A 143,873-nucleotide genomic window follows, 5' to 3' on the forward strand; every position below is an offset into this window, starting at 1 on the left:
AGGACAGAACAGGGTCGGTGCATTCTGTGCTACTTTAGGTTCAGCAACTTTGTTTTTACCATCTCAGAATGTCTCAATTTTTACAGTTTGATTGCTCCCTTTCAGTGAGTTACTTACCTTGAGCCATTTGTTTTATGATATTATTTTCTCTTTTGCAGTAAAGTAAAGACGCAGTGTTTTTATAAAATTATTTTCTATTATTTTGTAAATTACTGTTGCGCTTCGAACTTGTGTGTCCATTCTTTCGGTTCGTGTGGTCTGTCTGTAAATGGTTGTGTGGATGTGTGTGTAACAGTGTTCCGAGTTCCTCCCGCTTACTCACGGCCGATTATTGTTGTAAAAGCATCATCACAAAACGATTAGACAATATTTTCCATACAATACAATGCTGCTGCGGCTGCTCGCGACAATAATCGTAATCAATGCTAATCATTCAATGGTCGTCACCAGTTCGCTTCGCGCGGAAATATACGATATCGGTATGCTTGTAGAGTGGATTCATTGTTCCGGTCCGGTACGCTTCCCGTTGGCTCGCCGAAGGACTCGCTCCCCGGCAGTGGGTTGGAGCACATTTCCGATGTTTGTAAAAGGTCTATAAAATTGCAATCTGTAATTTGCACCGCGGACAAACTACGTTCCTGTTTTATGGTTCTCTTGTTTAGTTCTATTTCTCAGTGTCGGCCGCTGCTGGGGGGTTTCTTTTAAAAGTGTCTTCTTCCGCTACTCTACTACTCTGGTCTGCTGCTGCTGCTCTACAGTATAGATTTAGAATTGGGGAAACAATTATTGTAAACTCTTTCTCGATCTCTCTCTCTCTCCTCTATTGCTTCGCTTTCGCTTTTGGCCACACACTTTATCTCTCTTTTTCTGCGTTTCACTGTTCTGTTTCAACCCATTAACTCTTGCCGTGCTGCTCCATTATCCTTTTTGAACGAAACAATGGGCCGGGTTATGATGTTTTTTTTGTTAGAATGGTGCGCGTGCGAACAAAGGAACCCAGCTTTGCCACGTTGTTGGTTGCATTGCGACCAAGGCGTAAATGAGGCGGATTTGTGTGCGCGGAAATGAAAACATGTGTTGTTCCGGATCGGGACCGGAACCCGGAGCGTTAATTGCCAACGCCCCGTAATTCCCAGCGGCCCGTCAGCTATTGGCAGTGGAATAAGAGATAACACGCGGGGGCTGACCGGCAAATGGCGACATAATTAGTGTGCGTGTGTGTGCGTTTGTGTGGCGATGCATTTCCTGGATGATTTATCGCGGTAGGCATGGTGTGGTCACGTTTAGTAGGCAAATAAATTATGCAAATTAGTGTAAGCGCCCCAATTATGAGCGGTGCCGATGGGGACAGGCTTACAAAGTCCTTACTGTTGGTTAGTGTCACCGGCTGAACCCGTTATTGACTGCCTTCGGTGCAATCGTTCCACTCGGTGACTAATCGAACGGTCGGCGATTGGCAAACATGTCACAGGAGGCGGCGTTGAGTATTTGGTCTGTTTCTGTGGTCGTTAACCGTCCAAAGCAGGAAAGAAAGTACTTGAAACTCTTGCCCCAAATTGTCCAACTTCGAGTTCTTTCCAATACAAAGTGATAAATAGAAGAAAAGTCAGAAAAAGAGAGACAGATTGTGTGTTAAAGAGATGAGGTGACCGTGTTAAAAGGGAAGCGGAAAGGTTCAAGAGCGTAACTTGAGGCGGTTAGATCTCATATAAACGGCTAGGCTAAGACGATCAGCAGGCCACACATCGGAAAGCGCAGCGTTTGGGCGGAAGCGGCCACGGCGAAGGGCTGCGTAGCGATGGATGGTTGGAGGGGCTCATAGGCCGGCCGAATCGGTTGAACAGCGATCGTTGTTTTATTGTCAGGCGTTAGGCGTTTCTGGCGTTTTTCCAGCGAGTTTTCCACAGATACATACACAGACACATACGACGTACACGGCGGCGGACAGGGCGGCGGAAGCACATCGATCCGCACATCCCGTGGTACCTTCTGCGTGGAGAGCGATGTGAGGGCGAACTGATAAAATTAGCTAAAGCGAGCGGTGGTGCCGGGTGCGATTAGAAGTCACTGATTTCGCCCTCCGTGTCCGGGTAGGTGCAGTTGAAGGGGTTCCGCAGCCAGTGGCAGAGCGATTTGTTGTCGCTCGGTCGGTGGCGCTTCTTGCCGGCGGACGCCCCGCCCGACTTCTGGTGGGCCCGGGACGCGGCCGACCCGAAGCTGGACTCGTCGCTGTCGCGGACGGTGCCCACGCTGTGGTAGCCGCTCTCGGCCCGCCTGCTGATGCCCGAGTGCTTCGAGGTGCGCGGCGTCGAGTCGTGGCCACTGTCGTACGCCTCGGGCGTAGAAATCGGCAGCAGGGGCAGCGCGGGAAGGTTCTGTTGGGGCAGCAGCGCGGAACTGGGCTTTAGGCGGGCCGCCCCATCAGTATCGTCGTCTGGGTCTTCCTGCCCCCGGCACAGCAGCTCGGCCAGCGGGTTCTCCCGGATGTGGAGCGGGTGGTCCTGGTCACGTAGCTCCTGGGACGTTGGGTCGTCGGAAGGTTTCTCCAGCTTGGGCAGATTAGGGTCGGAAGCACCGTCCGGGTGCCGGAGCGAGGCGTACTGCTCCATCCCGGCGATCGCCACGATCCCCGTCAGGCTGGGCAGCGAACTTTGACTGGGGGTCCGTGACATGGTCAGCGACTGGCGACAGTCCCGACATCGGGGGCTCGGGGGACGGTACGCTGGTTCACTGCAGACGCTGCCCGGACCGGCGTTGAAGCGGTAGGCTGGCTCACTGTACACGCTGTTGGTGTCGCCGAGCCGGAACGAGGGCGTTACCTCGGCCATCGCCAGCTGGGAGGTGAAGATCTCGCGCAGTCGCGCCAGTTGATCGAATTGGCTTCTGGGGTGGAGAGAACAAAACAAGATTTGAACGGGAAGCGTCAACTAAGTGGTCATTCCAGTTCCAGATCTAGACGTATGAAATCAGATTGTGTGAACAGATAACTCTAGGTCTGAGGTTAGAACATGTCGACCATGCTCTTGGAAGATCGCAGTGCTTTGAGTGGTTTAAAACATATAAAAAGGCGATCACAAACAAAGAGCGTCGGAAGACTCCAAAAGAGTTCGAGAACACTGAACTACAAAAACATTTGGACGAAAATGACACGTAAACGCAACAACAACTCTCAATACGCCATATCCCAACTTCTGAAGGCTCTGGAAAGGATCCACAAGATTGGAAAATGAACTGAACGAAAGACAGCAGGAAACTCGAAAAACGACGTGTGAAATTCTGCTCTCCAGATACAAAAGGAAGTCTTTCCTCCATTAGGTCGTGATTGAGGATGGAAAGTGGATTCATTTTGAGAATCCTAAAACGAAAAATTCATGGGTCGGTTTGGGAAAACCATCAACTTCGACTGCGAAACCAGAAAAGAACATGGTGGGACTAGAAAGGTGTGGTGTACCATAAGCTCCTAAACCCTTGTGGCATCCACAAACTACCAGAAAGATGGGAGAAATTTATAGCGATGGCACATACTTTGAATAGAGCTCTCCATTTCAATGCAATGCAATGCAATAATCCGGTTTCATACCTCTAGACTCTGAGACCTGAACTTCTGAGAACTGAGAGGTAATTAGACCTTAGTCCGCTATGGCAGAGATCAGATTTGGGGACGCAAATTAGCCAACTTCACTTGGGAATTCCTGTACAAAATTCAACTTGACTCAAGCACACTGAAGTCTTCCTTACCTCATACTATCGCCGATGACGCAGTCACTGAAGACATCTCCACCACCAACATTAAAGCTCGATACGACGGACAGCTCGCCGTGGCTGAGGGCGCTCAGCGGATGTTCCCTGTGGTAGGGCGAAACAGAGTAAGTCAAGTCAATGCCCAACAGGAACAAATCGGTGAGCGGGGGCACCGGGTGGACTTACCCCTTCATTGCTTTCGCTATCTCGTCCTCGGTGACCTGCAGACCGCAGTCCATCATCATCATACCGGCCGTATGGTGGCTGGTGTGGCTGTGGACACTCATAGCGTCGTCCCGGGAGGCATGCCTCGAGCAGAGCATGTGGATGCTCTCGTGCGAGATCTCGCGCGATCCGAGCGGATCCATCAGGGGCAGCGCTGGTGGCACCTCCGAAGGCCCACTGTCCTGGTCTTCCTCTTCCTGTGGTGCGTGCGATACCCGGTCACTGGCCTGCGACGGAGCCCGCGATCGTTCCGAATGATTGCTGTCGTGGACGGAAGCAACCGAAGTACTGCCGGCGACAGCGCTCGACATCTTTCCGGCCGTGTTGACCGACGCGTACACCGGTGGTTGATGGTGGGCCGCCGGATGTTGATGTTGGCTTGGATGAACCGGATGACCGGGTGGTGGTACGCAGGCCGCTGGTGGCGGTTCGGCGTCCAGACTGTACGCCTGCTTCAGCCCCGTCCGGACGTGACTTTCTGAGATGTTGGCAGTGGCGGTCGATGCCGTGAACCCACGCAGCGCAATCGGGTTGACCATCGCGGCCGGATCATCGGCCCGCTCGAGCTCCAGCGTCAGGAACCCGTCCTCGTCCGAGCGGCTCGGGCGGAACTTTGGCAAACTGTAGGTGGCGTGATGCTTGGTGGTGTGCATCGGGGAGCTGTTGGCGGACAGGGACTGCTGCAGCAGCTGGATCGACTGGTTCTCGACCCACTGGCGGATCATGTTCTTCTTGTGCGTATCCATGAACCCGTACCCCGCTGCCGCCGCCGCTGCGACTGCGGCCCCGGTCTGCCCCGCCGAGGGAGTTTGTGTGGCCCCGGGAGCGACGGACCCGCCGTGCGCTGCCGGAATCCTCCTCGGACCATCGACCCACGTTTCGCACTTCTTCACGTGGTTGATCTCCCGCAGCAGGTGGCGCGCCTCGTGGACCTTCGACTTGGACACGCGTGGCCCATCGATCCACTTCTCTTCGCTGATCTGGCGCGAGGGACTGTCGCGCGCGACGGAACCGTGCATGGGGCTCGGGCCTGCAGACGTGGCAGCCGTTGCAGCCGCGGCCACCACAGCCGCCGGTCGCCTCATCGGCGAACCTTTGGGCGTCGGAATGTTGGAGCCTTTACTGACGCCAGGCACATGCTTAAAGGCTCCCGCCACCAGCTTGGGCGATCCGTGCTGGGACGCCGCCAGCTGGATGGCGCTCGAAAGCAGCTCCGGCCCCGTCGTCGGCAGCTGATGGTTGCCGTAGAGTTGGCCCCGCTTGAGGCTATCCGTTCGTCCCTGGCTCAGGCCACCGGCGCTGGCTGACGTCGTTGGCACCGGACTACTCGTTGCTACTCGGAACGAAACGAGGATTAGCTGGGAGGATCTCGAGAACCCTGGGCCTAGGATTTGGCTACATACCTTTCGAGGTGCTTCCGGCGGAAGTCTTCTTCTTCGGTGAGGCCACCGCAGCCGCCGTTGGCTTTTCGGCCACCGACCCCTTCAGGACTTTGTTCATGGCGCACCGGTTGTCGCCCGAGTTCAGGCTGGGCAGGTAAACGGGCGGATGCTCACCGTCGGTCGGATCGTCGCACGGGCCCATGTAGATGACGGTGTCCTGCGAAAAGTCCGAACTGGACGGATCTGGACCCTCGGAGGAGCCGCCCGACTGATGCCCGGAGGACCCACCGGTCAGGCCCTTATCGGCCCCACCAAACAGATGGTTCCGCGGCCGCAATCTTCGTCGCATCCGGTGGATCCTTGACGCCAGCTGGATCGTGGTCAGCGTATCTGCGTGGGTCTACGGGGAGGTACAAAGAGGTGCGGGATGAGGATCCGAGGGGTCGATTCCAGCGCCTGGTCCGGCACCTACCTGTGAGTGGGACACGTGGGCGACGACCGCCACGTGGCAGGTGATGGGGGCCAAACAGTCTCGGAGCAGTGGCGTCAGCGGGTGGTCCCGGTTCGGGGGATGCTTCTGGCCGCTCAGTATCGCCAGCAGCACGTTCCCGATGCCGGACAGCGGAAGACCTCCGGTCCGGTTGGCACATCCACCCAGATCGATCAGATGCAACCGACTTCGTCCACCTTCGACTGTGGGAGAAATGGCAGGAATCGTGAATTAAAGTCGGACGGCGAACACAACGTCCGTCTGCGGTCTGGGATCGGTTCGTACCTCCACGTTTGCCGGACAGACTGTACTGATAGACGTGCAGGGTGTAGATTAGGGCCGGCTCGAAGCTACACTGTGACCGCCCTGAGAGGGCGAGATCCAGGAATAGGGCGGCCCGCTCGGCGTTCGGTGCCCGCAGCTCCGTCGGTCGCCCAAGAAAGTCGCCCCGCAGGTACATCCCCGGCGAATCGTCCGACTCTAGGGGAGGGAGCGATGAAAACAAAGAAACGGATCAAAATCTGGCGAAATGGGAAATTCGGCAAAATGGAAAACCCGGCCGGGAAACCCTTTCTTTCCGGGTCTCTTTTGATAAACGCTCCCAACTTTATCGTAATCGATTTATGACGAAATTGAAACTTGTATCGTTCCGGAGCCCCAGATTGGCCCCGTCCCGACGCCGGTCCGTGCCGTGATAGGTTTATCGATTATAACACATCTGTGATTTGGGAAAGATTTGGCCGTTCGGCTACCCCGTTTGGATTACTCCTTTCTCGGGATCTCGGGGCTCGGAGGGGACCAAGGCGAGGCCGTCCAGTTTATCAAGCCGGCAGCGCCCCGACATCGCATCACGTGCAGGTCATTTGTCTGCCCAGGTTCACCCGTGTGGCTGGGACCGAAAAACGGAACCCCATCGATTGGAGCCTATCAAAATTCCAAACACATACTCGCATCCCCGCCAAATCCCCGCGTTTGGAGAGGATGACAGACCCGGGTTTTTCAGGGGGAAGTTTTTCCCTCGCAGACCCTGGAGGGTGTTTTGTGGAGTTTTTCTTTCTTCCAGGAGTGCGCGCCAGGTGAGCGGAATGTCGGCGAAATCGGAATCGCTGGAAGTAGAGTTCCAGTTGAAGGAACGGTTGTTTTGTCCCACCCGGATGGGGTGGGTTTTTTTTTCGGTTGGCAGAGCAGATGAATTACAACTCCGCCGGATGGAGACGGAGGATATAAACTCTGCAACGGTAACCAATTACACCCGTTCCGATCAAATGCCCTGAGTCACTGTAGTTCGTTAAGGGTTTGACAACAGACTGAAGAATTCGGACCAGCGGGGCCACGTTTCTTGGAAGCGACAAAAAACTAAATCGCTTGACGATTATGAGCGCCCTAACGAGGGTCGTTGGGCGCTCTTCGCTGCCGCCCCTGCAGATGGGACGTCAACTTGTAGCGGAGCGAACATCTGACGCATGGACAGTACTACCAACCGGAGATGCTCGCCAACGCTTTCTTTTGCCTTTCGAGCGAAGCTGGACATTTATAAATGGTTTGATTGAAAGGCGCCAGCTTCCGGGCACGATGTGTGACCAGCTGCGCTGCTGCTTCGTGTGGACCGTCTTGGTGTATCCGTTGTTCACCGTGCACGGGACAGATTGGGTTGTTTGTTTGTTTGATTGATGATACCCGGCACCGGGAGAGAAGATCCAGTTTTTGGGGATCCATTTCGAGACGAAACATCCGAGAAAAGCATCCCAGGAAACTCAGGAAAATACTAGCAAACAGCCCGCCAGCGGCGAACTCGAGTGTGGCCGAGTGTATTAAAAACACTTTCGTACGTCCGTTGGCAACAGTTGATCAGATAATGGAAAATTGAGTCGTCAAACCAATCGACCGAACAATCGGCGCCCGGTGAGCGCTGTCAAATCGGCATCCGCCGAAAGTGGGTTCAATTTTTGTTGCTTCAAAATCATTCTTCCGCAAACCGTCAACCGATCGTGCCACCGGTGGTTCCGGACGGCTCCTAGACGGACGTCGAATCGAACGGTGATTGGCAATGGGGCCCCCATTAGCAAATCAAAAAGATATAAATCTTCCACTCTCCATCCGTCCGCTTTGCTCTTTGGTCGCGAAGGAAAAACGATGGAAAATTCGCTTCCACTTCCGACATTCCGTCATGTTTCTCTTTCCTCCTTCAGCCCATCATCGGAATCGCGACACCGACCAAACGGGGACGCGGTCCGGACCGGAGGAAGTGCCGGCACACAGCGAAAGCGAGGAGTTGTTTTTACTGTTTGCGCCCAGCCAATTTGGGACTTCTTCCGGCGGGCATCGTGAATGGTGGCCATTATCGGGCCAATCGGGCACCACTCGGAACTTCCGGGTTCCACCGCAGGTCGCGCAAATGATAATGGGCAAATCATTACCGTAATGAGTGCGATCCTTTTTGGCGCTGTTGCTGCTTGGTTTGGCTTGATTCAAATATTAAGTGATTGATTCGATTTATGGTGGGAATTTGTTGAACGCCCCGACACTAGAAGAGCTGGCAAAGTATACGAAGCATTGTGAATGGCATCAAAATGGTGTGTAGTGTGCAAAATAAAACATTCTATATCAAAATCAGTTGGCACTAACGCCACTCCCAGATGCCCAGGAGTCGCCGGAATAATTGCTGGCGATTTTCGCTTTCGCTTTGAATCACCTCGCGAACGCCGGACCCGGAACGCAATTTCGCAACATTCCGGGACCGGAATGTTCATCACAAATGGCCACTCAACTGAATGGCGCGGGGCTCCCGGCGCAAAACCGATGTCAACAGTAATGAAATCGAATAAATACCATAATTGTTCGAGCATTCGTGATTGGCACCGGCGGCAGCGGCTGGCCGAGAGCATTATTTACGCTCCGTTTGCGTGGCTCCGCGGACTCATTCATTATTTTCAAAGCGGCCAGTCAGCAGATGAAACAGGATGAGCCCCTTCACCGTCAAGGAGCTTATCCATAGAAGGCCAAAGGCTTGGTTTCGGAGTCGGTTAAAATATTACACATATTTTTATTTGATCGACTCATAACATGTTTTTGGTGCTCTATTGACCGTTCAATAGCCTCGTAAGGTCCGAGCCACCGACAGATCCTGCGACTCGGTTTGATTAGAAAAGTTTACTCCTCGTGGCTCCGCGTGGAAATTGAATTTCCACTCAAGTGAAAACTAAATCTCACACTTTTTGCGTTGCCTAATGAGCGGCACTACATTCGAAGTGGTTTCCTCGCCCTTCTCCCTCCTTCCCTGGGCAGTCCCGGAACGGTCCCTGGTGCCATCGGGTAGCTTAAAGTATTTAGTCTTTGCGCAAGAAACTAATTGAAAATAACAAAACTTTTACCCCCCCACCGACCAGTGCGCGACTGACTTCGGTTGCGAGTTCCAGGGGGGGCCCGGGTAACTGCAGAGCCAGAATCGTGCCAGACTGGACCGAACTCTCCCGCCCGCCCTGAAACTTGATGTTGCACGTTCGATCTGAACGGAGAATGGAAAACACGACTACGGAATTAAAAACTTTTAATCTTTCGTCTGGCTGCGTTTGCCGTTTGTCGGTGCGCTTTCCATGCCGAAGTTTATCCGTTTTTTGTCTCCTCGCCCGAAGCTCAACTTTTGTCCCCGGCAGCCTTTAATCGTGGAGCGTTTGGTACGCCGAACTCGAATTTCATTGCAATTTGTTTAACAAACGTCGAAACGCGTTAAATGGTGCGTTGGGGCTACGATTTCACTGAAGCAACACTCCACCGAGCGCATTTGGCCGGATGTTTGATTCATCAAAACCAGCACACGAAAGAGAACGACGTTGATGCGTTCCGCACTCACCGTCACCGACGGTGGCCGGAAGGGATCCGAAAACGGAGAGGGATTCAGGGAAAACCGTATGATTAACAGGATACATGAAAATTCACTTTTATCTAGCCACTTCTGTAGCCACCGTCCGCAGCACCGGCGGCGGCACTAAGCCAATGAGTGGTACCGGGCCGGTTGGCCGCAATCGGTTTTATCGACGGTGCACCTTCCAGGCACACCGGACCAGGTCTTTGGTTGGGCTTGGGAAGTACTTTTACTTTGCGAAACAAAACCGAACCCGAAATACAACCGTGCGTTGTCGCCGTCCGGGGGCCGCAGGAAATGGGTTCACATTTTCACACGGAAACCTTCACAGCGACCGGGCGGCCGGAGCGGGGAGCGGGGCGAACATGTTTTTCCAGACCGGTTGGGCCGGGGGTTGATAAAAATGGGCTACTCGTCAGTGACTGACGAGGCCGGAACGGGCCGGAACAAGGACAGTAAGCCAACCGGACAACGAGCCGGGCCGTTGTTTGTGTGACAGTTTTCGAAGCAACATGAACCCCAACCGACACACACACACACACATACGTGAGGCCATTTTGCCGGTGTCATCGTCATATTTTTGATGTCCATCCGGTCCATCCGTATCCGAAGCCGAGGTCAGCATAAAGTGAACCTTTCGCTCATCATCAGCTGCACCGGTTTACATCGGCGTTTCGGGGTTGTTTCCGTAGCTAGCGGCCAAAAAGGACACCCGCTTCGCAGCGTTGCAGCACTGCGTTCACCAGCGCCGGTTTCCGGTTACGGCCGGGACATTGTACCGCGCCAATTGGCAGTGGCGCAATTTTGGGGCCCCGCGGCACACAATTTGTCAACGGTCCGGAGCCGGGTTCGTCACGCAATGCGTCGCAGTGTCACGTTTCGCTGGCTGCGAAATTTACATGCCACAGTAATGTAACACTTTATTGGAAATGTACACCATCGGAGGTCGGTAGGAGGTGCGACCCGGTTGTTGGACTCAATTTTAAAAGTTGGCAAGAGTTGAAAAGGGCAAAATGGACCAAATCGCGTGCACTGTAACATGAGTTAAATAGCGTACCTAAAATGTGGCTTCATGTGACAACAACATTTGAATTCTTATGACCTACGAGTATTTAATTAGGCGTTAGTCCTGTAATATGGTCGTAGCTCAAATGTTTTGACCAGATAAGGATTTAACTTTCGATGTGACCGATGAAGCCTTATTATTTACTAGCCTACAAGAAAGTGTACACACATTTCGGGAAGCCCCACAGGATGCTGGACCGATGCTCCTCGAGTCACAGCAGATGGCAGCTAACAGTTTCATTATGACGGGTCTGTCATCAAATCGATAACTAAATTAATCATCAAATGTCAATTACTCCGAGGCACGCTTTATGGCCGATGCTAATAAATGTAAAACATGTGGCCGTTGCTTTCGAGAACGCCACTGGTTGCCTTACGGCAGGATGGACGACAACACTGTTGCACGGGAGCACGTGTCGAAGGAGCTGAAAAAAGTGTTCCCTGGCAAGCCTTCCGTGGGCGTAGTTCAAAAGCACCGCAACCGACCCTGTGATGGCCATCAGTGACACGTTTGAGTACCGGTACCCGTTGAAAGCCTCTGGCACAGAGTTGAACCCGTGGTTTTGTTTTTTCCGTGTTTGAAGTCCACTTCCATTTTGGAATTGCCCTTCAGCGTACGATGAGCACCGACCGACCGGCCAGCCGACCTCGGCTCGGCACGAGCGAGGGTAGATAAGGTCCCGGAAGGCTCAATGATTAATTACCTGTCGCATGTCCGGCCAGCAAATCCCTCGACGACGAGCCGGGCTTCGTGGCGTTCACACCGAGCGCACTGACGCGGACCGAGAACCGAGCACCCGATTTTTGACGTTTCTCATTAATGCCCTTGTACAGCCACGAGATGGCGCACGGGATCGCGCCGAGGTCTCCCGGGGGAGCCGTCACCGTGCCGAACATTGTGCGTGATTGGCCTGAAATGATGGAGTAAATGGAGAAGAAACGTGACATCAGCACCGAGCGTGATTATTGTGACAGATTTTAGTGGAATTAAAATGTGCGCCGAGCCGAGTTTACTGTTGCTATGCAAAGGTTGCTATAGATCGATGGTGCCGGTGTGAAATGTCACAATTGGAGTTTTACCTGGTAACTAGATACCTTCACTGAAGCTACAAACTCAAATTCACAAGATGCAAAATAAACCAAATCTGTGTACCATTCTCAAACCGAATATGAAACAAATATTTTATCAGCCGAGCAAAACGTGATGGTGTCTCTGGAATGTCCTCAGAACAGCGCACAAGCGCAGGATGTTCGGTTGTTCCAAAAATAGACTTTCCTCGCCTGAGGGTGCTCCAAATATAGAAAGTAACCAAAATGGGCGAATGGGCAAATAAAACGACCAACAGAGAGAAAACAAACTCATGCTACCACACCGAACCCGGACACCCGACGGCGTCGGCCATTTTCGCCAACTGATAAACCAAAACCCGTCCAGAGGACGGGCGAGAAAAACTTGAAAACGCAATAAAAATGCGGGGCGGGAAGAAAAACTTTTTTTTCACCCAAAACATGCGCCATTCCGGTAGGGCCGGTTCCGCTAAAATCCTCATCGATCCAGCAGGCGCTCGGTGCTTTATCACACGCCTTCGCCGGAAGCGATATATTGACATCCTTTTTAAATTTGTCCGGCCGTCTCAGCGATTCGCTCGATTTTCCACGGCCCGGGCACGTCCTCGGCACTGCAGGGCCGAATTATGCTCACTGTTTCGTGCACTGTTTTTTTCTCATGAGTCCTCATGTCCTCTGGTTTTCGACTCACACGGTTGTTCCGCGCAGCGCCACGAGCGACATCTATCGTGCAGACAAACGCCCTTTGTTCGTCGGCCACCGTGCGCCTCCATTGCTCCGGTCGGGACATAAAATGGGCCTATCACTTGCTAGGGTAGTGACAAAAAACGAAACTTTTGGCAGATGGACAGCAGCAATAAATGGGCGCGAAGTGCCGCGAGAGCGAAAAGAAGATTTTGCATGCATCTTGCATCTGTCAGGACGCGCCGTTCAGTCGAATGGCGAAACTTTGCGATTAAACTTTGCCCTGTCAGTTGGGCGACACGGAGACAGCGCACCGTGCTGCTTCTGCAAGTCCATGCCCTGCCATCGAGCCATCATAACCAGTGCGAGCGCGGTCTGCTGTCAACTGGTTGATGCGTGTGTTGCTGGCGAAAAGTTGCAGCGTCCTTTGGCCCGACTTGGTCCTTTGCAAGTTTTCACTGCAACTTGTTAAGTGTCGGCTTCTGTCGTGGAGTGCACGAACGATAAGTGCAGGTGCCGAACCGGGGAAGGACACTCGGTGGCCCGGGACGTGGCAGATGCTGCGTTACTTTGTTATGCTAGCGTGGTTAAGCCGTTTGCACGTCGACAGCTTGGGAAACTTTTAAGCAGCCGGCTGAGTGAGCAAATGGACGTAAGCAGGATTATCGCCGGTTGGTCGGCCCGGCGCTTGCCCGGGGGACACTTTTGACGGACCCAGTGAATCCTAGCGTCAGGGACGAGCAGTGAAGGGTTCAATTAAAAGTGTCTAACAATTTAAAGCGAGACGGATCATCGTTGCCGTAGCCACGTAAATACCACGTAAGTGTTAAACGCACCTGCTCCAGGGTATCCGAGCGACAGCAGACATCCATCAGATCCTTCCAGGACGGCGGGAATCACCTCGGACAGTGCCGTACCGCAGATGTCTTGCTGAAAGTAGGAAAAGACCGAAACGAACCGTGAATGAAACTCGTGCTACGGCGCTTAAGTAAACTATTGGAAACGTGGTTCGGATTATGGTGGTGAGCATAATCCTTGCAGAAAAATCACTAAAACACTGCCAGGTGCCGTTGGCGGCTTTTCTCGGGCTCGGGAAACCCGATGCCAAGCCGGAGAGGTGTGGCAAAGGGACGTTTGCCGCCGTCACTGCGCTTCCCTTAGATTAACACTGTCGATTGGAGTTTTACAGGAAACGCTGGCTGGCACGACAACCTGGCGTCGGGTTTTTGTATTAAGATCACGTTTTTCATTAGCCAACTTTTTGTCACCTTGGCCGTTATTATCATATCGCTTGCCAGCCGGAGCTGAACCCCGAGCTGAGCGGAGATGATGGCGATGGTTGCAGTGCCGCAACGGCAGAGAGTCTCGCCGCTAGTCTCCGGCTCTGTCTTTCTCGGCCACAGTCGGCAATGACGGGCATCGTCTGTCACCGCAATAACTCCGGGTTCCGGTGGGCCCCACGGTTCGTTATCAACCGTATGGTCGGTGCAGGGAAAGAAGGAACTTCCGGGCGAAAGGATCAAGGCAAGCAGACGGCAGACCCGCATCCCGAACGCGGTGGTGGCCAGCCAGCTAGCGATCGATAGGGGCACGTGCTTAATATAATATTGATATCGTTGCCTGTGCCGTGCCGGGATCCTTCTAGAGATCCAACGATTAGACTCGGAGTGTTTTGGGGGAATTTTATGTACAAAATGTTATTATTAGATTACGGATGATAGCTCGGCACCGGACGTGGTCGTACACTGGACTCGATGCGGTTAGTTGCCTTGACGAGAGCATTTCGGTGCACTGTTATCTACTCGAAAATGACTAGGAATTCAGCAAACAGCGCACGTATTGTTGAGGAGAACATTTACAAAAGAACGCCAACTAAATGTCTTCAAGTAACAAAATGAGGACTAAATTTAACAATAAACTAATTTTCTGACTATCTTTTCTACTCCGTGTTAATGGACGGATGATTTAGAAAGAAATCAAGTTCGATAATAAAGTAAATAATTCAAAATGTTTACAATAAACTAAGTGGTCAGTAAAGTGTGGTCGTAAGTCACCACACCCATCCAGGATAACTGCCAGGATGTTCGATGCCAAAGTCAACCTATTTTGACAGTGTTAATGGAGGGTAACGAAAAGCGGACCGGTGCCGACCGGGGGGTTGCGTCCATAAGTTACCGAAAGGGGTTCGCTATGATTGCGCTTTAAATAATATCTGAAATCGGTACCATCGGCCAACGGCAGCCCAACGGCATCGATAGGGTCGTCCGTCAAAACCGTGGGGTTGGCCGGAGTATCCCCCAGGGATTGTGCGTGGAAATGCGCAATCGGCCGGAGAGAGCGCGAACAGAGCGCACCCCAAACCAGCAGAGCCAGCCCCTAGTCGGGGCCGGGCTCTGGTTCCGTGCAGTTTACAGCCCATTAACTTTTGCGAGGTGTGATCAGTGGGCGCATCAATTATGCACCGAAAGTAAGCACCCCGGGCCCGACCCGAACCGGGTTGTGGCTTTTGGGTAGGGAGCGTACGCATGAGTGCCTGCATGCGTCGGCGTCCCGTGGAAGCTCGGAACCAGGCCTCGGCCATGGTTCGGACTTGATTGAATATCGTTAAGCAGTGGTAAGAATATTCGTTGTCGGTCGGCCACCGTAGTGCCGCTATTTGTCGAGGCAACGCAAATGAGCCGGAAAGGAACAGCTTGTACTGGACTTTGGCAACACTCGTGGATGCGTTGGAAGCCGATGGTTTGAACTGGGTTGTGTCGTAAATTCGTTGAACAAGAAAGTTTGCGAATTTATGCTCCAAATATTGAAACTTTGGTTTGTTAAATAAAAATATATCACATTTAATAATGTTTATGGCGGTCAATTTATGAATTTTTCAATATTATTGGGATTTGGAAATAGATGTAAAAATGGTCAATTTTGTTTCTCAATTGGTTGCCACGGCGGTTTGTGTGTCCTCGAGTATCAGCATCAACCAAACCGTGAAACCGAACCTGGCACTGGTTGATTGGTTGATTAGCAGACGCCAAACCCTTGGCAGGCACGGTGACGTCGGCCATCAAACATGCTGTCGTTTCAACTCACCTGCGAGTCTTCGGTCGTAAATAATGCATCGAATGCAAACATTTTCGGTGCGGACACCATCGGTCCGCGCTCGGGCTGGGCGCTGGTCGCCGTAGTCTCCGTGAGCGTCACCTGGCGTTTCTTCTTGTCCACGGTCAAGTAGGTGGGTGCGGTCGCTGGTGGTGGCGCCGACTGGTCCGCCGGCTGGTCGCAGTTTCCCGACGGCCGTAGTCCCGTCACCGCCGCTGCCGCCGCCGTCGTTGGTGGGTCATCCGATACGCGAAGCATGACTTTGACCTGGGGACAAGGACGGGCGAGAAAGTGAAAAGCGGTCAGTTTAGGGGTGGAGTGAAATCCACTTTCCCGTGCTCAGGGGCGACTGTCTGGCCGAACCCCTGTCGGGTGCCGAGCTGAAGCAGTAGTAGTGCCGGAACCCTCACATGTGATCTAACGAATTAAAATGTTATACGATTAATGTCGGTTCTGACCGGCCGTAGGCCCACCGACGAGGGGGATGGCGAAAAATTCGGTGACAGTTTATTTATTTAGTAGCATCGAGGAGTCCGTCGGAATCCCCGAGCGAGCGGCAGGACAGCACCCCAAGGGCGTGCTGATTCCTTTCGGGGGAAATGATTTTATGCGTTCGTCGGGTTTCTCCGGATTTGTGTCGGGGCGAGCCGGGGCTAGACGCGTCTGTGGTTTTGGTAATGAAAAATAACCACTTTACTCGATATTTATGACCATTGGCGGCGTTGGCCGTTTTTACACCCGTTTACGAGATAACACCCAGGCTTGGTGCGGCCACAGCATGGCGCCACAGATTGTGCCTTTGTTCGGGTGACACATCGGAAAAGTGGCTCATAAATGGCAGCAAAAGGGTGGAAACTGCTTTGCGTGTCAATTTTACCATTATTGTCAAAAGTGTTAGTGCGTTTTGATGTACCCCAAGTCGGTCGCATACTTCAACTTCGATTTGCTTTAAATATTACAATACCACACAGGGGTTTGTAATGGAATTTGATGTTAAATTTTAATGCTCTTTTGCTTGTTGCAACATGGTTGTAATGTAGTGAAAAATGTAGTTACAATAAGTAAAGTGTTAACTAGTGCATAGCTTAATGTTTTTTGTAAGCTTTGAATATATAAATTTGTTCGCATTAGCGTTCATTAACTCACAAGAAGTCAATTAAAGATTAACGTCAGAAGATTAAAGATTAGAGAATTAAAATCAGCTGATTTATTGAACAACATGAACAAATTAGCCAATTTAGACTTTTGGAAAAATGTTTCAATGAACATTAGCTTTTGTGTAAAAGTATGTTTTTCTTTTGTAAATTACCTTAAAATAAATTAGCTTGAAATTGTAGGCTTTCTTTAACAAAAGGCGCAAATTATTTCCACCCGCCGTAAACAAAAGCCCTATTTTATTGTAATTTTACTGGGCTGTGTTGAACCCACCATGTTATATTATTGAACCCATAGAATTATGCTTTATCCCCGACGAAGAAAAGCCATTGATAAGTATGGTGAAAAGTCACTCGCTCGTTTTCACTTCTTTTCCCGGTGCGCCAAGCTGGCATGATTAGCATAATTATGCCTTTGCTTTACGATTATGATTTTATAAATACCACCTGACGGATCCTGGTGGAACCCGGTGTGCGTTGGTTGGCCGTTGACATCGATTTGTTGAACCGAAGACCGAAGAAGCATTTGTTTTTGTCGAACGATGGAAATCAGTTTCGTTTTCCATTCAGCGACCGAAACGTGAGCATGAAATGCGGGTTGTTTTATATGCCCCGCTTAATGTCCTTTCCGGGCCCACCGGCTGCCGATGGCGGGAATCGGTACGCAATTGTGGGGAGTTTTATGCGCGTTACATTTACGACAGAGAGTGTTTACATATGAATTGCTATAATTTTATGCTTCTTTCGCACGACGATTGGGCTCCTCCGGTGCTCTTATGTTGCAGGCTGAAGGGCCTGTTGCCTTTACGGTGTCGGTGGCAGTTCCATAGTAGAACTTGACCTCCTCCGGGGTTCGATCGTTCGTTTCACGTCTGATTTTTGCAAAGTTTACTAAAAATTTATGGCCCAACCCAAGTGGAAGCAACACGTCCCAATCGATGCATCGATTGGCCTCGCATGCACCGAAGACCGAAGCTAATGTTGCATCAAACACAAGATAGGAGCCCTCTTTTGCCGGCGTTGCGTGTCTAGGCGGCCAACGTGCCGTAAAGGTTGAGGTCGACAGTCGTGTGTAGGTGCAATTGATTTACGGAACCGGAACTTAAGTGTCCGCCTTTCGATTCACCGTTCCCGAGGGGGCTGGCGATTGCATGATCGAACGCCATTTTTCATACCATTTGTTTGGCTTAGCTCCTGTTCCTTGGTTCCTTGGACTGAATCCCGCCGGAGGCTTCGCAACACTTGCTCCAACTGGCCGGAAAGATAGCTGGCCAACAATTGACCGGGCCGGGCACCGTAATGGCCGACGTATTATCGGTTAAATGGACGAAAAGGCATCCTTCGGACGCTTCGCCGGCCGGAACCCGGCCTTGCCGGAGCGCACCGAAGACGAGACAAAATAGATTGATTTGTCCACACATAATTAACTTAATTCAATTAACTTTGTGGGTTTTCCGTTTTCGAGAGGGCCGCAGGGGAGACCGACGGACGCAGGCGGAACAGTGTAGCGGCCGATCTATCTTAAGGAATCCAACCCCTCGGCAGCACTCGAAGCCCTTCCTGAAGGCTACCCTCCTTAGGTCCATTCCCGTGGGCAAAAGGACTGCGGTATCCTCTTGGCAGGGCCCTCGTTGGCGAGAATTATGGGACTATTAGGGGCACTCACGAGGGCTGCGCGTTCCGAGAAGGGGAGTTCCTATAGAATGCATTTTTCGGCGCTAGCAGACGGTTTCGTGATCGATTAATTAAACGAGATTTTTGGAACCGATGCTTTAAGGCTGTGCGGAGAATTCACGGGGGGGTTCTGTTATGTAATGAAAGTGCGTCAAATGCACAGACGTATGAAGGTTTCTTTTTCCATCTGTTCCCCAAAAGGGACAGAAATAAAAGAAAAGGATTTGTTTGCGGTGAGCAAACGTAACGTAAAAGTTTGGAGCTTTCTTTCTAAATTCTATTTAATATTAACTTTGCCCAACCGGTGATCCCGTTTGGGCCGAGAAAGTTCAACAGAACAGAGCGAATCCTTTCCATTCCCCTGTTTCACTATGCGCCCTCCGGCGACCCGTCGAGGTTCGGAAACTTCCTGCGTCCTGTTCGCCGTTGCGCTGTGTCGGGGCAACATTTTTGCAGCAAATTTGTGGGGACCTTTTTTTTACCACCGCGGGCCTCGTTACCGGTGGAAAGTTACAATGTTTTGTTTCGTGCCGAATCGCGACGAGTCCGGATGTTCCGTGTTCTTTCCTTGTGACTCGAACTTTACAACTTCTCCTTTTATTTTCGCTTCTTCAATCGCCACTGCAATGCAAACACGTGGCCGTTAAAAGCGAGTTTCCTTTTCCCGAGCTCGGGACCCCAAATTGGTGGTCAGAGTGAAATGGAAATACAAACTTAACTCTACACCAAACACACCAGCACACCGAAGGCGTCGGGTCGGTAACGACAACAAAGTTGTGAAAGAATTTTAGCGATAAAAAACGCCAGGCGGGTTTTCGCGAGAAACATGTTGTCCGGTTCTCGCAGGACTTCCCGCATTTTTTTTCGCCGGAACCAAAACTTGTGACGAATGCAACGCGTGCCACCGCGCTTCCGGCGTGACAAAATGTTAACTAATGGATTTTTCTCACTTTGACGTGCCGCACGGCACTCTCTTTGTTGGCCGAACCGGAACGGAAGCATGATTTGTCGGAAATCGAAACGGCCACCATCTTGGGTTTGCCGATTTAATTTGATGTTTATTCAATTTGATGCGAGTGGTTTCGGGACTTCAGTTCGGGAAGTGAGTTGACTCCAACCTGGCGAGGAAGCCCACGGTTGAAGTTGGAATCCAATTTGTGAAGCACGACAGCGTACGGCGGGCTCGTAAACCACCTTCAAAGTGGCTTCCTCTTTACGCGGCTCATGTTAAGGTTCATGCAATTGCCCCAGAAATGCTTCGCCGTAAGCTAATTTAAGCAACGAGCGTTGTTTGCCTATGCTCACCATGAGCGCGCCTAGGTAGGTTTCCAGAATCCAAGAGTAGCATCCACTCTCGATCTTAAATTTCTGTCCGAAAGTTTCTCGGAATGTACTTCAAAGTTTGATACCCGTCCGTCGAGAGGACATTAAAAAAAGGGACCGTTTAGTGTTTGCTTTTGCTGCCCGGCACAACATAACGGACTCTCGGTTGATGATCATCGTCGTCCTCGGCAACCGTGTTTCCCGTGTCTGCCTTTTCCGAGGAAGTTTGGGCTCCTGGGATTGGCCCCCGGGCCCCCGAGCGGTTTCCTTTGGTGAGTGCGCTCACAGCTCTGCTTAATTTTTGACATATTTCTGGCCCGATGGCTCGAGACAAAAAACGAAAGGAATATGAAACTTCCCGAAAACATGTTCAACTTTCACATTCATAACTTTATCTTCCCGCGCTCCGGGTGCCGTTGCCGTGCCGAGTTGAACGTTCTGGGGTTGGAAAGCTTTTGCGCCCTTGCAGCGTGCAGCGGGAACACGAAAAAAGTCGAAACAAATCTTTCACTCTCGCAATCTGCGATGTTTTCGCAGCGAGAAAAAGAGCCACAAGCCCGAAACATTCAACTCTGAATAAACAACGGAGATAATTTGCCGCAGACAGGCCAAAGGACCTCTCGGCTACGGCTACGGGCGTTGGTGGATGTAAAGTTCTCAGTTACGTCCTGTCGGGTTGCCGTTCAAGAAAGCAACCATAACTTCCGGTTGAGACGGCGATGATCGCTCGGCACAAAGCAGTGGGCGCAGTGAAGAAAGTGCAGTTAAGATGCTGCCCGGTGTCCTGCCGCTGCCGCTAAGCAAGAGCAACTTTCGTCCATTATTGCTAAAGTGAGAGCATAAATAATAATTAAAACACATGGTCAAAGTTCATGTGCCGAAAGCTTCGAACCACGAGCCTCCGGGATGATGCATGACGTTCGCTTTCGGCCAGCTCCGGGTGGCGATAAAGTTGTTTCACACATTGCCTCCGTAACCGCACCCGTACTTGCCGTAATTTATGGACTGCGTGCTTCGCCGGACTCACGGGCGGCTCGTGTGGCACCATAGATTGCTGGCGCAGGGAATTTATGAACCCAATAAGCTTCACTTAGGACCCACCGTTCAATGCTGGCCGTTTCGGTTTGCAGTCATTGCAACCACGCTCCGTGCTCGCGTTGCATCGGCTCGGCAGTTAAAGTAAAGATAAATCCGAACCACAAGCGAGTGAGAGCTTTCTTTAAGAAACGCCGTCACTGTGGGCCACATTTTGGTGACTTGTCATTCCCCCGGAAGCGAGGGTGACAATCTAGATTTTCTGTTGCGTAACGCGTAGGACACAAGAGAGCAGCGCACATTCTTACGGTCCCCGCGCCTGGGGCCCTCGTGGAAAATTCAAAGAAAAGTTGTTGGAAAAACTTCTTTCTTTCATCCGCTTCCGGCCACGGTCCGGCTTTTGGTAAACAAAATTCCACCGCCGAAAGGAAGGAAAACACACACACAGGTGAATGTAATCAAATTCTGGCAGGGGACTCCAAAAGGACGCCCCTGGCACAGTGGTCGGCTGGCTGAAGCACTGGAAGCGGACCCATCGCAACATAGGCCCACCGTTTCGATTCGTTCGGCGCGCTACGAACTACAGCTGGAGCTTCCTTCCGGCTTCGTTTGCGCGCGGGGCAGCGTGGAGACATCCACAGCAGGGCGTGGTCCGGGGAGATCGTCCCGGGCAGTAGCTTGCGCGACGGTCGGCTTTTGTATAAATTAGCCCACGGCCCACGGGTGATCTTATCGAGCGCCTCGGCTGCCAGGGCGCAGAAGCCGCCACTCGGCAACCGTTTACGGCCACGAAATCCTGGGGAGCTCGGAAGTCGAACTGCGTTGGAGCGCAGCTCCAGTGGCCCCCGGCCGGGCCGGGAGCCTTTAATTTGAAATTTAAATATAAATTTTCGGCTTATCTAAACGACGTCAAGCTCCCGGGCACTTGTCAGGTGGGCCACCCACCGGATTTGCTCTCTTTTGTGGCAGAGCCTCCGGTTCCGGTGGAGCACAAACAGTACACAAGTGAGCCCCGCCAGGTGTCGCTGTAACGTCGATCGAAGCAGGCACACCGCATATACTTTCGGTCGTTTGGTCGTTGCTTAAAGATGTGTAAACAATCGGTGCTCGGACATTGCGCTGCTGGAAAGTTTACCAAGCGCCTGAATGTATGCAGCACGCAAATGGAGCCAGCAAGAAGCCATCAGCAAATCCTTCCTGGCGAGGAATTTGGCCGCGAACAACACCCTCGTACACGGCCTCTGGTGAATTTCATGCTGAATTTACTTTATGTGCGAATCAGAGGGTTGTTGAACGGTTTCACGGAGAATGCTCTTGCGGGAGGTCAGGTCGCGGAAGCGGTTTCGGGAGTTGAGGTGAAAATAAAATATTTGTTCGGAAGGCAAGATTGACGAGGGCAACCCGTAACGGCAGCCGGCAGACTATCGCTTTCGCGGATTGGGCCAGGTGCCGATAAATTCCCAGCCCACCTGGAGGCGTGAAGCCGAGACTCCCAACTCCAACGGCAGAGCGGCGGTTGACGTTCGACGTTTTCTTCCCGCCCAACCTCTGCGTCGTGGTAACATCATCATCGTATGTGGTGGCCTCGGGCGTACCGTACCGTAGTAGTGCCGCAGAATCGAATGCTTTGATGCGTACGTAAAAGGATAATGGAACCTGGCACAATCGAGATTTGTTATACGCTAAGCCGAACGGTTCCACCCGAGCACCCGAGTTGGTGGCGGGATTCCTTCAACATTACACGATGCGGCTCGAGTTGTGGCTGCGGTGCGTATCAGTTCCCGCTCTTATCCACGGAACAGGAATGCTGCGCTGTGGAGGGACCCATCCTCAACATAATCAATGGGTGCCTGGCTCGGTGTAAGCCGTTCTTTCCGGAGACGCTGGTGGAAAACTTTCCCGACTTGGCCTCACAATCTTTCGGGGGAAGACCTGGTACACGACGCTCGCTACTGCCAGCTCTGCAGCTCTGTTTTGAAACGCCAGAGCGAGGGAGAGAGAGCGAGCAAAATAAAACGTGTTTCGAAAATCTTTTGATTGAGCCCGGGAAGCCGCCATGAATTTTGCATAATCGAGAAAATGCTGATGAGCGTTCCCGTTATCTGCGATTCTTCGAGCACGGTTTGTGGAATTTTCGGAAGGTCGCAATCGATGAATAAATGAGTCGTAACTTAGCGGGAACAGAAACAGGGAGAAAATTCCACCAAAAACCTTACGTCTATCTTCTGAAAGATTACAATTGGTTTAAAAAGGTAGACAATGTTTTAGACTAAAGCAACATGTGGACTGTCTCCCAGTTGGAATCTTTATATGTCACTAATTTGGATAAACGAAATAAAGACGATAAATTTTGTGCTTTAGGCGGGTAAAGCAAGTTTAGTTTGGTTGATGTCCGTATCAGTTACAGTAAATTATGCCTAATTAACTATAATTTGTTCATCAATACCAATAACTAACAGGAATCGGAATGAACGGGAGTCAAATGTACCCAGCCCGATGAATCCATTCGCTTGTTGCACAAAGAGAAGCAAATCTATCACTAATGCCCATGCCACCCAGCGTGTTGGAGGGTAGCATATTTTGATGAAAAACTAAAGAAAATCCCAAAACTTGTCCAAAGATTGCTGCCGTCTGCCCGTCTGAAGAATGCAGAAACTCTTGGAGCCAAGAGTGGGAAGAGATGTACTCGAAAGGCTGGAAGTTTTCCAAAAGTTCCCGACAGCGGGGCGGTTGCCAGCTGGAATGGAACTGATGGGCGAGCATTTTGTTGGAGAATTCACGGGCTGAGTCGTGAGCGATGCCTTCCCCGGGGGCAAAGATGAAAGTATTAGGTGCACCCAGCAAAGGTGAACGTCGACCCGAAGTTGGGCACCGAAGGTACGCACCGGCAGCAGGATTAGAAATTTGCTTCCAACCGGTTTGCTTGCCACGGGCCGGAAACTTTCCACTCGTTCCCTGCAAACGTTTATCCCGAAACCGGAGATTCTGAAGTGTTTGACTTCACAATGTCGGGAGCTAATCAAAGTCGGGATTTATGTGGGCTCAAAGTGCTTAATGTTTCGTAAACGGAGGGTCCGCTACTCGAGCTGAAATGACGTGGAGTTTCCCGTTGATGTTGATGATGATGACGATGATGTTGCAGGAACCGTGCCAGAGCCGTCATTCTGGGATAATGAATTTTTAAAATTGACCCGCTCCCGCATGGCGGACACTTTTCCGAAGTTACACGATCCGAAAGAAACGCCGGCCATTGTTTCGCTGGCAGCGCGGCAGACGTCACTTTTGACGTGAAATAATCCCGCGGCTTCGTCCTGGCGTCAAGCGCTCAACGTGCTGATGAAGTTTGTGTGGACCTTGTTAAAATATCCCTACCCAACAATCGGCAGGAGCTACGCGCCGGGGACTGGCTGGCTGGTCGTCGCTTCCGGTTGTTGTGGTCCCCAATTCTTCCTCGAGCCACTTCTTTGTGTCCGAGAATGGCGTCAGAATTAGTCCGAGTGCTCAAGTTTAATTAAGCAAATACACCGTCCAGGATTTATTGCGTTCATGATGCATGACGTGAATAGTCGTAAAATTTTATTTTCCATCCCCAATCCCGGGCAGCGAAGTGCGAAAACAATGATAGCCCTGCGTGCGGCCCCTTGACAGCGACCAAAGCGTCAGCGGACGGCAACCACCGCACAAATATGGCCATAAATTATTTCTAATTAATTTCCCTTTTCCGTCGGCTGAGCGTGAGGGTTGTTTCGGAGACGCGCATAGAGGGTGCAGGGAAGGGTGAGGACGTCACCCAGTGGGAGGTCGGTGGTCGGTCTCCGATGAAGAATTTAATTGCAAAACCGAAACCGAAATTGAATTGGGAAACTTTGGGTCACGTTGTCACAATACTGGAGTCGCCGTCAGTTGGTACAAGTTGAGTGGAAAATTCTCTCCAGACTGCGGGAAGTTCCCGAAGGTGGATCAACGTTCATTAACGATCACAGATACTGACGGATAATAATTCCACCAAGGGATTGTCTTGAGGGTTGCCCCCTTCAAGCAATGAAATCTGTCCCCGACGTCAGAGAAGAACTTCACGTCAAGCGAGTCACCCTCCAACAGAACTCGCGCGCACACTTATCACGATCTGTTTGCACTCAATTACGGGAATAAATAATACTCCCGAAACTGTAAACAGTGTCATATCTCTAATTGTCTAAGTGTCGAATAGAGGGCGGTGGCGCATCCACACGTCCACACGGGCAAGACGTCCGGGGACTTTGCAGTGGAAAGTTTTCGCTTGCTCCAGACACTCCAGTCCTGTGTCGGGAAGTGTCTTCAAGACGGGAGTGCGGAAATCAGGCAACCCGCGCGCCATGGATGGAGGAAATTTGAATAATCCTACACCGTCGTTGGGAGCTTGTGGCCGGATTTCCATATGCTGCTGCTGTTGCTACCGGAGGAGCACGGAGCGCTTTAACAATCCCACTAAACGTTCACCATTTCGAGCGGCACAACGTAGTTGAATAGTTGTTTTTGGGGGCTTATGTAGAGTGGAGAACGACAAAGCATTTCCATGATCGTTTTGTGTGGCGGATAACAACGCAGAAGATGAGACTATGTGAAGCTATGCGCGGGTAGCGTCTCGAAACGATGATTCAGCTGCATTCTTCTGGCTGGTTTAATTTGATTTGATTGCTGCTATTTTTGGCGGCTTACGATGTCAATGTGAACTGACAAAGGCCTTTTCGTGAAGGACGATTTAGTTCCTGAATCATCAATCACTAAAATGAAGGTCTAGCTTTATCCCAGCGCCTAGCTTTATCAACAAATAAAGTTTGGCCGAATTATTCGACAATAAATGTAAAAACTAAAACTGTTAACCGTCCGTCTTCGTGCACTCTTGTCAACGAATTTGTTTTAAATTTCAATAAATGTTGGTTAGTGTATTCTTAAAGTATTTGTATTCTAGTATGTTTTAAATTCAAATATAAACGTTGACATAATTGTTGATATTTTATAATCTAAGTAAAATTTTATCAATCGAAACATTAGTTGAATGTGCCATATCATCGATCAAAAGCATTAAGCATAATTTTTTTAGAATTTTAAAAGTTTCGTCAATGAATGAATTTTTTATTAAACTTAAATGAGTCTTGTTGGGGAACAACTGAAACCGTTAAGCCAATGAAACTTATTTAACTTAATTCAAACAGATCTTTAAAAACGTCGAAGCAACATAAAAAAATGATTGTCTAAACAATAAACATACTAACCACTAAAAATGTCGAGTTGCAACACATGGAGCGTAGGTTCCACTAACCGCGCAGTGCACTCTATCACGCGCAACATTCGCAACGTATTTGCCCGCGTAACCCACACACACACCCACTTGTGGCCACCGGGTTTATTTGCTGGAAGCTCACTTTACCGCACTGGAAGCTAAAGCATGCTACGAATCCATCCAACCATCCATCCGACCAAACCCGTCTACACGGAAGAGCAATACTCAAACTGTCAACGTTAGCTTCCGTCGCTCTAATGTCGCCACCGTGCCACGTACGGAAGCGAATCGAAGGAATCGCGGGCGCGGGCATCGAGAATCCTGGGAAAAGTGCAAAGTCGAGAGACTTTTCGCCTCCATTTAATTCACGGCCGCCCCTCCGTCGCCGGCCTCCTCGTGTGTCACATTTCACTCACAGGAATACATTTTCCTTCCATTTTCTCCACCAACAAGACGTCACCGGGAGCGCCGGTCGGTAGCGTCGCCGGTTGCCACGGCGCGAAAGGAAATGGAGAATGTCCTGCCCGCAGAACGGTGCCCGGCTGCCGCACGGTACGTGAAGCGAACACACTAAATCCTCACTTTCGCATTCCGTTTGTTTGGCATTTCCCGGGTGGCGCCGCCTCCGTCGCCGCCCGATCGACCGCGCCCGGCCACGCCGCGGGCGGATTAAGTGTGACAATTGGAATAATGTACGTCGTCAATCAGCCCGCACACTCAACCGTGTGAGCCGTGAGCCGGGCAAAAGCCCGGTCAAAGTAGCAGTCGGCCAGAACGGAACGGAACGGAACGGAGCGGCTAGAACGGAAAATTGGAGCCACGGAAAATGTCACGTGTGTCGTTCTTGGGATGGGTTTGGGTTTGAGTGCTGCATTCGATACTCGATTCGCTCATGGCGATGCCATTTGGGCGACGTCGAGCGCCGTTTAGTGACATCAGCCGAAAGGTGAAAGTCATAAAGCGGGATGGAAGCAGGAACCCACCCAAAACGGGCGGAGGGTCGTCGAACACGGAGGATGATAAATGTTTTCCATTTTTGAAATAATATTTCCAAGATCGAGGCTGCGGCGGATTCTATTGGTTCAATGCTTCAATTGAATTCTTCAAGATTTCTCGTGATTCGTTTATAATAAATGTAATTCAACTTCAATCGCTGTAGGTAATGACTTAAATTGTTACTCAGATACAGAGGTTAAATTAACCTCTGACTTGTTCCAATACTAAGCTCAGGCTCTGGCCATCGTTACGCTTTTGTTTCGTGTTCTCCTTACAACATTACTGTCGATGTGGCCAACAATTGTGTAAACGCTACTTAGTAACGGCGTGGAACGGCATTCTGTTTACATGTTCACCGGAAACGTTTCCGTATTTGGCAAGCAGATCGCGATATGCAGCGACCACTCGACTAGTTCCGCCAACGGAGCTGCATTAATTGGAGCTGCCGCAGAAAGTGACTTTCTTCAGCTTTCACCATGAATTAAACATTCTCGGATCGCACACTTGCCACCGGAGACCTGCAGTGGCCAGGCCAGGAACCGGAGCTGAACCGCACGAAGCGGGCACGTAATTTATTCACCGACAAGCAGACTTTTCACATTATGATTAATTGGGACACATTACGGTTTTATGCTAATGATTCCGTTCGTATCCTGGCCAAGACTGCGCCAAGCTCCGTTCGAGCTTCGCGATGACCGCACACCACGGGGTAGACGCAACGTGGCCTGTGCCGCAGTGTGCGCATCTTTCGGCCGCCCTCCTAATGGCCGTATTGACAATGTTCGAGGCGATTGCCACGGTGGCAAAGGATGGGCCAGCGGGCCAGTAGATTACGGCCCGTGGGCCGTTCTTCCGGGCGATTCCGAGCGACTTGAGCTGCCTGGGATGCCAGGGCTGCCAGTTAATGAAATCATAACGGGAATATGAAATGAGATTATTAATTTAAAACAATGCGGGATTAGGACATTAGGACGGGATGGGCGGCCGCCCAACGGCAACATTGCGAGAAGCAGCGGAAGCAGATTAAAAGATTGTGCGATTATGGCATCCGGTCGGCCTCGACGGGCTCGACGTGTACGACTTTCACAGGATACGACGCACTGCCAGGACTGGAAGGCACGAGGATTAAAATGTGCTCAGCTGTAAGCGATGGGATTAGGGCTTCGCAGGAGCGCCAGACAATGTGTAATGGGTGTCCCGGGGATTTCGGGATGCGCCAGCGCCGAGCATGCTGGCCGGCCCGTTAAGGACATTATCACGATACACGGCATGGCTAATTGTCGCTGGGACTGTGCGGTTGTCGGGTGTGGTGGCGCTCAACAATGGAGATAGCATTCTCAAGGTCCTTTGCTAACTAACGGTGAGTGAATAATAAACCTACTACTGCTGGAGGATGGCCAAAAAGGGTTGATGGGGATTTATGTGCGGATAATGACGTGATGGAAGGAAAACATCTGTCCGCTTTCGGTTTTTTCTGTTCCAAAGAATGTGGTTGCTACGATTGAGGAATGCCAGACCAACGCTAATCTGTCCACCGGTGATGTTGGGCTTTGATAAACCAAACTTGGAGTGCTCAAAGCCGGAGCTTCGGGATTTAAAATAAATAATGTGTTAATAATGATAACATGTTGATTTTTGGTAACAAAAGTTATGGTTTTTATTTACAACACACCGCTTTAAATATTTCTTCAAATTTTGGGCTTCTTGTAAACCGATTAAAGATAGTGAAACAGTTTTCCACAAATCAATACGTCTGACAAAGCGTACCGGAACGGTTCCTTAATTGGTTCAATCTTCCCGTTAAGTCCACCCAGCTACAAGTTGGCTGATTACTTCAATTAGCAAACCTCGAACACAATCAGCCCGATGTAAAGGCAGAAACCTTTCAAAACCAGCTGTGTTCGGTTTGTGAAGCAGATGGCCACCAAACAGTCCGTGGACGGTGCACGCGTTTGAAAAACTCCCGAAAACAATGTTGCGCAATTCCGATGCACAACTCCGACCCGAAGTCCGCACTCGAGTCTTACTGCCAAAGGGAGCGAGATTTTATCAAACGGACCAAAAACTTCAGTCCTATTATGACTCCAGCAAGCGACTCCGAAAACCGCATCATCAAAGTTCCAAAAGCCCCATTTTTGTGCAGCGCTGACGGCCCAGGGCCATATGCAGTACGCATACGGCGATTGCTACGGTCGCAGCAGAGTCGTGTCCTCGTTAACAGGCAAACAAACCAAAGCCCAGCGCCATCGCCCACTCGCCCTACGCCCCTGTCTCCCTCTCGGCTACTAACTGGCGAAAGTTCAGAAAGTTCGCCGGGAGAGATAAATGAGCCAACTTCATTTGATCACGTTCGCTGGCCCGTGCCCGAGCGACTGTAGGGCTTTTCCACAACTGGCCCGCATCCAGCGTCCTCGTGTGACCGAGTGAGAGAGAGAGAGCGGGGTTATAGAGTGTCACCACCATAATTGCCGGACGATGTTTGCTTTCCCGGTGCACTCCTGGCCTATGTATGGCCCAGGGAACCGAGGGCCACCGAGAAGATGGATTGAGTTCTTTTTCATTGTCCTCCGAAGCAGGGGACAGGTGCAAGGGGCTGACGAACGGTTCTGCAGCTTTTTGCATGTCAAAATTTATTTGCCATCATTAGGCAGGACTCGTCGGGGGTGTCACTGGGACGCGCACGAGCGGGGGTCAAAGCTCAGCCTTAAGGTTAACGAATCGGGCAGCCCCCGGGTCGGTTCGATTGGCCAAACTATCCGCCGAAGGGTGAACTATTGTCCTGCGCGAAGAAAGTCATCGATTTCTTGGATGGCGCTTGAGACTTGGCTCGAGTCAACCAAACGGAAAGGGCTTATCCTAACTGATGGCAACCCATCGTATGATGGCACCAGGGGTCGTTCATCGGAAGTACCACTAGAATCCGTTCCGACGAGTGGCCAGAATCTGAACGGGAGCCGTAATAACACGAATATGATGAAGTTCGGTATCGAATCGATCATTATTGATTCGGCGTTCGAATCATAGAGTCCCCCGGTAACCGACGACGACTACCTCTGAATACGAATCCGCACAAGTGGGTTGCGTTGTTTGACACAACGACGTACCGTCGACGATGCCGAGACACAAAAATTCATCCATCTTCTCCGGACCAGTTCGCTTCGGACACTAAATTGTGCTGCACTGCAGATCCGAACCGATCGGCCGGTCCGATTGGTGTGTTCCGTCCCAGCTGCGTGCTGCACCAACTTATTGATATTCTGCCTGTGGTCTGTGGTCGGTCCCGATGAGTGCGGAGCAGTGGGTCCAACGGGTGGTACCGCCGTCAGCCTGGTAGGTCAGTCTTCTTCCACCCTACCCACCCCTGACGGAGATGACAACTTTATTTAGCTAATATATAAATTTCTATCGATTTAATCTAAATCGATTTGCGGCCCCACTTTGTGGCCGTTCTAGGATCTGTGGGCAACTGTGGGAGATGTGGACCTATAAATTGTCACAACAGTGCAGAGAGGAACTTCGTTCTGACTGCACTGTCGAGAACAATGACTTTAATAGGAACCATCTAGCCCCATCAGGAAGCGTTCGGTTCCGAGTTTCTTGGTGTCCCAGCCCATCCCTCCTGGGGGTTAATCGTTGCTACCGCTACTAAGGGCACCACACCGGCACGACGATGTCTTTGCTGGCTTGAGGTTTTGTGGAATCCCCCCGCTCGCTGCCAGCCGCAGAAGTCAGCCTCGGGCTCATCGGGCGAATCGGTCAAATGACAATGTCGGAACGGGCAGGAAATTACCGTCAAAACTTTGGCTAATGGATAATTAAACGCAATCCAATTAAAATGTGGCGCCATTCTGAGGTGTGGCAGGTGTGGGCCCCAGGAGGTGAAGGAGACAGTATATCCGTTTTGCCTCGGGGCTGATTGTCTCCACGGACGGCCGTACAACTCTGTGGCAAGAGCGCGAACGACGGGAAAGCTGTAGAATTCGAGAGAGGGACTTGAGGACCGTTCCAGTTGCCGATTTAATGAACTTGGTTTGAATACGGCACCGTACCTGCGGTGGTGGAACTTAGGGGGTCGTCCTTCATTACGGTTCAATAAGAGGTATTAGTTTCGTTTGTGTCGAGAAACTAGTTGAGCAATGAGGCGGAATAGCTGTATGAATAGTATTTGGAGTTAGACTGTTAGACTTGACTGCGTATCCTTAGCTTTGTGAATAGAAAGATGAGTTACAGAAGCACTAGAACCTTCCTAAGCAACAGTCTTGTGGGACTGTGGACATTAGATTTGTTTCGATTATTGATAATGACTGAATTCTATAGTGCGTTTGTTATCTCGTCTCGACTCAGACTTGTGGAAGTCCCAAGATATCTGATCAATTCGTACCGATACTTCAGAACGAAAGTGCAGATTGTTTTATGGTTTGATAATTTCAATAACCAGCCTTGCTCGGATGCTGAAGATTGGATCCGATTCTCGTTGGGAAAGTTCTGCCAACAAAGACCACTTCTTCCGACAGGAGACCCAGCTGGCCGGCTGTTTCTCAAGAGGCCGGCTGACAAGAGCGATGCCCTCTGAGGTTATGGACCGTAACCGAAAGATGCTGACCGTTAGCCTTTGTCATACATAATCTTAGGAACAAACGATGCGCTACGGAAGTTCGCATTTCTTGCCATCCGGATCAGGGATGTCTTTTGTGTGGCACACAAGGACCACAACCGTACAATCTGAACACACGGTGACGAGTGACACAACGGGGAAAACGATAATGAAAAAGTAAACGCAGCATGAATACACAAGTTCTTCGTCCGGGGAGCAGGCGGAACCGCATTCGCCAGCTGAGCACCCGGTTTTGTGTGCAAGCATCTTCAGGGTAGTATCCTTTATTTGGCTTCGGATAAGACTCCAAGTGGCTCCACTTTTAGCAACAACGGACAGGCATTGCAAAATTAATCCATCGGCCGGGGTTGTGGCCGTGGATCTTTTATTACCGTCCAGCGATGCAAGTCCTACAAGTCTCACAATCCTGGCCGGCCGGCCAGCTCGTACATTACTCGCTCGATTGACTTCCTGCTCGAGTTTAATAGCTCCGCCCGAGTTGTCGTGAAACTGTAAACAACCGAGAACAAGCTTCTAACAAATTCAAATCAAATCGTCAACGGGCGATGAAAGGCATACAAATCTGGTTGGACTGGTGGGTTTTGTGTGCGTTGGGGTCCTCGGTCCTGACCTCGGCGTCTACAGCCGGGTCGAGGGTTCCCGGGTGTCGTCAACGTGCAGCACAAACAGAGCTCATCGAGCCGTTCATCAAATATTTACACCACCGTCCACCATCCATATTTGATGCTAGGCAAGCAGAGTCATCGGTCTGAAAGGGACTTTGGTGGGACTTTAATTATGGCACCGTGTAATGAGAACTGCAACTTCTTGCACCACCACCGCGAGTGACGCGAAATGATGTACGTTAAATAGACGCCCCGCTTATGATCTTCAATAGACTTAAGACCGAGAAGTAATCGAACACCGACCGGCGACAATCCCAGGGGTTTAAAGTGTTGGGGTTTGCCATCAAAACGTGAACTCGATTTCCATTTCCGATTTCCGACGCAACCAGCAGCAGGGCTATCGTTTCCTTTTTTAATCATCCCGGAACAGCGAGCGTCCCGTCTGTCTGTCTGTATGCGTGTGTGTGTGTGGCATTTGCATTCCGGATTACGCGCGGAACCGAAAACTGCACGAAAGCGCATCCTGCACACCCAACAATAGGATGCCACATAATGTGGAACATCACGCCCCCTTTGACGCTACCGACAATGCAAGGCAACATCCAAAGGGCTTGTGTATCTGTTTTTTTTTGTTTGCTCCCCGTTGGAACGGGGTTGCGCGATGAACGCTACAAACACCGTTGGTGTTGCTGTGGGCGAGAAAAAACTTAAAAAGGGTGGCAAACAGTAATGTGTGTTGTCCTTCGAGCCGAGGGATCGGTTCCCCAGCCACTGCGGTGGCTGCGGTAGATTGTGTTCTTTCAACTTCGAAACCGGCACCAGCACGTCAAACAACGCCCGATATTCAGGTATAATGGATAATGAAAAACGCAAACAGACGTACCGGGGCATAGATTTTCAATCTTCGCTTTTTTATGCTCCTTGGGGTGCCTCGGATTTTGTTTCTTCTTCTCCAATCCTACTTGTTTAGCCGGAACGGGATCGGATGATTTATGCGGTGCACCGGGAGCGGATTGTGGTTTTCGGTGTACCCAACGGGCGTCGACCACCGGAAGCGATTCGGTGGTCGTGCAGCAGAACCCTGGCCCCGGCTGCCATCAAAGGATGGCACAAGGATGGTATGCACCATTGCATCCGGGTGCAGGACCGGTTGCGTTTTGCTCTTGTTCGAGATGAAACGGATGAAACGCAAATTTAGCAACAGCCCACGTCCACCCCCCGGGGGCGAGTCCTTCGAGAGGGGAGCGAACGGATCCACCGCAGGAATGGTTTGCATATGATATACACCAGCAGCAGCATCTCATGCGAAAGCGATCCTTACGGTGTGGCGTGGCTTTCGAGGAGATACGATTTTTATTCCTTTTAATTTGCAGCTCTCTGGGAAAATAGGGCGAAAACGATGAGCAATGCACAGGACGATAATCTGTCGGGTCCTTACCGGCGAAAACCTCCGGCGGACTTGAAATTATGCTCTTAAAACCACGGTCCAAATGAGACCCGACCGTACCGCGCGAGTAATATTTTAATCATTTTACAAGTTGTTGCTTCAGTTGTTCACGCGGGAGAAGTACCATTTGCTAGCAAATGAATTCTGTGCCGTTTGGGACGTACTTTGCGCAAATGGAGAAGATTAAAGGGATACTGCTGAAGGATGCTTCAGAAGTTGCAAAATTAATGCAAATCTTCGGTTGCTACGTCTGGGGACGAGGATTTTCATTTGCGTTGCGCTAGGTCTACTTTGATTGTCAGACTGTCACGCCGCATCGACGTTCAACACACCGCATTAATGACATAAAACGATCGAAGTCAGGAAGCGCATCGAAGGAAGATTTTGCTTTTAGCCGAAGTCAAAGCGGCAAGTCATGCTGAATGCTCGTATGACGGTGTACTTTAGAACGGTACCTGCCCGGGTTGTAAACATCGAACAATGTCACCCTCCCCGGTAGTGCCGGTCGTATCGAAACAACTCTCTCTCTCGCGCTCTTCGAAATAACCGGTTCACAAGAGACGAATGAACCGCTCAAAGTCTCTTAAGCAAAACAACTACTACAACAACCGGTTAATTAGCTCAACGACCCATTACCACCGGCCGTAGATTGTCCACAACAGCCGCTCACCCGGCCGGCAGCCCAAAGTCCTCGCGATGATTAGAGAAACCGTAGCGATCCGGTTGTAAACGGCGCGATAAGAACCCTATCAGAGTACACCCTCGGGTGGAGATAATTTTCTCGCCAATTCCCCAATCATCCCCAAGTGTTGCAGTCCAAGCCCAGGTCAGGTCAGTTGATAAGTGTAGGCCGCCCCGAGTGGATCGGCAGTTCAGGAACCGGAGTGGATAGTTCTAACGCGTCACGATGATCTGGCTGTTGACACTCGCGTTGTGTTATGTGTGTTACGTGCTGGTGAAGTACCACCTGCATCGCCAGCAGCTGATGGCGATCCGGGCAAAGTTTGGCTCCCCGCCAGCTACCTACTTTCTGGGGTCGTACCATATGTTTAAAAACAAAAGCATCCCAGGTTTGTGACGGTGTTTATGGCAAAAGTACCGGAAAATCCAGCTCATGTTGTCCTCCGTTTCCGCTAGACATATTCGACATCATTGTGGGGCTGCCCAAACAGTACGGAGCGGATGTGGCTGTGATGGGAGCCCTCAACGATCTGGTGCTGGAGATATCCAGCCCGCGCAACGTCGAAAAGGTGCTGCTGGCCAAGACGACGAAGAAGTCCTTCGTGTACGACTTCCTCGAGCCTTGGCTGGGGACGGGACTACTGATTTCGTTCGGCGAGAAGTGGTTCCAGCGGCGCAAGATCATAACGCCGGCATTCCACTTCACCATCCTCGATCAGTTTATGGATGTGTTCAATGAAGAGGCGGACATTTTGGTCACCAAGCTGCAGAAGCATGTTGGTGGCGGAGAGTTTGATATCTACAACTACGTGACGTTGTACGCCCTGGATAGCATCTGTGGTAGGTAGCCGTGTGGATCGCGATTCGGGCATATGCTAACGATAATTTATTTCGAACAGCGACATCGATGGGAGTGCGAGTTCATGCGCAGGACAATCCGGACAACGAGTACGCCCAGGCGGTCAAGCAGATGAGCATCTTCTTTTTGCGCCGTGTGCTCAGCATACTGCGCCAGTTTCCTTCGCTGTTCTTCCTGTACCCGTACGCCCGCGAGCAGGGGCGCGTAATCAAGAAACTGCACAACTTTACCAACTCGGTGATCATGAACCGCCGAGCACAGCTTGAGCAAAAGCAGCGTCTTGGCGACGAGGAGTTTGACGTGAATGAGAAGGATCTGTACTCGAAGCGCAAGAACACGTTCCTCGATCAGCTGCTGAAGGTTACGGTGGACGGAAAGCCGCTCAGTAACGAGGACATCCGCGAGGAGGTGGACACGTTTATGTTCGAGGGCCACGATACGACCACGTCCGGGATTGCGTTCACCATTCTGCAGCTCGCCAAGCACCCGGAGGTGCAGCAGCGTCTGTACGAAGAGATCGATCGTCTGCTGGGTGCCGAGAAGCAGTCCGTACCGCTGACGCACACGATGCTGCAGGAGTTCACCTATCTGGACATGGTGATCAAGGAGTCGCTACGACTGGTGCCTCCTGTGCCGCTCATTGGACGCAAGCTCCTCGAAGACATGGAGATTAGTGAGTGTTTGTTTTGACGATGGGTGATTTAGAGTCATTCAAAGATTTGTTTCGTTTTCTCGCACTAGATGGCGCTATCGTTCCGGCGGGAACATCGATTTCGATCCAAATATACAGCATCCACCGCAACCCGGCGATCTACCCGGACCCGGAGCGATTCGATCCGGAGCGCTTCTCGGAGCACAACGAGAATAAGCGCGGCCCGTACGACTACATTCCGTTCAGCGCCGGGTTCCGGAACTGCATTGGTCAGCGATACGCACTGGCCGAGATGAAGGTTACGATCGTGAAGCTTCTCGCCGCCTATCATATCCTGCCCGGGGAATCGGTCGATGGGATTCGCTACAAAACGGATCTGGTGATTCGATCGACCGAGGGTATTCCGGTGAAGCTGGAGAAGCGAATTTGAAGGTGACCGAGGGCAGTGCTTTGAGAAGTCTGAACATAGAATTAGGTTAACAAATGGTACAAATGACTGGGTTTAAGTCTGGAGCCAGTTCTGGTGTTGGAACAGTTCACCGGTATAGAAATTGCATGATTTGGACAAATAAATTTATTTAAATTTATACCCACTAACAAGCGAATGGCTTGTGGCCGGATGGTAAATTCGTTAGTTTACTACATGTTTGCGCTGTCTCATTGCACCGGCTAAGCTCACGGTATTTACAGTTCCAGTCAGTCGAAAGATAAATAATACTTGTTTGATTTACAACCGTAACCAGTAATCCATTACCTGCGAAGCCGTGGACCGATTGGATGCCGACGGCGAGGATACAACAATATTTATCCTCACACCAACCAAATAACCAGTCCTTCGCCGGGGACCCTTGCTCCGATCGGTGCGCCCGCGTGCGCCCAAAATTCGTCACGCATCCATCGTCTTGTGGAGCATAAAATTTAACTCCATATTACGTCAAACTTATTGCGAGCAACACATATTTATGGCGTCGTCCGGTGCTCCTGCTGGCATGCTCCCCTGGCTGGCACACGGCCAAGCTCACGGACGACGGGCGACGTGAACACGTCCTGCCATTCGGAAGCCTATTATTTACCGAACACGGCAACATTGCGCCTAGGAGCCACCGGCCGGTGGGCGTTGAGGAGATCAACGAATGAAACACCGTTTGCAGGCCACTCAACGCACGGCTTTCGGGGGGCCTCCGGAACGGACCCGAGCGGGAAAGTGCGAACATCGACATTTCAGACATGATTATGAGCGGCTAATATAAATAAATAGAGGAAAAATATCATTCCCCAGGAATGTTGCCCCGTTCTGGTCCGGAATGTGACAGGGGACGCTGCTGGTGAGAGGCCCCCATATTGTTGGGCGCCTAACAAGCGGACTGTGAGCAACCCAGGACTCCTTCCCCAGGAGTCGCGTGGCTAGTGTCGGGGTTAGTTCGTTCCCGGACTTCCCCCGAACGAGAACGGGGAACCCCACGGAGAAGGAAGCCCTTTCGGTGCATAAATATGGCAAAGGGAGTAATAATGTTCCCTTTATTGGCCATTGCGTTGCGTAACCACACCGGGGACCGACATTTCCCTCCGCTCCACTCTCTTTCTCTCTCTCTCGCTTTCTCTACCCCCCTTTCTCTCGTATGTTTGTTTGGATGTTCCCAGCCATCGGAGAAAAGAATCGTGGATACACAATGGTGGCCGACTAAGGAAATCGTGTCCCATTTCGGCAGTCACTGGGCCAGTGGGTGGGTGCGCCGTCCCAGTCCGTTCCCGTTTTTTGGTCCGCAATTTATGCTAACCAATGCTGGTCACCGAGAAGTACGTGCGAATCGCCGTCGTCGGTCAACCACCTCGACGCTACGGTGTGGCCAGTTTTATCCCTTTTCATCGCCACAGCGCAGGGACAGGATATCCTTAATTCGCGTAAACTTCTCTCGGGCCACGTGGGGGGATCTTTTCATTCTCACTCCACCACCGAGCTGTAATCATCGTCCCGATGATGATAACGACAATGAGAGGTGGTCCCGATCGATGGAACCGCAATCCCCCGTTTGGTCCTGCCCATTCTGGCGCGAACTGATGGGGAGGACGCATCCTGGGGAGCCCAGCTCAAATTGATTGCCGATGAGCCCGGTTCGGGTTCGGCCTCCTATCGGGCCATGTCCCGCTGGGTCTGTTTACGTCCAGGGCCGTCCCGCAGTGACGCGTTACGGTCGGGATTCTCCGGGTTTTTTTCGATTTGTGGAGTGGTCCTAGGGTTTTCAACCACAGGAGGGCGCGTTTGGGTCGAGCTCGAGCCAAACCTAGCTTCGTGGCGAGCCGAGTGGTTGCGTGTCGTCGGCTGACGGTGGCCACCGACCACGGTTGATGGTGAGTCGCTCATAAATCCGGCTGCTAACGACTTTTCGGCATACGAACGGAGCATAACAATAACTTTAATTGAGTGACTATTTGCCGGTGCCCGGAATGGTGGTTAAGTACGGTGGTTGTGCTTTTTTCTGGTCCTCGCCCGGCGCCGCATTCTTTCGTTACGCCCCCGGAACAGCGGAATACAGCGGCTCCTACTGAAACATAGACCCACTCACGGGGCGCGAGCCAGTCGGACTTGAAGTAGGTGAGGTGAGTGCCGCGCAAAGTTTTCGGAATTCGAAACACGAATGTGGCCAGGAAGGCGAAACTTTAACCTCCACGTAGGCCGTTCCGGTAGCCGCCGCCGGAAGGCTTGTCAAAAGTGGGCAAAGTTCTGCCGTCTGCCCGGAAAATCTGGGTCACGCATGGAGGTGAAACGCAAGGGTCGGAACGCCACGGAATATTACGGCCGGAAAAAAGTGGAGTCCGGTGTCTAGACCAATTTATTTCACCACGTAATGAGTGTCTGGAATGCCATTGGAATGCGGATCGATTTGACCGCATTCGGAGTGCGACCGGAGCAGGCCGAATGTTTCGTATTCCGTTGTTTTACGAAACTTTTCTGGCAGACCCACCGTTGGAGTTGGAGCTTTTGAAAGTATGAATATATTCACTAGAATGAATCAGCCGCCGGGGATAACCAGGTTACAGGACCGTAAGGTGAGGCCCTTCAAGTAGCGTGGGGAATAGCGAACATAAAAGTGGGCCTGCCAGCAGTCCCCGGTGGCCCTGGCGCTCAGCCAACGTACGGTAAAAGCTAAACAGCAAACCCAAACGGCTGACGCTCCACATCTGTCACCTGGGCTGAACCAAGCCAAAAAAAAAAGGCAAAAGAATGACAACCAAAAGCGTCCTTTACCGGTTCCGGCAGCCAGTGCCGGCGGCTAGAGGTAGACTGAGAAGCAGTATTTACAAAATGTGGCAGATAGCAAATTGAAAATCACATAAATTATTTATGACATTCGTCCGTCTACGTTCGCATTCTTAAGCTCTTGCCAGGCCAGGCACGATCGGGGCCTGCGGCCGAGTGTGGCCAAGAAAAACAGGACAGCAACAGCGATGCGACCAAAAACCGGGGCAAAAAGCTGCTCGTAATGGCCGTTGGTTACCGTTGCCGGTGTCACTTTTGCTCGGTGGATCCCATTTATTTTTCTTTAAATAAATAAAAAGCCTTTCTGCAGTCGCCGGGTCGGAGAGTGGTGTAGTTGAAGAAAGCCCCGAGAAGCGGAGAAAGAACGAACGGCACCAGTCAAAGTAGAAGGAATCCGATTCTGGTTAAAAGGACCTGCAGGCAACCAAACCAGGCGACGGTTCGTCCTGCGTCGTCGGTAGTCCCCAGTTGCCCAGTTAGCAAACGACAACCCAGGATACAATCATTTACCAACATTTATTCTTTTATTTTGTTTGGTGTTTTTTTTTTTCGTTCGCCTCAACTCAGAACTTGCCCCAACTGTCATCTGTGTCACGCGCCCTCCCCCGACGGCGGGCCAACTTCGTCTTGCGCGAACTTTCCTGCGAAAGCCGCACGGAGAAGCCGGAGAACTTGACGAGGCGTTCGGTTGGCCGCAAGCGAACTCTCATGGCAGGCACCACAACGAAACAAACTTTTTCACAATCGAAATCAACCTGTCGAGAGGCTGCCGGCGAAATGTACGGAAGAAAAATGTTCCGCCGTTTGCCGTGTGTGTGTCGACTTTGGATGAAGATATTACCGCGGCCCGGCGCCAGGTGAAACCTCAGACCGGAACTCTACACACACACTTGGCGGCGTCGGCAGGAAGGTTGTTGTGCCTGCCACGGCTTCAAGCTGACAACTTTAGGAAGCATGAAATTAGCTTTATAACTTAGTTGTCGGCAGTACGAACGCAGGAGGCGGTTGGAATGCGCCGGAGCTGTCAGAAAATGGTGACACCGTGATTGGGTGGAATGTAAGCTACGGTCTCGCTGGACGTGGACAAATCGTACCAATACTTGCCACAACTGTAGTTGGCTAGGCGAAGGCGAACGGGGTAAGTAACCTCCAGCTTACAGTCCAGTCGCCGGTGAAATCGAAATAAACTGCCATCGTTCGCCTGACTTCGCCCCACAGGAGCTAGTTAGCGACGGAACGATGTCACGGCTTCTTGGGTCCGGTACTTCTTGGTCTTCGCGCTCCGCAGTCAACTAGTTCAGGTCAGCTGGTAATTACTGTTGTAGCTGGCTGGCACTAGGTAGAACTGCAACACGCGCTCGGGAACGGATTACGGATGTAATTATTTTGAAGCCGTAACCGTGCCCACCCGGCGTTTGTACGTCTTTTCTTTATTTTTGCTACGACAAATTGGACTTGGCCGAGGCGCCGTTGTTCGTGCCGACGGTGACGGGGTGCCTTCTGCGCGGTGCTAATGAAAATTGCCTGCCGCAAGACGTAAGAGGGATAATCAAAATATCATCAACCGTACAGCAAACGGTGGACGATGGTCGGTTTTTCGAAAGCTTTGCTCGTTTTCGCTGTGCAATCGCTGGCGTAAAAGTGCACGGACTGGCACACAAACTGGAGAGCATTAAACATTAATGCGACCAAGCATTATGCTTGAGAAACGACCACGGCGAACCCATTACCCTGAACCGCTGTGTGGAATGGCGAGAAGTTTATTTCAAAATCAAGAATGTTTTTGCCGGTCCTCAATCAGGATAAACGTGGATTATTATGTTCCCGACACAATCGCTCGATCAAACTCAAACTAAACAAATTTTGCCAATACACGACTAGTGTTTGCTAATCACCGAATCAAGATGCAGACAGAGGAGCCCGGATCGGTCGGATTCTAAAGAGATAAACGAGCCACTGCCCAAGCGAGGTCCGAGCAGGCTCCGAGCAGAGTGCAAAAGTGCAGCTTTATTTATTTGGCCATCCTACAGACGGGCCGAACGAACGATTTGTTCCGTCCATTGTTGGCTGGCATCAGTTACAACGCAATACGTAGTGGTAGGGTAGTTACGCCCTCGTCCGGGCCGGCCATCTTCATGGTCAAACTGGCGTAGGGCAGCGTAAATTACTTCCACCATAGCGTGTACCGGAGGGGCTCAAAGTTTAGCAATTTATGGAAACGTATGTTTGCTCCTAATTTATTCTCCGTGCCGGTGCCGTGTTTAAACTGTTGGAATATTTTATACGACTGACCCGGTTCGTTCGAAAGGAAGTGCGGATCGTGTACCTGCTGCTGGTGCCGCTTTGCCGTTGCCCGGGCGCCATTCGTCCAGCTTCTTGAGCAAATATTCTCCGGCTTTCTTCGACGGCTTGCATTCTTCCGTCGGTTAGGTCCGAGGCGTTCGAAATGGCCACAGTGCGCTACAAGAGTGGAACATCGCACAAGCACCAGCAAGTGACGATCAGTCGGCCGGAAGTCGTTAGTGGAAGTTGCCACACCGGAACACCGGAGCGGGCGAGGGGCTACAACATGGCAAATCGAGGCTTCGGGGTGTCCGAAGACGTGGTCGACTGGCCAGCAGCACAGCACAGCGGACTGCAGCACGCCGACACCGAAAGAACAATGAGCGCGCTCACTGGCGGATACAAATCATTAGTTAAACCGAAGTAGGACTCCAAACGAGCAAACATCGAGCCGAGACCGGACCAACCAGGCCCGGGCCAGGAAATGTAGTAAATCTTCCGGAAGGATTCTCCAGCTCTGGGGTAAGGATTACATGGACCAAGTCGTAAACGCTTTCGGCGAGCGAAATACGGCCACGCGGCGAGGTTCGCTGAGTTTCGCATGCACGTTTTCTCGTCTGAACAATTAATTTAACTGTTAGCGCTGGTGAGTGTTTAGTTGGGGGTTTTCCCCTCGGAGAGCAAATTCGAGGTCCTTAAAGAAATGTTTGTTTTTCTCGATTGAACCGGACGGATTGGATCGTCGTGTGCATAAATGGAGCATAAAAGCGACGGTTTATTGCCATTGAGCACTAGCCAGAGGGCCCTCTAATGGCCCCCCTCGATCAGGTGATTAAACTTCAATGGATGCCGACGGGCTTGATTACGTTTGATTAGCATTGCTATGAAAAAATATGCCTCCCACCGACCGGCAAAAGGCAAACAAAGGACGCGTAACACTTATCGGGACACTAAACAAAAACACTACATCAATAATCAGCGCAATAATCGGCAGGGCTAATGAGTGTGTAGAAATAACCATAAATAAAGCATTTTGTGCGTCCGCCCATCACCGGTGACGGACAAGCGCAAAGTAGAACGGGTGAAATACATATTTTCGCTGTTCGACATCACCCCCGTGCGCGGACTACTTCCGGTGGCGGCGAACCGGACCCGGTAACATCAGAATCGTGGAAAAAATCGACGGTCCCTCGCGAGCGAGCCGGCCAACAACAACAGTACGCCCCCTTGTTTACAGTATAATTTCACAATAATTTAATATTTATTTCAATTATATTTAATCACGCATTCAGTCCGCCATTCAACTGCGCGCGGGCCACTCCGGGCTTCCGGTTCCCGCCAGCTTAACTATATGGTTCCGCAGTTAAGCTCCCCCGCTAAGCCGGCCAACCTGTCTGGCAGTTTCAGTGCCAGTGTGGGGCAGTGAAATGGTCAACCTGTTCCTAGCAATTAAGCACTACGACAGAGAGAGGGAGAGAGAGAGAGCGAAAAAAGCGACCGACTGGCACCGGAACTCCCATCATCCTGCCAAGCCAGCCTGGCATTGGCTTCACCAAATCGGATCGGAAATTAAAAATCACCCTCCAACGTTCCCATGTGGGGAAGCCATTTGATCCCGTGGCTAAAACAAAACAAGAAAGAAAAACGCTGACCACGCGCGGACACCTCGTCTGTCATCGATCGCCGCCGCCAGTTGCTGGCCGCCGTCGAAAAGGGATGTAGATTATCAATTTATCCCCCCTATTATGGTTCTCGAACGGAAATTCTACCGTTCGAGTGAACACAACAAGAGAGAAAGCCGAATACAGAAAGAGAGAGGGCAGAAAGAGAAAGCTATAGCAAAATGAACTCAAAATGAACGGAATGAACGTTCGAGGACTCGAATCGAGTTCTATAATAGGGGGGTATATTGGAAAGCTTTTCCGCATTTCTCTCCCGCTCTGTTGCGGCTCAATTTCATTTCCTTTTTCACTCTCAATCACACGAAGCCGAGTGGGCCATTTTTGCCACAGTTTTATTGGCCACCCGTGTTTTTTTTTGTACCGGAATCCTGTCGATGGCGTTTCGCATCAGCGGCGGAATTAAACATTCATCAGAGCACTCCAAAGACCCACAACGCCGGACAGCCACTTTAATCCGTACGGAAACATTCATTTGGCCGCGCCGGCGGGATTATTGATCACCGGTCGCTCGCCGACCAATCAACTGCTGGCGAATATGTTGCAGAAGGATTCCGGAAAAAAAGCGAAAGGAGAAGTATCAAATAGGAGGTCCACGGGTTTCTGACAAAGGCGTTCGGTGGTGGGGAAATGGGTTTTCTCGATTCAAAGAGGTCGCTGAAACCGAATTCACGACCACTCACGGCTTTGCCTGGGTGCCTGGGGCCTTGGAAGTTTTGAAACTCCGCATGAAAAATGTTAAGGAACGGTTCGTTCGACATTAAATTTCGGTTCCGTCCGTGCCGTTAAGGGCCGGGACGGGACGGCCACCCAAATCTGTGGCCCAGATCTGGGTCATTGATTTTTCCAGCCTAATTTGAACCCTGCCACTGCTAACGCCAACGGGCCGGTCTCCGGGACCTGCTTCGCCAAGGTGATGTATGATCTTTTCGTGCCTCCGGACGGACGAAGGTCTGCCCGGACGGGAGCCGGGGTTCCGGTCCCGGTGCCCGGCGGGCCCAAAACACCGGCTTCCGGATTGTTTGGGCGGTGGAAAACGACGTCGCTTCGACCCGAGACGGGTGTTACTTACGAGCCTCGGGCCTCGGGCGGTGGAACCATAAGTGCCGGCGCCCGGCTGGATTCGGCTGGACCAAGAAGACGCTCTCGACGTGGCGTCGGTCACGTCGGGCGATAGTGATCGGGGCAGAAGAAATTTGTCAAATTAATAACACGATTAAATCGCAGAAGGATATCCGGAATGTGTCGTTAGTGTGAGTGTGTTCGGTCGCCGCTTCGGGCCCAACATGGTATTACCTGGTTTTTTGCCAAACTTTGTCGCATCGTTCGCCCCCGGGGGAGGACTTCGACCTGATGAGGGTTTTTAGCTAACGTGAAGCGACGTGCTCTAGGGACACATACACCGTTCAGTGGAAATACTACTTGTACAATAAATTGAGTAACCCTATCCGTTGCCAAATTTAATGTAATTTTGTAAACCAAATGTGAGAGAGTCTTCCTTCGAAGCTTCACTGATGGCCTATGAGTTCTGAATTCTCCACCAATTCTTGACAACATTTTACACCGGCGATTTAAATAATCCAACAAAGTTGCTAAACGGTCCCAGCAACCGATACGGGGCCAACAAACAGTAAACAACATTGACAACAGCACGTTACGGCTTACGGCATGGTCGAAAAGTGCAATTTTGCAACCGATAAGTGGCCCCGTCTCAAGTGTGTATCTAAATGGATCTAACTTTTCCAAACTTGTTTCACCCGGTGCGCTTCCCGCCAGTGGCAAGGATAACGGTTTCCCTCGCTGCTTGTACGGCTTCGCGCAAGTGAGTTGCTAAAGTGGCCCATTCTGTGCATCTCGAGAATGGCGTCCGGAAATTGAACGTGGAGCGGCTGGCTGGCTGGCACTAGAGCACTGGCGGGCTCTGAAACGATTGGTCAGCTCGACAATTGATACTGAACCGGGACCATAATGGAGCAATTGATATACTGGGGATTACCGGGAGGAGTGTTCCGTCTCGAGTCCAGCCGTTGTTCCTTATTTGTGTATCCTTCCGGTCGTGTAGTCGGTGGTCGTCCCAAGACGTGAAGAATGTCCGTGAAGGATTACACCGTAAACGACGATGAAGTGATCGGAAATTGTATATTTTTCCGTCAACTTTCCGAGCCATTATTTGTGGGGTCTCTGACCACGATGGACAATGTAGGAGTAATAGATCTTCGTTCGTAAACATAGCAAGAACATTGCGCTGTCAATTGTCATCGATTTTACTTCAGGCACCAAACAGAACCCCACCAGAATGGGCGTTACCAGAAAACGGAAGGACACAAAAGACGGAAGAATCCTTTTCTAGCCTTTGCTCGGTACCAAGCGGGAAAATACATTACCGAAGGAACAGCACAGGAGGAGGAAGCACTCGGCGGAGGCGGCCGCCCCCTTATCGAACAGACTCACGTTCCCTCGGCTCGGTCCGGTGCGAGATGGAAATAGTCAAGTCTCGCCAAGTCAGCAGCCCGAGCCTGAGGTGGAGTGGCGAAATGCAATCGAAAGTTCGAGGAAGACATCGTTGCCTGCACGTCTCGGGTCGATCGCTCGGGGGTTCCAGCAGATCTCGAGATTAAGTAGAGGAAATATATTTCGGCCTTCAGGAGCAGGAGCTGGCTGGAAGGCGAACGTCACGGATGCGGTAAACTATACGTGACTTACTGCCGGTGAACGAGAAAATGATGCATTTTGTTCCTGCTTTGCTCCGTTTCTGCTTTGGAGGTACGTTAAAAAAATAAGTAGAAAATGCATTTACAGCGTATTAGTATTCCACCCGGGTGCTATTCCGCCCCAGCGGCCCCAACGAAATTGTTTTGCGAAGCAAATTGTATTGGCAATTGTTTCGAACGAGAGCCGATCGATGGCGCATTTTGGTGGAATTCGTTTTTTTATTTTCCTCGTACCCAATTCGTGCCTTTGCCAAAGTTGGTCCATTTCGTTTTTAAATTCAGCACTTCAGTTAAGAGTTGAGGCAGGAATGACTCCATCCTTAGGGTGGAGTCGCGTCGCAAATGTAACCGGAAGACACATATTCCTGCCACAGTCACTCATCATCAGTCACTTACCTTGCCGAGGCCAACATTTTCGCGATTCGCCATCCGCCGGGCCAGCCCGGCCGGGATCGGTGGGGGCGTCCGCTGGATCGCCCCGCAGAATGCACCATTTGCCGCCGTCATTTCCGCCGTCGTCGAACCGCCGCCCACAGGCTCAACACCGCCACCGCCGGAAGCCAATCGTTGAGCAGCCCTGTGCCGGAGTGGAAAGAAAATGGAAAAAATTGAGTTTAAAAAAATTGGACGCCAATAATAGCAGCGTCGGGTTGCGCAAAACGAATGACCTCCCCTCCCCTCGTGGCAGGTAGTTGGCTGTGAAAATGAAAAATTATGTGCTTTAATCAAATGTTAATTTTGGCAAATTTGCCAGTGTTTTATGGTCGCTCACGCACATTATTGCGTAGAATGTGTTGTTTCAGCAACCGGGCTGCCGGTGTTTGCGGTGGTCGAAATCAATTAAACCCCTTTACATGCCAACTTTCCAATCGAACGTGTTTCGTTCGATCGATCGATCGGCCCCGGAGGCGGGAAAACGCGAACACGAGCGGTTCGCCACGCCGGCCTGGCAGGGTGGGATTAAAATTAATATTGATTTATGAAGCAATTTTTCCGATCCGGAGCTTTTTCCAGCCTCCGGAGCTTTTTTCCATATTTTTCCATGTCTGCAATCCGCGATTCTGGCACTGCGTGTGCCCATCGTAAGGGCCTATCGACGATGGCGACAGTAATTTTATTGCCCGCCTAGCAAAACAGATGGATTCGAGGTGGTGAGAGAAAAACAAAATCCTTCCAGACAATTGCCAAAAAAGCGTCGCCTATATCCTATTGTTTGCGTTGCAGCTTCATGCGTTCCACACCGAAAACTCCCCGCATCTCGCAACAAAACTTCAAAAACGATTGGCGGCGCGAATATGGCGGGAGAAAATATTTACTTTTCCGGATTTTCCATTTCCAATCCGGGGCTCACTCGGCTTACTGAACAGCGTTGTGACGGATCAGGCAGATATTTTTACATTTGGTTTAAAGTGGAGCAAATTGACAAACGCTTCGCAAACACGCTCTGCCCTAATGCTGAAAAAAGGCGCTTTGGTGGCCCTTAATTTATATCATCAAAGCAACGTCTGTATTACTTTTAAGCCCTCGGTCCGGGGGCTTTTGTCAAGTTCTGTGACCAACGAAAAAAGAGGAAAAAAAAGCAGGACTACGAACCAGAAATCATCGCCAATGAAAACGAGCATAACCACATAATCTCCGTCCGGATTGCTGCTCCCGAAAAACGGGCCTGCCCTCGAGAGGAGCAGCACTCCTAGTGTCTTGTGTCGGGTTTTGTGCAAAGTTCTTCGCTTCACCAGAAAGAAAGTTGCTCCTTATATCATGTCGCAATTGTTAGCTGTTGTCACCTCGCCCGTCCGCTCTTCGTCGTTCCGACACTCCGGTAGTTTTGCCGGAAAACCGACCACCGGAACCCCGTGACGTGCGGGAAAGTTTCCCTACTCGTTCCCATCACTCGACGGCGGCGGCGTAGCGAAAATAAATGCATCACCGGGAACGGGAACCAGTTGGCTGGCCGGCCGGCCGACCGGCCATCTTCGGAGGAGGATGATAAAAAGCGAACCGAGTTTCTGTTTCTTCCTTGTGCTCTGTCCCCAAAGTTTTGCCCGATTCTTCGCCGTGTTCCGTAAGAACTTTCCCGAACCTCAAGGTTCTAAGGAGCAGTGGTCTGTGCGAAATCTCGGTTCCCGGGGATTTCGTGTCCGCGTTTTTCGGTTCGGCTTCGGGGGTGTTTTTCGTCATTTCAACCCACACCCGGGGCCGAGCCAGGACTAGCCTGATGTGGTGGTTAGGTCGTGTCCTGCAATCTCTGATCGGTCGAGCGTTTCTAGCGTGTTTGCCTTTTTTTCTCATCGCTTCCTGTCGGCTGGGCCACTAAGCCGTCGAGGATAATGTTAAGAACGGCACGAAGCGTCACAAATAATGCCACCCAGAAGGCGCGGCCCAGCGAAGACCAAAAAATAAGCTCGACCAAAACCAGCGGAAAGCAAAAAAAGCAAGATGATACATTAAGCAGGAGTCGGAGTGAGCGGCCAATCCGTCTTGGCTGGCGAAATATTTCACGGACGGTCGGCGACGAATTTCATTCCGTCCTGGAAGCCACCGTGCGAACGGTGGCCGTCTCGTGACATTCGTCGAGCTAATGCTTAAAGTGGTAGGATTTATGATTCCAACTTCGACCGTGTGTGTGCTAGTCAACGTTGGAACGTTGCCAAACGTTTCACCCGCGCCTGTAGAACTCTTCCGGCTGTTCAAGGGCATGGGTAAGCTTTTCTACTTCCGCCAGAGGTGTGGCCGGGAAAATTTCAAAACCATTCTGTCAAACCCGAACTACGACTCGATGCTTCCGAGGCGTAAATTGAAGAATATTTTCTAGTGGGCTCTCTAGCTCCAAAGCTAGATGAATTTCACCATCGATGAAAAGTTACAATTACTTTCGGAATCAACAGAAGCATTTTGAAGAACACTTCAGAAGTGTTCATTAATATTTACTGGCCGCTTTTCGTAAATAATAATGTAAGCTTGTGTCGCCACCCAGCACCCGAACAGAAGTTAAACACTCCGACGACACCTTCTCAAAACCTAGCGGCTCCTAGAAATGGGCGATAATAACCTGCGCCCTTATTAATACTTTTTACACCGCAAAAATTGTTTTCATTACAATCATTTTACGTTCGTCGTAATCGTGTTGCCACTGTCGCTCGAAGCCCGCTCCCCGAAAACACGAGTTGGCCGCGCCAAGTCGAGATGGGGCACTTCGACTTCAGAGAGCTGCTTCAAAACGGCACATCCTGGGCCTACAACCCCGCTGATGATGATGGTGCGTTTTTACATGCCACTTCTTGGCCCGGAACACGTTCGGGGACCGGTTTCAGGGTACCTTTTGGGACCACCGCACCTTAAGAAAAACGGGGCCCGATAATGGAAGGTCGTCCGAGGCGTGTAACTCGAGCATGCTCTTCATTTATTTAATAAACGAAAAATGGAAAGCTTTGTAGTTGCGAAAGGGAAGCATCATGGACCGACCGACCGGTCGAACGTCAAACGTCCGGAAGAGCAGTCCAGGAGGCCCCTTTAAAGCACTCCAGCCGGTGCTCCTGCTTTCGGGTGCCTGTTCTAAACAAGAGGTGTACCTGCGGACTAGAGAATGTCTTGCCGTCGATCCTTCGCTTGTCTTCGCCGGCACCGGCCGAAACCGAAAAACAATGGAAGGAATGTTTCGCCCGGAAGATGCTCTCTTATTGCGTCCTAAAGTGCGGGGGGCGCAAAGGTAGGCAAATGCCCGCCCAGTCCAACTCCCTACGGATGGAGCTGATTTGGGGCTTAGCCTAGTGTTTGGACGTTTTGCATTTCCGACCTGGCTCTGACCTGGCTCGAAGGATGAAAGTGTACGTGATCAAGTGCCGAATGGAGTCCGAGGCCCAGCTCCGGTGGGGGAAATATTTACGAAAACTGATTTTAATGTCCTTCGGAGTTCGTCGTAGACGGCAATCCGTTTCGAGTGGAGGGTTTTGAGCCGATGGACCGATGGAGAGTGGGCGCCCACCCTAGGCGTCCGAAGGCAAGATTCTTGAAGTAATTAAATTCCGCAACACGGGGTAGGAAGTTCTTAGGAAGTAGAAGCGGATGTTGGAAGCAACACCCGCACCAAATGCCACACAGACACACACACGTACGCAGAGCGGACGAAACACATTTGGATTATGTTGTTCGTCGTCCCGGTTCCGTCGATTAGCACAGTCGCCGAAGGCTGGGGGCGGGCTTCCGGGCGGCGGAGGACGTACGTCTCACTTATCTACTGTCCTCAGGTCCTTTCGCCACATTTCGCCGCACAGACCGAAGGTTTATCTACCGAGGTGGCTTAAGTTATTAACTTTTATTAAAATGTCAGCTCGTTTGAGATTTTGAGGCGGGTTGACGCGGGTCACGACGCGGTGGGTTGCGAGACCTCTTGACAGCGACTTCGTGCCGAGATGGTGTCCAGCTGGAGGACTGTGGCCCATTAAAAAGACATATCTCTTGCGCCGGGAATTGATTAGGTTTTGTGGGTTGATCAATTATGAAATAATAGGCGGAAAATGAGCGTTTTATGGGAAAACTTTCGGGAAGCAGACGGTGGCTGGGACATTTGGATGGTGTACGTGGCCGATAAAAAGTTTTCTCCATAAATGCCCGGTGCGGGAAGAACCTTCCGGAAGTCCTGCTTGACAGTCGGTATGTTTAACGGATGCAAACGTCACATTCGAGATAAACACCTTAGAAAAGTTGTAATGTTGTAAGATGGCGAATCGGATCAACCTTTTTTGGCATTAGTTCTCAGCACCGCATTAGCTATTGTACTGAAACAGCTCTGTCTATTAGACCGACTTGACAATCCTTCGATTTCTTATGTTAATTATAATCACAAATTATTTGAAAAGCGATTTAAAGTCACATAAACGCTTTTATTGAACGACACCGATAAACTGCGAAACCATCGGTACCGAACGGCTGTGACATAGGCATATGCTTTCAGGTAATCCGTTACGCTATAAAGCACATTCTGCAGCCACATTTTTGATGTCTTAACTTTAGTCATAAATTGTGCCAACCTTTTTGCCACTTCCCAAAAAACACCTTCCCGTTGGAGCGTAATAACGAAGAAGGGCTTAATCACGGTAGCGCCCCCCGGTGAAGCGTAGGGTTTATCTTTCATTCCAACGAAATTGCTTCCAATCTAGCCGATAATATCCGACAGGTCGGAGGCTAGGGCCGCATTACAACCGCACTCGAAAAAGAAAAATGCCCGGCTCCCGGCACCCAGCACCGCGGATCGCATCCATTTTACCACCGCAAGGATCATGCCGGGCTGGGCGGGACCCGCCACATAAAACGCGCAACAAGAGCGAAAGCACATCCTCGTTTACGGAGATCCCATCTCAATTCACCCTTGCAGCAGCAACAATCACACGCACCGGCACGCGGAAAAAGGAACCCTCGCCAACGGTGGTGAAACGGAAAAGGTGGGCGGCGAGAAAACATATTCCCACCCCACGGGACATAATCGTTTTATGCTAAAAGTAATGGTAAAAATATTCAAATTTTTGCCACGTAACCCCGAAGCGCGCAGTGACAAGGACGCGGTGGCCCCAAATCGGGTTGGCAAGTGATAATAGGTTCCCGGAATGGGGAGTGCTTCCTTCTTCTTGAAGTGCCTCTGTCACCCACGTGACATCCTCGGCGAGGCATCCTGTAAAGCTCTCCTACAAAGCCGTAAAGCGACACAACATAACAATGCCACGCACACACACACACACAGAAAGACAGACACAAACCGTATGTAGATGTCGCGTGAAGTGGGAAATCTGGTCGCTCGATAACAGGATTCCCGGTTCCCCGTTTACGCTCCTAAACCAAAGCCAATGCTGGATGCGTCAGGGTCGGTTCCGGTCAGCGAAACACTGGCGTCCGAATAGATGTTCCCAAGACGGCACACCAACACACTAAATGCGACACTTCCGGTTTGCGACCGGAAGTCCCCCGGAGCAAGGATAATGCGATTCCCCGTTTCCGACCAGACAAGGAAGGAACGAACGAAAACAACAAAAAAAACAACGAAACGCCAATAAATTTATCTAATCTGGAAAACATTATTTGAATAAAAATGCGATAACTCTCGGTTAAATCTCAATTTCCACGATAAAATCAGATTACCGGGTTTTCTGGGGCGAATCCGGGTGGCTGAAGTGGGCGAACAGAAGCAGTAGGGGCGCAACTCGCCGCCTGCGACAGTTTGGCAGTTTGTCACCTCGTCCGCGGTGGTGCTGTGTTCCCGAAAGCGGTTCGCCTATTCGGCTACTCGTGGTTTTGCTGGTCTCTTTCTTACCCTTCGCACTCAGATTAGCAGCGAGCATCGATCCTGGTGGCCACCGGGAATGGATTAGCGTAGAAGCCACCCTTCAGCACCTCAACTAAACAGAAGCAGCGAAGGGGAGCCTCTTCCGCCATACCCGAAGAGTAGGCCAGGGAAAGATGTAGTCGCCTGCCCGACAGCTAACCGCACATCGCAACAAACGAACGGGAACGGACTGGAACTGGAGCGCATAATAAATGAACGAAATTATTTTTCTCATTATGTCCTGGGTGGTGGAAAACTTTGGCCGCCCGGACCAGCAATCGAATCGAAACGAGGCTCAAATCGCGTATCGCGCGGGACCGGGAAACTCCTGCCGCTACGCCCCATTTGGTGTGAGGTCACAGCGGAGTGAAAATTATATTTGCATAGAAAATCACGACGACGACGACGACGCAGCATAGCGTTCCGTTTTGCGGCGTGATTTTTTCTCTACCTTTTGGTGTGATGTTTAGCCTCCGCAACGCGCTTCTAATCCGGATCACCCGGTGCTCTTCCTCGGTGCTGTAAGCAGCCCAAGCCCGACACGAAAGGTGTACGGTGTAATATTTATGTTATGCGAATCCGGGAGCCGCGCGACGGGTGCGCCGAGCCTAGGAAATATGTTTTGAATATAAATGATAATTTTAACGCAACGTCCTATCTTGTGCCGACTTTCGCTTTGCTTAGAGTACCACTCCACAGTACCCTCTGGCTCCCCAAGAAGCTTCCGGTTGGAGAAGCACCAAAGTGGGTTGTTTACTTTGGGGCGGGATGTTTATGTAGATGTTGGCACACAGCGAACGGGGAATACACGACAACTATTACTAAGCGCCGCGTGACACCGTAAGGTGTCCTCAAAATCTTGCGACACTATTCCAGCGCGACCACAACAACCAACGAACGTTTTGCAGCTTCTGGAAGAAAGGTTTCTTCGTGGCGCGTAGGAAATTAAATACGACCTTTGATACCGGGAGTGCGTCACCAGCGCGGGACGATCGTGAGAGCGCGTCCTTTGAGGTCGCCACCTCCGGATCCATCCGGAGAAGCTGTTTGATGCGTGCAAACTATGCGTGACGGGACAGGGCTTTTCCCGTTTTTGGGACGGATAATTATTTTGCGAAACCCTGTGACAGATGCGGCAAACCGGAAGCGACACTGCGTGCCGTGTGTGTGTGTGTGCAAATGAAACATAAATAATTTCACGGAGCTCCATTTTCCGAACACCTTTCGTTGGTCCGCTGGTGGGCGAAAGATTGGCGATTTGCGGGTGGCCGGATGGCACCAGGTTTTCCGGGTCTCTGTTTGCTTTCTCACACCACCGTTCGCCTGCCTGCCGGATGGGGTCCTGGGAAAATGTCACGCATGGCCGTGCCAATCTCGAAAGTCCAGGCCACCAGCCCGAGCCGTGTTGGGTTCGGGCTTTGTATTGCAATTGAAATGGTTTAAAATTAAATGGGACCAGTGGCGACCGAAAATGAATGGCGAACTAATTAACTAGAGAACCGAGTGTGCTGTACGATGGCTCGTGGGGTTGCAAATGGCCTTTTCGGTAGGAAAGTGGTCGGTGGTGAAAGGACAATGGAAGCCTTAGTGACTGAATGAAATGCTAATTCCAATGTTACTCAAAAACATCGTTCATTCATTAACGAAAATATTAAGTTACATTGAGCTTCATCGGTAACAGCACCCCGGGTGTATCTAAATCTACGGAACCGATTCATGTCGAGCTTAGCTCATACACTTTTAGTCATATCCTTGAATCAAATGATTAGTCTAAATTAATCTGAATAATCAAATATTTACAAATGTGTTTCAGAGTACATTTTAAGGTTTTATGGTAAGGTAATCACTCTTGATAGAAAGCATAGAACCTAACGTGAACTGAAAACATTTTATATACACCCTTTTCCCATTTTCATCTCCTCCATAATTTGCTTCACTGGCGCATCATGGCGCAGATGTGCCCTACGGCCCACAACAATAGCGGCGTCCAATGCCATAGAAAAAAAGTGTTCAATTATGCCACCAAACAGCATATGGGGCTCGTGTCGATACCAAAACGACTGAAAACCCACAAAAGCGGAACAAAGCGCGTGTAACGAATCCATTTTCATCATAAATTCGGTGTCAAAAAGCACACACACACACCACGAACACTTGGCCATCCACGGTCGGGTGTGGCGTTGTGCGTGATTTTATTCAGTTCTTGCCTATTGACTTTTCCGCCCAACCGCCCAGGAGACGGGCGTACGGCGTTCGATGAATTGACAGAATATTATTATCACTTTCTCTCGATCACAACCACCGACCGCGTGGGGTGGCGATACATGCGATTTCGGAAGGGCCTTCTTTTTCGAGTGGAGGCCACAACCCTCCACAGGCTACGGAAAGACAAGTGACAGCTATTCCGGGCCGAGCGCGAAAGGAAAGAAACCCGCTCATGGTGCCGGGCGACGCGCATCAACGTGACACAGCTGTCAGAGACGCGAGTCGGGCAAGAAAGATGAGAACGGCACCGGCCAGATGGGGCCATGTTTTGTTGCCATGTTGGAAAAACGAAACACACTTACGCACACGGTCAAAAAGCGATTCCATCCGCTTTGATTCCAACGATGACAACACTAAACCGGTATTTAAATCCATCGAAAACAAAAACGCTTCATTCTGACACAAATCACACTGAAAACTTGAGTGTTTCCTGGTTTCAAAGCATGCTTCGTTAGCAACGTGCGTGACAACGACTGCGTCTCGGTTGCTCATTACCAAATCGTGAAAAAATCCTTCTTCCACATCCACTGTGACGGCGCGTAGCCTTTCAACGCACGATCTATTAGCCATTATCGCGGGCGTTGAGCGAAGCACTTTGGCAGTAAATTCGATGAAATCGAGAGGAAAAAATCACCAATCACCATGCGCCTCCATGCGCCGTCATTAATAATTTTCTCTTCGCACTCTTCGCTCACTCACGGGGCGCGCAGCATAATGTTACCACACAGCACGGCTCACATCCGACCGACCAGCTGGCAGACGACCTCCGGGGAAAAAATCAATGTCTGGTGCGCCAGACGCCCGACCCGACGGCTGGGGATGAATTTAATCAATTTTATGATTGGTTATAAAATTAATTATGTTTAGAAAAGAGTTCTTCCACCGGCCCTCTGCTGTCCACCGTTCGACCCGGGTTAGTGTTGTTTTGCGTCTCGTCGTTGCCCGACTTATCGGTGGCGGCCATCGGCAAACATAGCCGGGGCGCGTGCAAAATACGCTCCGCTCCGTGGCCAGTCTGTGGCGTTAATGGTGTTGGCTGTGTGGTGTAAAAATAATGAAAACACTTGTCCGACAAGCCAGGAGAAACGAGTGCCAGGAGTGGAACCATTTTTCACGACTTCACACCATTTTCCACGCGCCGATTTTGGGGCGGAAAAAAGGAGGCACACAAACTGTACAGGGCACCGTTCAACGTTCGCACGCACTGATGGATGGATATTTTGAGAGATTGGGAGCTGGGCTGGGTTGCTTGTTCCCCGGAGCGCCCGGGTTCGCAACAGTTTGGTCGTCTCCAGCGGCGATGCTACTCTGTTTTTACAGCCAGTAAATTTGATTTATTCCCACTCCCGGGTCCACCAGTCCGGGGCGCATGATCCTCCAGAAGTCCCGCGCCAGCTCGGTGGGAGATCGCAACACACACTTGATGAGGTCTCGCCCTGCTTCTGGCGCCATCCGTCTTCCGGGTCCTCCGGGCCTGGTGCGGCGTCTTGCGACGTCTTCTCGTAGCGGCTGCGAGACCGTCGGGGCAGTGAAAGTATTTATGGCGAGGCGCTGGCGAGAGTGATCTCATTAGTGCTAATTGAATCTTGCTAATTGAAATTAGTGCCGTCCGCTGGATACGCAGCCGCCGCGCTCCGGTGGCGGGATACGCAAGCAGGTGCCATCGATGGCGGGATTCCGGTGTCACGAACTCGCGGTACGGGTGTGTAATTTATGGTGACAACTTCACTTAAGTTAATTTTATCGTTTGATACGTTTAAAGTCGAAATCGATCACGGGACGATTAGGTAGTTAGCGGTTGTGGCGCGATAGTGGTTGGCAATTTCATTGCAAGTAGTTGTTGACAGGGAAAAATTTAATTGATGATAGCTTCATAGCGCCATTCGAAGAGTTGTTTAGATGTTTAAAGTTTGAACCAACATAAATATGCCTCGCAAATAGAATGATGAGACTGAAAATGCTCCGAATGACCAAGTTAAAGAGATTATCTCCCGTGGGAACCATTAACCGATAAAATAGAAGCCGTTCCCTGGGTCCTTTTCCATTCGCATCCTAATTTAACATTTCCCGTCCACCGTTATTTATTCTCGCCCGGCCGGCTGCCGGTGGAATGACATCAATTTTCGTTTGGATGATAAATTTTTATTGCCCGCCCGTGTCCGGTTCAGGCTGGGTTTAAAATTGGAGACACCCAGTGTGCTACTAAACCAGTGGCGGACCCCATGAAATAATGAATGTACCGCGGCAGCTTGGAAAAGCTGCAAATATATTTATTGATATTCTATCCGGCATCCGGCCGAAAGAGTGCGCAAGAACAAGAAACGGGAAAAACTATTTTCATTTCCCATCATTTATCCGTCCCGCTGGGCGACCGAAACAAAATTGTAGCCATAACAGTCAACCAATACCGGCCCAAACGAAATAAACCGGCTGGGAGTGTGCGTGTCCGTGGATATCCGGCTCGCGAAAGTCGCTCCAAATAATCCATTCCCGGCACCACAGTTTAAGCACTCGGGCCTCCTGGGGGGAAATGGCCGACCATAATTTCGGCTTCGGAAAAGCCACCGTATGCACCGGGGAAAATGCATTTTTCTGCACCAACGGTGCCGCCAGTTTTTGCGGTGACCGAAACCGGAAATCATTTTGTTTAATTTCGCTTAACTGGTGACACTCGGCAGCGGGAAGCCGACCGGTGGGCGGGCATTCGATTCGTCGTATGACGGCGCCACTGACCACATCAGGTGGTGGCGTGACGTGCAACACGCGTTTCCGGTTCAGCGCCCACAACGGGTTCGATGTCCTGTAACGGTGGCCTCACTGCGCTGTGTCAAGCGACCGGCTTCCGGTTTGAATTTCGATCGCTCACCGCACGGGGCTCACGTTTCGTTGGGTGCCTTTTTATTTCACGTCGATAAATATGATCGTTACGTGAACGTTCGAGAGACCACATCGACTCGTCATCGAAACCTCCGATGGATCGATGATGGACGATCGTAGCGGGAAATAAAACCGGCCAAAACCGAAAGCAACCCAAACATACCATTCCCGAAGGGATGTCCTTCGACGAAAAAGTGGAACCACCCGAAACAACCCCTAACAGCACGCACATTTGCATACATAAATTCGGTGTTTTTACGAGAAGCCCTCACTTGACGTGCAACTTCATGCAAAACGCACACAAAACATGCCGTGTTCCCATCGCCAACTGCCGGCCGCAGAAAAAGCTACTGAAGTTACGAAAAACATCCCCACCGTTTTGTTTGTTCAATTTATGGTGAAAATCGTTTGATGTGATAATCTATTTTCCCACCGGCAACGGTACTGCTGCTGCTGCTGGAGGTGGCGTGCGAAAACCACGTAATGGCGAAAAATTGAAGTTGGGCTTGATGGAAAATGGAAATCTGATACCGTCGGTTAGCATTAACACCACGCGGATGCTGATGTCACAATGGAGCCCGCAATCGGGAGGAAATTTAATGCAACGAATTGATTACCTATCAATAATCGGACGGAAATGGTGACGCGATCGCACTGCGGAGAACGATGAAGTGATGAAGAAGGTTGACGATACGAGGTTTAACTGCTGGTCAACAGTTAGCACCATCAAACAGTCAATCAACATCAATGGTTATCGGTAGATTGGTGTTAAAAAGAATTCCAATTCCGTGAAAATTTAAACTTTAACAATCATAACTGAAAACATGTAGAAGACAAGTTTTTTTCACTCATGATATCTCATTCTCTTCACAATTTGAGTAGCTTGTAGTCAGTTTTTGTAAGACTAATAAACACTAAATTATTATTTGTCAAAATATCGTTCTTAATCATACATAACAACATAGTACAGTGAAAATGATCACAAATCTAGTGTAGCATAGGGTCAATAATTTCTGGCGTAAAGCAAAAGTTCAATAAGAATGCGAGCCGCTTAAAGACCAGAATATTCGAACTTGTTCTTGCCAGCGTTATCGACAACGCCTTTTTACGATGCAAAAGAAACTTCTTGAGAGAATAAACTGGCAAGAACAGAAAACGACGAAAGCGAACCACGTTGTCCAACAGATTGTTTCCACTCAACCCAGGAAGTCTTCTGGAAAGTGCTTCCGTCGACCGGCCATTAAATCGTTCGCCTCGCTGCACTTTCCATCGCTCGCCAAGACAATTTTCGACGCGAGTTCGTTCCATCGTTAAGTTCATCATCTGCGAAACGGGCGAGATGGCGTCACTTGGCGTTGGCATTAAAAAAACAAAACACACACTTACATACCGAGAACGCCATTTCCCGGCGCATCGAAAGATCCTAACCCCCGGGGCCGCGGATCGTTCTGCTCCAGGTGTTGACTCCCGGGGGCCAATGTTTCTTGGCTTCCCCCGTCGGGACAAAGGCGAGAAAATCGATAAACAAACACATTATTTATGCGCTCGCCAGGGGGTGGCCGTGGGCCGGCGGCCTGCAGGAAGGTTTTGTTGATTTTCCACTTTCCAATATTTTCCCTTCCGTCCCGTCGAGAGAAGCTGACCTTTCTCCGGTTTCGGGTTCGCGTCTCGAGAAAAATTCCATCACAACGCCGCAGCTAAGAGTGCCTGCGAGCTGAAAGAAGCCACTTTTGCAATCCATAATGATCTCGGCCACTGATCGTCGAGGCCGAGAAGTGGTGAAAATTTGTTTTCCCATTTTCCTCTATTCAATCACTTCTTGGGGAACGTTTTCGACGAAGAATTAATTAACCATACGCCGGCCAGCTTTCGACACTAGCGCCATAAGCCATTTCAGTTGTGGAACAACATATTCCTCCCGTTTTCTGGCCACGGCGAAGAGGTTCCATACAGCCCCACCGGTGTGCAGTCAGCTAATAAAGCTCATCATCGATCGATAAATATTTTTTCAATTGACAGAGCTAAATTTTTTCCCCATAAAACCGCTGCCCGGGTTCGGGTTCGGAAGTCATAAACCACATACGGTTTCCCGGCGCCCCGGCCGTCGTATGGTTTTTCTTGAGGATGCCGAAGCATACCTCGAGCTCGGTTCCAAGACCGAAGAATTCAGCACACACCCCAGGAGGCATCTTGTCCCAAAACCTCGGCCTTCCTTTTCCAAGATACCCCGAAGACGACTCGAAACGGGACGAGACCGTACCGGCAGTGGATGAAAAATGTTAATATAGAGCAACCTTGGAAATAATAAAATCCTATTATCCTTTTAAATGCCCGCCCCGGTGGCACTCCAGGAGGAAAAGCCTTCGAGATGCAGGAAGAATTTCTCGGGTCTCCCCCAAAACGGAGAGAGAGAGAGAAGAGAGCGGTCGCAAAGGGGATGCGCCCGCAGAAAGGGACGTCCGCAATCGGCAGTCAAAAGTCTAAAGTCAGCAATAATAATTTCATGCAACATATGTTTCGTATGTGTGTGGGGAGCCGTACCGTTCCGAACGGGACCCGGGACACACCCGGGACGGGAAGAACATTTCTCTGCAAATGGGAATGTTTTTCTTCCCCACTCCCGAGCCGGCTGCTCCTTACGTGGCCGTTTTGGCTCCTGGAGCACTCACTCGGGGCATCGAATCGAACTGGAGCATGGTGGCATGGGTTTCGTGCCGCATGACGACGACGGTGTCCCATTTCGCATCATCTTGGGACAGCTTTTCCGCTCAAAATCGCTTGTATCGTTTACGGGGCGGTACGATAATCCCCTTGTTCGCCTGGCACGTCACAGTCGTGTGCAGGGAATACTCCGGCGACAAACAACAAGCTCATCTGCAGCTGCTAAACACGGTTCCATCACGGGAGCCCGGTTTGGGCCGACTGCCGAACTTCTTTGGATTGAAACCCGCAGCGAAACTGATTTGTCACTGATAGTTTGCGAACTAGAATGGATCACAAAAGAATAGTTCTGTGCAGTTGGACATTCGTTTCAACAGCAGTTAATATCCTGCAGAGAGCTCTCGTTCGTGAGAATGACATTTATTTTTTACGCTAATTTGCATTCACCCGGCAGGACACGCTCGACACGGTGTGTATATTGGATCAACACTATTGTGACTATTTGTCAGCCGTTGGAAATTTGTACCACACACAAACGCGCCATTGACCAACGGGCGGCACTGCAATCGAACGCGGCCGTTGCATGTTCAACCGGGCGGTCGTGCAAAATCCCCTTTTCCTGATAGTATCGTTACATGACCACCACCACCAACACGGCCATTATCATCATCATCAGCATCATCAGCGGAAGCATAATGTCCACACCACTCCGGCGCGGCCGGACTCCATAAAATAGGGCCGTTTCGTATGCACGCGCCAGCGGTGAGCATATATCATGCTTTTGCAGCCCACCGTGGATCGGTGGCCACTCCCGTATGGAGCTTCGCTAGAGCCGTTCAAGAGCGTGGTGCATGGATGTAAATTAAAATCGATATATTTGAGATGCTCATTATTGGGCGGCTCGTTTTAAAGTGAAGCGCGCGGTTTGCAGAGTAAGGACCAATTATGAGTTTTAAGTAACTCGTTTGCCGAAGAGGTTTACATTTTCTTAGATGCAATAGGTCCGGCATATTGCTAAGAGAGTCCACAGCTTACGACGCAAAGTGTGACGGTTATGACGGAAAGGTTTAATAAATATTTAAAAGTCCTTTTCCCAGCCGTCCTAACGAGCGCTCTCGCGAGACGTGTCCATCCCTAATGGTGGATGAAAAATCGATATCAATGCTATTTTTAATGCATTGTTCGCATTTTCCGCCGACGCTGCTCCCACTGGGCTTTGCGGGTTCGAAACAGAGCTCTGACCTACCATCGCCGTAGCTTTTCGCCAGAAGGGCAAGCTCCGTGAGAGTGGAAAAAAATGTAATTTTGAGCCTTGCGAGTCCGGCCGGGGCGAGGCATTTCTGTTGAGCAACGCGTTTCACGGCCATTCCGGTGGGTCAGAGGCCCACGAATGCGAAGACGAAGCACAATCAAACGCGAAAATCGCGCTTCAAAACGAGGCAAAAAATATTTAAATCATCCACGAAACCTGTCGACTGTTCGAGCCGTTCGAGAAGGAAAAGCGAGTGAAAAAGAAAGGAAATTGGGCACACCCAGAAGCCGGGGAGCAAATCCACCCTTCAACCGAAATTGAAATCACTGCCTCGTAACGTCGCGGGAAAAAAACGGTCGGCAAAACGGTGCGGGTAACGGAGCGAGTGAGTGGAGCGAAACGGTGATGTCTTGCCTCGTGGTAACTTACTGCCTTTTCCGGGTGTTGCCTGCCGAGTGTGACCGTCACTGCACTTTGCTGATTTTTTCCCGTTTTTCTTCCCTTCACTATCTATCTATCTATTTATTTACGGTATCCTTTTCGGTCACTTCGCTTCGGGCACCAGGACACTAACCAGGGAGCTGAAGCTTTTCTCGCCGACGAGTGTTTTTCCAATCTAATTTTTTTAATTAAGTCTCCTTCGGAGAGGACTAACCGCGGCAACTGACAGGAATCCGCCAACCAAACGAGAAAGACCGAACGGCGTGTTACAACCCGCGCGGTTCACTTGCGCGCACGGAAAACAAATCACTTCACCCCAAGCCCAGCAGGCCTCCGGCCTTTTGGGATTTCCACACTTGGGACTCCCGACTTTTGGGAAGCTTTGGCGTACGGACACGGATACACCTCGCCCGCACACTCGCACACAAAAGCAATACTTGAAATACGTAAACGACTCGTAAGCTCGGCTAAACTAACTCTCGAGCTCTCTGAACGCAGCTGGTTCGAGGGCGGTTTGCAGATTCCCACACACAGACACACACACACACAAACATGCACACACGTAATCAGGTCTGCGATCTGCTGCACGGTACACGGTATTATCATCACCATCATCAACACGCCGCTGATGACGAAGCGCGCGTCACTATCATCGTTATCATCGTTATCCTTGCGGCTCGAGAGCACCACCGGCACGGCGATGGCGGCACATCATCCACATCGGCACCGTTACTACCACCACCACCGGCATCAGCATTGCCACGGTTCGGCAAAACGTTTCATCAAACGGGCCGCTTCATCCTTCGCCACCCGTCCCGGCTTTTCCGGCGCGTTCCTCCCGAGCGAGAAGGCCTTCGAACGGGATGAGGCCTCCGTTGGGCCGCACGGTACCGGCACTACCCATCGGCGGCCATTGCCGTGAAAAATGTTTCCACCTCGAAGTTTTGGGCAGAAGAAAAATCGATCTTCCAACCGAACCCGGCCGCTCTTTTGCCGATCGTTTGCAGGCGATTTTCCGGCCGCCCGCGTGCACTCGTGCGAAAGTTTCCCCGTTCGGTTCGCTGGGCACCGTTTGTCACGTTTTTCTTAAACTCGTCTTCCGATCGATTGCTGAAAATTTCCACTTGCTTATTAGATCGGTTGACGGTGGTCCGGAACCGGAACGAAGGATAATATTATGTGGCACCTATTCGAGCGGGTGCGCCTTTTTGCCACACGCGAATCCCACCCACCAGCACGGGCGGGCATCGAAAACATCGATACGAACTACGAAAACTACGTACTTCCTGCGACGGTGGCGAACACGAACACCGAATGCTACGACGAGCGCGTCTCGGATGCAACTGACGCACCAAACGAACCGGTTCCGGTATTTTCCCGACCGACCGACCGATGGGCCGATGGTTCGGGCCTCGTGCCGATGCAACAGCGTGGCCACGCGTTGCGCAACACCGGACCCGAACGCACGCACGAAGGCGATGGAAAACCGGCCCGGCGTAGGATTTTCATTGAGGAAAATCCCGATACTACCACGCGCCTCGGAAAAGCGCAACCGTTGAAGACAGTGTCGTGTCACGAACGACGGGTCGTGCGACGCTTTTCTCACTCTCACCCGAAGCTGCTCACTGGGCGAATGAGATTTTCCGACTTCGCAGGAATGCAGCAGTCGGCGGCGACTACCATTGTGCTGTGTATTGTTCAAAAGCAAAACAAACCCACGTGATACAATTCACAACAACGAGAGTGCGACAGAGAGGGAGAGAGCGACAGAGTGAGAGAGAAGAGAATAAGGGTTAGCAACTCACTCGGGTGATGGACGCCGAGTGAGAACGAAGCGACTGGAAATTGTCAAAACGGCGCAGAGTGAGCGCGAGAATCTCAGAAATCATTAAATTGGTGGAAATAGAGAGAGACACAACAAAAAGAAGACTCTTGTGGCATTATTATTTCGATTCGATATCCTCGTTTTCTTTTTTTCTGCCTTCGTCTGGGTCTCATCCCGTCGGAATGCTCGGCGGAATGTCGGTGCGTTGGGGAGGAAATAAAAAAAACATTACCTAGCGCCAATCGGAGGCAACATAATTGGTCGGCTGCAGTCGATGGAATAAGGAAATTCTTGAGGAAAATATTTACCGACGACCATTGATGTCCACCAAATGCGCAATCAGGAGCCAAGCGGCTTGCATTGTTTCATCCTCACCGTTGTCCGGGGTTTCTCACAAGGATATTGGCGAAAGGATTACGGCCAATAAAGTGCTTGAAATGCTTTTTAAATTTATTAGCACAACCTAACAAACAGGCACTGTATGATAATATTAACTAAAGCTTGTGATTGATTTTTAGCGATGGCGACCCGCGTATAATTATCGTTCGTTGCGTCTCATTCGGTGCGAAATGCTTTCCGCTGTGTCTCTCCCGTCTCTGGGGACACAACAACGGAATTGGGAAGGAAAAACGCAAAGAGTTTTTCCGCGTACGAACATGCGAGTGGAGAAAAACCAGACAACCATTCGCAGTCGCGCAGCCGAGCCGTGGGCCGTGTGAGGAGAGGCTATTAATTATATCACTAATTAATGAAGAAAAATGAGACCAACGTGAGGCGTGGAGTGCTCATAAGGTGCTGCGGATGAGGTGAAAAACCAGACACACTCGCGCGCGCCCCGGCATGAAGGATGATCGCAACATAATTATCTCGCAGAATCCTACCAGCCGGTTGGCACGGGGCCGGCCACCTTTCGCCATTTGCCGGAACAATGTGTACGCTTTCTGGTCGGTTCAACAGCACGAAAATAAACCGATGCTGTGACCCACTTTGGGCCGCGCAGCCCAGCCCAAAAGGGCATAATTGATTAGAAAAGTGTGAGCTCGGGGGCCACACAAGCGCAAAGAAAACCGAAACACGCGCCATATTTCGCTGCACCCGGCGTGATATGTTTCAAAACGCCGCACGATGCACGCCGTACGATCTGCGGTGGCCGTAAATATTTACACTTCAACCAGGGCAGCAAATGCAACCCTTCTTGGGGGGTTTGCGTCTTAAGAAGAGATTAAGGTTTTGAGCGGTGTTCCTTGCCAAGATAGAACGCAGGCCACGTAGCATTTTTTCCCCCCCTGCAGACGCTTCACTAGTGCGGCCCGACAGCCCGAGCCGAGCTCATTGCTGGCCGCGGTTCTTCGGGAAGCCATAAATTTGGTTTTAATTGTTGCCAAATTGATACGTTCTGCGGTTATTCGGGAGGAGGTTTAGGATGGCCCGTTCCACTGATTGCAGTTGTCTGCAGCAGAAGATAACCTTCTGCTGGCCCGGGTCGAAGAATCAGTAAAAGACGCTCACGTCTGCGGTTTTCGATCACAGATCGGGAATCGGGCTGGCGTCTGTCGGGAAGCTGTGTATCGAGCTATCCCCATTGTTTACCACCACGAGTGAAATAAATTATCTGTGCAGTGCTTTTTGTTTAATTTCGTCGGGAAATGGATCGAAATTTTTTAACAAATAGCTTGAGAATTGTAGCATATTAAACCTTGGAAATTATTATTTAAACGTTTAACTTAATTTGATTACAAACTATAAACCTGACTGAATCGTTTGAAAACAGCTTAACGATCTTCAGATGTTTTAAACTATCCAAAAATAGTGAAGCTTTGATTTATTTAAGAAACTGATTTTTCTAATTTTAAGACTTCAAAAAGAATTAATCCTCATGCAACCAGCCACGCTTTGAGTAATAAAATAAGCTACTCCCGCCGAACGCCATAAATAAAACCCTATCGGTCTGACGCCTTTTTTCTTTAATGGTCACTGATTTTTTTCTTTAACGGAACCCTATATTGCACCAACAAATTTATTACTGCAGCTAATTGTGTCCCCCGCCGGTGTTCGGTTCGAATCGAAATGGATAGATGTCCCGTCGGGCGAGAGAAGTAAGCGAATGATCGAATTGGATTTGGAGCCGTGTCGCTCGGCAAGGATGCATCCAGGACTCACGCCACACAGCCGGGCGCCGATGGATGACTGACGAGCGCTCTGAAACCTTTTCGGTTGAAAACAACGATAAGTCATCGGCAGCACGTGCAACCGTTGCCGCTTGGTGCTGCAATCATCCGTTGTTGTTGATGTGAAAATAGATTTATTCACCTTCCGGCCGTTCCGAACCCCAGCACGGGCGTAGCTGTCAAATGGGTTTCACATTGGGGATAACCCTCTTCGAGGCTGCTTTAGCAGTTTGCCGACGACGGGCTCTTTACGCCTGACGGTGATTTACGATCCTGATCGGACCCGACCAGGCGTTTAGCACCCACCGCGGAGCAAACGCCTTCCGGCGGGCGCTGCGTTTCCAGCTAGAAAGTGTCAAAAAGACACACACGCGCTCATGGGCTGTGCAGTAAAAAATGGCACCATAAAAGGAAACGTGTCAATTTTAAAAACTCACCGACTTCCCGAACCGAATCAAAGTCCGCCCTCACGCACACCACGCGAGCAGTTCTTAACCGACTCGGAAGGGCCGGGAAAATCGGGAAGACGCTGAAGTACATTTTCTTTTGGGGCACGGCCACCACGGTTTCGGCACGTTCGTGAGAGGGTTTTACCGTGACTCGGCCAGCATACGCTAGGGGGTGTCGCTAGTGATATTGAATTATTTTCCTATTTTTATTACCAAAAACGGTACCGGGAACTCGTCGGAGTTCGTGACGATTCGAGAGCATAAAACGCTCGGTCGCGGTTGAGTTCGTCGAAGGGTGTACGGGCAACAACGTGGACGGTGAGTTCCGGTCTTTCGCTTCACCAGAGCTCAAACACGAAACCAATCGAAGAGACAAAAGTGGACGATCACTCAAGCGATCAAGTTTTATCGCGACAATCTAACGAGCGTCTAATAGGGGAACGTGTCCAAAGTTTGGCGCTTAAAAGCCACACATTTTCCACGTTTTCCCAGCAACCTTCAACTATCGCCGACGCGTACTAACGAATCCAGACACGTTCGGCCACTTTCACCGCCGATGGAAAGGACCCACTTGCCCGCTGACCCTAACGACGGGTTTCGGTCGGCGGAAACCTAACCGCAGCGTGAAAAGTGGCTGAACCGGGGTCTTCCTTGGGCCAAAGGAAAACCCATCCAAACACCGGCGGTCACGATTGCACCTGTCGAGAAGATAAAACCATTTGACAATCGCGCCCGAATCGAACGTCGGCGACGGTGAACGAGTTGAGCGAAGCGAGCATAACGCGGAGGCATAAAACAGGATGAGAGGCCCACAACAAAAAACCTCCCGTTTCGAAATCCGTTTGACAAAAACAACTGTTTGCCGTAAATTTGTTTATTCGTTTCGTTTCGACTTTTGTTACTCACGACCCGGCGGACAACCCTCGGAAAGCAACGGCAGCAGCCGCGAGGGTGGTACTTATGCTTCAAAGTGTACCATAAATTTTCACCACAGCGATAATTCGGATTTATGGGTTCGGTATGTTCTGTTTTCGCTCCGCTCCGCTTTTGCCGCCGGCCGACTTTAGGGAAATTCAACTCTTTTCTAGCAGCGCCCGGGTGCGACTAGGATAACAGCATTCCCGGCCTGGCTCGGCTTGCGGGCTGCATACGGGTGGTTGCAGTGAAACTGCACCGCATTGTTGGCGGTTCGCATGAACGGTATCGGGTTTCGGTTCCGGTCCTTCCGAACCAAGGGCCGAAGGTGATTTTATTGGTTTCTGTTTTCCGGAGACGAAAAGTTGTAAAACAAATGCTTCTCGCACGTTCATCATCGGCGCACCGGAACGGGCTGGAAGGGCTTCGGAAGACGGGCGGGTTGTAAACTATTGATTACCGGTTAACGTTTTTGTTTTCGGGCCCCCGCCGGTCCTTAAGATGGCCACGAACCGACGGATCAGTGTCGCGGTGCCTGTTTCCGAGGGCGGTAGGTGTTATAGGTTTCACGTTTGGTTCACAGTTAATTGGGAAAAAGGGGACCCCGGCACGGTCGCTATCGGGCTTAAGTTACTGTCAGTCAAAGCGAGGATCACCCGTTCGGCAGCTCGGAGGAAGTGTTGATTAAAGTTTTTGTTTCCGTGCAGTGGAGGCGTGCAATGGAAACCCGGGTGCACGTAATTTGGCCTCCCATGTAATCGTGTTTAATGAGTTCCCGTGAACAACATGCCACACCGTTACATGGGCATTAGTAATGTGATATATCGGCCGCTCTCGGGTTGCATTCGAATGGCGCTTTCGAATAGGAACACTGTTTTCCTATGAAACGAACATTTTAAAGATATTTGTTTGACAAACAACGAACGGAAAGAAGAAAGCAGATTTTTAAATCATGCTAAATTCCGTTTGCTTCTGAAGTAGTTGAGAACAATCACTTAATTCGAAGTTATCAAGGCGATCACGTTATCAGGTATAATTTATCTCTATTTGCTTTCCCACTCTGAGGTCAGTCTACGGAAAGACCGATTCCATATCACGGCAAGTGAGAACAGGATTCAACATCTCCCATCCCAAATCTAACCCGGTTGAGCATTGCGCCAGCTGAAACAGCGAATAAATCCATTTGGCGTGCGTTTGCTAAAACGGACCGGTTGCCCATTGGACAAAACCACAGCATCTCCGCGTGGTTCTGATTTATGTGTTTGACTTTCTTGGAATTTTTTGCCACTCTAAAAGCACCATAAACTTTGGGCGCCACCGAGCGATCGCTCAACAATGTAATGCCCGGCAGGGCGGGAGCGATCGTGTTCGAGCCGGTAATTAATTTTTAACATATTCGTCGCACACGAGGGCCAACATGTGGCGCGGATGGAATCGAGCAAAGATTGTCACCGTAGGGCAACCGTTTCCTAAACAAATATGCCAAACGGCGACGGCGTTATATCGTAAATCATTTGGCGTGACTTCCCGACACCGACCTTCGACCAATGGCGGGCGACCCCGACGGCGACCGCCGGGAAAGATGCTTGATGCAGGATTTTCCAGTCCACGGGCCAGGAGGATAACGAAACAAACCGACATCTTGAGTGGCTATAAAACAAACAATTAACCACATTCATCATCTTTTGGATCGGGGGGGACCGCCATGGGTTCATTTCACGGAACGCTTGACATCGGAAATGTATTTATCGGCGGGAAGAAAATGCATTTGCTGTTCGAAGGAACTCCACGGACAACGACGTCGACGGGAAACTGTAAACATGCCTCCAGTTTGGTCGTTTACTTCGCTCTCGGGTGATGAAAGGATAACTTTCACATTTCAACAAAGGAATGCAAAAATGAAGTACGAAAAATATGTTTGCCATCTGCTGGCGTTATGGTTTGCAACACAAGCAGGACAGGAATATTAAACAACAGATCCACGCAACGACGTTCATATCGTCGACCGACCGGCTCGTAATGAAGAATTTAATCGCAAGTCAAACAATTCAAAGCGAAAATTTATCAAACTCCATCCGAAGAGGTGCCCCAAAAAAGGAGTTTATAAAAATGCACCCCCAAACCTTGGGCCGCGCCGGACGCACGGAAAGTATGTGTAAATGATGAAATTTTACACAACATTTTGCAACTTTCCCGTGGGCATTTGTTTTTTGTTTCGATTTAGCGAAAAATCTGCGAAATAAAATCCTCACCATAAATTTGCCCAGCAAACAGTTTGTTTTGACATTCATGAAACAATTTTTATGACCACCGCCGCCGGCGACCGCGACGGCCATTTGTCAGGATGTGAGTCTGGTGACGCCGGCGACCAAAACGATGGCACTTGGCCCGGCGGCAAGTGGACAATCGGAGGACGCACAGTGGTTGGTCGGAGGAGGATCGTTCGCGTTCGTTTTCTCTGGCCTGCCGTTCCAGAAACGACTCCGGCCGTGAAAGGGAAAGTTTGTTGTCGTCGCTCAGTTGAAGTAAAAACGGCGTCACATTTTTCCCGGATTTTATGCGGACAAATTCACCCGCGGCCGACAATGGCGGCGGCGGTTGGTCCATGATTTACTGTAAGCCTTTGTCGTGGGTTGTGATCATTCGTGTGAAGTGCGCATGATGGACACCACCGCGTGGCCAGCGTCGGTAAGTAAATGTGTTGTAATTTTATGACAAAAACACCTCCCAAGATGCTCGTAAATTCCATTTAGGGCTGAAGTTTCTACTAACCAACTTTGACGTAATCGCCTATACGAATTTGAAGGATTTAAAAACAAACTCTAGGCGACCCGGACCAACTGCCGTTCCGTCTCATCACCGTCGCCGCCGCTTTCCAGCGGGTGACATGTTTGTGGCATCATTCGGAAACCTCCACGCCACGATGGCCCGTTCCAGGGTGACAAGAATTGTGAAAAACGACGACTTTGCTGACACAACAATTCTCCACGAGCGTGTCCAAGGCGAAGGGGCCATGAAATATGTGCGCTACGGAGCCGGATTTCTGGTGGACGATGGTAAAGTAATTTTCACTCTCACCTGCTTCCGCCGTCCCCGGTTTGTAGACCTCAACCGGGGCTGGAACTAATTGAATCGAACAGTGCGTAAATTTATTGTGTCTGTTTGTTTGGTGTTCCACCCGAAGTTCCGCCACTAGGGTGACACTAGGGTCTAATCTCTTTCTTCTTCCAAAATTAGAACCTTCCTCGGGACGCCGTGAAGGGTTCCCTAAGAGTCTGTGGGGCGCCGCGGTTTGTGGTCTTCGCGATCCGGAAAAGTCATCGTCGCGCCTTTGCACGTGGTGACGATTCCCAGCCGCGTGCGTGTGTGTGATGCCGTGTCACCGGCATTATGAGCCGCGTACATTAGCGTTATTTATTTGGACGGCTTTAAGTAGTGCCGGTGCCGGGCCGGGCCACGCCGAGCTGAAAGGAGTTTTCAAAACAAATCGAAACAACGTCTCCGAACCGTGAGCAGGGGGAAAAAGGTGGATTTTCCCGACCGACCTGCGGTGGTGCGGTTTTCCGAAACTAATCGGATTGAATTATGGTCTTTCCGCTTCGATCGGCGCGCCGAGAACCGAACTCCGGGGCGACGATTGCTCGCGTGGGCGACTTTGGTCGACTTCTGGGCTTGTGTGTTGGTGTTGGACAGCATGATTATGTGCTTTAAATAAGCACGTTGAGCACTGCGCAACATGTGCGGTGCTACCGTTACACACATTCCGAATGGCAACACATTAGCACCGTGATGCTGTCACGCTCATAAGCTGCCTCGTAAGCGGGAACTACTTACGAGGCAGCTGATTTACGGCACGGAACGAACTGCATTTGACTACGTCAAATAACCAGCCCACACATATGAAAGCAGAATGTTTTGTTTACTAGTAGAATTTAGTTTGGAAGTAATTTTGGAAATTGAAAGTTCTTATGCTCTTGTCTTATTTTATTTAACGAAATTTCTTTTGTATCAGTTTAATTGTTAGGCATTCCAGAACATGTTTACAGAACGTCATCTTGAGACTATCCCAAAAACAAATATGGAGGCCAACGGAATTAAGGAAAACCTGTGCTTTATGTATCAGAACTCATCAACTGTAGTGGCTTCCTACCTTCTCTTGATACTTGATTGAAAATTCTCAATAGTTCATTAATAACAATGAACAATTATGATTCAATCGAATCTCCTTTTCTAGTTATTAATAAGCTATTAAACTTTTTCCAATTCAACATGAACTGAATAGACTTGTCCGACAAATCGATAAAACATGGCAACATTAAAACCCTCTCTTAGAAATGCAATCGAAACCAGTTGCGGACCATAAAAGCGTAATAAAGTTTACCACCTACCTTTCGATGTATGCTGCCGTGGCGATGGCTTTGGCCGTCTCGAGGGCGATGTTGATGCGTTCGGTGCGCGTAAAGCTGCCACTGCGCTGCGTGGCGAGGGTCCTGCCAGGATTCACCGGCAACGGTGGCCGTTCGTGGATTGGCGAAAGACTCGCACTTCCGGTTGCGATCTGAACCGGTTCCCCGCCATTAGTCACTGGTCTCGCCGGTGCTGGTCCGCTGCCAAGCTGAAGTGCGGCCGCCGGGTGTGATTTGGGGCGTGGATAGAGGGGCGGTGGCGGTGACCCGGTGGAGAACGGCGCCACCGGACGTACGTAATGCTCCACCGGTGGGCCGGCCGCGGTTCCGAGCGAAGCTCGCCGCGAGTCAATCTTTTCGTAGATATGATAATTGCTTCGAACGGACTCGTACCCATTATCCTGCCGGTGGGCTCGATCATAATTATGATTTCCGACCACCAACGAGCCATCCTTGGGCGGCCCACCCTCCCGAGTGCCGGGACTGGCACGCAACCGCGTGTCACTCTTCGTTAGCGTTCGGCCCGCTTCGACGGCAGCCTTCGGTTGAAGGGTTGAACCTTTCGCTCTTTCGAGCGCAGGACCCCCATCGAAAGTGGTCTGACTCAACAAGTGTTTCTCGTAGATTTCGTTCAGCAGCTTCGGCGTGAACCGGGCGCTTCCCGTCGCCGGCAACGCTGACAGTTCGAAGGCCGAGCCCGGCTGTTGCCTAGCGACCGTTGCGGTACCCCCGGACCTAGCGGCTCCCGGAAGCGCCCCGGCCCCGGTCCTTTGACTTCCGGTGACAGTCGTCGTCGTCGCCGTCGTTGTCGTCGGTGGCGGCGCCTGTCGCTGTAGATAATCTGCCCTTTGCTGCTGCTGCTGTTGGGTCACGCTGGGATGACGGGCAGCAGCGTAAGGATTCGGTATCTGCACCGGAAGCGGCAGCGATGGTTGATTAAATATTCTACCATTGTTTTCGGGCTGGGTGACGAAACGTGCTGACTCCGGCGGGCCCGTCAGCGTGGCCACTTTCGAGCGCGACTCGTCCCGTGCTGCTTTGTAGACGGATGTACCACCTCCTTTCGAGGTGAACTGTCTCGATTTATGCTGCTGGTGCTCAGAGCTCAGTCCGCCGGACGTGGCCGGGAAGTCCCGATGCAACTCGAGCATTGCATGCTGACCGGCCGTTCGTTTGATCGCAGCCGCTATGCTGCCAATCGGCCGGGGTGCCCGGTGCACGGAGGCCTGCCGTAAGAATTTGCGCTTTAATTAAAAAACCCTAACAACGGCCCAGCCGAGCCGACCCCCGAAAGTGCACCGAGAGAGTGCAACTCGGTGGGACATTATTTGATGGCGCCCGACAACAATAAGGTCCCGGGGCCGAGCAAATATGCATACTCACAAAGTTTGAAGGGTACTGCTGCTGTGACGGCTGCTGGATATTGCTGTTTCGGTCCACTTTCCGGTCCGGTTTGGAGCTGTTTGGAGCAACGGGGAGAGGAGAAACACGGGGAAAAAGGGGAGAAACACGAAAACAGAATGAATCGAACGGAGAAACGCTTCCTTCGGCGCGCTTCGGACCCGAATGCGCCTGTACGGTATGCAATTAGGCGAGCACCACGAACGCTTCACTTCAGCGACGGTGCTCGTCAGCTTTTTGAGGGTTAGGCCAAAATTTTCCGAACTTACTCTTTCTGGTCGGCTCCGGACGGGCCGTTACCGGTCGATTTGATGGACAGCTTCCGACGGACACCGGTACCACCCGGAGGCTGCCTGCCGTGCCTTCGATCCATCTCACTGCACTCCGCAACTGATCCGTATTTCGGGACTGCAAAACTGGAAAGGGGGATCGAAAAAGAAACCAAAACTTAGCGCCTCCGGGGAACGATACTTGAGGCCGGCTTCGTTTCTCAACACGACCCGGGAAGGAGATCCACGTTGAGATTGACGTAAACCAGATAGCTCCTGACTCCGTTTTTCTGGCTCGATTCTCAGACGTTGGATCTTTTCCAGACTGTGTCTATCATTTGGCAAAATTGGACGAACCAAAGGCTTGGAGCGTACCAGATCCGTGGGTTGCCAGAGATGGGTTCGAGTGGTTTTTCAATTAGTTCACCCGAATCACTTGCCCCGACAGAACGGGGTCCTCTCATCGGCTTACACAGTAGCCGAGTGACGTAACCGACAATGGCCTATATTTAATGGTTTGCCACTTCATGCTTTATGTTACCCTAGGGGACGCGCAAGGAAACGATCGGAGCATGGAACCATCGGCTCTGATTAGTAGCCGACAGTGGAAAAAGTGACGGCTTTTCGTCGAGTCCGGCATGCACATTGGCTCAACAATGAGTCGAACGGCCGATAGATAACCAGGCGTCCTGACGGAGCGGAGGGCGCATTAGGTTTCTCCCATGGCTCATTTGTGTGCGGCTGCTTGTGGACGCCTGAATAGATGTTCCTGCCTGGCCGGATCGGTCGTGCTACTCCCATTTCTATGCCCGCGGGACAACACCGAAGTTCGTGAACGTCACGAACCGTGACCGATCTTCGCAAGGGAACGGGGCGCACCAGAATCAATCATCACCCTGGCTTCCATTCATTCACAGCCGGCAGGCAGCGGCTGGGGTCGCTCCATTACACGGATCAGCAACCGGCAACGGACGTGGCGTCACTTTCTTCTGATCGCTCGGCGGCGACGGCCAGATCGTGTAACGAACGCGTGACGCGAAGGGCTCGCCCGTCGAAGAACGCGCCAACGGAGACAACGATCTTGACAAGTGTTGCGCCGGAGTTGGTAGTCGCGGTCCGCGGTGTCTAATGGACGGTACGGCTTGATGTGCCATATGTTTCCGTCGGGCCGCTAGCGCTAATGGCGTGAGACGTCGAGATAAAGTATGGACACACGAGTTTTAGACATCGTCGGACGGCGGACGTGTGGCTGTTTAAGATTTTAGATGATTCGACCAGGCTTCAACTTTCTTTTCGTTGCGGAAGGACTGCCAAGGGACGGGACAAGTTATGCTGAGTTATGCTGATAGTGAAGTCGTGTCAAAGTTTATGCAACATTAAGTGACGGAGCATTTTGTAACTACAGTTCATCCAGTTATTCAAAACCTTGAATCCATGTGGGAAATGGTCCTCACAACTTCAATCTAATTCGTCAAATTTTAATATTTGATTTTCAAATGAAATAAAACACTACGTAATAGAGACTGCCCTCAACTAAACAACTTGCCTTATTCAAGGATTTAATCTTCATTTTGTTGAACAAGGTAAAAAAGAGAAGATAAACAATAATGAATGCATTGTGACATCATTGAATCAGGTTCAATCTGCTAACGATCTCCACGACACGACGCTCGCCATAGGGCGTGCCATTCCTTGCCCTTGCGTCTTCGACAGATTGCTCACGAAAAGGCGGCCCTCAACGTGTGGCCCAATATGGTAGCCAGGTTTGGGGCTGCGTAGAAATCGCTTTAATAAAAATACATTTCAATCTACGCTGACCTCCGGGTTTTTCTGGGGGGCGTTCTCTGGCTGCAGATTGCTGTCCACCCATTTGCAGCCACAGCGTGACCTCCATTTCGGAAGCCCCGTCGATCCACATTATACACTCGGGGCCACGAGGGTTACGTGAACCGTCCTTGGGGCAGGCAAATGGGAGGTTTAAAAAAAATGGATGACTCAACGTACTTTGCCACATCGATCGCACAGTCTCATTACCCAGTGTTTGGTGGCGTTTTTCTTTCTGGTAATGATTTGTATGTGGCAAATATGTTCGCCACTAGAACGGGCGGGGGGGCGGCGCGCTACTGGAAACAATGTTCCGGAGAAGTTCGAGTTTCAAGTTGACTTCGGAGGCTTCTGGAAGCTGCCGGTAAATAAACATCCCTCGGCGCAGTCAGTCAGTCAGCCGGACTCGACGAATGGCATCAAACGGAACGCACGAACCTGTGGGCCGCTGGGGGTCCTGCGGGTTAGGATAGGGTAAACAAATCAATCACCGGTGGCCACATTTCCGAACCAAACTTCTGCCCCTTCATCACCATCATCGTCATTTGCTTTGCCCATATTCGGAGAACGGTTGCATTTATTTAACTGGCATGTCGGGATGCTCCAGGGCCCGGCCCGCCCTGGATGGTAGGTGGGTTTCGGATCGTGCTGATGATGGACCAGATCTTTTATGATGTTTTCCTTTCGGCTGCGCGTGTGCGTGTTATGAACTGCGACCTCCAGTAGCCGGCCCACTGACAGATGATGAAGCGCTCTGCTGTGAGGAGCCGAAGAGGATTTTGTTTAATTTGTTCGCGAGTTTTTTTTCGGCCACGGAAGATGATCTATCGGGCGTTGCTTCACACTTCCGTCGTATCGTCAAACCGATCCATCCCGGACGGGCCGAATCCGTTTGATGCTGTCGGTCATTTTTCATTCTTTTAGCATTCTTCGTGGGTCGTGGCCATAGATAGACAAACATATTTTGTTTTATTGTCCAGTTTGGTAAACACAACCTTCGCTCGAGTGCAACATAAACCAAAGGGTTGTCGCTTTCGCATAGAGTGGTTTCGATTTGCATCAACCCGCATCACAGGCGGACGCCACAATGTTGTGCCACGATCGAACACTCTGTATGCTCGGCCGCCAGAAAAGCCATTTTAATGATCACAAATGTCCTTGTAAGGCATCGCCTTTGAAGCTCAAGACGAACCTATCGGCCAGTGCAGCGCGTGCACAGCGCGTACGCGAACACCCTTCGACAGCGACGAATTGGCAGCAAACGGCCCGCCAAATCCGTGGCATCTCCCGCGGGGCCATCGATGCACCAGGTGCGATAAATTATGAGTAAGCCGCCCGTTTTTGCGTACGCTTCTGTCACCAGCCGTAGGAATCGTACCTGGTGACCCCGCGGCGACCTCTTCATGGCGAGCATTCCAGCAAGCGGCTTGCGCGTGAAAATGGTAGATCACACACTGCTAGAGCACTACATTCCTTCTCTTGACCTGATCGATCGGTTCGATTTGAGTTCGCTTTGGGGCGTTGGGTCTCAGGATACTGCCTCGGCCGGCTTGGGAACCGCGCTGCCCGTTTGGCCATTCGTGTTTGACTGTTTACGGACTGTGGCCTAATTTAGGAGGACAGTGATTTACATCTCACTTCGATGATCGGTTTCGGAGCGGGGATTCCGGTTCGGTTCGGACGGCTTGCAATCTATGAGCAGTATAAAAGTCCATACCGCACAGTGGGCCACACAGTGGTGAAGGTGGAAATTAACTAACTTTTTTGAGATTGTTTCACTAAACAATTGTTCCCCACCGTTCGGAAGGAACACAATCAGCGGCGAAGTCGCTTGTCCTATTCGTCGTTGGCCATGTTTTCACCGTGAACCTCAGATCTATATCAAATCTATGGGTAGTCGTTACTTTTTTAGTGTGTCTGATGTAAGTGTTTCCCTACAAGAAACCTCCAAACAAAGTTCAAATTGTCTTGCGGACGGCAAACAATATTTCAACGTTTTTTTCGTACTTCGGCTCTCTTTTGCATCTTCGTTTGGTTCAATTATTCAAAACATTATACTTCAACTTAATGGTATATGAAAAGAAATTTAAATAACAATACGGAACGTACACCAGCGTACACCAAAACCAAATGCCCACAATGCTGCCGGGCCAGCAAACAATCCGAAAGATCCGGAGATTCTTCTTGTTTGCATATTATGCTTTCTTTTTTAATGCCCACCATCGCTCTATGCAGTGCAGCGTCCGTGCATAAAGGTGCACTTTCTTCCTGCCACGATCCAAACACGATCGCTATTGCCCCCGGGATTCGTTCCACGTTCCGCCCCGGTCCGTTTGGCCATTTTATTGCCGTTGCACCATCACCATTCGGTTGCATTGCTGCACTACGACCGACTTTTTATGTTGTGTGCCGTAGCCCGACTGCTGGAGCTGGGGTCTGGGTTGGGAAAAACAAACAAAATTATGGTTTTCGATGGCCTATCTTGCCCCGTGCCAACGGTGGGAATGGTTCTATGTCTGAACGGCACACCCAACGACCTCCCACAGCCAGCAGCGCTCAGCTCAGCGCTGACCCAAAAACCAGCTTTGGAAGATATGTTATCGAAGGCCGCCCATCTCGGTGATTCCGATCGGAGAGCAACGTCGCTCGCCCTCTCGCTAATCCCCGTGCGTGATCTCCCCCGTGTCGATTCACGAACTTTCGACGTTTATGAGTCAATTAAAATGTTTAGACGTAATCCGATTAGAGCGAGGGGCCCCAGTTCGGTGTGCCACTGCGATCGGAACCGCCCAGATTCCGACTGGGTCACGATTGTGCCGGGCTATCGTGAGAAAACCTGACCAGTACCGAACGGCGCAGCGCTGACAAGTGCCCTCTCGGAGCACCGAAGTTGACCGAGTTCTTTTTTGGTGTGCGGGGGTCTCTTGCAATGTTCTCTAAAACGGACGGTACTTACAGTGCCTAATCCTTCGCAGCTGCAAAATCACTTGATGCTTTTGGGGGCTGGAGGTCGTTACAAAACATGCGTAATGGCGAAAGGAACAGCTGATGTCTGTCGTTTGCTCTGCTGCAGACGAGAACGGTTGCTGCGATGTCTCAATAAACGAACGTCAGTTGGAGCTCCGTTTTTTTAAGATTGCGGTGCCTTTGATTGCTTGATGAGCGTCAATTGCAAATGCTGAGTTTCGGAATCAGAAATGTTGATGTTGGCCAACGCATAGCCAACGAATCTGCAGGACGAAACTGCTTACGAAAAAAAAAGAACCCTCACTTAGTCGCTATTTAAATACCAACCGAAAACCCGCGTCACGAGAGTTTCGCATTTAAATATTATCTCGAACTCGGGTGGCCGCATATCGGTGCTGCTAGCGGCCCTCTGCCCCATTATCATGATGAATGTGTATTTATTACACTTTAATTGCTTTCAGAAAATTTCACAGGCCCGGTGGCCAATTTCGCCAGGTTGGCGGGAGCGAAACGAACATTTAAATGAACATTTGACACGAAACCGAACCCGCAGGCTCGAGGCTTTCCGAGGAAACGAGTTCCCTGCCACGGGCCCGAAAAACGACGCTCATCCGTCAAAGAATCTGGGTTAAGCCCCGCGTATTTTGGGAAGTTTGCCGCTTTTTTCGCTGCCTAAAAGCTACAGCGAGATTTACAAGGCGCTAATGGATTAAACACATTCGCTGAATCGCGACGGAAAATGGGGTAAAATATGGGCATGTTTTGAGCGAAGCGACCGAGAAGGTGTATCAATTTCCTGCGACTCGAGCCGGAACAGTCGCCTTTCGCGGTCTGCAGCAGTCCCCGCAGTGACATTGAGGACGGTGTGCCAAAAGGAACGGCTCGGAATCGATCTTTCTTAGCGTTGGAGCGTTCGAACGAAACGCAATCCGTTTCACTCGTTCATTGAAGCGAAGAATGCAGTTATCGTTAAACAAAATCGCAATGCGCCAGGCACAGACACATCGCTCCTTCGAGCAGCGAATTGGCGGTGGCCCCGGCTGCGGGATGTTATTAAAATCATACCCAAATTTATGCGTCGCCCGAAAGTGGCACGACAGAATATGCTAATTTTTGACCATAAGCGTCGAAATGAAAGCCAACAGTAAAAAAAGAAGGACGCGAGCGAACGGCCACCGCTGCTCAATGTGTGGCTCATTTGTTTGATTTGACAGAGACGGATCTTTCTGGGTGTGTCTGTGTGTGTGTGGCAAAATGACGCCTCGGACGCCCGTCGGACGGATCGAGATCGAGGATCACACAGGGCACAGCATAAAATACGACTCCGGGGCAGCCCGAAGTAACAGCAAAATGTTTGCCAGCCATCAGGCTACTGTCCTGGAACGACTCAATTTGTTCGACATTGTCACACACTGTGGCGACGGAGCACAATTTATGGCTGCTGCTGGTGCCCGCTGTTGAGGTTCGCACCGTTTGATGCATGATTTACGCATTAATAAGTGTCACGCGCCCCGTTGATGGGTGGTTCACATCCTTTTTTTCCCAGCACGGGCCGAGCACGTACTCGCGGTTCGGGCATGATGGGCATAATCATGCTGATAAAGCGCCGGAATGGATTGGCAAGAAATCACTCACCGCTCGTTCGGCCGCTCGTTACAATTATCATCATTTATCAGCCCGATATTATTCAGTTTCCGCGCGCAAAGGCAACCTCACACGAGGATGTTTTCAGTTCTTACGACTGCAAGATGACCGATCAAACGCAAACGGGACTTTAACGATCGCGCCACTGCCTGTTCACTGACCCGGCGCGACATATCGACGGGATTAACTGGTAAAACATCAACGACCAATCAATGGTAGGCCGGCGGGCCTTCGGGCGGCCATCAAATTTCATGTTAAATTGCATTCATTTGCGAACAAACTGACCGCACCGGGCGAGCGGTCGTAAAAATGTGGCCTTAACCACCGTCGAACAAAGTGGAGCAATCGGATTGAATCGATGTTCCTCGCATAGTTTTGTGGCCTCGTCGCGTCCCATTCGCCCGTTCGACTCCAAGTGGCGCACAGTTTATGAGGATGTAATTTGCCAGCGAAATCGATGTTTGCCCACGGGCAGACCAGAGAGGCATGGGGCAGAGAGAGGACTGAATGGAGAAAAAAACTGTCACCTGGTGTGGAGCTGGCCAGTAACAAAGTCCCATCCGCGAAGTCCCCGCGCGGAATCGATCGATCGAGTCGATGTGAGTGAGTGATTTACAAGCGGGCACCGTTCATTAACTTGCCTGGTTGATGGTTTTAATAGCTTGTTCCGTGGAAAGTCAATCACTGTGACGCTTCTGAGTGGCCAACTCAACACCACGCCGTCCGCCATCGCTAATCGGGCGGGAACCTTGTGTAGTTCCAGTTCGTCGGTGAGTAAAGTGCGGCCAAAGTTAGTGCCTGATGTGGTCTCATTAAACGTTATTATCAGCTTTTCGAGCTGACACACGGGAACCGCAAAATAGCGAGCGAGCGAGCAGGTGCAGCTGCATCACTACCGGTGGCCCAACTAGATTTTCCCTACACATGGAGATGACAGCAGAAAGTTTCGCTTGCGACGTGATTAGCTTATTTTCAGGGCACAGGGCACGAGCTTAATGAAATGGGAATTTTGTTTTTAAGTGAAACGGTGCAATTTATGCTGCCATTTATGCTTGCGTTGCGTTGGGAATTTCACTTTTGCTTTTGCGTTCGAAGCCCTCAACCCTGATTGGCTCTCAGTGTTATCGTCCCAGTCCCTACTAAAAAATGGAAAGTATTTAATCTATTTTGTACTTCATCATAGAAAATGCAATTTTTTAAAATCCTTTTCCACATCATCGAGATAAGGAACGGGTCAGTGGGGTTCTTTCTCTCTCTCTCTCTCTCAGGGGTGATTATATTATAATAAACGAGCACGGTCGAAAACTCATTCCAAATTAACACCCGATTTTTCTTCGATTCCGATTTGCATAAGCTGGCTGGCTGACTAGCGGGCTGGGTGGCTATCTGCTGCAAACATAAATATCTCTCGGCAGCACCGTAAATCACTCGCAGGGGTTCGACGGACTTTCTGCTTGTCTATGGCACCGTAACAAATGTGTGCCATCGACTAATGGCTTGCCTAATGAGCAGCATCTGACTCAAATTATCTTCTCAATGTTACAATAATTACTTTGCCAATTCATCGACTCCTTTCTTTCGAATGCGAAAGAGATTCGCTAAATGAAGGCACACACACACACACACGCGCAAGATGTTACCGATAAGGGGATGCCGGCGAAACAATTAGCAACAGATACCGGTTCGCCGATGTGTGTGAGAGACTCCGCAGGATTCTTGCCCAGGCATGGCATTTACATTTATTGTTTGTGTTTCTTATCGCTTTCAACCCCCGGGGCGGAATCCGAAGAAGTGAAACGGCTGCAGGTGGAGATGCTGCACTAAACGACAATTCATCAGCACTGCTCCGTTCCGTTCCGGCTTGGTTCGATTGATTAATTAGTTCCCGCACACACCCCACTCGCTCCACTCAGCAGCCGGCATAAAGCATCTGGTCGGGACACGCGAAGAAACCAGTCCGGTTCGAAAAATCTCTTCTCATCGCCGGCGTCGAGTGCGAAACCGAGCCACCGACAGCCGACAGTTCGTCAGATTGACTGGTGCAATGATTGCAAGACGCACTTCGATGCAAGTGCCCGGACTGCACCGGGGCTGCTCATCTCCGCCCGAAGACGTCTTCGGCGACGACCCAGCGGACGGTTCTCTATCATTTATCTTTTTCTAATTACCGTTCCCACTGTGCTTCGCCCGAGCATTAGTCTGTCAGTCCTTCGACAGTCCGTCATTCAATGTCGGGGTCAGTGCGACGGCCCTCGTGTCGTGATATGAGACCGATTCCAGCGTGGATCGAGCGGGCGGGCAAAATCATCAGCCCCGAACATCGGCGGCCAGGCTGTCCTTCCCAATCGGCGGGCAGATCCGAAGCATTCGACACCGTCGCAAGCAAGATTAATGCGTTCGTGCCGCATTCGCACGAACAGGCCGCATCGGTCGGCGCGCACCGTAATGTTGTCCCATTTGTCGGACTGACCCGGACTGCCAATCCGCTCGAGAAGCCGCATCTTAATTGGATCACTGACTCGGTGTGCCCTGTTGAGGCTCTCTCCCAAGAATGACATCATCATCGTTTATCTGTCGATGGACTTTGGTTGATGGGCCGGACCAGCTGGCCGTTCATCGGCCATCTCGGGTGCGGTTTCGAAAGTCGGAATGATTTGTTAGAGAAAGCGTTTTGGGAAATAAAAATATTAACCTCTCCAAGGTGCAGATTGCAAACTTTGTTCGCCGTTCGAGTTGTGGAAATAAATTAGGGAGGAGCGATTTATAAATTAGCCATTTATCACTCCTTCGCGGTACTTGGTAACAACAAGGCAGGACGATTGAAGAGGATCGTTTTAAAATGTCAAATCTTGGTTTCTGTTGCCCCGAAAACGGATTGATGTTTTTTCTACGGGACATAGACCACGACCCATTGAGCAGCGCTCAATCAAACAGGTATGTCGACATCTTTGTCTGTTGTTGATTCATTGAAGATGGGTGCCGTCGATTCGTCCGATTCAACCACCCCGATCGGTCCAGAAATCTGCTTAAGGATTGATCGAGCATGTCGAGCATCCCGAATTTTAGTTTTAAAAAATACGCTTTTAGTGAAATTATTCTTCAAATCCTTGAAACCCTATCGTGCGCCGTATCGTGAGTTATGGAACCCTCAGCTTCCATTTCGGGGTTCCTCGTGGTGCCGATTTCGGTGCGTCTCGATCAGGGATTAGTGCGCGACACGCGTCAACCCATAAACCACCCTCTATCCACCCGAAACGCGGCGTATGTCGTCGCGCATTAATTTCGTACCGCTTGACATTATGCAACGTTCGTCCGACGAGACTCGATGGCCAACCGGAATCCGGTTACCAGTCCGGCGCTGGTGACTGGCCGCGGTGTCAAACATGATGTGGATTAACCTTTATCGTCAGCCATTGGTGTCGGCCGATTGGCCGATTATCGAAATGCGATGTCGAGGTCCCTGACTGTCGCGTGGTTCAAGAACGTGCCGTGAATGGGCCCGTCATTCGCTGCGCGAGACCGCGAATTCCTTGTCGTGCGATTACCGGAATGACCGAATCGCCACGGCCGGACGGCCGATCGATTATGGGTTTATCGGTTGAAGATGCCACACGCCGGTGACACCCACCCAAGGTCGCCGCGAAGGGGGCGATAAGATAAGGTTTTATAACCGCGCCAGCTTTATAACCGCCGGGATCGCCATGCGCTTTCTTTCGACTACAAAGTATCGAATTGGAGATCGTCCATCGTAAAAGCACCATCTTCGATGGCCGCGCAGGCCATTTACGATTCACGTCGTAAGCCGCCTCTCGATGGATCGTCGAACGATCGTTAATAACCCGAACCGTTTTGTAACCGCGGGATCGCGAGGATCGTGAACGTTCCGGCGGTGGTGGATATTGCACTTTAATTGAATCCTGTTCATTATGCGGTGCGCCCTGTGCCAGTTGAATGACGTCCACGCGGTCCTTTAGGTGCGGCTGTCAGAGGGTGTCTTACGTGCGCTGGCAGCTCGGTGGGAAAATCCGAGCCGAACTTTGACCAGTCGGGCGCTTATGGGTTGGTCGTGATGGTGAGCCGTGAAGGTAAACGGATTCCATTGGAAAATTTATTACACAAAGTGGTGACCCTTCCAGACCGGGTCTTTGGGTTGTGCGCACGATCATCTATATCATCGAAAGCTTGCTAAATGTCATCGCTGTAGAACCGTCTGTCAACCTTGGTTATGGATACGCGAATAGATGTAGAACTTTCAGTTAGATTGCTGGGCATCGGAAACATTCCATTCACTGCCGAAGCTCCTTCATCAGCATCAATTACGATAACGATTGGCAAAGCCCCAGCGATCGGTGCTGAAACTTTGAACTCATCGCCTCAATAACTACGATTATTGAAGTCTAAACGGTGGGTGGTGATCGGAAATTGAACCCGTCCATTGCGTGCCAATCACCCGTGTGTTTCGCATCCTGTTTCCCACCGCACCGGAGGTCTCGCTCGCTGCTCAGTGGTCGCCTGCCCCCGGTCGTCGGCCGGAGGAAACCAAATCCATGATTATCCGCCATTTCTTCGCCAACTCCTCGACCGTTCCTCGACTCGACCGTGTGGTGTGCCATTTGCGTGCCTAATTTATAACCAATTACGCCGGTGACTAATTGTCGGCCGCCGCGCGATGCCACGATGCGTTTTTGCCCGCCGTGCCAATCCTTGCCGCGACTCTCCTCTTTCGGCGGCGCTACTTGAAGTGACTTGTCGGCCTCCATCAATCGTGTCGAGGGCCGCCGCGTTTCTTAACAGTAAACACATGGCTGGCTGGCTGGCTGGCTGACTGGTCGGCTAGTTTGCAGGGTGTCGGCTCACGAGCAGGAAGCGCTGTCCAGGATGTGCATCGCGGACCGAGGGGTGTCCACGTTGTTACACTTGGTACTTGGCGCTTGTGTAGCTTTTATTGCCACTTCTTGCCTATTGGAGGCCATCGGGGCTTGGTCCGCGTCTTAACCCACGGTGCGGAGGTCATTCGTCTATTCGACGGGCGCTCCACGCCTGACTTACGCACCGTGCCACCGGCAATCGAAACCATGTGTGCGCCGAGTGACAGGACGGACGGAGACGGCTAGCCCTAACCGAGCGAAAGAGTTACGCCAAAGTCTTCGGCAGTCATAATTCTTTCGGCTCCACCAAGGTTGGCCAGAATTAGACCAATCGTCACGAAAAGTCATCGTGGCCCCTATTTGTTTTCCTTTTGTTCGGCGGTGGTGGCCACTTTCGTCGGCGCACTCGTACGGCCTCCGAAAGGAAATCGACAAATGAGGCACTCGAGTGGGTAAGCAAAGGTTGAACCCCCATCGGGAAGCCGCGTTTCGCGCGCTGTCGTCGCCTCCGTGCGGCTAATTGTGCGGAAGTTGTCACTTGAGGGTGTCAGAACTGGGTCGCCCCGAAGTGTGTTGGTCCCGAAAACCGGCCCGCCCAGCCCGCCGCGTCGCAATCCTGAATTCTGAAGCCGTACGCGGAAAAAAGGGCGAACCCGTGGAGTGGCACTCGTCGATGCCGGGGAATGAGGGCTCGTTAGAGGGCAACAAAGACCTGAACCTGGGGCCACCATGGTTTGGAGTATGTTTTTTTCGCTCCTACCTTTGTGTGGATTTCCCAGGCCTGGTGGGTTCTCTCTTTCGCTCTCTCTCTCTCTGAATCGGGTGATAAGTGACGCATTTATTGTGCTCGGCGATGAAGTTTTCGAGAACGCAGAAAGACGTGTCAAATTCTCGGGACCGCGCGGGCCAGCAACAAATTTATCCGGGTTGGCGGGATCGGGGATTAAGGGGGATCATAATGTTCTATTAATTTTTAAGCCCATCAAAAACATCATTTCAGCCCTGCATCAATCACGGAACGCGACCGTAACCATCCTAATTTCGCACCCTTTGAACTCTACCCTCAAAGAGCGCCATCTTGGTGCTCTCGTCTGCGAGCATACAATCATCGATAACGACCCAATTAATTCCCGCATCATCTTGGCGCACTCTGTCGCTTTTCTAACATTCAGCCCTTCGAGCGGGCGCAGCTCGAACCCGCTCGCCAAGGAAAGGAACGATTCCGTCCCACAATCGAACGCGCCCATAAGCAGCTCCGTCGTCAGGGTTTAACAAGATTATTATTCTCGCGGTGGCCTCATTGGCAGCAATCGGTTCGCCGTTAAGGTTGGTCCAGGACCCAGGGCGAACCGCGGAGCATAGCGAAAAAAGAAGATTAAATAAATTACTATTTGTGCAGCAACAGCACAACAAATTGAGATTTAAAAAAAAATCAACTGATCGGATTATTCTAATTTAAGGGGTGGGCTTTTCTTTTCAAACTTAATTTCCTTCGCGTGGGGGAGAATAATTTGCAGCCGTTTTTGCAAAACGAATGCGCCGGGTCGATTATGTTGATTGTTTTCGAGCTGCGCAATAATATTTGGAATAAATGGCCGACGCCTAACGGGCGACGCCAACATATTAGATGCGTCTGCATCGTCGTCTACATTAACCGGCGTCGGATCGGCCCGCGGGGCTCAACTCGATGAACATGTCGAACACCATAAACTATCCGGCCCGGCGTACCGGAAGCGCCGCCCCGGTAACTGCTTTGAAATTGGACATAATGCTCACCGTAAACGGTGGCCCAGCCGGTGACTCTCGATTAACTGTGACGGCGCGCGCGCGAAAGGGATAGGTGTGATAGGAAATTGCTTATGTCCTTCTTCGCTGGCGCTCGGTGCGCCGGCACCAATCAAGATCTCCCGGGCGTACAGGCGTAACCGGGGCGCAATGACAGCTAAATTTACTGGAATGACCAGGGCCAGCGGCGGCGGCGGCCGCAGAGTCCATTACTTCTCGAAGGGCTCGAAGTGTGGAGCACAAAGATCTCATAAATATCGACGACGCCCAGCGACGGTGACGGTGCACACTGCGGCGTTGAGTCGATGCTTTCGCCCGGGCATGAATGAATCGGCAGCCGAAAGAAGGGTAAAAAAGGGTCATGAAGGGACAGGCCCCGCAGGTTGGTAGTCGAATCAATGCTATTTATGTGCCACGGTGCTGAACATTGATCGGGACGAAAGAAAAAGGACTCAACGCCCGGTCTGCGAGCGCAACAGTCGGTGCATTAACATAACGGTGTTGGTTACCGGCTTTGTCAACCGGCCAGGTGACACTTACCTATGCTGTGCGTTTCTGTGTGAAACTGAGTTTTTGAATGTTTTTGAAAGGTTTTAAACGAGATGCCCAATGGTGTGTTGGTTGGTGAGAGGATCACCGATGGTTTTCAGTGGCTTAATGACTACGTCCTCTCCATCTTCTAAAGCTACGAACCCAGAAATCCCATAAATAAATCAAAACGAGACGAGCCTTCTTAACCTGTTAGAACAATTAGAAGGGAATTTTTGATAATCCCTAATGCAATCGAAGTCGGTGTGAAAAATGAAATAAACATTTAATTAAGTGGGAGTACGACCATCGCAGCCCTGCTTATCGCATCGTCAGCCAAGCGGAATCGGGCTTCAATATAATGCAGGGGACTTCACCCCGCGACTAAGGGATCCCAAATAATACCAAAGTCACCATCAGGGAATATTCCGACCATTTCGCTGCACTGTTAATTGAATTAATGAATAAAATTACCCGCATTTCCCGCGTCGAAAATCGGGTGCAGCTTTTCCTGGCCACACGCGCGAAAGAAAAAGCCCTCGACCACCGCACGGGTGGTCGAGAAACTTTCTTAATTAGTGGCGCTGCAGCTCGCCCTGTGCTGTTCTGCCGCCTGTCGATTTCTGGTGACGCTAATGAGCGCGGAGCCCAGCGAAAATCACACGACGCAAAACGGGGCGGGCATTTTCCTTATTAAGCGCCGCGCAAAGGTGAGAAATATTGGGCGACCCCCGAAAGAAGTAAACGGCCAAAGCCATGCGGTTGTCGATGCACACGATGTTGTGGGGTCATTTATCATGGTGATTGAGTGTAGCTTTTCGGGCGGCGTTGGTTGTGCAACCAACGGTGGGAGGAAAAGCACCCCGAGGAGCATAATCCTTTTTGGCTGGGAAGGAAATTAGGCTGACGCTGACGTGTTGGCGGCGCCGGGGTCTTAATTTGGATGAAATGGGAATAATGGCGGTAATGAAGCTGCAACGCTCCACGGTGCCTCGGAATTGATCTGCATACTTTTGGCCGGACGGATGAACCACCGGGAAAGGGTCGGAAAACTCCGGCGGCGGACGAACACAATGTGCGCTCGGTGCAAATTTTGTCGTTTTTCCAACGGCCCACGGCCAGTGCCATAAAAGTGGCGCTTGATTTCATGGCTTGTTTTATGCTTTTTATGTCGTGTTTAACAATACTATACAAACCACTCGGTGCCTTACCAACTCGCCGGGGAGTGCACCACGGGGAACCGTTTCGGAAGCGCACATAAAGCGGACCCAAAGTGGACCCAAAGCTGCTCCCAACTCTAGTCCAGCGACTCGGTTTTGTTTTCTAATGATCTTACGGTCTGCGGCATGCATTTTTATGTTTGCTGTTGATGTTGTTGTGGTTGTTTTTGTGCCGGAAAAAAGTGCCGCCACGGTATGAATTGAACTTGAAGATGACAACACGAGCGCCGCGTTGCGTGCCGAGACGAGTTGGCTTTTCATGCGGCCATAAATCTGGTTCACACTCTCCGCGCGCCTCTCAAGATCCGCCTCTCGAAACGGTGCGCACCGAATGGCGTTGATGAAAGGCGTAGAGAGTGCCACTGCCCGCGCCTTTTGCGCCTTTTGTGCAGGGCCCTTTGCGCGTTGGGTGTGGCGCCAATTGCCACTTAATCCGATGGTGCGAAGAAAACACAAGGAACCCTTGGCTTTGTGTTGTGAAAATTCGCGTCAAAAGAGAAATGCCCCTTTCTGGGCTGTCAGGTTGCTGCGTTGCGTGTGTATTCTATGCCAAATGGACACGAGGATGCGAGAGTACGCCATGTAAGCCAACGTTTGCGGGAAGAATCGCGGCCCAGATCGCGGCCCGATTAATGTTGCTTAGCGCCACGAAGGGCCAATCTGGACACGGGTTTCGATCGAGTGACTTCGATAACTGCAGAACGGCTAAACGTGCTGGATGTGGTCCGTATAAGAGGTAGCATAACGCCGAGGGACAGAAATTCACACGGCCACACGTGTGCAGCGTAGCGTGAAAGGGCGACCATTTTTTGCTCCGTCTATTTATTTAACCCATCAAAACGAGTTTTAATGGGTTTGATACTTCATCAGTGTGGTTCATCAACCGAGCTGCTGCTGTTGGGTCAGATTCGGTTGCCCATAATCGGAGCCCAACGTGTGCCTCGTTTGCCTCGGCACTGTAAAGATAATCAGTTCGTTTTTAATGATCGTCAGCCTTTTCTGTTTCCTTTCTAAACCAGAGCACAGACACAGCGAGAGTGTGGTTGATGAGAGTGTTAAACAATACCCCAGGTTGTGTGGCTTCCAGGTTCATTTGGATGTGAATTAAAAGACGAATTTTCCTGCGGCCCAACATGGCCATGATGGGCCGCCTATCGCTTGTTGTCATTTCTGATGTTTTGTTAAGAAAATGTACACATTTTCCATCACGAAGCGGTCAACTCTGATCGGGAAGAGAGACAGAGAGACAGAGAGAGAGAGGGAGACAGATAACCCTCAAGGGCTGGTACTGGATGCCGCCCATCAAACCATTTCCATTAGTTCCGTTCTTATCTTTAACTTACGCAACTATGCACATTCCGGTGTCGGGTGTGTCAATTGCAGGTGCCGCCATTCACCGACACTGACCATCTTCGTACCTTCATACCTTCAGCGAGCTTCATCATCGCATCGCAGCAACAGCACCGAACACAGGACCCGGCCGGTGAATCATCCGCAGCATCACGATAAGATCGTCCACCCGAATGGGATTTCCATTTGCCGCGCGTATGTGGCGTGGTCCTTATCATGCTGAAGCCGTGATCCCTTTTAAAACTTCCTTTCTCCAACAGTTCCGGCACTTTGGGAGCGGATTAATTTCCATTTGAATGCGGTGCGCCGCCGCTACTGCAAAGGCTTGCCGGAATGGAAGCAAAACAGCTTCCGGCATCGGGAAATTGTCCCCGGTTCCATCTGATAAAAGATTGACATCTGAAATGAGCTCCGGGTTCCTTTTTTCCGCCCCTTTTTTTTGCACGTTTCTTCCCTCACAAAGCAGGGCGCCCCAGGATATCAGTCGACCGCCAGTAGCCGGCCGAGACCCCCCCCGAAAAGAGGAGCCGTGCAGTGCCATGTCTGGTAAGGAGGGCCACTCGCACGCCAGCACAGCATTGCCACAGTTCTATGACCGCCGTGAGTGGTGACCCCGGTGCATCCTTCGGGTGGACCGCGGGACTCCAACCCAGCCGCACAGCGCTGCCGGGGGCTATTTGGAGTGTTGGGCCACTTTTTTCGGTGTCGGAGCCAATACAAGCGCCCGCCACACCAAGGGCCTCAGGATCGTTCGTGAGCGCGGCAAGTTGTCATCTTCAATTCGAGCTCCAGCTCACTCGAGCAGTCAAAGTAGCCCTCGGGGCACGAAGCCAGCGAAACGCCAGCATTTCTGCGACGACGATACTACTGATTCTATTATACGGATCCCGTATGCGAGTCGGTTTCCCGAAGACGTATTCCGAGGACGTCGACCGCGGCAGGCCTGGGCGAGAGTTTTATGAAAACACCTGCGGCCCACAGTCGGTGTGCGATATGAGCATTAAAATTCGTGCACCGACCACACCACAGCATGCTTTGCGCTGTCATGCTGCTGATGGGATGGGATTTTGGAGAAGAAACGGGATAAGAATTGAGGAATGTGTTTATGCAAAGCAGAATTTAATGAATACATTCTGAATTCTGGCATAATCTGACACACAATCTGACTTCCGAAACAACCATAAATTTGTGGCCGTTTACCATCCTTCTAGAGTAACAGTTATCATTCACTTGATGTTTATAGTGTCAGCTCCAGTGGTGAAGCAATTTGAAACATCTAACGCCAGTAAAATAAAGTTCAACTAAGCAGAAGCTGCCCCGCGTTACAAATCATCAGTTATGCTGCACCGACGCGACCATACAGCGAACAATCGATCCGAAACTAGTCCAGAACTGCACCGGCGAAGGTAATAAAAGTATGCATATTTAAACACTCCGCCATCGTTCGGGTCGGGGTGAGCATTTAAAGCCATTTGAAACTAAATCAGACGGCCGCAGGATCCACACACTCGGTCGGATGCCGCAGGAGGAGGTCCTGGTGAATGGCAAAAATTAATTTTCCTCCCGGCTAGGCTCCCGATGTGACCTGCTGGCCCGAACGGGTCTGTGAATGAAGTTGCGATACTTCGCCGCTTCGCTTCGCCCAGAAGTGCATATTTTATTCAATTTAACTACCAACGTGCAACGGAGCTGGCCCACTCGTCTGTGTGTGTGTGTGTGTGTGTGTGTGGTATGCAGATGCATTTGCATTCCTTCGGTGCACCTTGGCAGCTGCGAAGAAAGCACGGAGAGCACGGCGGAGACGCGAGGTGAGTGCTGAAGGATTCCGCAAAAGTTGGCACTTGAATGGGGCACCGAACGATCCGATCACGGCACGGCCGGTATTATGAGGCCGGGCCGGCCCGAGCCAGGACGCGGTGCTCGGGCACCTGTCATAGGCGAAGAAATAAACATCGTTTGCGCATAGAATAAGATATGACGGACACATTAGGTATGTACGGCCTGCGCCATTGTGAGCCGTTGTGCGGAGGCGTCAGCCGTACGCGGGTCAGCACGCCGTACCACGTGTACGCCACCTTCACGCGCCGCGGCATTACTTCGGTGTATCAGCAACTATCCGGACCGCTTACGGGAGTGCGCTAAAATATTACGCGTCCCGGAGGTTGTCGCGACGCGGACCTGGCTGGCACCTTGCAGCAGGTTGATAATGAATCCCAACCCGTCAGCCGTATTTCGTTCGCACCCGTGACATTTCTTATGCTCGGCGAACGCGTGGCGCAGCGTTACGACACACCGGACTTCATGTTTCATATCTGGGAAAGTCATAGAGAACGCTTTAATGATTGCCGTCGTTCGGGCCGGGCGCTCGGTGCCACGGGAAAGCATAAGTAATGAGCAGTTAGTGGATGGGCGTTTATATCGGCTTGTTTTCCTTTTTTTTGCTCCTGGCCACAACTCTTTCAGATGTAATACAAATAGTTCTCATTACCTAGCGGTACTTGCACATTGGGGGAGCCCTTTAGTGACCTAGTTTGGCGAGTATTGTTTTGCGCGTGTTTACATGAAAAGCACCGGCCATTAATGAGAAGGCTATTAAATTATTCGTATAAAGATGTCAACCATAAATTATGGCCAGTAAAGTTTGAACCCTTTTCTATTGACTATTATAATTCGTGCAGCGATTTAAGCCAAGCGCCAGTCGCATCAATCATCCAGGCACGTCCAGGGCCGAATGAATCATCGTAGAACAGTGGAGCAAATTCTCATAAATATCTTTCCCCACTTTTGCCGGACCTCCAGACCCGGGAGGTCGGTCCTTTTTCTCGCTTCGCTGCACTTCATAACTATGCATACGCGAGATGACTTCTTTCGTTTGTTGGCATTGTATTTTATGTTAACAAACGCCCGACGGCTCCGGGAGGAGGTTGAAGCCTGAAAGACACCCTGTTTCATACAAAGCTTCGGCGCAAAATTAATAATTCGCCGTCGTTTCTCCACTGGTCGCTTGTTCTAAGAAAAATGGAGTGCAGTTTTTGCGGCGCCTTAACAATATCTCGATTCTGCCGGCCAGCTACTGGTGACACCGGCCGGTCCGCCGCCTTCGTCGCCGGTGGCTCAGATTTCCTCCCGCGTGGCTCTCCCGGGGGCTTTCTGTGAGAAGTTGAGAAATTAATTAATTTTAACAAACGTACCCGGTCTCGGGGTCTGGTAATGTGGTTTGTTGTGGACCATGCAAACGGTCATGCAACGGCCGGCCGCAGTCGGTTGAGGTTGGGTTCTGGTCGAGTCAAGTTTTTATGCGCGTTCCTGGGGACAATGCTGGCAAACCTGTGTGTGTTGTTGTTGTGGTTTGCTCGCCGAGGCTCACCGAAGGATCTGGGTTGAAAGTCGTACAAGTGCGTGCGCGTTTCTGGGGATCTCGTTTAAATTTGTCGTTTCTCTTGTCGGAGTTTTCGGTCGGTAACAATTTACGAGTGATTTTATCACTTGCGAGCCGGGCGGGCTTATCACGGATGCGATCTGCGTAACGCTCACTCGCTGCCAGCCAGTGCGGTAGCCCTCCGGACAGGAAGCTTAGCCTTTCCTGTTGCCTTAACTCGCCACCAATTTAAGCGCATAAAACAGTACACTAATTGTTGGGCTCCCGGTTTCGGAGTTGCCACTTCTGTTGTATCACCTTCTTCACACCACTCGATCGGCCGATCGGCGTCTTGATCGAGTGGCAATCGCGCCAAAAACCAGCTTCATCACGAGGTCACCGGCGCGGCACCGATCGAGTCGAGCCCGAACGACGAGGATTGGCAGCCATAAAAACTGGCAGCCATTGCAACATAACTTCGAACGGGACGAAAACGACGCGAAGAGTGAGAGCCCGTCACCGGCGCTTGATAGTAATAATCACGATGATCGGCGTAAAATTAAATGCCAACATTAATTTCACCACATAAAACACTCGACCGGGACGGACGCTCGGGCTGGATGACACACGCGGCCACGGCACACAAAACTCGCCCTTCGCTCGGCGACATCATCGCCAATCGTTCGCAATCTTTTCTTCGCGCTTTTCGCTGCTGCTCATGGCCAGAAGACCGGCCTGCACTCCGCAATCAATCGAACCGGGCACCAATCGTGCCAAGCGCGCGAAGTTGCGCACGCGCGCCAGGCTAATCTTCCAAGACTCGCAATTTACAATCACACAGGACAGAAAAAAAACACCGCACAATCTGATGTCACGAGGTTCACGTGCACCGTGCGTCGTGATTCACACGCGCACATTCGAACGCCACACGCTCGGACAGCATAAACGCAACAAACCGACCCGGCAAACCGTCGAACGGCGACTGTCGAAGCCGGAGCCGGAGCGATTAATTTAAAATGCATTCGCCAGACTTTTCAAAAGATTTACCACCACGCGCACCACCCTCCCTTCCAGACGGTGGGGCGGCCGTGTTTATGCTGCGAGCCGCCTGCCTGTCGCCAGCCACCCGCGTCCAACCCGCGCGCAATCCCGCACGCAACCCGCGCTGGCCCGGAGCATAGAAATGCCGGTTTGCCAGATGTTTGTATGTGTGTGTGCGCGTGTATGTGTGTAGGGGTTTCCTTACTGCCACACACTCCCTTGGGGGGGGACGCATTCACTCACCAACACAGGCCGAGCGGCCGTTGCCTCTCGGTCTCAGCTGAGATGATGCCTTTCGGTTCGTGGTCCGCAGGAGAGACCGAGACGGAGCACGGAATTCCCGGTCGCACGCGGCACGCAGCATCAGCCGGTCTGGGGGGTGTTTTGGTTCATCTGGGTGGACCGCGGGCGGGCGTATGTTGATGCTCAAAACCCGGCTTATGTTGATGCGATGCGACGTAAGAAGCTTTAAATAGTTGATTAAATTGTTTCAATTCAGCGGATAATGATTTAGGTATGTATTTGAATAAATGTTTTATTTTTCGAATTAAAAGTAATGTTATGTGTCTCGCAAGATATCCTTGAACTGTTCGTTTTAAAATATAAGTAAAAAAGATCAAAGAAAAAAATCTAGATTCACCGAGTGCGTCTGACGCTGAGTCTACCAAAGACACCAAGTCCTTAGTCAAATATTTACGCTATATATGGCGAGCTGCGGGGCTGCAGCACGTTAAATGCTGTTTATTCTTATTGTGATTCCCAGATCTATCAATCTCAAGTCTTATTTTCCTTAAACTCCTTGAAGTGTTTCTTTAAGGAAAGCAAATTCAACCACGTCTTTGGCGTGTGTAAAAATGTAACTAGACGGTCTTAACTTCAAAATTAACTCACAGCACGCTAGAAAAGGAAATAGTGTCCATCTCCATTTGTCCGTCACCATTCCACACTGTTCCTGCATCGTCAACTTCGTAACGATGCTGCAAACCACTCATCGCCTGTAACGGCTCGCTGAATTCGACGCGACCCTCGCCAACACAAACACGCTGTCGCTCGCCCTCGGCCACTCGCCCAACAACACGTGCTGCAGGGCACATCTGCAAACCCGCTACCCCGTCTGCCAGTAACGTTGGCCCCTTGCCGCTGGCCAAGCAACCGTGACGTTTGGATATCTCCTTCAAGATACCGCCGGATGAACGGATGAACGATGCCTGGTCCGGTGAATGACGGCAAGAGGATAAGTTTCTCAAGGACTACCCCAAAAGCTTCACGGTGCATGAGGCGTATGTTTCTAAACGGATTTTTAACCTGAAGGTCTCGTACTCGTGAGCCGAAACGATCGATAAGGCCGGTGGTTTATTGCACATCAGAGCTTTTTGGGTCACCACCAGCCCGCCGGGGGCCGACCGGTGGTCAGGCCGCGTAACAGGATTATTAGAATTAATTAGGAACTTTCTCTCGTGTGGCTCGTGCTGCCGCATTTTGGGTGACTGCGCCTGAGTGGGCAAACATACGGCGCAAGGTGGGTCACGATCCTTATCGGACGGACGGATTATTACGCTAAATTACACTCTCCGGTGGGCGCGTCGTTCGGAGGTGTTTCCAGACCGATACAGGGCGTGATTGCAAAGCAAAGTCGCGCCATCAGCCTTACCTACTAACTGTCAGTTAGGTGTCTGTTAAATTAAAGACACCTTTGCTTGAAATGAATAATAATATTGTTGCCTACTTAGGGATCGGCCTGCAGCTAAACGAAAGCAAGACCAAATTCATGGAGAGCGTACGTTCGGAGTCGTCTCGAGCTTCATGTGTTGAGGGACAATGGAGAAACCACTACAATATTGAGCTTTACTTCACTGTCCTGTACCGTATCCGCTTCGCCAAGCTCCGGTGGGTTGGTCATGTCATGAGAAAGACTGTTTAGCAATCCACAGGGACAGAGGAGGCGTGGTAGACCCCTTTTGAGATGGCGGGACAGCAACGGGTAAAATAAAATTACTTATCGCGCTGTACCTTACCCCAGATGTTTAAAGTCCCACTTCACTGTGTTCTTTGCATCTGCGCCATAATCCAATATCGGAGGTGGATGCTAGAAAATTATGTCCCACACTCTATCAAGGCGCCGGTAAATTCCTTCCGCTGTTGGCTTTGTGCTATCGTTCACTCTCGGCCAACACTCGCCACACTTTACCGACCCACCCTAATCCAGGACACGCTCCCTGCCTGCCAGCAACGCCACCACCGAAAGTGCACGTCCGTGCAAATACAACACGCTTCGGCAAATATCCGCGACCGCGCCGTATCGCGAGTTCCCGTGTGGCCCGAGTCAATGTGATTGAAATCATTTGTAACGCCCGCCTTCACGTAGCAGCATAAAAATCCCACCCCGAGAAAGTGTCTTTAATCTCCGACGACCACTCCGAGGGACCGAGGGACGAGCGTGACGCCGGCCGCATTGTCCACAGTCACGTGTCGCGGGCGACCGTTAGGATTCGAATGTTGTTGTTTGATTGCGCGCTGTTTGACAGTTGTGTTGCAGCCTCCCGAGCCCCCCGGGGGTGGCCTGTAAACAAACTCGCCGCACACTCGCCCCGGACATCGTTTTTTTGTGGTCCTATGCTTATGCTGACAACAAATGGGTGAACGTCATGTTCGCAAACGCAAACAGACAAGTGCAGCCGAGCATTTATCTATTAAATTTGTCTGCGCAACCATCCATCCTTAGCCCACCTTCCGGCCCCATCACACGCACACACACACACAAATCTCAGCCGCAAGCGCCATTTCGCAGCCAACCGTGCCGCTGGTGATGGGCTCGAGAGGCCGGAAAGCCATTCCGCCAGCAGCAGCCAACAAATTGCTCAACCACTTGCCAGGCCGGGCTGATGGGCCGCTCGGACGAGCATCAAAACCGAAAGCCACGGCAGGCAAGGGAAGGAAAAGGAACACAACCAGATAAACAACCCAGTCGTCCCCGGTGCACTTTAACTTATTGAGTCTCTCGGCCCTATCGTAGTTTGGGAAGGGATCTGTGCGGAAAGATGGTGCTGAGAAAGAAAGGTTGGTGACTCTTCTCGTAATGTTGCCCATTTTTCGTTGGTCCCCAAAACGAAACCTCAAATCGTCGGACCGGATTTCGGATTGTCAATTTATTAAGGGGACTGTTGGCTCAAATACTGGTTCGATTGGTGGGGAGGTCTGAGTGTGGCTGAGGGCACTACGTTCAATGCATCAATTAGGATCTTATGCATCATCATTATCACTTCATGGTGCGGTGGTGTGGGCAGCCCGCAATGGTTCCGATCGATCATTTAGTCCCCCTATCGCCCTGGGCGTTTGTGGGGTGAAGGATTAATGTGCATCTTTAGTGGTGTGATCCATTACTTCTTTCCTTCTTTCCGTTTCCGTTTCGTATCGCTCGTCTATGACGGGCAAGTGGTCAGCAATCAGTCACTCGCTAAACATTGCTGACGGAAACTGGGGATGAGTCAGATATACGCCAATCGTGGGGTTCGTTTGGTGGCCTGTGCTCTAAAGTTATCCTGAGTTTTGCATTCTTGCAGGCCTTTTGGAGGGTTTCCAATCCAATCATTACCGGTTTGATAATCAACCCATCTAGCTATTACAGCCCCTTGCTTTGATGAATTAAATTGCACTTCAGCTTAAACCGTCAAAAGAGGCACTTTCCCGTCGCCCTCCGATCATGTTCAAACCTTCAATACATTACATCAACCAACCTTTAACAACCAGCAAAAAAAGGAACCCAACCAAACCCATGCTGGAAAACATGGCAAACAGTGGCGCAATGCCATAAATAATACTAATTTGAAATATGTCAAATTTATCATTCTCCCCGCGAGAGGCGCAAAAAATATGGTTGCGTGGAAAAATATTGCTGCTTGCAAAGCGAAACACAAATAGCCAGTAAGTCGCTGGCCGGCACCGAGCAAGTCAACATTCGTTTTATTAATCTGTGTCTGTGTATTTTTCACCTTTCATTCCACCGCCTTTTTTTTCTTCCACCGGCTCAACATCACGCCACTCAACGGTCCTGCCACCCTTGACCCCGGGTCCTGCGCATAAAACGCGGGATCCGGATTCTTTTTTTGTTTTGTTCTTATTCATCACCAAATAAACGGGCAACCCCTTCGCGGAGACACCCTCGCTTATCCGGCCGGCTCCTAGTATCCTGCTGTGGCCACAACGAACCCCTCCGAAACGGCAGGATAATTTCAGCCAACCCTCGCACACACACACACACACGCATAGAATTCAATTCGATAATAAGCGTCGACAGGCATACCAGGCCCGGACGCGGGACCATAAGGATCAAACGCCCGCACGGCCCTCGGTGGGCGACGGTCGGCGTGAAAAATCGGCACAACCATGGATGTGACGGCGACGGAAAAGGGAAGGCAGAATTCGGTCCCCTGCCCATACCTCGGGAGTCACGGGCGTAAAGTAATCATCACTAATCACGAGAATCCATTTTCTATTACTGAGCAGTCCTGGTGCAGTGTTTGGTCGGCCACCTTTGATTGGTTTCGGAAAGCAACGCACCACCCCGCGGTGTCACCCTACAAAGTCCACACACACAGACCGATCCGATGTGATCCGATTTCGTCTAATTGAAAACGATTAATCAAGTGCACACGACGTCCATCATCAGCACAGGTTGCCCTTCGGCAGCTCTCGGCAGCGTTACCGAGAAAACCCCTTCAGATGCAAGAAAGCGTAAGCAGCGTGTGCACGTGAGCCCGTAAGACGTGCGTCCGTGCTGTTTGGAGTCCGCTTGAGCGGTCGGTTTCGGCTTGCTCGGTAGGGAGTGTGTAAATTTACCTTCTTTTACGAACCAAACGACATGATTTTACGACCCCGCTCGGGGGCGCATTTTCGGCACTGCAGCCCGATTGCAGTACCCCAGCCCATCAGCGTGTCGCGCACGGGTACATTAAAAGTCCATCGAAAAGGCAAGCGCGTCACGGTGTTTTACGATCCATCGCGTGCCATCTTCGGTGCTGAACCACGCCAACTGAACTATCGATTGCGCGATGCACGTGCGCGCTGCCGCCACGGCGAGGTTAAAAATAATGGAAAAGAAACTAAAAATACCATAACCGGCAGTACGCGCAGTTCACTTCCGATTGCACCGCTCGAAGAGTACGCGCAGCTCGTTTACACAGCGCATTTGGTTCATGTAAATATTATGTTTACCTACTTTTTTTCACGCGTCCCGCGCACCGAGACGAGTGAGGCGACTGCTGCTGCTGGCGGACTGCGCCTTTCGAACGAGCCGCCACCCCTCCGAACGAAGGTGATGATCGAATCGGCTTTTTTACGCACCTTAATCGCTTTCGGGTTTCTTTCACGCACTCACGACCCGATCGTAAGGAAGACCGAACAATTACAAGAAATGTAAATGCATTCGATTGAATGAGCGCGCTGCACTTTGCAGCGACCTTCTTTGAGGGAATCAGTCGAGACGATTTATGATAATGTTACGTACTGTTTTAGCCTCGTAAATGACACTTTAAGAACCACGCCCAACGACTCTAGTGGCGAGGCTCTATAAAAGAAAAGAAAAGAAAACGTACGGTGCATCGTAATCTTAATGCACCTTGAGCGAGGGTTGCTTTCGGCTTTAGAATCGGCATAAGAGTCAGCGTTTCCCTTCTAACGTTTTGTATTTCATATGTTCCAAAAATAAAACATAGCCAAATCTCGACCTTCTTAGAATCGTAAAGAGCTGTCCGCGTTGTCGTTTGTTAATAATATAAACATAATTAAATACGTTCATCTAAATGTAAGTATTAAAATCTGCATAAAAGAAAATCGTCTTGGCTTGGATGAAACGGCTCGGTTGGCAATACGAAATCGTCCGGCGACCAAATTAGTTTCCGTCGGAAGCTTCAGGGAAAAAATTTGGGAAAACGCTACTCGCGCTTTTCTTCTCGACCTTACACAGAAGTTTTCGCATGCTACGTCACTTCTTAGCCATTCCAGTGTCTTCGGGGGTATCCGTAAAGCGGTGCAAGCGTGTGGTCATTTTTTTTAATCGGAAAGATCCGCTTCAAAAATTCGTCAAAACTTCGCCATCCCGGCCATACGACGCGAAAAACACGGCTTTCTGGGTCGCAAAAACACTAGGGTAACAGGAGCGACTGGTACGAAATTAGAACGAAGCGATTTCAATGTATCTAAATTCTAATACATTCCCTAACAGTCACTTGCTACACTCCACAATGTCACAAGAATAACAAAGATCAATGACACAATGGAATGTACTAACTCTGGTTGAGCCAAAACTTCGAAGGCGACCTTCGAATAAACGAGCGACCGAAGAACAATGCCCCAAAATGTAGGGGTTCTAAACGATATGCAAATCAATCGAACCGCAGATTCATGCATCAAGAATCTGAAAAACAATCACGCAGTGTGACGCAGAAGACGTTGCGATTCGTCAGCAGCGAACAAGCGTCCAGCGCCATCGTCGCCGTATATCATTTAGCGCTGCATAAAATTACGGCATCCACCCCTCGCCGGGGAGACTCCTTGCAGAAATCACCAACGTCGTTCCGGCACCGACGGCGGTGATATGTGCCGAGCAATCATCTACTTACCACTCGAAATAAAAGCGCACAGCAGCAAGCCGGGTGTGTTCTCCGTGGATTACATGGTGCGGCATCGGATAAACAGAAGCTCATCATTTCGAACTCAATTTGGGAAATCAATAAATATTCAAAATTGAATTCATTGCTCCGGGCCCGGTGGGTGTACCGCCGGCGTCCTGCTGCGCGGCAAGGTTCATGAATAAATTTTCCTCGCACCACGCGCGTTCGGGTTTTGAATAAGAAGTTGGTGAGATTTTCGTGCCGAGCGCCCGACGATGATGGTGATGCACTTGAAGTGGCGATTGGTACGGTTGGAGTGAAAAATTATCCACCGATCCGCCGGGTGGTGTTGCATTCATTTTCACTTACCCTTTTCCACCGTGAATCACCCGTACCCCGGGATGGCCGAAGTCTTCGGATCGATGGCTAGTGTATGAATAATTTTAGCATAAATCAAATCAAAGCCAAACCCTTGGCCCTTGGCTCTTGGCCCGCGCGATGAGTTATAGTTTTCTGCTGCGCGCGAAGCGTGACAGGTTCATGGTCTCGCAGCGAAGAACGGCCAAATCTTGGTCTCGGGTTCGATACGAAACCGATCGCTCACCGACCACTATCTTGGTGAACTTGTCAACCAATTTTCTGAAAACGCGTTGCTCGCCATCGGACTGTGCCGCCGATTGGGAGCCAATTTTTTGCTCGATTCCATTCGCCACTTCTGGTCGACGAAATCCAATTGCAGCCGGGTGATTGAATCATATTTTACGCAATTTAAATCATTAAACAATGTTCACGGCACAGCGCGTGCATTGTAGAGCTTTTCAATCACTTTGATTTGGTATTGATTAACATTTTTTGGTGTAAATTATTAATAGGTTCATCTCATAAATTTCCGATGCGCTCATTGTTAACTGTGGGTTTGAAGCTTTTTGTTCCGAAGCTCTGGTACATTGCCATCCTCTACGGTTCATCCTGCCAGCAACTGCCAACTTACACAAATCTGTCCAATTCGTCGCCGGAACGATCTAGACTCATTAAACATTCACAGTGATCCGGGCATTGAAAACATTAGTTTTCCATTTTCCGCCATCGATTCCGGCCACGAGCGCAACACGGCCCGATGGCAGGTCGCCAGTCCGCCAGTCAGCCACTGTGTGTGTGTGACATATTCTGGAATGGGACTGTGACTTTCCCACCATCGTCTCGGAACATTTTGCCCGGGGAAAGCTTTTCGGTTGTGCAATTTGGTTTTTGAATAATTGATCCACCCGAACTGCTGCTGCTGCGCCGGGCTGCCGATGCTGCAGTTGCTGGTTCTGGCCTGGCCCCCCGATCCGCGTCAGAGTCGAAGTTGAGTTGGGGGTCGCCGGCGGCCAAACACGACCCACACACACACACACACACATGCCGGAGGATATCAGGAGAATTTTTGGAAATGATATTCCGGTACTCGAAACCTGGCAGTCCGGGTTTTTCTGTTCGTTGTATCCTTTCTGGTACTTCCTCCGCTCCTGCCGGTGAGTCGATGAGAACATATATTTCCACTTAAATATTGATTTCCACCGACATGGACACTCCGGTCTATTTTCAAGTCCCTGCACCGGGTTTGGGGTGTGTGTATGTGTGCGCGGTGGCCGACAGCGGACACACGACGGTGGTAAATGGCGACAATGAAGTTGTAATGGTGCATTTAGTGTCACCCGCTATTGGAGCAGGATGAGCTCAGGTTCGCAGAGCCTGCTACTTGCTACCTGTCAGCGCATCGTAGCAGGTCAATCGGCAAGCAATTGACGTGCCGTTCATTTGACACCATTCTCACGTCTTCACTGAGCAAAATAAATGCGGTGTGCAAATGGACTCACAGGATTTACAGGTTGGTTTTGTTTTGCATCACGGCCAAAAGCTGCGGGATAAAAATAGTTATCGCCTGTTTTGCTAATTACTGACACTGAACCGTCCCGATGGCCCAAATTATTTATGGTGTGACGAGCGTGGAAACGTGTAGCTGTTTTCCGGATCGTAGCATTATCGGTATCGTTGTCCATATTTGACGAGACACGAGAGGACGACACAAGGATTTTAAATAACCCACAGCACAACTATAACAGAGTCTCCTAATCATGTTTTGCCCAACGTGCGATCAGAAACATTAATTAAGATAGATTTCTTTTCACCAGTGCTCGATTGACATACAGACACGGAAGTATTCATTGTAGATACCCTCGTTCCATCGCGACAACGGTTAGCGGACGCTTCGCATGTGGCGTGGCTTCGACCCTTCAACACGTTTATGTTTTATTGATATGTTTGCTAATAACTGGCGAAGCCGTTCCGATTAGGGCAACGGTGGCAAAACTCAAATTTCACTCCTGATCCGTCCTGACATCGTCCTGCGGTGTGCGATTCCGGGCGCTCCACGTGTGCAGCTTCAGCCGACTACTATCCGACCCGAGGATCCCGAGACACACTGAAAAGGATCAGACCGGAATTAAAACCAAATGCAAATGCACGACGGCCTCTGTGAAGGGTTCGCATTGTCGGAGGGTGTCTCCTGTTCAGAATCTCATTCAACTGCGCAAACAGAACGCCGAACGGCCAGGGCCAGGAAAGGATTGTGACAATATGCGTGTGCTATTCGACACAATGAGGTCCTGTTTCGATGGTGCTGGGGGGGCGTAATTCCATTCTGAAAAATTCACGCGATTTCAAATTGATTTCCGGTCGGCGGTGTCCGCCGGCTGGTTTTGTGGTTCTTCGGGAGGTAAGGCAAACAGGATGTGGGGGTTTCCAGCCGAATGCCGGTGCGGGGATGGCACTAAATGTAGCGGAAACCGACCGTCGGATCTGTGTGCGTTTCCGGCTGAAGGGTTGAAGATTTTGGTCTGTTTTGAATGTAATTAACTCCTGTTAAGATCGTAAGCTGGCCGGAATTAATGGTAGCGTTGGCAAGTGAATATCTTATTTGGAGTGAGAGAACTACAATTGTGATTTTCGAATTGAAGTAATTTAAATTTTCTGGGTGGTTTCTGCTGCGAAAATTGGGAATGATTTTTAGTAGGTTTTAGCTGTTCTAAGCTTGTACTTTAATATATTTTAAGCAACATTCGTTCGTAGATAGTTCTGCTTTTTTCTTCCTACTTATTGCAATTATGATTAATTCGAGTTCAACAACGGAAGTAGCACCATACCTTTTTAAATGTTTCTTGAACAACACACTTGTATCAAAGTTCAAAGTTTTTAACATGCCGCTAATTCCTCACAAATCAGGTCTTTTTTGATGCACTGAATTAGGACCCAAGGAGCCATACCACCCAAATAGTATTTCTTGTTCACAGTTTGACCATTTGGAAGGAATTCATGATGCACCTGTTTCCCGTCTGTTTTTGGTCACAATATTAGTTGGTCTTGGTATTATTCGATTACAATATTACAGAACGACTCAGTTACAATTTGTTTCATTGATTATGGAGAATTACTGAAATATTTAGATCTGACAGTTGGTTTGATGTGGAAGATTCATCCGCTGTGTTGAGTGATTTGCGTTTATCCCGTTACCAAAAACTCCCTTACAGAGCATGAAGGAATCCTAATGTGCGTTCTACTTTAAGGTTAGTGCGTGCTTGGTTCGTTTACCGTTTTTCGGTCGAAAGCTCCTACTGCCCACGGTCTGGAAACACCTCGCCGTCTGACGTTGTCAGCGTACGAAATTAGAGCACACAATCATTAGACATTCACAGCGTCCCTAATAAGGCACGTGAGGCGCCCCAACTTCTGCCCCGACATGAGGTAGAACACGTGAGCCTTCGCTTTCAGCACTCCTTCCGGCGCTCGGATGCGACGAAAAAGCTGGTCAAGACTCTTTCTCTCTCCTTCTCTCCATCTCTACTTCTCGGCTTGTTTCGTACCTTTCCGTCGGTGGACACGCATCCTCATCGTTCGCAGCTGCTGCTACTGCTGCTGCTGCTGACTTTCCATTTCGTTTCGGTTTTCGTTTTAGTTTTCGCTCGCCAGCCCCAAGGATCGATCCCCGGGCGCGGCTGGAAGATGGATGACAGCGTCCGAAATGTGCCCTGAACCGATGCTAAATCGATTTTGCTTCATCATTCCGGGCTATGGAACCGGGCAAAGAGCACGGGAGGCTCCTCCGAAGGGGGGTGGATAAGAAGGACCCCAGAAGACGCACGGTAAGCAATTCGATTCCGGCAGCCTCGTTACTCGACGGCCAGGCCCACCGCCGACGACATCGGCGTCCGGACGTGCCAGGACTTGCGAATGATCGAACTAAATTTAGCTTCTGCCGTTGATTGCGATTGTCTTAGACGTATCCTTATGGTCATCAGCGCCCACTCGTGCGGTCCGGGGAGGCCGGAACTGTCTTCTTCTTCTTCTTCTTCGGAGCATACTCCGAGGCTCTAGACACCGCACAGCACAACGGCTTTTGGCATCGTTCATGTCGGCACTGCGAGCTGGCCAATAATGAGCGCGCCACCGAAAACGTGGCCTAGTTTCAAATTCGCCTTCACCGAGCCGAATTCCAGTTCGTGCGTGCCTTCCAAGCCACAAAGGCGGCCACATAACTAGCACTCCTCCTCCCAGCTGGCTCGGTGGCAGAACACATTTCAGGCTCATAAAACGCACGATTTCACAGCCACACTCCGGGGGAGGTCGCTACGCACGTGAGAGGTTAAGGGAACCCGGCGGGTGGGGCGAAAACTTTTTCCGTGGCCATTCCGAGCCGGGAAACCAGGGATCCCAGCGCAGCGCACGGCCACCACCGGTGCCATAAACCACCGGAAACACTCCCCAGGCCCCGGACGGCGATGATTGTGTCACATAAATTTAGCGAACTGCAATATTTTAACCCAAAAATTCACTCCTAAATCTTGACTGGTGCTCGAGATTTCGGGCACCAGCCGCAGCAGCCAGGACAGAACAGGGTGTGGCCTTTTCAATTTCGGCAACGTCTCGCGGAAGGTACATAAAATTTGCATTAAATTTTAAGTCGCTTCCTTTGAGCGGGAGTCCCCTCATACGTGAACTTTCCATTTTGGCCCGACAAAGCGAGGAGGTCCTTAAAGAAAACTAGCTCTCAGCACGCGCACTCAGCCCAGCATGACGTTGCGTTAAAGCTGTTGCGGTTGAGGTTACGGCTGATCACTTTTCTCGCTCTCGTAATCTTTCTCTCTCACTCCGTACTGTACTGTAGTTCTCTCCAGGACTCGGCAGCTCAAGTACACTCTACAGACCCTGGCGCTTCCAGTGGGGAGCACTTTAAAGTCGCCGGATTTGTTGCTCCCTCGTGCGGTGCTGGATGTTTCACCGGAAACCGTAGCGCACAGATATCGTGACAGCAATGAAAAGGCGAGGCCCCAAACCCGGTCCCTAGCGGCACAGCCTCACCGAGTCCATTGAATCGCCCCTAAGCCGATAGCTGTGCGCCTCCACTTTGCTAGCTGATAGTTTTTGTGTGCTGATAGTACCGCCACGGTACCCTGCCGCTATTAGCTTTTGATCTGCGTCGCAGGTTGGCCCGAGCAGCGATGTTTGATGTTTCCCGGTTGGCGGGTCCCGCTTTCTTTCAGTTTTAAATTTCTTCGCTCGCTTTTATCGGTAGATCGCAGGGCTCGCAGATGATCGTCTTAGCAGCGGTCTGTCGGTCGGAGTGACGTCGGAGTCCTCCCTTTCAAAGGCGGACGCTGCTGTAAGCTACTTCAGGAGCTCAAATCCGGTGCGGAACAATTGGGCCGGCGTACTTTGTGACTTGAGGTAGTTGTATAGTGGTGGTACCCGTGGCTACCACAAACACTATTCAACGTTGCTTAATGAATTATCGCTCAAAAGGATGCTGTGCTTCAAAAGGCGAACACAATAAATTAAGAGGGCTTCTCACTCGGTGGCACTAGCTGAAGTGTTCAGAGACTGCTCGTTTTCGACCTAAATTATGTTCTTTTTTCCTTTTCTATTCTTCACTTGATGAAACACAACTACAAAATGGCCGCTGTGTGATGTTGTCATTAATTGTACACTCAAAGTTGTGTTTACCACGAAAAGACACGACAATCAAGCTTCATCCGGGATAAGGTAAAATGGCAAGTAAAGGACTCTTTTGATCTGCCTAATTCTTGAACATAATTATACTTTACTTTATACTTTACTTTTTTGCATATAACCGCATCCAGAATGGTTGCAATGTTGATCATGGCCGTAGCAACCAAGGTCGCTAGGTTGTCGTTGTGTCACGATCTCAATGAGTTATTGAAGTAGTTTCAATTGTGAACAGTCCACTCTAGCATTTTCTAGTATTTTGACGATTGACATCGACAAATCGTGGTTATTGAAAGTCCATAATTGAAATCGAACATAAAAAGGACACAGCACCCCAGCTGAATGGCATCCGTCCATAAGTTTCAATGTAATGCTTGTTTTCGCTCAATGGCGGACACAAAGTATGCTTACAGCTGAAGTTTTGAAGCAAGCGAGTCCTTCTTTTGCTTCGGGCAGTGAGCTCTGCCGGAGGTGCCTTTGGTCAGACAAAGCCCGCTGAAGATGGACCACCCGGAACATCGGGTGCAGCAACCCTGAGCGCGCACAGGGAACATTGGAGCAAACAGAGGAAAAGTTATACCATCGTCCAACTGGCCAATAAAACGCGATTCCCAGGGCCGATGTGGCGGATGGTGCATGCGAGAGGTTGCACGCGCTGTTGCCGTATATCGCTGTTCCGCTTCCCATTTTCATCCCATTACGTATGCACCGTCGTCCTGAGAGCCAGCCTGCCCTGAGAATGGTTGATTCGAAGACAGGCTATGCACGGCACGGCACGGGTTGAGTAGCAAAAATCCTGCACAGAGAGAGAAAGAGAGAGAGAGAGCGAGAGCGAGAGACCAGCGGGTGTGCTGCCCGTAGCGGTTCATGGATTTTCACGGGAAAATAATAAATTTCGCTTATGAAAGAAACAGATGTTGCACCCGACGAAGACGAGACGCCAGCCATCCGTTTCCATTTCGATCTGCTAAAGTGCTTCCGGTTGATTGTGCACCACGGTGTTCCTCGCTGATGCTGCTCGCTCGGAAGTCATGTAGGTACGTCGCCGGCCCCGACTTCCCGACGGTTGGTTAGGTGCAAAATGGATTGAATTTTTCATCTCCAACAGGATGTGCTGTTAATGCTTGCACATATTAGAATGTTTCATCAGAAGCCGCCGGAACGCCGGATGATGCATCGAGTTCCAGGACTTTATTTCAATTCCCCAAGCCGCGTCATCATTCAATGGAACCGGACACCGCAACAAACTCGGCGCCCTGGAAGTCACTCGGTCTCAGCGATCAGCGCCGATGGATATGGTACCACAATTAAACAATAAATCAGCCATCTGTGGAGCAAATCTCGGACTCCGCGAATGATGGAGCCGCGGTTCGCGACCAACATCTAGGCCGCCCCGTACGCGTGGTGAGTTCGCGTACGTGCCTGTGGTTAAGACTTTGCGAAACCACCAATCCATCGCCGTCCGATGGCCGGTTGTGTGTGTCTCCGTTATTTTGCCACCCAACTAGTGCACCTCGACCACTACGCCAGCGCTGGCGAAGATAATATCTTCAACCAAACCACGGGCCAGGACCACAAAATGTATGCTCTGGATTAATGCAAATGAAAATAGATTAAGATTGATGAAGTGCTGTGGTTGGGCTGGCAGTGTTGGCGGGAGTCCGTTTAGTGTCGTCGTCCCCGGTGGGCGAACACGGTGCGGTGCGAGTGTGGTCCTGCTGCCCGGTAAATCAATTACTACTTGCTCCAGAGCTGCTGGCCAAGAGCGACGCGTTCCGGCTGTTGGCTGCCGGCTGATCACGACCGGCGGCCACCCAGCCAACTACTACGTGAGAAGCGAATACTAATCTCTCTGGTCGCATCGAACCTATTGAAGAGATATTGGTCACTGGAAGCCACCAACTGGACCAACCGGACCAGAGTGCACTGTCAGATTATTAATTAGGGCTTTGAGGTTGCCAAAACGGTTGATTTATTGGGTCACGCGGAAAACACCGGTAGCCTTCGGCGTACTGACCTCGTTAGGGTGAGCTCCATTTTCGAAAGGATTCGTAGTCCATCAGATCGTCGTTCCGAATCTGGCGTAGTACTAGCTTTAAACTCGGAGGTCCTGTATTCGCAATAATACCAGGGGGCTTGACCATTACCATCATCGATTCCATTACAGTTCTAATGAGTTTTCTATAATTACCATCCGCCAGCAGAACGTTGCCAGGCGGACTGCCATTCAACCTACAATGGCCGCCGGTCTGTCGGTGTGCCGTCGGTAATTAACACATTTTATCATCGGCAAATGGTCCGCGATTGGGGATCCATCCATTGGTACCGTAGGTGTTCACCAGTGTCCACCACCAGTGCAGTGGACACTCGTTAGCAAGCTGTCGGACAATATGCTAATGCTCGGCCGCCGGTCTAAACGCGCGGTCATTACAAGATGGTTTTTCGTACGTTCGGTGTCTCGGTGTGGTTTTTTGTTCACATTGTGGCACCACTCCTCGCGCGACCTGTTGGAAGTACCTGGGGGTCCCGGAGCGAATGTGAGTCGCTCGATAACGCCGATGTCTGATATCTGTACCGGTAAATCGCCACCGCCGTGTCCGTGGTACCGTTGGACGTTCTTGCTAGGTACGGCCGGTTGAGCTTGGAAAACTCATTTCATCGAGCGTCTCATTCGGGGCGTCCCGGGCCCACCCGGGCAAAAGTCGCAGTATAAATCCTCCAGGAGTTCACCAGTCGGCCGTCCAGACGTACGAGCCTTACGCACAGCGGACAGCACGCCGTCGGTGGCCTCTGGACTATGATCGTCCCACGCCCGTCTGTGTAGCAACTGTCCCCGGTTACGGCCCCCGGGATCCTAGAGGGCCCTTCTGCCCAAGGGAAGCTATTTCCGGTAGTTGTTATCGTCCCGCGCGAAGAACTTCCTCGTGGGACTCCCTGGCACACACACACACACAACACATGGCTCCCACAGAAAAGGACAATGCAAACAAACTGTAGCACATACTGCAATGCGGTTTGCTCCGGGACCAGTGCTCCAACCGTGGACGATGGACTTCTGGCTGTGCACCGGATTAGGGCGTATACGCTTCTCCACCCGGACCGGGGAAAGAAATTCCTCGTCACATCACTCCTGCGCTCCCTGGCGCGCCGAAGTTACAGTCTGGCCGGGTGCCGGGTTACGCGGCACGTACACTCGCCACGGAGACGTACGCTCTCAAAGGCCGTCCTCAGCACCAGGCCTAGGCCTCGCCGGCGGAAGGCTCGATAAAAGTACAGTGTAACGACTTAACAATGAACAAACAAACACAGAGAGAGAGAGTGCGAGTCCCTTGGCTTCAGTAGCTACGTCCAGGGCTCCCAGAGTCCGGGAGATAGCGGAAACGGTCTATCAGGAAGCTTTTAGGCTAACTAAATATGTTTCCCTTCGCTTCGGCGGAACGGCTGTTTGAATTCTTTTCCGACGTGGCCGGCCGGGTTGACGTTTTCTTGCGTACGAAACATGGTCGATTGCTTGTAATCTGAATGTTGTGCGATGGTAAAGGTTTTTTGCATTCGAAAAAGAACTAACAAAAACTATAAAATAAGTTCAAACCTATTTAAATAATTAAAATGTTGACATTACTAACAAACAGTGCCCGGAATTGTCCCGTTGCTCAGATAAAATCATCATGCTGAGATCAATAAAGATCGCTAAAGTTTTGTAAAAATCAAGGTACTTAAATACTAAATAAGCAACCCTTAGAACTAGTCCTTATCATGTACTAAAAGTTACGCTTTCGTGTTTCGCATTTAGAGATCCAGATAAGCGATTGGTTAGGAGATCTGATTCACATAATGATGACATCTGTTACCAATAGCCGCGGATATCGGTAGGGCCAGCTAGCCGCCACAACACATCACAACAACAAAGTGACAGCTAGGAGATCAAGTAAGCGCCATCTAGGAGAAATAGATGAAAACAGCACCGAAAGATAACAGAGCGAGCACGATCGCGCGGACTAAAAGGGCAGTCCGCTATCACGAGTTGTGGAAAGAAGACATAATTTTGCAGCTCTTTAAATCTCTTTAAATCTTTCTGGTGAATCGAAATAAAGTTCTAGCAAAACCTATTCACAACCTGTGGTAGTTATTCAGCGGACTCACAACAACATCAATAAATCCCACAACGATCAATTATTATAAAGTCTATCGCCTATGACTGTAGCTGTTTTAAGTTTAGACAGTTTCTCATGGAGTAGTTGAAGGACCATTTTTAACTGTACAGAACGTGTCGTAAGGTAATTGGTTGCAGAACGAAGGCTTAGGTCAAATCTTTACCGAACTTTTCAGTTCACCGAATACATTCCTACACACCATCCGGGGGTTGCAGGATAGAAAATTGATGCCCACAGGGCACAGTGCCGTAAAACTCGCGCGCATCTCCCGCACGCACGTAATCATAATTCAGCTGCGGTTGAACGCCAACCTAATTTACAGCCCTGTCTTTCCAGGTTCCTTTTTTTTGCGTGGCGCCTGCCGAAGGCCAAGCCATAAACGGAACCCCACATAAATTCGCCCATTCGCCGTCATTCCCTTGGTGCATAGTGGCACTTGATGAACCATAATTTTTCATGTCATTACTGGGGCGACACTCCGGGCCAGGGTCTTCTTCGTCAGGGCCGGAAAATCCATTTTCCTGCCGGCCACACTCGCGTTGCACCACCGCGCGCCCCATTCGCACAAGGCAGAGCAATTAAAATGGGTTCCCTCGGGGCTTGCTCCGTATTTTCCGGCATTTTTTTCTGTCTCTCTCTCTGCTATTTAACGTGGCCCACTTTCCGCACAACGAACATCCGTTTTTGGGCTCCTCGCTCGGTACCGACACGTAACATAGTGCCTTTGTTTATGACCATCCGAACAACCGGCTGCTGCTGCTGTCGGTGCCTCGAAGCCCCTCATTATCCTTTCCATGGCCGTGTGTGCTGCGCTCTCGGGCGCGCTACGGAATTTAGCAGCAAATCTGCGGAACGTTGAAGCCGCACCGCGGAACAACAAACAGCAACTGGCAACCGGCAGCCAGCGGAGCAAATATTGAACTTGTTCGAACAAATCCGCATTCGCGTCATGTCGCGGCCACGAAAAGTCAAACCTTAATTTTAACACCCATGCTCGGCTCCCTGGCGGGCCCCTTCCCACCGATGGCCCCGGGGCCATCCGGAGCGATATCTTCATTCCTTTGGGAGGCAAATTTCGTTAGCATAAGGCGCAGCACTGGAGTCGGAGAAGCCGAGCCGATGTTGACTCAATTCACCTCAATTACCGTTTGCCGTCTGCCGACGCCCGGAGCACGGGGCTCAGCACCGTTCAGCGAGGCATCCTGACTCCTGGTTTTTCGCGAAGATTTTTCCCGCCGACGCCCCGCATTCCGGGAGCCACTCTGCTCCAGGGGAGACGATGCGTAAGAAAGATAAATGCGCCACGATAAACCGACGGTATCAAAACATCATTATCACGGGCGTACACCCCGCGGACGCGGCGACGCATAATCCTACGGTGCTCAGGCATCCGGACCGTTATCGAGCTGTTTTTTTTTACGCGACCGGAAGTTTCGCTTTCGAGAAATCCCAGAGCAGGAAGAGAGCGAGAGCGCAGTCCTTCACCAATGCGACTCTTTATTAGGTGGGCCTAAGAGTTGAGAGCAACTTGAGTTGAGCATTTCGGTAAATTATTGTGTGCGAATTCGAATTATTTAACGAACAGACATGGAGAACATAAGCTACCGAAAAAGTAAAGAACATAATACTAATCTTTTTGTTCAGAAAATGTTTCATGATATAAATAAATAGTTATCAAACTTTAGTGACCAATAACTCTTAGTTAGGTCTTTATGCATTACACATACATCTGCTTTGCCTGCCTAAGATGGTAAAGAGATGGTAAATTAAGGGTCTGTTTAAAACAGATTAACATTTTTAAAACGTCTGGTATAATTTAATAACAATAAATTTCTTTCTTCTTATTGATTTTTTTAATTATATTTAAAACAGTACGTTTGACTAATCATACTTATTGCATTTATTACATTTATATTTAACTATTAATTTATACTTATTTTTTGCAACATACTTTTATTCGATGATCCTTAATCCACGGCCAGTGACTTTCGAACCAACCCAGCACTTGAATCTGTCGATCGCAAAACTGCTAATGCAAACCGATGCTGCAGCATTTAATCTCAACGCACGGAAGTAAATACTGCAATTAAAGCAAAAAAGTGGCCCACACTTTGAAACGATGGATAAACATTCAAACAGCTTTCGACAATCCCATTATTCGGCTCGGCTCTCGGAAGCCAAGCCATTTATCCATCCCACACACCTTCCGCACACAATGCAATACATATTTTATGGCGCACAGTGGCGTATGGTTTAAATTCATTAATTGAAACAATTGTGTATAATTACCCTGATGTGCGCACGATGCCGTATTAAAAAAACGACCGTTGCAACCTTTTCGGTATCATTTCACCACCCGAACGGTGCGACGCGCTGACAAGCGGGCTTATGCTTATCCCTTTACATCCCACACGCGGATGTAAGCGCCACCGGACAAATAAAAACCCGTCTTTCGTTAAGGCTATTTTTTGTGCCAAACATAAGCAAATTGTCGGACCAATAAACAGACCCATAAACGAGACCGTTAACCAAAAACCCTTTGACCTGATGGCCGCAGGTATGGTCATTATATGAATGTGTGTGTGTCTTTTTTTATGCGCAATTTTTACAATTTCACAATCGTCCGCTGTTGGCCCGGCCCGGCAATTGGGGACGCTGCACAAATGAAAACACGCCACCAACGCTTTAGCCCGTATTTATTTTTCATTTTTAAAACGAACAATTCAAACACCGGCGAACACGCGCACTCTGGAACATCATCGATTAAGCCCTCGGATGCCGCCGGACACGCCGTGATGGGTCGTAACGGAACGTTGAACTGGGTTGTTGTTCGGAGGAAATCACGTTTTCCGTCGGAGCCTTCCGAAGGGTTTTTTCGTAGTGGTCGCGGACGCGCTGCTATTTTTTGCTCCCAGATTCCCGGATGTTGTCCAGTGTGCAACAGTAGCCGTACTCTCGAGCGCACGGGACCGAGCGTTGCTCGTGTGAGGCCAAACATAGAAAACCATTCCCGTGAATGGCCCCAGCATCGTCATCGTCTGGCAAAACAACGGGCGGACACCGATGACGGAAACAGTGGACTAGTCGAGCTCCATTCTCGGGAATCGAATTCTGCGGTGGCAAAGAAACACAAGAGTCCCCAGGAAGGGGCTCACCGTACTGCAGCCGAAATCATAACCAATCGTACTCTGTGCTGACTGTGGCCGTTTGCCGACTGCACGGTACTCCCCCCGGGGGGAAAAGTCCTTCCCTTACGCAAATCGAAAGGCTCATCGGTTCCCGGGCGCTCCGGAAATCGATACCCCGGTGAAAGCGATCAGGAAGGGCACAATAACAAAACAGCAGCCGGCCTCTGGAAGGATCCCCGAGGATGGTCCTACCTTGCACTAGAGTGCCCGTCCCGTGTTGGTGCGTTTGCTTTGTTTTGGTTTTCCGTTCGTTGTGTGTTTCATTTGCGTTTCCGTGTGTGTCCTTCCGCTCGGGCTCGGGCTCGTGACGCAACGGTCGAGCCTTTGGCTCCAGTCGAACGAATCGAGGTCTTTGGTGTTTCGAAATTGAAAACCGGACAACAATCCCTATCGAGCGAACCGTGTGCTTCCGTGCCGGAGTCTTGGTGTTTTATTTTCATTTGGACAAAAGGAGACGCACGGTGGTTTCTGTTCTCCGGTTAAGCACCAGATTTGAACAATTGTGGCTTTGCTGACCCAAAAGAAATCGCCAAGTGAACGTTGAAAGTTGTTTTTAACAAAGAATGTAATATTATTGTAAACCCATTAACTTTTCTCAGGGATTTTCGATAATCGTTGCCATTTTAGAGCTGCGTTGTAGTATTACAGAATCTCGACCGTCCAAAGCAACGGTGGCTGATAAATCACTGTCTCTTGCTGCGTTCTCAGCAGTAACTTCTGCACGCCTAGACGCACCCCAACTGTCTGGCTTCGAAGATGGTCACCGATGGCGCCAAGTTGCTGCCCTAGCTGCGGCGGGTAATTTAATTGAAACTTCATTACATTTATTTGCCCTTCCGTGCGCTGTTCGACTGAGGGAAGATGTAACGCAGCTTCGCGAACCACGGCACGGAACGCACAGCATTTCTCTCGTAAACTTAAAATTTGACCATGAATGTTGGTCCGACTTACTGCTGGCCTTGAGTATCGCCGTAGTAATCTCTTAACGCTAGGTCCCGAATACATTATGTGCATAGCCAATTGCATAACTTTAGGCGTTGTTTCTGATCTTACATAACGGTTACGCCTAAATGTAGACAATTTAAACATTCAGTGCAAAGCCTATTTGAAATATGTGTACAAAATGAACCCTTTTAAAGTTTATACTCTCTATTATAAGAAGAAAGTACGAGAAATGGTCTAGAAAACATGAATCGTAGAAGCATATTGAACAACATAAGTTGATTTGAGAGGAATGAAACCCACATTCCACCATTGGAGGCGCAGTTAGAGAGTTAGCGATTCCCGCGTCTTACATCTCATAACCACGGGTGACGTTACATGTTGAGCTACTTTCGCTACACCGACACTGCATCTAAATTATACATTATGCAAAGCGTCTAATTTAACTTTGCGCACAGCACCTCACACAGGGTTCGGCCCCAGCGGGAACCCCCCGTACGGCCCCGGGGGCACCGGCGTTTGTAAAAACCACTTACCGCTGCCGATCTTATAGTGGCATCGAGTGAGATTAGTTGTTTGCCACGCGGAACGAAGTCCCACCGCCCAACGAGCGGGGGAGCCTGATATCAGCGGGGTTTGATGATTTAATATTCACCTCAGACCCCCTGCGCTCCGCCGAGACCACGTGGTGACACTCAGCTTCCGGGAGGCCGGAGGTGCTTTATTAACGCCCTGGGAGCACTACTTTCGTTCGTTTCGATCATCGTTCCCCGTTCGCTGTGGAAGCATCGACGCCAGAGTGGGACAGAGCGAGAGAAAGAGAGAGAGAGAGACCCAAGGGTCTGCTTTATTCATTACCAAGCTACCAAGAGGAACTATCGGCTTGCCAGCCACCAACTTACACTGCCTTTTGCAGTCCGTTGCACCCTGATCCCTGCACCCTGTGCCGACTCGTTGGTGGCGTTAACGAGTCGGGCACGACCTGCGAACCTGAGGGAGGCCACCGCCACCGTAACCGGGCGCACTAATTACGAATTCTCTTTGCACCACCGGCAGAAGAGCATATTTTACGTGATCCGATTTTATGTTGCCCCGACCACCACCGGACGGCCCCCGTTAGTGGCCCGCTAACTGGGACAGCGCGCAGCGAGGCACTCTAGCTGCACTCCACCTTTTTAATGCCCGGAAGCCGTGGCTGCGTGACATAAAAATTACTTCCATGTAACGCGTTTTTGCTCGACCTTCGGGAGCGATTTCGTTCCAACTGGAATCCACGGAAGAAGCCTTATTTTTTAAAATTCAATAAAGTACTGAGAAAATAGTTTTAACAGCGAAGTTCACAATTTCACATCTCGGTAATGGTTTCTGCAACTGTCGAATGGCACATATCACAACCCAAAGCGGTGAACGAGGTCACCAAAAAGGGTGGCAAAAGAAATCCAACCATCTAGTTTAATGCACACTGACCACCGATCTTCTGCCAGCTACGCCACTGCAACGGAACTATCTTTCTTTGCAAGGTAAACCGGGTGATGAAAATTTAATTCGACACTAAATTGCCCTCCAAACTTCAAGCCAGGGAGTTCCGAGATGCCGAAAACCAGGAGCCAAATTCGATCGTGGTTCTGGTTCTGGCGAAAAATGCACCCCTCGACCGACACGGAGCAGGAGCAGGAAGCGCGTCCAGGGTCTTGTGAGTTCGACCGGAAACATGCACTCGGTTGACATTTTCTCCCTCACTCCGGCGCATAAATTATTCAGTGTGAAAACTAAAGCATCCCGGTGGCCAGATTTTCCATGGTCCGTAACAATACTGGCCCCAAAAAGGGGCTGGTGGCCACATTCTTTTACACCACCTCCTGCTTCTTGAGCCTGGTTCCGGTCGGTCGAAGAACATTTCGGGAAGCACAACCAGAGTTAATGGACCATCGGGAAAAAAATCTAACTTCGACTCGAACTCGGCCATTAGCCGGGGGCTGGAATTATACAGACGACGCTCGGTCGCGGAGTGACATGTAGCGAATGTGCACGGTGTGCAAATGAAAATTGACGGAAACCGGATTGTGCCATTTGCGGTACCGGCTGATTCGGCATCAAACATTCCCGGCCATTTCGGTCCTTCGCTCGGAGTCTTCGGAGCCACGGGGGAGCAAACTAATTTATTTATTTTCAAAAATCGATCGACAGACAGCGCATTCGGTTCGGGTAGTGAAAGCGTTCCCCGTCCGGTGCATCCGGACTATTGTAATGGTAACACAGTTTTGGCGCGATGCATTTTTCATGATCCGCCCCCAGGTCCCAGAAGTGATCTACCCAGGTTTCTGACGACCGCCATTTTCCTAATGCACGTTCTGCGCATTCACCGTTCCAAGCGATTCCTAACCAAATTCCCAGATTTTGGAAAACAACGACACAAACGATGGTCTGTGGCCTTCGCGGTGGTTACGCCATTCGCTTCCGTCGGGCCGGTCACCGGCTCCGGTTCCGGTTTGGGTTTCCCGGTTTAAATTTGCGATAAATTTTAATGCTCCCATTCTCCCGCCGGAACGCGGACTCGCGTCCTGCTTCGGTGGAAAATAGATAGAAATAAAGTATAAAACCCGCCAACGAAAGGCAATGCTAATGAGTTCCAAGCCACAGGCCGCCCCCGGGGGCCCTTCTTGGAAGTGGGGCCTTCATTTCCAAGGGCCCGAATGGAACGGCCCAAGATAGTAGAGAAAAGTTAAAGAGCGAAGCCCGGACTGGGAAGGCATAAAACGGAAGCCAAATGACAAAACGTCTGCGAGGCATTATTGTAGTCGCCGTCTTCCCGAAGTCGTTTTCTTAAGACCCGAAACGGGACCGATTCTATTTTTTGCTCGTCGCCGTGGCCTCCAATAGACGGAAATAGATAGAGGACGCGAAACGCAGAACGCAAAACGATTCGAATTTCATGCCCAACTTCCTGCACCGGGCCGGCCTGTCGGGCGAAGGGATGTAATTTGAATTTCCCAACGAAATGACATCGGGGAATTTATTGTGGTTTTCATAATGGCTTTTTCCGGGAAGCGACTTTTTCGCGCGAAGCAACGATTGATTGGACGGTCCAGGCGCTGGACAGTGCCGGAGCTCAGCTTCCGCGCGTACACTTTCATTAGTCCCCGGGTAAAGGCGTGAGTTACAATTTAATTTCTCATGAATTATAAAATGCTTCTAGCAAATTGAACTCGGCGCAGTGCTCCCTACAGTGACATAAAATTTTAAAGGCTGAGGTGGACACTAAGAACGGCAGAAAGATGGATTATTTTGCAACTGTGAGCCACACACCAAAGGAAGGAATTTGAATCAATCTGAAAATTCCTACAAAACGTTACCGTTAAATGAACTCAAGATTACCGTAATTGCCCAGCAACAGTTCAATAGGTTCGCACTCGAAACATATCCGTTTTGCAGTGTGCAACAAACCAATCATCGGCCGCCCGGTGCACCAGCTGTAAGCTCTTATCATCGATTAATGTACGATAGCAGGGAAATTGTGAAAATATTATCAAAACCCCAGCCGGGGAAATATGAATCCCAACCGGTGCACTCGATGCGAACCCGAAGCCGCAAACCGGAAGCCCCGGTAATCGATTGATGAAGAGCAAAGCATTTATCGCACAGCACCACTCCCGGAGCGTCGACTCAATCCGCGTCCGGCAAAGATTACCATAGGCCGCGTCCTACTATAATCCGCTCCGGTCCGCTCTGCATCCTCGTTCGCACTCATTGTAAAATGTGACGCCAGCCAACCTCGCAATATTGTGGCTTTTCCAGGAGGCGGAGGGCCACCCCGGGGGTATTTTGTATCCAACCGCCACCGTTGTGTTGTGGTCGATAATGCTACTGATGCTGCCGAGCGGCTACTAAACCGGAACCAACGGAAATAATGATTCGACCGGATCGACCCAAACGCCACCAAAGGACCGCCGCAGCCGAAATGGAGCGAACCTTTTAAAAATTGGAACAAATGGAAAATTGTAAGGATTTAACCCGGCTGAAAGTGTGAAAAATAAAAACCCACCACAATTTGGCGGCGAGCCAGAAATGGCCCATAACCCGAGACAGCCCTTCTAAGTTTAGCTGCGACCGACCGCCACCGGTTAACAGTTACCATCAAAAGTACGCGATTTGTGATAGAAACGCCCAACCGAAAGCCACCAGAAGTTCCAACCAGACGCTGCCGGCTGGCGAACGGCAGGGTCCCAGAGTGGCCCGTCCCAAAATCCTGGCCCAACTGTCGCGCGGCCAACGCGGGTGTCGTCGGCGGATAACCGGCGGAACAGTTTTTAATTAAATTGTTTTAATTGGATGGCTGTCGTCACTTCAGCGCGGCGCGGCACGACGCGACGCGGCCGACGGATTGTGGCCAAAGTTGGGCGCAACTTTCGTAATGATTTTATTTGCTTCCCAAAAATGGTGGCGTCCGCTTTGTAAGGGCCGCAAGACAGTAAGTAAACGTTCATAATTATCGATGGCTAATTTGGCCACCGCCAAGCGATACGATCGGACGCCCGAAAGAAACGGAACCACAGCGAGTCATAATATTTAAAGGAGAACCCTTTCTGGGCCCCTCGGTTCCCCGGGGAGGCTCGGTGGCCCAAAATTAACCCTAACAATGGCTCGGAAACGGACCCGGACCCGGGCAGACACGGAAAAATGAAGCACCATTAATCAAACTCGTTTCACGGCAACCTTCAAGAAGTTCGTCCAGCAGCCTCCTCGCAGCTCCTGTCGCTTTCGATTTTCTTTGGCCAACTTTCGACCAACATGACCGTCGCCAGGACCGTGAACACATTTTCACGTTTGTTGAGCATTTGTCTGCTGTCCAACCGGTCCCGCCGGTCGGTCGCTCGGTCGCTGGAAATTCTGGTAATTTTTCTTCGCCTCTCGAGCGGTGCTTCCCCGGGTGGTTGCGCACGGTTGCCTGAGCAGGGCACAAGGCTGCAGCTGCGCCGTCCCCATGTCCCCCATTGGCATTGTGTTGAAAAGTTAGTAATTACGGTACGAAAACAACTCGACATGGCCTCGACACGGACCAGGACACGAGTCAATGGATGAAACTTTAGAAAACGCTTGTTCGGGAAAGCGAGAGAGCTGCCAGCTGCCAGCTCGGTTGGTCACGGTGGAGCATTGGACTGTCTTTAGGATGCAGAAGATGTGTGTTTATGCTCAACGTTGGAGAGTTGTATTTTGAGATGCAATTTACATTTGGCTTCATTCTAACCTACCAAAGTGGAAACTGCGTTCAACCAGTCAACAAACAGTGCAACACAAATTAGATTCTCGATCTGAAAGCTTTCGACGTAAACTAATTGTGTCGGTTATCCTGACCCGCGGGATGATCTTCTACACCACCGCACACCGTAAACGAAATGAAGATGCATCTCGCAGGTGAAGAATAAAATATTCAAATCACTTCACGACGACCGACCGTAGAATGGTGGAAAATAAACTAACTTAATTTGGTTCCTTTCTTCGGGCGCTTCGTTCAGCATTCCCGCAATCTTCATCCGTTAGCCGCAGGTATACAGCCAGCATCAGGGGTCCTGTTTGTTGGCAAGCTGACCAATTTACTGCCAACTTACATCCATCTGGCATGGCCCGAAGAAAGAAGTTTTACTCACTGTTAGCAGCAAGCAAGATATGCGCATTACACGGGAGGTCGACTACGAGAAAGAATTAACCGTCGCGGCAGCTTGTTGACGAACCCGAATGGTTGTCGCGGGCGCGTCCGCCTGATGGAAAGCCATTTTTTAAATCGCATTTCCAACAATGCCACTTTGCGATGGAGCAGCCTTGGCTGGCTGCACTTTGCAGCCTGTCTTTCTAGGGGTTTACTTTTCTCTATCTGTTCCGGTTGCTCCTTGCAGATGATGGCCACCGGTTGCGTCGCCGGCCGGTGGATGGTGCGGCACGGTTGAGCGGTAGTGAAATGAGAAAATTACATACCCACCTCCCGCCAATGGAATCGGCTTGCCGGCCGATAATTGAATTGAGTTATGGCTCCATTTTGTCGTGGCTCTTTTGCGCTCCCGACATCACCGTGATCGATTATCCTTTTCTTTGCGCTTCGCCCCGGTGACGTTTGATCGGAAGGGTTCACATCGGCGATGGTTGAAGGACACCGCCGGGACGTTTCCCCGGGTTTGGCGACAATTTATGCGCGCCGGTGCGCGGTGGAAAAATGTTGGAACATTTTTCCAACCAACCCGCAGTAATCAGCCACTGACGTGACGCGACGCCACCTGGTGGGTCGCTTAGCCAAAGCACCACCAGGTGACTCCATTAGGTTCGCACCCCCCGAGCGATCCGTGATCGCTCAATCATTTAGCACAGGGGCTCAAAAACACAACGCAGCGAAGGCACAAAACTCGTGTTCGTTCTGATTTATTGCATTCAATTAAATGGCCTTTCGTGGCGTGGTTTCTTTCTCTGATTCCCTGATGGCTTTCGCCGGTTCGCCGGCTTTAAGGATAAGATTAGAAGTTTCTTGAGGTGGGAACTCGTTCTGCAGGTCCCATACCGGTCCGAAAACGGGGGCGACTTACAAGAAATATAGTTACCTTCGGATGGACCTCATAAACCATTTCTTCAGCTCGGCCCCAGGACCGGGAGTATTAAAGCGCAATGGTGAGCCCGGCATTCCCCGTTAATGGAGCCGGGAGAGGTGATTTAGCGATACGAACCCACAGGAATGCTGCCGCCGCATGCCCATAGATCAAAACCTATGCGCAGCAGACTGAAAAATAGAGAATTTATTAGTCCTTTCGATGCCGGTGACGGGTAGCATAAGCATTGCGCCATTATCAAATGTAAATTCGCCTCCGCTCCGTAACACGATCCCGTCCCGTCGGTCGTCGGTCGTGGTGACGAAAGCCACTAGACGACGACGACGACGACGACGACGACGACGACGACGACAACGACGACGACGGTAGACGATAACCCGACCGAGCGGGGTGAATGTCGTGATGAATATGATTTACATTTATTAGCTTTTTGGTCTGGCGAACCCTTCTCGGGGTCCGAAGGGTCCCATGTTGATGATTCTGTGTGCCGTACTGCATCGCCCCAGGTTCGTTTCGTAAGATCATTGGAAAAACTAAATGGCATCAAGCATCAACAGTGGCACACGCACTGCAGAGCTGGTCTAATCGATGAACGTTTATTTGAAAAAGGAATGTTTATTAAGTTTACTTTTAGAAATATGCAAGCGTTACTTGAAGTACAAAGCAGCGGTTACAGAAAGGACCTCTTGGTTTTTTAATTGCAATATTTGTAAAGCAAAATTTATAAATAACAGTTTTCAATAGATAAAGTCCCATTGATGATGTCTGAGCATGATTGAGTGCTTCAACATGTCCACCGGTGCCAATAATATAAGATTTTCCGGGATAAGATCACCTACCTGAGCCTCGCACCTGCCAAAACTCTCTCTCGCACACACACATTGATAGTTCAACATAATCCTCGCCATGCCGAAAATGTGATACCGTAGTGAAAAATTTGTCAGCCCTTGCGCCCTTCAGAGCATCACACATCCCGGCGAACTGTGGGTAGAATAATGTTTACCCCGGGGGTTCAGCTTTCACCAACAACTAACGCCTGAACGCATCAGCCACATCCGTGAAGTAGTTTCGCCATTGTGGGCCTCTCGAGCGAAAGTAACTCCGGCTTGGGAGTGTCTCGGCTGACGACGACGACGCCACCGACGACAGGCAGTACGTTACTCAATCTTATTTCGAAAATCCCTCCACGGCGCACAGCCAGACAAAAAGCCTGTCAGTTAGTAAATAAACCGACCGACCGCTCAGGACAACGACGGCAACGACGACGACGCCGGCGAGTACGAGTCTATTTTGTGTGAGCTTCGCTGAGCCCACGCCCAGCCCATCTTCCCGGAAAACGCGGCTTCATGTTTCCGGGAGCAACGGATTTGGATGTTTTTTGCTACGATCCCAACAAAGTTGCTTTATTCGTTACGTTGGGTAACTGTAATAAAAATCATCTCATATTTTACAATTTATTTTACTTAAATCATAAATGTTTTTCGTTGCTGTTTAGTTGCACAACGAATGGGACCGGAAGTGCCCACTTGAATCGTGCGGCACAATCACCACAATTGTGGCCGCAATCTTCGAACCCACACGACCGAGCTTCTAATAGCACCACGAACCAGTACCGCGATAAAGCCCACTTCCGGTTCCGGGCGGTCCTGATGCATTCCACTGGAAGTGAACTCCCTAACCAAGAGGTGGAATCAGCATTAATGCACTACGACTTCCGAGAAATCGATCGTTTGCCACACACACACACACGCGTGAGCTCCGTTTCCGGGTTGGCTCGGGGGTCCAGACAATAACCGGATCGGAAAGTGATTTTATTTCAACGAAGGAAGAACACAGGACGATGAACAAAACGAACAAAACTAAATACCGTCAGCCAAACACACACACACACACACACACACCGAACATGGGGTTCGTACCACAATGCTCGAGGGCCGCCAGAACTCCCACTTCTGCCGCCCGAAGCGATGCGCTGCCGGCTGGCCACAACGTGGGTTGTGTGTGTGTAAAGTGAATTGCATCATCTGCCGCTGCGAAGCGACGTAACGAACTCGCTGCAGCGCTGCAGACTCTCGAAGGATAACAAAAGAAACAACCCCTGCGCCCTGGCCAAGGATGAGATTAAGAACAAAAACAGGGCATACGGAGAGCGAGAGCAAATATTACAGGACATCGTATCGTATTTCTTTCTCTTTTTTCTTTGTTCTCCTCACACAGCATGTGTACTTCCGTCCGCGGGCAGAATAGAAAAACTGGGGTTTTTTTTAAGAAAAGCCAACAAGCAACTTCCGCCCGGCGTGGCGTCCCTTCGAGGGAAAATCGAACGAAGGAAATCTAGTTAACGGCCACCAGACGGAGAAGAGAAAAATAATCCCACCGCCGGGCCACCGGGACTCGGTAGCCACAGGCGGTGTCCTTTGGCCTCCGGTTGACCACCGCCGGAGGTGACGGTGGTAATGTTTGCTTTATTAAAGTGTTACTCACGACTTCTCGACCTCGACCTGGCGCGGCGACCGACAACGCCGCCGCCGCCGTCATTGTCGTCGTCCCGGTTGCGTCGTTCCACATTAAGATGATAAAAGGTTAATATCATGCATTATTTATTATCATTGCCGGGGCACGGGCTGGCGATGGCGATGCATTTCCGGACCGGAAGTCTGATACGAATAACCCCCGGAAAGGAAGGCCCCTAGAGTTTAGTGCCAGGAGCCAGAATGTTTTATCACCACCAACGCCGTCCCTGCTGGGTCGCATTTTTATCATCGGACACATAGTTTATGATATTTAATAAATACGTCCGATGGGTGATGGGATTCTTGGCCGTCGCGCGCTCGCTCTCTCTCTCTCTCTATCTTTCAGTTCCGTGCCCCGGAGGGGTTTCTTAATTAAAGAAGCCGGCACCGTTTATCGGTAATTTTTCTTGCCAGCCTTTCCGCAGCCGCTAACGGTCGTCTTCGTCGTTTTCACGGACCACCGGGCGGCTCCATCGTTTTGGCGACTGGGCCATAAAATAATCCAATATTTCATTAGCCACCAGGTACCGGTGAACGCAATCAGCAAACGGAAGTTAATTGTTTATCTGTCACCGGACGTGGAGCGAATCTTAATAAGATCCGAAAGGTGATGCTGGAATATGTTTCAATGAAGCAAAAGAACTACGGAAGCAGCCAATTAACGAGTGAAATAGAGCACGAAGAAACGATGCATCGAGTTAATGAAATATTACTCTTCTTACGTATTTTTAGCTTTCAAATAATTAAGTTAGATAAACTGCGTATTCGTTAATTCTTGATGATTTATAGTGACGTTTTGAAGGAGGCTACATTTTATCACTGTTGTTAACGAACGACTCATATGTAATACTTTGAACAACTTTGACCATCGATGCATCAGCAGAGAATAAAATTCCTCATCCTATCAATTGAACACACGAATTAACACTATAATTTGTCAATTTCAAACAAAAGTCGATGCAATTCTTAAACACATTAATAAAAACCAGAGAAATGCAAAGAACATGTTCAAACATCAAAAACGCATGTTTCACTTACTGTTAACGTGTCCTGCAGGTGAAATCGTGTCATCAACACACTCGGCGAAGCAATGGCCAGCCCTCAGGCATCCCTCCAACTTTTGTTACACATTGATAAACGTGTTGTAATAATAACTGCCCTTCACGGGCACCCAGCCAACGGTCTGTCAGCCTCTGGAGCACAGATCGTAAGTCCATTTCACGATAGCTAATGATTTAACAAGCTTCACTGCTTTTATTACGGAGCCCATGCACTCGCCCGGCGAAGAAAGATAACTTTAATGGCATTTATCATCACACGAACGGCCCAATCCAGAGGGGGCCGGAAATGAAAGAGGAAAGCGTTCCCATTCACTGAGGCCCATTCTTTTCCTTCGCGCACGACACGACGGCGGCAGGGAAAACAGGCCGAACGGAGCGATGTGGAAAGCATGATGTACGATGTGACCACCAATCTGCCCCTGCCCATCGAGGCACACCGGGAAATGGTTGACCGGGCGGCGTAGTCCCGAGGGGCAGGGACCTTGGTTTGTTTGCGGACGGCACTGGTCACGTGGATCAACTGTTGCTGGACTGGCCTAGCACTGGAGGCGACGTACGTATCATCCCGATCGCTGATAAGGCGTCCGGAAAAAAGTCGTTAAAAGAGCACGAAAATGGCCAAAATTAGGCATGGCAGTCCTCTGCTTTGGCAGCATTGCCGGGGACGCACGTCGCGAATCCCGGTCTGGTGCTGGTGTGGCCTGGGACGACGGGAAAATCGGATTTTCCCTTTGTGCCACTCGGTACCACGGGCCGCCGGGCTGTCGCGTGTTTATCATTAGGAGGAAGAAGCAACATAACAAATACCCCTGACGTGTATTATGTTTATGGATGATGATAATTTGTTTTCTTTACGCACGGCGCATAGGAAATGGATCCTCGTGTCTTGAGATGCTGGGATGTTGTGGATGTTGAAGATGCGACTGGAATGTGGTCGAAAATAGCGCCTTCTACCGCATAATCTGTACCATAAATGGGATACACAATTCGGCACATCAAGCGACATTATTTTAAGCTATTTAAGGTGGGGCAATATTTTCTTTATGTTGTTAAGCCCGAACACTATCATAGGCACGATGAGAACTCAGTATTAAAGTAGTCACAAATCATAGGTGCATACCTTTAAGACGATTTATGTTCTGCACCCAACTTATACTTTAACTCTCCTATTTTAGCAATAAACATCAACCAGATCGCTTAATCACAGCCTACAGTGATCGTTATGCGTTATGGTGATCTAATGGCTTGTCAACTATTCGTTCGAGGCTTCCTTAAATTAAGCTCTGGATAGCAAAGCAGTGAAAAAAATTCGGCATAGAAAAGTCATCATCTCATGAATCACCAACCTCATGAATATTTAAAGAGGAATTAATTATTTATTCTGTCATCTTTCGAAACTCATTTGATGTTTTTTATACCGCCGTTTGACATGAAAAACTAAAAGAAACTATCCAAAGAAGCAATAATTACATTTCTAACAGGCAAAGAACTTCTGTGGAAATTGCATATTTCGATTTTCTAACAAAAAAACTAAAAAGCTTTATAGTTTAATTCGTAAACGAATTGAATCTCCTCGAAAATCCAGTTTCTTCTAAAAATTCCACAAAATACAAAAAAACAATCAACAAAATGTGCAACATGTACCACAGCTCCAAAAAGCTTCTCCAGTCGCCTCTTAAGCACACACCACCGTTCATTATCCTTTCATCGAGTGGTTCGATTTCAATTTGCCGTCTCCTTACCTAAAACGAAATCAATTAGAAGCTTCACTTTATGGCTCCCGCAGGAACGCTTTCTTTCATCGCCGAGCGTTTTCTTTGCGGCTCCCGAAAACCCAAACTGCCCCGAGTCCGGTCTGGCCAGTGGCCGGTCCTTCGTCGACCAGAAGGAAGCCTTGCCCTGCGGGTATCTGCGGGCAGTGGCAATGTTTTACTTTACGACCACCGCCTCAAATCAAACCGTCGATTTCCCATTATTAATCTTCCTAAACGATTCATTATCCTTCCCTTCGCCACACTCGGTTGGGGCTGGACTTTTCGGGCCACGGGCAGACTCCAAGGATTGCTCGCTGACCGGCAGGACCGGTAAGCTATCAAGGAGCACGGTCCTGGTCCCCTTTTCCGATCCGACTACTACTGGAAGGGCCGCCTGTTACCAAGGAGGTGGAAAAATAGAAATGGCCCATAAAAAATCGCCCATTTCATCGAACCCTCGTCTCATGTGTGTGTGTGTGTAGCCATCGTGAAGCTGTTTGTTGTTGGAAAATATTTGGCAACGCATCGAAGTTGCAACTTCGGTCAAACTCGAGCAACGGAAAGGGTGCCCATCGCCGTCCTTCGTGCGGAGAGAAGGACGGACAAAAGGAACCGGAACCGGATCAAGTTTCGGGAAGCAAATCAACGAATTTATATTCCACCATCGTCCGACGAGGTTGGGAAATAAAAGCCGAACACGAACGCACGCACGAGAAAACACATCACTTTTATGCCCTTCGTCATCGTGCCGCCGGCGTGCAGCATCCTTCGGACTCAAACGGCCCCCCCGGTGGAAGGTTGGTCACCGTTCGGTCTGTATCCCTCCTCCAGCGGATGACGCGGTATCCTTGGCGTGGGTAATAAAAACTCCTGCTACGCCGTGCGGCGGGGTGCCGAGGACAATATACACTTCACACCCGGGAGAATGAGTTGCGTTTCGGTGCCACCGGGTGGAGTCGGAACGAGCCGAAAACACAAGAAACCTGCCCCGGGAAAATGTACGATGCACGAGGGAGACGCAGGCGACGGTGGGGGGAACGCAGCCCCGGGAGGCGCAGCTGCGTCGCGCGAGGTACGAGGATTTCGGAATCCTATCAAAATCACAGCAGAGAAGCGTTTAAGTTTGAATTTACGACACTTTTGCGTAGCCCCAGAAGAGATATAAAATAAATGTGAACAAGCGTACGGCCCCCACGTGTCTTATGTTGGCCGACCACGACCACGTTATCGTTGCCTCGTTGTGGCCGGGCTACCAGACAAGGGGGAAACCTGCTCAACCCATGCAGTGCAGTCGCCCGGCCCGTGGTGGAATATTTGCAAAGCATTTGCAGGAAAACTGTTTAAGTCAAGACCCCAAAAAACGAAAAACCAACCAACGACCAGCCTGATTCGGTGACACATCTGATGCGTGTTCGATTGCTCATGATCGCCATTTGCATCCCTTGCGATGCGGGGGCACCATTTTGCTGCGAAATCAATTTCCGGAGCACACATACGGACGCCAGCAGCGGTCCGGGAACATAATCCGTGAGCACATTCGCCCGGAAAGCAATCAAAACAAACAATGAGCTCCGTCCACCCCGGAACGGAACGGAAGCTGTTCCCCATCGGCAACGGGTTGCGCAATAAAATGGGAAAATTGTTTTCTTGCAGCGCCAAAGAAAACCCCTGCGCTCGCCTGCAGCTGCTCGTGTGTGGAAAAGCGTATGCAAATCGCACGAAGCTGCCGGGCTGCACCTGATGACCGAAGCAGTTCGTTCGTCCGTGTCGTTACGTGCCCGGTGCCCGGGACTGCAGGGGCCCCGAATGTCCGCTTGCCGCAACCGGCATCGGGTGCCGAAGTTTGGCCGAAACAAAACGGAGACAAACTTTTGGTGTATCGAGTTTTCGGGTGGTTTTGTTTTGTCCCCAAGTCTTCATTACCATTTTCACTCATCCTTGTTCCCTCACTTGGAGCCTTTATTCGGATTCGGACAGTATGTTTCTCTTTCAATTATAGGCATTGTGCGCCGTTCTGGCTTCGTTGCACTCAATTAGAAGCATAAGTTTCCCACGGTCCTTGGTTGCGGACTTATTTCTGCAGTGGTTTATGTAAACTTTATTTGGTAGAAAGTTTAGTTGATTTTACTGAGTGTTAATTTAAAAAGAATAAAGTTATCAATTACTACACTATTAGTACCTCTGCTTTATTCAAAGTATGTACTATCGCTGGTTGGTAATTTGTTAAGGTCAATTTACATTTAAACTATCTTAATGGTGAAAGCTGTGTTTTTTCATTGTTTACAAATGAATGTTGAAATTTTATTTATTTCGTTTCAGTTTATTATTATGTTATTAGTAGTTCCGTTCAAAATATTATATTTTGCGTTTTACTTAAATTAGTCCTCCACTTTATTGTACTTTTAAAATTTACGGTTTCTAGATACTCTCAAGGTTTTCTTAGGAAAGAATCTTGAATTCAATGTAAAGTATTTCCACGTATTATAATTTAAAAAAAACAACTCTCATAACTGCCCCAGGGTGAATGGATGATAAATTATGCTTAACGAAAGTGCTACCCTGTGCTTCGCTTGCAATGCAATTTACGCATCTCGAAATTTGTGTATAGAAACTCAAGTCCTCCTGGACGAAAACGAAACACGCGCCCGCGCTAACGACCGTACGGCCGTATGCTTCCCTTTGATGGCTGCCAAATAAATCAACGAAAATGGAAAAAAAACTGCTCGGCGGCAGAAACGAAATGCTACGTTACATCCGAACGAATATAAAACTGGCAGCCTCGCACTCGGCTTCTCTCGCTGTTTAAGTTGATTCACGTAAAGTCAATCTGACGGCAGACAACCGCATCAATCCGGCAATTTCGTTACATTCTTCTCCCTCGGAACGTCATATTCCTCCGCCTCCACGGCATTCCGGTCCGATGTGATGATGATAATCCCGCCGCATTACAGCATTCCCGTTTGATTGACTCACCGAGGGCGCGGCCGTCCGTTCGTCCGGTGGATGGAAAATCTGTTGAATTTTCCCTCCTGACCCAGATTCGGTGGCTTCAGATGGCGTTCGTGTTTTTTTCGGGCGTCGCCTTTTTTCCGACCCCTCTTTTTTGGCCCGCCAGTCAGCCAGACGCAAGTGGCTCCCTTGAAATCTGACACTTTTCGCAAGTCGCCCAAGGAAGGCGACTGGAGGCCATAAAAGCAGCAGAAACAATTGCACTCATTTAAAACTCCTCCTTCGGCCTGCCACTTAGTTGTTGTGGGGTGGTCTTTCCCTTCCGTCCCCTCCGTAGGCTTTATCTTGGCGAGTAGCCGGATTTTCACTTCCTTTAGGGTGGGTTTTCTCGAACGGGCGGGCCGGCTTTCTTTTCTCGCCTAAATCCTCCAAATGACTGCCCCCCTCGGTGGAACCGGAGCACGGATCACCCTACGGAAGAGTGAGCTGATGGCGCAGTGAGCGAACCTAAAGCCGTCGGAGGCTGTCTCGACGGGGCGAAAGCACACGATCTCACCACTTCATTACGCTCATTTGAAGCTAATTCCGCCGGGTTTTAGGACGCGAACGTGGCGAATGCCGAAATCGCCGCTGGAATTGAGTAGTTCGAACCCACGAACCCATACAACGGGAGGAAACCTTTGCAACGCGCGAAACATCGCTGGAAGGCTTTTCTGTCGATCTGTGGAAGGGCCGCGGGAGATACATTTTTTAAAGACTTGTCTTTTACGTGAAAATAGCGAAGAATTTCTTTCAACTCAGCGGCGCTACTTAAGCGAATGTGTGTGTAAAATTAATTAAACTACACACCCACCACCTGGTCGGTGGGCTTCTTGGGCGGCGGAAAGTTAATCAGCCATCCCACCGTGTGACCCGTGTGACGTGTATCCTTTGAACGGAATCCCCGACAGACGACGGCAGCTTCTTGCAACTGGCGGCGCTACCTAGGGATACTTACGGTGCCGTAATGCTCTTTTGGTGTTCATTTTGGGACACGGCACATAATGAAAATCAGCGAAAAGGGGTGGCCAACCGTCGCGGCGCAGCGCTAGAGCGCTCTAACTAACGTAATATGTCTTCATAAAAATGGCTGCCAGAGGAGCGTTGACGGTTTCGGGCCGCGTTTCGGTGTAGCTTATTGTGTAGCCAACGCCACGTGGGGCTGTTAAATATTCATACTTTTGCCACCTTCAAAGCACCCACCACCCATTTTATGCTGCTATCTTCCCAGTTTCATTCAAACGACACTTTTGTGGTGAACAACTTTTGGCGAGGAAAGCCCCAGTGAAAACACACACGCACACACTATTTCCAGAAGAATAAACCGACCACCGTAATGGTCAAAGTGGGCCCTGCCTTCGGTGGTACGGTTGGCACGGTCACATGCCAGCATTAAGGATCATCGCGGAGTGGCGGGTTAGTATGCGCGGCACAAGTGTGAATTAGTGATGAACAGGGCATGATGAACTCATTTTTCATAAACACCCCACACACGGAGCACGGGATGGCGTTGATGATAACGGCACCCGGGTGTATTCGCGCCATCCCGGATAAAACCCGGAACGCATCCGATTCTTTCGCCGGGTTTCTTCGGTAGCCCGCCCCGGAAGCCTGGTGGTGATTAATTTTGTCACCCCGTGGTGGTGGAAAAATTATCGAACGCAACATTTAATTTGCAATAATTAATTAATAAATAACGCACAGAGATCGAACCCGGCGGTGGGGATGTTGATTTCCTTTGATCGCACCAGCAGACCTCACGGCGTGTCAGCATGAAAAATGTTAATCACAAATGTTTACTCTATTTCAGTCCCGGAACCGTACTCGGGTGGGTCTTTGAACAAGAGGCGAACAAACATGTTCCCGGTTCAAGTTTGCTGGCCAACACTGGAAATGGGCCCAATTTTTCCAATGCTTCCACTAATTACTTCTATTTATCATAAACCCCGAGTGCTCAGAGGCGCAATCAATTGATGCACACAACGGTGCGTTCGTTAAACATTAATGATAAATATTGATTGTCGCTTTCAACAAGCTCAGCCTGAGGCCACCAGTCGCAGCGTTGTCGCCGTTTCGAAATGCACTTTGGCAAACTTCGACCGTCATCACTCATCGCTGACAAGCGCAAAAAAACGGGATATTTTAAGGGTGGCCGTCTCCAAATTTTCGATTAAACTTTGAACTCCACCACCGAGATAACCGTCGACGCCACCGACTCCACGAGACTGACGGTGGTGAGTTAAGTGGAAAGTTCCGAGACGAACGGTTCCAAACGGCAAACAGAGTTACGATAAAGGGGACCTCCTCGAGATGACGATTGTGCTTATCATGCTGCTGCTGCTGCTGCCGTCGCTTTGCGTTGCCCTCAGTCCAATACTGACCCTGCCCTAGGTATTCCACTGGGTGGAGATTCAACGATGATCATCTTCCATCCGTCCAATTGATGATCGCACGCTACTCTATTCGCGCGATCTTCCACTGACCGTCAACTACTCGGTTTTTGCGAAACCAAATGCGTAGTGCGTTCGTTGTCTTGCCCTTGGTTGCAAACCTGGCCAAAGCCAACCCAAAGTAGATCGCGCAAGATCTCGGCCGACCGATCCCGGTGCTCGGGCAGAGTCTGGAGATAATGCGGGACGTTTGCCCTGATGTCGCGAGGGCCTAATGAAAGAGATTTATACGCAAGCTATCCGCGGCACCTGCACATTGATCATCCCTCGTGGACGATCCGTCGTGGCGTCAGTATCACGCCGACCGGCATCGGGATAGCACAGGGCATCGCTGTGAATGTGCCGCGGAACTTGGAAGCTCTCCGAATACTCGTCGCCCGGAGGACAGGACCGTAAGTGATTCAACACGGTGCACCGGGGCAGGCAGGAGAGTTGAAAGATTGCAATCAATTGGAGTGCGTGTGGCGAAGACACCGAGCATCGTCAGTTGTTGGGCCAAGTCAATTCCGGGCCGGGACCTAAAAATAGCTGCCGACCCATTTAGCGACGCTAATCTGGCCACTTATCCCCGTGACCGTGATATATGACCGTGACGTGGGCCTACCGTGCGGTTGTAAATATGTTTTGCACCGTCTGGAGGATGTGACGGAAGGCTGTTGTGTTATCGCCGTATGTTTGCTGATCGCGACAGCGCCATCACGCGCACGCGGTGAAATAGTTCAAGCTCAACTAGCTGACCTCACGCGTGGTGTCGGTCGGGCCGCCCCGTTTTTATCTGTTAACGCGGGCAGCCAAATTTTCGACTCATCTTTTTTGGGTTCTACTTCCAGGCCAGTGGTAGCGGAAGCACTTTTTGAGGATCGTATCGAAGCATCAGCAGCAGCAGCATGGAGGAAGATACTCTAGTTCTGGAAGATTCGTTCGATGAGTTGGTTACCATTCCAAGCACCGAAACGACGCCCAGGACGTCCAGCTTGGATCCGCTCACGATCGTCCAGACGATCCTCACCGAGACCACCAAACTGCTGGTATCGAGCACGGTGCCCAGTACCTCCACGATGGACGATACGACAGCTTCCAGCGGTCCCACCACATCCAGCCCCGTGATGTCCTCCTGGAACCAGGAATCTACTACGCTGGGAGCCACCACCAGCATGATGACCACCACCACCGCGGCAATGGCTGACACTCTTCTCTTTTCCTGGTTCGACTACACGATCTTCGTGCTGCTGTTGGGCTCATCGGCCATCATCGGCGTGTACTTTGGGTTCATCTCGAAGATCAAGCAGAACAACACGAAGGAGTACCTGCTCGGGGGCAAGACCATGAACAAGTTCCCCGTATCGGCGTCCCTCATCGCTAGGTAGGGTGGCTGGCTGGAGCTCAAGGACCCCTACGACATTCACTCCATTATCCTGTTTTCTTGTATCGCAGCCATGTGTCAGGGATCACGATGCTGGGCGTGCCATCGGAGATGTACACTCACGGGACGCAGTACTGGATGTTCATCATACCGGCCGTTTCCGTAGGTCACCTGATCGTCACCTTGAGGACCCCTTAACAAATGTCGATATAAATCCCTGCCCATTAGGTGGCGTTTCTGATGAAGATGATCTACCTGCCGGTGTTCTACGATCTGCAAGTGACGTCCGCCTTCACGTACCTGGAGATGCGCTTCGACAAGTTTGTCCGCTCGGCAGCCAGCGTGGTGTACGCGATCCAGTGCATCATCTACATCCCGATCGTGATCTACGTTCCGGCGCTCGCCTTCAGCCAAGTCACGGGAGTTAATCTGCACGTCATCACCCCGATCATTTGCGTCATCTGCATCTTCTACACCACCGTCGGCGGTCTACGGGCAGTCGTTTGGACCGATACGCTCCAGTTTGTGCTGATGGTCGGAGCCTGCATCGCGGTGATCGTTCTCGGCACCGTATCGGTCGGTGGATTCACTGAAGTCTGGCAAGCGGCCGAACGTGGCAAGAGACTGATCTTCTTCAAGTAAGTCCAGCTAGAATGGGATGAGTCACACAGCACTCGAGAGTAAGCGTTTTCCGACTCTCACTTTCAGCATGGACCCGGACCCGTTCGTGCGTACCTCGTTCTGGACGGTGAGCCTCGGACTGACCACGCTCTGGGTGTCTAATCTGGCCGTGAGCCAGGGATGCGTGCAACGGTTTCTGGCCGTCCCGGACTTGAAGGTGGCCAAAAACTCGCTGATCATCTTCACCGGGGGGTTGATCTTCATCAAGAGCTGCTCCTGCTTTATCGGGCTGCTGATCTACGCCAAGTACGAAACGTGCGATCCGTACACCACGCACAAGATCACCAAGATCGACCAGATCCTGCCGTACTACATCATGGACATAGGTTCTAAGATACCCGGCCTGCCGGGACTGTTCGTGTCGGGCATCTTCTCGGCGGCCCTGTCCACGATGTCCTCGGTACTGAACACGTTGGCGGGCACCATTTACGAGGACTTCATACGCCACCGGATGCCGAATGCGACCGAGAAGACGGCCAGTAACATCATGAAGCTGTTGGTGGTGGGGCTCGGTTTCCTCGTGCTCGGCCTAGTGTTCGTCGCCGAGCGGATGGGCCAGGTGATGCACATTGCCATCTCGCTGTCGGGTGTCACTTCCGGCACGATGCTCGGTATGTTTACGGTCGGTATGGTTTCGCGGCGCGTCAACACGAAGGGCATCATCAGTGCCGCGGTGGTGTCGATGTGTCTCACCGGAACGATCATGATCGGCGCACAGCTCAACCCGAAGGCTCCGATGTTGCCGCTCCGTACCGATGGTTGTGAAGGCCCGGAGCTACTGGCCAACCTAACGACCGTGGTCACCAGCATTGTGGAGCCCCCGGATACCGTGCCGCTGCTCTTTAAGCTCAGCTTCATGCACTACTCGTTGGCCGGCCTGTTAAGCTTTTTTGCCGTGGCGTACCTGGTCAGTGAGCTGACCGGGGCCGGCGACATTACGGACGAGCGGCTACTGGCACCGTTCTTACGCACCCCGGACAAGCTGGAGAAGGAACTGACGGTTCTGAAGCAGCACATCAAGTACGACGGGCTCGACCTGGCACTGCGCGACCTCCAGAAGCCCGTCGATCTGGAGAAAAAGTAACCGATCGGATACGTTCGTTCCGGAGTTTGTACATAAATTTGGTGCGCCCCGTGCGCAAAGTTCTTCCGCCAGATGACGGTGAGACGAAATATGAAGTAACGTCCCATATTTCCCAAAATAAGCATAATTTTGCATAATTAACGCACACTTGCATTTCGTTTCATTTGTACTTCCGCTACTAAAGATACTCTCACGCTCAAGCTACAGGTTCGGCCAGAATAGGCGAACCCGTTCGCAATGATGTATAATTAGGCCGGTGGTGCCCATCTTGGCCAAAATAAAACCAACAACCAGCTGGCCGTGCATTTATTTGTCCGCCTTCTCCGCGTTTTTTTGTATTCCCAACATGGCGCAGGGTGTGTCGTGGTTCATCAGAAAGCACCGCGGGTGAGGAGAAAAAAAATGTGTACCAGAGACCATTTTCCCAACTTTCGCATCGCGCTCCCGCCAGGAAGCCGAGGCTACTTATTATTCCCGACGAGCGGCTTGTCTTGTTATGCCTGGGTCCTCGTCTCGCCGCCGCATCGCTCACGTTCGTCGCAATTGTACATTCACGGCACATAAGTCATTTTGGCATTTCAGGCGTCCTTTTCTGGGTTTTCACATTCCACGGAAAACGTGGCACTGTCGCTGCCGCGGTGGAGAACGAGAGAAAATTCGTCGCACGAAGCACAAAGCATAAGGAAACTTTCGGAAAACCCCTTTTTTCCGTCGGACGCTCTGTCATCTTATGGTGCTGGGCGCGTCCCGACGAGCAGTCGAAAAGTTTCTCGCTTTTTTGTGTGACCGAGTTTTGGTTGCCGGTTTGGGGATTTTTTCGTTAAATAAAAAACGACGAGCATTAATGAAAATGAATCATAATGCTGTGCTGATGGCCACTACTTGCTGACAGCTTCAACGAATAGTTCGTAACATTTAGATTCATAATGTTTTGCCATGCCCGACTCAAGATTAGATTAATGAATGGCGCATCCACGGCGCGTGAGCCGCTCAAAATGCCGCCGTGCCTTATCTGCGCTGCAAGTCCTTTCGTGTGACCACCGCGATAACTAATCATTCCACCGACGCCCGAACAATGCCTCGGCATCGGTCGAAGAAAAGCGAAAAGCGTCTTTTCTCGGTCCACCGTTCCGCCGTGACCAAAATCGATGTTGAACTTGATGTTTGAGAAATGGCCACCAAGGCAGCATACCGACTGCGTGCTGGGCCGGAGAAAGTGGTCGGGCGTGGTAACGGTAACGATGTTCCTGCCGAACCTGCCGCGTGTGGCTGTCGCTTTTCGGGCCACCGGCAGCGCGGAGCGAGACTTATTTTGAATTCAAACACGCTCATCATCAAACATCATTCATTTTCGTCGGAGATAGCTCTGGCCAGACCGCTCCACCGAGGGAGAGCACGAGACCGGAGCAAGGCTGACGAGGATCGATGGGACTCCTTTCCCTGACTCCACGTGCCTGACGTCGGAAGAAAGTGAAGCTGTCTCGGTCGACGCCCTGGGTGCCCTCGCCGACTTACTCGTGATTTGCACGCAAAGAGGCCTCCCGAAGGTTGAGGAAACCGAAGACACACACACACACTCCTAGTCTTCCCCAAAAAGTGGGAAAAGAAAACCCGGAAACACGGAAACGGACCGTGCCAATGTTGGTGGAATTATATTTTTGCAACCGAATCCGGGCACCACTGGGCGCTCCGTGGCACTGCGTGGTTGACAAATGATGTTTCTATGTTAATGGAACGGGACAAGGGCACATATGGGGCTGGCGCTTCGGGGGCACTGGAAAACCCGCCCGCCCCGGAAGCCGATGTGAATCGCACTTTTATTGTTACGGCACCGTTATTTTACAACTTTTGAATAAGCATTCCACGGTTTTCGCTGTGTTTTTTTTTTCAATACCAACTGTGACACTTGAAAACTGCCATGGTGCCTTGGGGCTCCGAGAATATGGTGAATATAAATCGTGAAGAAAAAAACGGACTTATTTGAGTTAAGATGCGAAGAGGGTTCAAACAGATGCGCCATGCTGTTCAATACTCGTTCGCGAGACACAATGCAGGGCGATAGTAGTAAAATCAAAGAGGAGTCAATAAGCAGTGAAGGGAGCATAAGAACATATTATTATCCTAGTTCATCGAATTGTGAGTTTTGAGTGGCGTAAGAAAGAAAACCCAGCTCCTGGCAGACGACCCAACTTCGCTTGGGTCAATCGTAATGAAGGAAGCGAATATATGAATTGATCTTTAAATTGTTCAGCCAAACTAACGATTCCGTTTGTGGTTAGTAAATCATTGCTGACCTTTGATCCAGAATATTAACTAAAGAAATTAGTTATGCTTGTGACGATCCCATCAGCAGCAGGAATAAACGAACCCAACCCAAGAGGCAACAAAATTCTGCCCACAGAAAGGGGAAACAAGCTAGTAAGTCAGTCAATCAGGAAGGAAGCTTTCCAGTGCAAACTGATGAGGTGCCCAATACTATGTAATACAAAGAAATAATATCAGAAAGAGTGTAAGAAAAGATGCTTCTCTACGAAGATCATCCGATTCTCTGCGTTTTTGTGAAATACGAAATGCAGATAAATAGTTCTGCTTAGAGAACTCTTTTCCTGATATTGTAAAAACGTTTAAAACCATCTTGCATTTGCAATTATTTCCTTTGCCACTAACTATTCGTTTCATCTTCAGCGTTGTTTGAAACGTTTCACATGTAGATGGCGCTGCCGCCCAAATCAACAGTGCGTAGCCCATTCGCCCATTTGAAATTTGAATCCAACCAACAAATTAGTTGCCGTCGGCCGTTGGAGAGAAATCGAAACAAACGTTTTGATACTAAAACAGAGAAAAAGAAGAAAACAGTCCGCAAATCGTTAATGGAAGTAAATAGTTTACTCGTTCCGTTTATTGATACGATGTCGGGAGCAGTGTATAAAATGGATGCTACATTGTAGAAAGCGAAACGCCTCTGCGCTGCGACAGGCCGGTCAGACAGAATATTGACGAAAAGGTACAACTAAGAAAGGGCTAACAATGTACACTCGAAGGCTTGAGGCGGGCCATAGAACTAAAAAGTGCCTGCAAGAAAAAGCAAAGCCCAACACACTGCACACTACACTGTGGCGGGTTGGTAGAAGATGATGATGGTACAAGCTTAAAAGGTGGACTACAATAGTTCTTAGTCTAAGAAAATCTCTTCACACCACGGCATCGCGCCATTTTCCTTCCCTCGACGGTCCTAGGGATTGCAGCGGCAAACACAGCACGACGGGAACAGAAACCAGTCCATAAAAATGCCCTTGCAGTCGTTGTCCGGGTCGTACGCCAGCAGGCGGTGCCATTTGTACTTCTGCTCACAGCCACAGTCCCCGGAGCAGCGGCTCGTCAGGGTTTTCCTGCCAAAAGAGGGCATAGGTTAATAGGGCCGGATCTTGGACTCCACGATTCCGGGCGAGACACTTACGAACACACTTCCTGGTGGATCGCCTGCTCGAAATGCTGCGTGTTGACGACGGCGCGCACCTTCCCGGCTGAGTTGGTTGCCCAGTATGGCGTCACGATTTCGATCTTCGATTCGCACGCATCGACCCTGTCGGAAGTGGGACGTTAAAGCCCGCATTCGAATAGGGAAACCTTCCCGCAGAGCTTACCTGCCGGTGTTGGACTCTCCGCTGCCTCCGTTCCCGTTGGCCGGGGTGGCCGACTGCCGCGCACTCCCCGTACCACCACTCCCCCGTTCTCCGCTCCCCCGGCTCGAGCCCGACGTCTGGCTCTGGCGTTTGCTGCGGGCCAACTTCCGGAAGTACGAATCACCGCCGAGGCGCACCGGACCCCCCGGGTCGCCGTACAGGTCCATCAGCTCGGGCAGCAGCGTAAAGTCGTCGTCGTCGACCTCCGGCCCGCCGCCGCCGCCCCGAGCGGCACTCCGCTTCCGTTTCCGGCCGGCCGGGGAGGACGGAAACTGAGATTCCATCTCAAAGTCGCCGTACATTCGCTTCATCAACGCTTTGTTCTCGTCGATGAACAGATCGATCTTGTCACTGGGGATCAACAAAACAACGCGACGCTATTAGTCAAAGCCCGCGATGACAGTCGCTCAAACGTCTCTCTCTCGCTGTCTCGTTTTCCCACGTATTTTTTCCACGATCGCGAATGTCACGAACATTCCAATGGCGGTCACCGGGGGAAGATGCGTACCCAGCCAGCCACGATGGCACGATGACCTTGCCATTCTAATCAACGCGGGCTCGAATGTGAGCTAGAGCGAGAAAGAGAGACACAGAGAGACACTCGGTCTGCGGTGTGACCTCATTTCTAAATGTCATTTGTTCGTCTTCAATCTCTTTTCTTTTCCCTTCTCATCTCAATTTCTCGGACCTGTCCGGTCGGTCCGTTCGGTGGACCAGATTTTCGTGCCGTCGCTGAGCTACGATAGAAAAGCACTGTCAAGGTCACGGAATGGTGAATAATGTGCTTGTCATTTGAATTGGCCCAAAATGAGAATTAAAATGTTAAGTAAAAAAAATTGCGGAGCTTTGCATCATAGGAATGTGAGGAATTTAAATACAGATTCTATTAAGCACCGCTAGTGACCTATGACCTACTACGAAGTTACGCAAGTTGGTAGGTAGCCTGAAAGAAGGTTAAACTAAGAACTAGGTTTGAAAGAAGGTTAGACTAAACTAATTGGATGAACCCTGCATTCTGATGGCGCTGCTGACCGAATGTGTCTCAACTCCTTGTAATCCGTCCGGAAACCGTGTAAATACGAACATAATTATCCCTGTCCATTAGCCGTGTCATTTCACCTCTCTAATTTCACTTATCAGCCTCAAAATTTGGTACTCAAATAGATTCAATCCAGAAACGACCACTCTTGGTACATTCTTTATTTTTTCCAATTGGAATACGATTTGCAAGGACCCCTGATATTATTGAGACGTGTGTACTCTTCGCGTACAAAACATCCTATTAATTCTGCACACCACTCGAGTCTGAGCATGAGCGATGCAGCGCACTGCACTCTGCGACCCTTATTTATGACCCCCCCTTCCCCCCTACTCACCTAGGATAGGTATTGCCCGCCGCCGGGCAGAACAGTTGGTGGTACTTCTTTATGCAGGGAACACCTCGGATGACATCTCCGTGAATGCTGAGCCCGAGCGCTACGGATAAAGCTGTCCACCATATCTGCCGGTGAAGAAAACGAAACAGAACATAAGACATTGCAAATCGATTTACCGGCACCACCAACCAAGATCCCGGTGCCCTCCAGCCCCAGGCCCTTGATCTCTAGTCCTCCCCTTGGACCTCGCCCGAAGCTACCGGACGACGGAATTGGTGAACGTGCAGCCAGCCGCGCCTGACTGAACTTACAATTTCGGTTTGTGATTCATCGAATTCAACCTGCGGGCGCCTGCGGAACCCAGCTCACGTTCGCCATCAACCGTCACGATACACGCGGTGCCGGTGGAAGTATAAATAACCCATCAGTGGTGCCCGGACGGAGGAAGTCGTAACGCGACTGGGCGATCTTGGCCCGGCCGGCCAAGATGTGTCCAGCTGTCCGGTCATGTCAAGCAGGGCGCAACCAACCGACCGGGACTGGGGACGCCAATTTAGAATTCGCCGACGGTGCCGTGAACCAGTCGTACCCCGCGAACTGATTTATTTGCTCTCTTATGACGCGATTCAACGCCTCGCCTGGGCGATTCTGGTGCGCGCGGTCGCGCACAGTTGGGAGATCGAGTCGATCACGAATGCGTTTAGCGTGAAATGGGACTCATTACGCCGGCGCATTACCTACGTCACGACCTTATCTTTGTGTGTGTCTTTGCTGTGGAGGTGCTTTGGTTTAGCATTAATTAATTATTGTCTCCAGTTAGCCACCGCAATGGGCGCAATGGAGCGAACAGGAGCGATCACGGACGGAACGCCACCGTCGGGCGGCCAAGAATTGGTTCCCAACAACCGGTGGACCTGTTGACCTAAGAACTTCTACGGGGGGGGCTCTAACACGCCGGTCCAATCCCTTTCACCATTCCGCCATAACTTTATTGCCACTTGATTGTGGCCTCAACCAGCAACTCCCCCGGGGGTGGGTCTGTTTATTGTGATTCCGCGGACCAGAAGCGGTCAAATATCAAAACTCAAAACGAATCAATTTCCAGCAGCACCACAACGGCAACCGTGCGAAATTGAACGTAGAAACAGTCTCCACTTCTGTGTGTGTGTGTGTCGAGGAGCCGGTTTCAAAATGTGATGATTGAACTAACCCCCGAACGGCGGTCGGAGACTCCATCGGCGACCATTCAACCAGGCGACGAACCCGGCTGCCGAAGACGAACGAGCCCCTTTTAAGGTCCCCGGTAAGCTTAAGACAATGTGAGCGGCCAAACTCCCTGGCCCGACACTCGTGGCTCGTGTTCATGTTTCAAGAATTTGTCAAGTGGGCGACCCGATACGAAACCGGCTCACTGAAGCCGTGGCCCGGGCCACGTTGCTGCGGGAACGAATTTGATTGATCTTCTCCAGCGGCGCGACTCAAGCAGAGCGGTAGAGCGCGTAGATTCTTACCACCATCGGGCGGTCCTTCACCGTGTGACCAATCGAGAATCGAGGAAACAGATCTCCAAGTGGTCGCGCGCGGCTCGAGGGGCTTGATTTGCATGAAAAATGGCAATCTTTTAATCTATCGCAGGAGCGAGTGACTGAGGCGTACGGCGTTTGACGGACGCGGCGAAGATACGCGATTACGATCACATTGACGGTTGGGACGGTTAGAATTGATACTTTGCGTGGCACCGGGAGCTTTAATTGGAGAGGCGACCGATTTTATGCCTGTCCCCCGTGGATTGACAATATTGTATTACGCCCGTGCCCTTGAGGCGAAGGAGTTGTTTGTTGTCGTTAGCCGTAGTAGAAGGTTCGATCAAACCCAACTTGCAATGACAAACCAATAAGCCTGCGACGATCAAAAAGAATTCGGTCGAAGCATCGTAGAGAATCTGGATTGTTAAGTAACTTTAAATGAACAAAAATCAAACTAAATTAGAAGCAAACAACCTTAAACCAGATGGCAACAGTTTATCTTTTCTAATAGTAAAAGCTTATCAAAGAAAATAGTACAAAAATCGTTCGTCAATTAAACGATTTGCATTTAATTTTTTAATAAAACAAACGGCGGCTTCTCAACATTTGACAATTGCCCCGTTTCTGTAAGTGACTTAAAAGGATCTTATTTAAATTCAGCTGCGTAGCAAAACCCCAAAAATTAACGCATTGATCGTAAGATTGTAACATTTCTCTCGCGATTGTTACGCAACTTACCGGTATTTGGACGAACGTTCCATTAGTGATTTGCGGGTACGCGAATAATGGCACGACAGGAACTGTCCCATTCTTGAGAAATATGGGACCCTGGATCGGTGTGACTGTTGGCGTGCGCGAGTTTTTTCGATTATCTGCAAAGAAAAGATCCAAAAGAAGACATTTGAAACAATAGTGGGCCCGAAACAAACGTGGAAGTTTAATTCGCTACAAAGCGGCAAAGCGGCTACGTGCTTTTGGGGAAAACGATCAGAAAAAAAACGGTGCACAAAGAGGGATTGAGGAAGCCTTAGCTTTCCAACAAAACTCCAAGAAGCACAAAGAAGCCGACCGTCATTGCAACAACATAGACAAATACAGCGCCGAAACAAAGTGAATGTTTAGGCCGAGTGCATAAGTTGCATGCTAGGCCCGGTGCACATCCAGCAGCGGGTGCGATCACACACGCGCACGCGACACCGACCACACGCCAGACGTGCTTACGACGATCACACGAGCTTTAATGTTCGAGTTGCATAAAACCCACGCCGAGCAGATCCCCCGCTAATCTCTGCTTCGCACGGCATCTTGCTCGCTGCGGATGTTTTTTATTGTGCCCTTCCAGGAAGGAGACGCTCTCACCAATTGCACAATGGACGACGCGACGCACCGTTAATTAATCAGCTGAAATGGATGCAGGTTGTCAGTTCGAGTGCAGCACGGGCACTGGGGATCCCGCTGGGGGGAATTACATTCTCGAAGGAATTGTTGATCCCAATCGTCGGGCGTTCTTCAAATATCGGTTTCACACTCACTGATTCGTGGAACCGACTTCGAACTACCGACACCTTATGAGGGAGCTTAATAGGGGGCCGGCTTTTTCCATCTCACTCACCGTCCGTTACTCATACGAGCGCTAGGAAAAGGTCAGCCATCCGGAAATGCTTTGCCTAACCCCGGTCGATCGCGATCGCATATTGCGCGTTGCTGCGAAGCGAAACAAATCAAACGATCAGCAAACAGAAGAAGCCGATCACAAATCAGGCAACCATCCTCCGGCTACAAAACTCCAAGAAACCGAGTCGGCAAATGCAACAAAAAACACAGACACAACGTCGCGGCACAAAAATGGCACAACATTGCCGAATTTCGATGCGACACGACGCCAGGCTAATAAAGAACATGCCAATCCCAGCCAGTCAGCCAAACCCCTTGCGAGAGTTCAGCCCTGCGGCGCAGAGTTGCATGACCGTTGCCTGTGCAGTTGCCGGCGGCGAAAGTCAAGGTTAGCCCCGGTGGACCCGCGATCGCGATCGCCTACGCAACCGTCTCCTCCCAGTGCGGGGGCCTATGATTCAACTCCGACTGCTACCCGTGTGCCCTTCTCTTCCTGTTAATGTTTGGCGGCCTGGCGAACACCGGCCGAATGCCACATTCCTGTGACGGTCGATGTTGCAAAACTGTCTTGTAAGATATCAGC

General features: G+C 50.5%; 4 protein-coding genes across 4 annotated transcripts in view; 2 read left to right on the forward strand and 2 right to left on the reverse strand.

Moving 5' to 3' along the window:
- Positions 1 to 2,057: 2,057 nt before the first annotated feature.
- LOC128270883 (kinesin-like protein CG14535) lies at positions 2,058 to 73,192 on the reverse strand. The gene is made up of 14 exons (XM_053008308.1): positions 73,089 to 73,192; positions 72,802 to 72,877; positions 71,401 to 72,644; positions 46,243 to 46,423; positions 15,821 to 15,877; positions 15,602 to 15,784; positions 13,354 to 13,447; positions 11,470 to 11,676; positions 6,124 to 6,318; positions 5,821 to 6,041; positions 5,370 to 5,748; positions 3,928 to 5,299; positions 3,739 to 3,846; positions 2,058 to 2,883 (listed from the first exon to the last, which is right to left on the reverse strand). The coding sequence occupies exons 1-14, from the start codon at positions 73,190 to 73,192 to the stop codon at positions 2,058 to 2,060; spliced, it is 5,247 nt and encodes a 1,748-aa protein (XP_052864268.1).
- Positions 34,630 to 36,451, forward strand: LOC128271913 (cytochrome P450 4d1-like). Its single transcript, XM_053009595.1, has 4 exons — positions 34,630 to 34,792; positions 34,860 to 35,243; positions 35,303 to 35,935; positions 36,004 to 36,451. Exons 1-4 carry the CDS (start codon positions 34,630 to 34,632, stop codon positions 36,342 to 36,344), a joined length of 1,521 nt encoding a protein of 506 aa, XP_052865555.1. The 3' UTR covers positions 36,345 to 36,451.
- Positions 73,193 to 132,261: 59,069 nt separating the features above from the next.
- Positions 132,262 to 135,388, forward strand: LOC128271934 (sodium-coupled monocarboxylate transporter 1-like). The gene is made up of 5 exons (XM_053009622.1): positions 132,262 to 132,355; positions 132,794 to 133,326; positions 133,398 to 133,488; positions 133,555 to 133,964; positions 134,035 to 135,388. Exons 2-5 carry the CDS (start codon positions 132,851 to 132,853, stop codon positions 135,089 to 135,091), a joined length of 2,034 nt encoding a protein of 677 aa, XP_052865582.1. The 5' UTR covers positions 132,262 to 132,355; positions 132,794 to 132,850; the 3' UTR covers positions 135,092 to 135,388.
- A 2,624-nt stretch (positions 135,389 to 138,012) lies between these two features.
- Positions 138,013 to 143,873, reverse strand: part of LOC128271301 (protein spaetzle 3) — a 10,109-nt gene continuing 4,248 nt past the window's right edge. The window contains exons 2-6 of the mRNA XM_053008762.1: positions 142,415 to 142,548; positions 140,151 to 140,275; positions 138,736 to 139,125; positions 138,549 to 138,674; positions 138,013 to 138,480 (exon numbers count right to left, since the gene is read on the reverse strand). Of these exons, the coding sequence (XP_052864722.1) occupies positions 138,324 to 138,480; positions 138,549 to 138,674; positions 138,736 to 139,125; positions 140,151 to 140,275; positions 142,415 to 142,548 (932 nt within the window). The 3' untranslated portion in view covers positions 138,013 to 138,323. The remainder of the gene's footprint in view (positions 138,481 to 138,548; positions 138,675 to 138,735; positions 139,126 to 140,150; positions 140,276 to 142,414; positions 142,549 to 143,873) is intronic.

Source organism: Anopheles cruzii, chromosome 3, assembly GCF_943734635.1.
Source record: "Anopheles cruzii chromosome 3, idAnoCruzAS_RS32_06, whole genome shotgun sequence".
In the NCBI taxonomy this organism is placed as follows: Eukaryota; Metazoa; Arthropoda; class Insecta; order Diptera; family Culicidae; genus Anopheles; species Anopheles cruzii.

What these genes read in the sequence shown, in the direction of transcription:
- LOC128271913 (XM_053009595.1), top strand. Translation starts at nt 34,630, where the DNA reads ATGATCTGGCTGTTGACACTCGCGTTGTGTTATGTGTGTTACGTGCTG. An exon ending in TAAAAACAAAAGCATCCCAG is followed by an intron (nt 34,793 to 34,859) that starts GTTTGTGACGGT and finishes CGTTTCCGCTAG; the next exon opens with ACATATTCGACATCATTGTG. An exon ending in CGCCCTGGATAGCATCTGTG is followed by an intron (nt 35,244 to 35,302) that starts GTAGGTAGCCGT and finishes TATTTCGAACAG; the next exon opens with CGACATCGATGGGAGTGCGA.
- LOC128270883 (XM_053008308.1), bottom strand. Translation starts at nt 73,192, where the DNA reads ATGGATCGAAGGCACGGCAGGCAGCCTCCGGGTGGTACCGGTGTCCGT. An exon ending in AGCAGTACCCTTCAAACTTT is followed by an intron (nt 72,645 to 72,801) that starts GTGAGTATGCAT and finishes TTCTTACGGCAG; the next exon opens with GCCTCCGTGCACCGGGCACC. An exon ending in CGCCGGAAGCACCTCGAAAG is followed by an intron (nt 5,300 to 5,369) that starts GTATGTAGCCAA and finishes CGTTCCGAGTAG; the next exon opens with CAACGAGTAGTCCGGTGCCA.
- LOC128271934 (XM_053009622.1), top strand. Translation starts at nt 132,851, where the DNA reads ATGGAGGAAGATACTCTAGTTCTGGAAGATTCGTTCGATGAGTTGGTT. An exon ending in TCATCATACCGGCCGTTTCC is followed by an intron (nt 133,489 to 133,554) that starts GTAGGTCACCTG and finishes CCTGCCCATTAG; the next exon opens with GTGGCGTTTCTGATGAAGAT. An exon ending in AAGAGACTGATCTTCTTCAA is followed by an intron (nt 133,965 to 134,034) that starts GTAAGTCCAGCT and finishes TCTCACTTTCAG; the next exon opens with CATGGACCCGGACCCGTTCG.